At 37.3% G+C, this 144,179-nt stretch overlaps 6 protein-coding genes and 2 long non-coding RNA genes across 14 annotated transcripts; 2 read left to right on the forward strand and 6 right to left on the reverse strand.

Moving 5' to 3' along the window:
• Positions 1-4,130: 4,130 nt before the first annotated feature.
• Positions 4,131-9,119, reverse strand: LOC128022500 (thymic stromal cotransporter homolog). Its single transcript, XM_052610137.1, has 4 exons — positions 6,237-9,119; positions 5,680-5,763; positions 5,396-5,552; positions 4,131-5,290 (listed from the first exon to the last, which is right to left on the reverse strand). Exons 1-4 carry the CDS (start codon positions 7,186-7,188, stop codon positions 5,230-5,232), a joined length of 1,254 nt encoding a protein of 417 aa, XP_052466097.1. The 5' UTR covers positions 7,189-9,119; the 3' UTR covers positions 4,131-5,229.
• A 2,767-nt stretch (positions 9,120-11,886) lies between these two features.
• LOC128022498 (mitotic interactor and substrate of PLK1) lies at positions 11,887-18,202 on the reverse strand. 2 transcript variants are annotated; one of them, XM_052610135.1, is made up of 5 exons: positions 18,039-18,202; positions 14,062-16,417; positions 13,038-13,279; positions 12,686-12,724; positions 11,887-12,594 (listed from the first exon to the last, which is right to left on the reverse strand). In XM_052610135.1, the coding sequence occupies exons 2-5, from the start codon at positions 16,400-16,402 to the stop codon at positions 12,508-12,510; spliced, it is 2,709 nt and encodes a 902-aa protein (XP_052466095.1). In that variant the 5' UTR covers positions 16,403-16,417; positions 18,039-18,202; the 3' UTR covers positions 11,887-12,507. The 2 variants fall into 2 exon arrangements, with proteins under 2 accessions (XP_052466095.1, XP_052466094.1); XM_052610134.1 differs by lacking the exon at positions 18,039-18,202 and adding an exon at positions 17,087-18,026.
• A 2,549-nt stretch (positions 18,203-20,751) lies between these two features.
• Positions 20,752-57,288, reverse strand: LOC128022501 (paralemmin-1). Of its 4 annotated transcripts, XM_052610141.1 has the most exons (9): positions 56,943-57,288; positions 47,711-47,756; positions 46,268-46,348; positions 39,415-39,542; positions 38,062-38,170; positions 36,703-36,724; positions 36,363-36,428; positions 33,854-33,985; positions 20,752-24,241 (listed from the first exon to the last, which is right to left on the reverse strand). In XM_052610141.1, exons 1-9 carry the CDS (start codon positions 56,945-56,947, stop codon positions 23,682-23,684), a joined length of 1,149 nt encoding a protein of 382 aa, XP_052466101.1. In that variant the 5' UTR covers positions 56,948-57,288; the 3' UTR covers positions 20,752-23,681. The 4 variants fall into 4 exon arrangements, with proteins under 4 accessions (XP_052466101.1, XP_052466098.1, XP_052466099.1 ...); XM_052610138.1 differs by lacking the exon at positions 33,854-33,985 and having other exon boundaries at positions 56,943-57,286; XM_052610139.1 differs by lacking the exons at positions 33,854-33,985; positions 36,363-36,428 and having other exon boundaries at positions 56,943-57,284.
• LOC128022503 (uncharacterized) lies at positions 24,662-31,583 on the reverse strand. Its single transcript, XR_008185935.1, has 3 exons — positions 29,848-31,583; positions 29,648-29,748; positions 24,662-27,331 (listed from the first exon to the last, which is right to left on the reverse strand). It is a non-coding gene; the product is annotated as an uncharacterized LOC128022503 (long non-coding RNA).
• Positions 57,289-62,417: 5,129 nt separating the features above from the next.
• On the reverse strand, positions 62,418-72,127 carry LOC128022504 (phospholipid phosphatase-related protein type 3-like). 2 transcript variants are annotated; one of them, XM_052610143.1, is made up of 9 exons: positions 71,763-72,127; positions 69,987-70,014; positions 69,174-69,277; positions 68,634-68,819; positions 67,888-68,017; positions 67,244-67,439; positions 66,965-67,022; positions 66,392-66,565; positions 62,418-64,966 (listed from the first exon to the last, which is right to left on the reverse strand). In XM_052610143.1, exons 3-9 carry the CDS (start codon positions 69,252-69,254, stop codon positions 63,704-63,706), a joined length of 2,088 nt encoding a protein of 695 aa, XP_052466103.1. In that variant the 5' UTR covers positions 69,255-69,277; positions 69,987-70,014; positions 71,763-72,127; the 3' UTR covers positions 62,418-63,703. The 2 variants fall into 2 exon arrangements, with proteins under 2 accessions (XP_052466103.1, XP_052466102.1); XM_052610142.1 differs by lacking the exon at positions 69,987-70,014.
• Positions 72,128-78,946: 6,819 nt separating this feature from the next.
• LOC128022505 (membralin-like) lies at positions 78,947-89,576 on the forward strand. Of its 2 annotated transcripts, none has more exons than XM_052610144.1 (11): positions 78,947-79,956; positions 81,178-81,474; positions 83,383-83,545; positions 84,003-84,113; positions 84,682-84,804; positions 84,883-84,983; positions 85,111-85,168; positions 85,265-85,348; positions 85,525-85,657; positions 87,050-87,149; positions 87,247-89,576. In XM_052610144.1, exons 1-11 carry the CDS (start codon positions 79,753-79,755, stop codon positions 87,901-87,903), a joined length of 2,031 nt encoding a protein of 676 aa, XP_052466104.1. In that variant the 5' UTR covers positions 78,947-79,752; the 3' UTR covers positions 87,904-89,576. The 2 variants fall into 2 exon arrangements, with proteins under 2 accessions (XP_052466104.1, XP_052466105.1); XM_052610145.1 differs by having other exon boundaries at positions 78,993-79,956; positions 83,383-83,491.
• A 136-nt stretch (positions 89,577-89,712) lies between these two features.
• LOC128022835 (glutamate receptor ionotropic, NMDA 3A-like) lies at positions 89,713-115,415 on the reverse strand. Its single transcript, XM_052610612.1, has 8 exons — positions 114,805-115,415; positions 108,712-109,804; positions 107,307-107,452; positions 105,611-105,726; positions 99,122-99,273; positions 95,650-95,814; positions 92,244-92,311; positions 89,713-91,218 (listed from the first exon to the last, which is right to left on the reverse strand). Exons 1-8 carry the CDS (start codon positions 115,413-115,415, stop codon positions 90,702-90,704), a joined length of 2,868 nt encoding a protein of 955 aa, XP_052466572.1. The 3' UTR covers positions 89,713-90,701.
• A 24,914-nt stretch (positions 115,416-140,329) lies between these two features.
• Positions 140,330-142,446, forward strand: LOC128022507 (uncharacterized). Its single transcript, XR_008185937.1, has 2 exons — positions 140,330-140,645; positions 141,257-142,446. It is a non-coding gene; the product is annotated as an uncharacterized LOC128022507 (long non-coding RNA).
• Positions 142,447-144,179: the final 1,733 nt, after the last annotated feature.

Genomic DNA, 144,179 nt, shown 5'->3' on the forward strand with positions numbered 1-144,179 from the left:
ATGCACTGCCCTTTATGGCCTCTCGTGCTTTTGGCTCTCTGTGCTTGACCCAGCACTGCCTATTTACGGCCCTATGTGTCCCTTGTCCCTCGGTGCTTGACCCAGCACTGCCCTTTACGGGTTCACATGCCTGTTAAGAATGCGTTTTTGTCCCCCCCTGGACTGTGCACACCTAGAAACAAATTTTTACGTCTCTCTCTAAGACCTATAGGTGTGCACCTGTTCCCTCTGTAACTGTACACATCTCTAAATATCTTATATCAAGACCTACCGATGTGTACTTGTACCCCTTATACTCACAAGGTTACATATTTACAGGTATATTGTGACACCAATTTACCTTACTCCACCCTGGAGCTGGTGTCTACCCCCTCACGTCTGAGTGAGTCTATCGTTCCTCCTTCTCTCGACCCCCTCCACTTACAGACAGTTCCTAACCAATAATATTAAATCTAAAATCTTTCCTACCTTGGTTTGATGATTGATCAGGGATGTCAACAAAGAACTATTGCCCGCCGATCCTCCACCATTAACTGTAGGGGAATTTACAGTTAAAACCCAAGGACCAGATATGTCGCAATGAAGACCAGGACTCAGAGATGAGTTCAATTAATAATAATAATTTTACTTGAAGAAAATAGTTTGCAATTTCATCAGCAGAAGTCAGCTTCAACACTCTCGAAGGAGTTCGCAGGCCGCCCCCAGTACAATACAAAATCAACCACAGTTATACCCTGACAGAGGATACTAATTGCGTCAATACATGAGTCAACAAAATTCTGATTGGTTCCAAAACATAGATAAAACTCTCCAAAGACGTATATCTGATACGCTGGACACTGGCAGTTGATCGTTTGTCCTGGGACTGTCTGAGCTTCTCCCTGTACAGACAGATACTAACACACATACACAGAGAACTTATCTAAAATTCAAGGCTTTCTAGCACTGGCAAGTGTCTTATCATTACGGTTGGATACACACACATAATATGTGGACATTAATCTTGAGGAAAAGAAATACAGCACACATAAGGTTACACATTTCACTCTTGCTATAACTTGATTAATAGTCAAACAAGAAATCATGTAATAATATAATATAATATCAGTATAAAGCAGACATGGGGACTTGGTCCCATCTCTGGTATGAAGGATATGGTAACTCGGCATCCACTCCTTCAGCATAATTTAGTTTTGACTATAGTCAAAATTCCAGATATCTGTTCTGCAATTTTGACTTATTGGCTAGTAATAATAGCTACACAATATAAATAATAGATCCTTTGCAAACACGTAACTACGACCATGACGGACGGCAAAATCACCGGAAGCACAAACTAAATAGTAATGGCTAAATACTTTATGGCTTCTTCTATTGAACAAGCCTGTCATGCCGTTATCGGTCAAGGTAGGGCAGCTGGTAGGTGCTCACAAAGAACGGTATTTCGATAAGTTGGAGATCGCAGGATTGGATACCGATCCTTTCCTTTTTCCTCCGTTTTCACGGACCTCATTAAATCGCAGAGTCTACCTGACTTCATTCCACACGATCTGTACCACTATGTGATAAACGGGGTATCCCCATACACAGGTGCTGCTGTCAAAGCTTTTAAAAGTCTGGATGCTTACCAGTTCTTTGTAGCTGGCTGGGTGACTGGTACGCGATGCTATGCTCACGGCACGGGGAGGTACCTCATACTGGCAAAGGTAAGACGTCGATCTAGGGTTTATTTTGTATTATCTTGGCTACCCGTTCTTTGCTACCCCCTTAAGTTACCATTGTTCACTGGGTGTGCCAATGCCACTTTCTAATGCAGTTGATCTATAACTTTTTATACCAAGTACCACCTCAGAAAATATTTGGCTGTCCAAGTACCACCACAATGACCAATATTAAAATTGCAGTAGCGTAGTAGGCCTAACTATTCAGCTAACGTTACAGCTCTGCACAGTTAAAAAATGATGCAGTTTTATTCCTAATAAGAATATTTATTGTTTTCAGCCACTTTAACATTGTAAATACAGTTTGACCATTAACGCTGCACTGTGCTTACAAGTAAAAAAATAAATAAAACTTTTATTACATGGACGAACACGAACTGGTACTCATTTGGCTTGCCGTCCGTCCTACAGCATAGCACTTCTGCCGACCGTCATGGCGTTCACAATTCGCGCGAGTAGAGGGTGACGTCACGTGCAAAGGGTCTGTATTTTCTGATGTGTTTAATGAGTTTTGACGACTAGACATTGTTATTAAAGTCAACTATAATTTGTGCTTTGTATATCTAATTTCATTCTCACTAGTAAAACATAACATTTAAGATGTCTCTTACATGTGTTTATATTTGATATATTTTAAATTTATGATCTCATTAATTCCTCACCATTTAAATGTTAAAAATACTTTTTATGTATCCAAAAGTAACATAATGGCTAATCAAATTGAATTCAAATTTCTTTAATCAGATTTTTGTCTAGTCAAAACTTGTCTAGAGATATTTAGAATTGAATTCAAGTCATATGGAATAAAGTCATCATGAAACTTTATTTTCCCCATTCTGACATTCTGAACTGAGTGGAACAGCTGAAAATAAAACTGAACAGGACTTTGTTTGTCCTTCAGGAACTGAGTGGACCGTTTTATTAAATTAGAATTGGAAATATATTAAATTATCATTGTGACTATTAAAACTATATTTACGACTCACTAAAATATAATTGTAATTATCTAAAACAGTGCTTCTCAATTCCAGTCCTCACGTACCACCGCTCTGCACATTTTGTCTGTATCTCTAATGACTTCAGACATTTGTTCCATTAGACCGTAAGTGGACATCACAGGATATTCTGCCATGATTCCAGTTTGAATGAAGCAAATATGTTCCATTCAATGGGAATTAAAGTGTGTGAGATGTGAATTTAAATTGTACTTATTTAAAGATGTTTATTCAGTCTCACTTTACACTTCTCTAGTAAGTTTTGTCTGTGCAGACCGTGGCATAGCACACATCCGTGAATGAATGTTCCGAAGTGAAGGAAACTTCATCGTATTTCCCCTGCTCTGGAAGCAATGAACACTGTGTAGGGAGGGACCTTGTCAATCAGAACACAGTTCTCTTCTAACAAACTGGTTATCTGAATCAGGTATGTTGAAAAAGAGAGACATTCAAAATATACAGAGTTGAATTGAGAACCATTGACCTAAAACATTAGTCAAACCATTTTAGACTAAACTGGCTGTTGGCACTTCCTTAGCGGCCATGTTGATCTCCAGGCCGACAGCGATGAATAAATTAAGCTTTGTGTTAAAAAATTTCAGTTACAATTTTTAATCAGGTGAGAAAAGTCTTGTCCCTTCAAGGGACCTCTGTTCATACGCCAATTTGTCACAGTCAATCTTTGTTACCCCCCTGGACTGATAGAACTTACTTTGTCTGGTGGGAGAAGGGCCCATCAAGGACCTTTATGTTGAGGGAAGGTTTGCATCCTTTAGCCAGTAAAGAGAGAAATTTTATTTGTCTCATGGACACTTTTTCGTTATCTTTCGTTATGTAAAATCCAAAATTAGTAATTTTTAATAACTTTAATAACTTAAAAGCATGTTTTTTTTTTAAATGTTTTTCTAAATCCTCCAGATTCTAGGCATCTTACATCCAAATTGGTTCGTTTATTTCAAAGCTGTGTTGCAGCCCCTACTGAGAGATTTAAAGCAGCCTGGGAGGAAGATCTGTGGGGTCGAGGTCTCTGATGATATTCGGGATAGGTGTCTGACTATGATACAGGTCTGCTTAATAAACAGCAAACACCAACTGATCCAATTCAAGGCTGTTCACTGCTTGCATTACACGAACACCAAGCTGTCTGGGCTTTGGTCAGGCATATTTGATTGGCACTCTAGGGCTTACACTTGACCAACCTTGACTGATTGTGTTTTAGGTTTTTACTATAGTACTTCTGGCTACTGAACTAAATATTTATTGTCATTATTCTTATAATTTTTTAGTAACTTTATTATTATTTTTACTATTGATAATATTTATTTCATTAAAAAAAAAATGTTTTATTTCTCTCTGCTTGTGTGGTCAGAGACAGTGCTGTTTGTCTGTTCTATGTTTATTTTTGAAAAAATAAATAAATAAAAATAAAGTATTCAAAAAAACATTTTTATTGAAAATTTGCTTGCCATAGTAGGCCGTGTATTGATGATTAGATGACACCACGTGGCAACTGTTGGACAATACACATTAAACGACCTGAATGTAAAATGTGTTTTATGTTGTTATGTTATGTTATATTATGTTTTAGATACAATAACATCAGACTAATTCTTCATTTTAAATAAAGTAAACAATAAAAAATGAGGTCTGATGCTGTCTGAATCTGTGGAAGACAAAAAAATCCAATAATGATAAATGATAAATCCTTATAAACTGAAAAAAGTATCCTTACTCTGAACTGAAATAAAATTAAAAAAAAGAACTCGTAAAAAGTATCCTGCAGAACCATTTGCCCTTGCTGCTACAAATACTATCCCACTAGAGAATAGTATGACTGAGCAGATAACCATAGGAAAATAAGTAGGTTTATTGGGAGTAACAAATGCCATAAACATAGACTATTCACTGTAACAGGTGAAACCATGCAGAGCTGCTGAAAACATTTGACACTTCATGTGTCCAGTCCTAAAATGCTGATAAAATTTCATGTTAAGAACAAAAGCTATTTCCACTTTAAACAAGACATATTTTTACCAAACTATGTCTCCTGCAAGAAAGCTAGACAGACTTTTATATCATACTTTCATTAGTTCTTTCATTAATTCTTTGATGTTATATTATTGTGTATTGCACTTTGTATTATTGCAATCAAATTTGATGTCATGCATAAGTTGAAACTTGACAGATATAGTTATGTGAATATGTCTAATACAAATATACAGTCCTTAAAGAGAAATTAATCAGAGAAGAATAAAAATCCATGCTTTTACATTTGTGTGCAAATCTTTTGCGTTACGTTGAGAAACTTTGCTATTTCGTGCAAAATTTCTGTGTCCTTTTCCCAGAGTTTCATATTCTATTGCAAAAGTTTTGTGAGCAAATGCAAAAGCTTAAACATTTCTCCTTGGATTTCAACACTTTTGCGACAGAACATGAAAGTTTTTTGGGCAATGCAAGGAATGCAATTCTTTTGCAGCTCCATAGTACTGAATCAAAATAAGAACAGACACATTTCAATGTAAGTGTTCATCATCACAAATGGATCCAAGTCTCAAGTCTCTGCCACTTCGATAACTGAAAAACAAAACTAGTAGCTGTAAACTCTGCATGATCTGAGAAGAAACCACCAAAGGAATATTTGCTGAAGAGCATAATTTTTTTTACATCAGATTTACATACATGATCGGGACGGCACTGATGTAACTAATGGCACAGGAGAGGAGGAAGCAGAAGCCACTGAACCAGCCGAGAGTAAGTGGGTAAATCGAGGTGAAAAAGACATTAGACAAGAGATCTGTCACAGCCAGAACCAGCTGGAGCAGCCCAAACACTCGCCCTGCCAAGAAACACAGCAGAGAACTCTCATTAAGTATCATATAACAGGCAGCATGGCCTCAACAATATGCCTTGTACTCTGATGAAGCACATTTGAAGTTTTTGTTTCTATGCCGTTGTAACTTTACCATATTGCTGAGGATGCAGATTCTTGGACAGCATGGCTCGAAGTGTTGGCATGGGGATGCAGGCAAACATCATGATTCCTCTAGCTGCTTAAAACAACACATGCAGAAAAATACAAAATCCTTTCACTGGACGAAGCAATAGTATGGAGAGAGGACTAAATAAAATGACTTCATTATGAATTAGTTTTATTCCAAAAACTGAAACTTTTAGCTTCACAAGAGGTAAATTGATGAACACGTGAATCAATGATGGAAACTCAACAGTTCAGTTTCTATCATGAAAACAATTCATATAACCTGGCAGCTATGGACATACAACGTCTCTACATTACAGAAAAAGTGCAGATGAGCTTAAATCACCAGAAAACATCTACGATAGAATTGAGAGATCTCTGTTGATATATGTATGTTTTATTTCATGCAGTTGTTCGCGCTGTTTGCTGCGACTAAGTCTGCAGGGTTAAAAAACATGCAAGTGTATGTTATCGTGAGTTGTGGATATGTAAAAGTGCAATAATAATAAGTGTTGCCAAGTCCGCGGCAACAAAAAAACTCACCCAGGAAGTAGACCCAGCTTTCTATAGCGAATGCCATAATTGCCATCCCAGTACAGTTGGACACAATACCCAGCAGAGTGAGGGCTGTGTCTCCCAACACACTGAACAGACTCAGAACCCCTAAGAAGCTACTGAGATACATGGCACTGGTGGCGGCCCTGCCATATCCGGCCCAAACCGAGTCCCAGCTCAGAGGGGGCTTTAGCACATAGAGCTGGAGCACATTTTCTGCCCCGACCACGCCTAGCATAAACAACATCATTGCTGCCATCAGCATGCCTATAGAGACTCGATCCAACATTTTCCCACTTTCGGATTCAGCCAGCAATGGCTCGCTCTCGGATAGGGAACGTCTCGAGTCAGTCAGGGCAAACACAGTGTACAGTAATGCCACAATGCTGACTAGAATTGCTGTCAGAAGGAGAACTGATGGTCCCATCTGGTATAGATATCCAGACAGAAGACCTCCCACCACCCCTGCGATCCCAAAACAGAAGTCTACGATGTTGAGTTTAAGAGTGCGTTTGCCCTGCTTTGAGCTGAGAGATGCCAGAGCTGCCACCCCAGCCCAAAACATCGGCCCGCCTCCGCTCAAACCATGCAGCAAAGAACCCAAATATAGAAGCTCCAGTGGAGCCTCACAGTAAATGAAGATGACCAGCATGAACATGCCTAAAACCGAACCCATTTGAGAGGACACTAGGAAGACTTTAGGTCCATGACGATCTGCCAGACGGCTCAGTGGTATAATGGACAACATGGCCGCCACAGAAGACAACACACTCTGAATAAGAAGAAAGCGTGAGGATAAGGCCTGTGCCTTATCGCTGTCTCCAGCTGTTGCCTTCAGCGACTGGTTGTACACGGTCTGTGTGAGGGCCATATCAAAGAAGGATGTCCCCAGTTTATTGATCACAACCACCGGCTCCACCAAAGTCAGAATGGCCCCCATTTTATTGGCAGACTGGGAGCTCGAGTCTGTGATTTTTAACCTTTAAAGCAAAAGATAAGCAGTATTACTATGTGTGTGTATATTTGGAATAATTATGTTTTTGAAAAAAAAAATGCTGACCATGGCTTCATTTATTTGATCAAAAATACAGTAAAAACGGTAATATTGTGAAATATTATTTCAATTTAAAGAATTGTTTTCTAGTAGAGTCGATTTTAAAATATAATTTATTCCTGTGATGCAAAGATGAATTTTCAAAAGCCATTACTCCAGATTATTTCTAATTATTTATAATTATATATGTTTTTATTATTATCAGAATAACAACATGCAGTAAATGGTAAAACTGTTTCCCCTACAAACCAGTGTGTTCATAATTCAGATAATATATTAAAATAATATGGCAAGACACACCAATTTGTAAAAATTGATAAACTGTTTCCATGCTTTTGCCACAAAGTTACATTTAATTATCTACAGAAAGCACTCTTCTTTCGCCAACATACACATAAACATACACGCACACAGAAACATGTTGTCAGTGCTGCTTTGACTATTAATCAGTAAAAAAGCTCAATAACTTCAAAGCTCCATGCCATTTTTCACAAGCGAGGTAACAGCGGTGCTGTTCTTGAAGCAGATAAACATAACAGTTTTTCTGTTAGAAGGGACATTGCTGCCAAACAACTGCTGATAGATGCTCAAACAGGGCTAAATCTCTTTCTCTGTCTCTTTAATGACTTCATTATAAATTAGTCTGCTATCAAAGGCACAAACCTTCATTGCTAGGTCTTTACTGACTTTTTGGAATTAGCAACAGAGGCACTGGATGAGAAATTTTAATCCTACAAATGCATTTCAAGGACAAAACCCTGACAAATGTCTAGAAACACATCATCTGAACAATGTCCTGAGGTGTAGTAACCGTAGTAAAAGTGGAATAATTAACTCTTGTCTGTTGAATATTTAAAAAATGATGCACATAACTCCGCTTTCAGTTGTGGTCGTGGGTGGCTGTGCATTATTCTCTAATAATTCAATGGACGAGTGTCAGTTATTCCTTACTTAAATCATACCTGCTCTGTAACGTTTGAATAACTAATAATAATGAGAAATGTTTCCTGAGCAGCAAATTAAATGGTGAAGGATCATGTGAAACTGAAGACTGGAGTAATGATGCTGAAAATTCTGATTTGCATCACAGGAATAAATTGCATTTAAAATATATTAATATAGAAAACAGTAATGATCAATTGTAACAACAGCTCCTAATATAATTAGAGTTTGGAAAATGTTGTCTCACTCATTATGCACACAATAACACATGTATACATTAAAGCATTTAATTGCTAGTGCAGGCTGAATATAAATGTATTAATACAGGTAGAAAAAAAAGTTGCATTAATACTCACTGCAAATGGATTTTAATTGCCAGGAAAGAGTGGAACTGAACGCTCATGCAGAATGAAAGTTGTGTGATTGAAGTGAAAGTGATTTTAAAGGGTAACTTGTTGCTGCTTGTGAATGCGTCTACCACCAGATTCACCTCATTTCACTTCTGAGAGCATAAAACAAAGTGTAGTCCTAATACATAGGTTCAGGGGGGATTCGGGTCTTGTGTAGCATATGTGGCTTTATTTAAACACTTGTTGTTAAAACACATTTTACACTGGCATTAAATTCAAACTATTTAGTAAACTGCATTGCATGCATGTATAAAATAATGTATTACAGTTTTTCCTCAATCGATTTGGTACATTTCTCCAAACTCAGGTAACAGCTCTCAAAACAGTTAACACAGTGATCAGTACACTCTGTAATTGTCCTAAACAGATAGTAAATTCTCCTTCATGTCATACAAATCATCACAAATCAAAAGCATAATTTTCTCAAAACACTGTGCACAAAAATCCATTATTTTATCACACCAGTTCATACAGCCAAACAAATCTTTAATATATTAACTAAATAGTCAATTGCACACCTTGTGTCTTCAATTAACGCCAAAGAGGAGATAGAGACAGAGAAAGATAAAGAAGAGCTGAAGATGTAGGAGGAAGAGTGAGAAGAGCTGAGGATGTAGGAAGAGGAGAAGAGATAGAAGAGATGGATAGATTGGAGGGCAATGGTATAGTGGAAAGAGAAGATATAAGAGGTGGAAAGGGAGGAATAGGAGGGCAAAGAGGAAGAGGGGGCCAAGGTGTAAGAGGAGGGAGGAGAGGTAGAATGAGGGTAGGGTACACGTGTGTTTCAAATGAAATCAGAGCCACACTTATTGACCATGTCATAAATCATGTCTCTCACTGAGAGAAGCTGGCCAGAGAGTTCAGCCCAATATAAACAGATCCACAGTGGCTTCAATTATCCGTACACTTCTAAGGGAAAACCGGAAAGTAACTATATCATTCTACTTTTACAATGAGTCCATGTAGTCTTGTTTGATATAGGTCTAGATCTCTACAGTAAATGTTCCTGCTTGTCCAAACCTTTCAGAATTGAAGTTCGAGAACATTCAGGTGGACGAACCAGACTTTTTTATCAGTTGAACAAGAGCATGCCATTGTTGATATGGTGGTCCAGAACAACACCCTCCGCCTCAAAGGAATTCAGCAAAGAATAACACAGGACAATCAACTTGTGTTCTAAGAACAAATGCTATCCGAATGAAGCAAGTATACAAAGTGTCCTTGGAGAGGAACTCCGTTAGAGTGAAGGAGTTGCGATTCCAGTTTGTTCAAGTATGTGCAACCCAATTACTGCAATTTTACGGTCAACTCAAAGATATATTTTTTCCTGAATTTTAAGTATGTCCATAAACTCTTCCGTGCTACTATATGTGAAAAGATTTAGGCATATCTATGCATACTGATGCTTCAAAGTGTGTACTCAAACTTCAGCAACAATTTCACAGTAGTATTGACCGCAATCAATGCCATTACTGTAAAACACAAATTTACTATTTAACCTTTTTGTCTTCTTTTTACTCTAGAGAATCTTGGAGTTGGATAGCAGTGCAACTCCTTATGAGTACCTGTATGTTGATGAAGCAGGCATCAATCTTCAAAAAAAAAAAAAAAGGGAGAAATGTGATTGGCCATCATGCTAAAGTAAATGTCCCTGGACAACGAGGAGGCAACATCGCTCTCTGTGCAGCAATGTCTACAGCTGGTGTGGCACACAATGCTGTCTTGGGACCATACAACACAGCAAGGCTCCTACTTCCTTTTAAACCTCAATGAAATCCTCTTTCCCCAGGGTGATCAGGAGCAAATGGTGAGGAATTTTGTAGTTGTTTGGGACAATGTCCAATTCCACCATTCAGCTCTAGTGCAAGAGTGGTTTGAGAATCACCCACAGTTCATTATGGTGTTTCTTCCACCATATTCTCCTTTCCTGAATCCAACTGAGGAATTCTTCTCCTCTTGGAGATGGAAAGTACATGATTGCAACCCTTACAACCAAGTAAGTCTTCAAGCGATGGAAGAGGCCTGTGGAGATATCGGGGCACGAGCATGTCAAGGATGGATACACCATTCGAGGTGTTTTTCCCCATGATGCATGACTCGTGAAAAATATTTTCTATGATGTAGATGAAACTCTCTGGCCAGACGTAATTGAGATGCATGGTCAATAAAATTAAGTAAACGAATGCAGTATATTTATCACTTTTTTTATTTATTTACCCATGTACTTTTCTGCATAATACGTGTGTGTGGGGGTGACAAATTGTTATACACCTGAACTCCTCATTAAAGAACTTAATGAAAAACGTGTGTTAACTGTTTCGAGGGCTGTTACCTGAGTTTGGAGAAATGTACCAAGAAAAACTGTAATGGAGTTTATTCTATAGAGGGCGCTGTTGTGCCATGGTCAATCATATACCAGCATTCAAAGAAAACGCAAATAAACAACCGAACCCCATAAAGTATTAAGATTTAATAAATCAATTTATCTGAAATATTGCATCGAAGTATTCATTAGTCGGATTGGATCCTGAAACCATGTGAAGAGATGTCAGTTTTGACAGTTCTTAATTAATGGGATGAGAATATTGCTGAAACGTTAACATAGGCTACAATTTATCAAACATGACAAGACACTTACATTGCACTTATTTTTTTCATGCTTATAAAGGTACATGCTGAATGTTAAATGTAAAACTTTTCTAACGGCTACTAGACTAGTGTTTCACAACCTTTTTGTCTTGTGTATCCAAACAAATTAATAAGGCTCAAGTTCATTTTCATAAACATCTAATACAAAATGTGATCATTTTCACTCATACTATATATATATATATATATATATATATTATTATTATTATTATTATTATTAATCTTTTTTTTTTTTTTTAGTATCTTCTACAGAACCTGTGGTTGGGAGTCACTAAAACCTTAAAATCTTATATCCAAAAGCTATAAAATTTAAATGAAACATGTCTAACAAAATCAAGCCTTTTATTATATAGTTTGTATATTAGAATATTACTATGTGTTAACAACACAGAATACAGAATACATCAATATCATCTTTTGATATTAGATTTGACATACTAGAATAATATTACAACAAAATTGAGCGATAATGACATAATTTACAACGTCTAATCTGTAATGTAAATTGTACATTCAAGAAAATCGCAACTTTCTTAATCTTCAGTATTCAATACAAAAATAATCTTCTATGGATTATTTATAGTTTATGTATTTTTTTTTTTTTTAATTATTCAACGTTATTTCAAAATAAAGACCACATCAACAGGCATATGTGTTAATGAGTTCATGTCCAGGTCCAGATTTCATGGCCTCTCCTCTCTGTGTAGGAACTCTGTGATTCTACTTTTTTTGTTTGTTTGGTTCTATTCCTTATATTAAAGGCAAACTGGTCTATCCATTAAAGCACTAAGGATTTTAAGGTTAGTGAGATTAATAAACTGGAATACAGTTTTATGTTTTATTGTCAGTTGACAGATTTGTATGACCATGTAGCCTATATATTTTATAAGTATTAAGGAAAGTAGTTAAATGTTAGTACTGGCGGAGAAATAGATAAAGAAATTTATCATAATCCAGTGTGCTAGAGTTTACAATTCACCCCAAGCAGGTAAAATGCTCTCCACACCTATACCTATTTCCACCACGCCAGTCAATTCAGAACATCCAGCTAAACTGTGAATGAAATGGAAGAAATGTCCATGTTTCATCTTCATTGACTTTATATGGAGAGGTGGTGCTTTGAAGTGCAATGTGGAATTAAACCCAGTCATTCTCGTCTGAAGATGATTTCTCAAGTGCATCCTGTTATGTTTGTGCTGATTCATTAGCTCTCCTGGTTGGCATACATGCCCGCCTCCCACTGTAGGGCTCTTTGGTTTTTATGCCTTGTTACACGGGTGGCCTCTACAACCTGCCAAGAAACCAGAGTTACACAACATGATCAAACTGGATCTGGTACAGAATCCAGCAGAGGGCACTAGATATTGAAAACCTCATCTCACCTCATTGTTTATGGCGTCGATAGGTTGGATCCCAGCGTACTGAGACAACGAGGAAAGAAAAAGTTATAAAGAGAAGGATCTTTCAATACAGCTCTAAATCAATTTTTAAATCAATCACAGCTGCTTATTATGACATTAATCCCTTAAATGGATAGTTAACCCAAAAATGTTATTCTTTACTTATGCAGGTCATTTCATATGTTTACCACTTTCTTTCTTCCATTAATTCGCGATTTGGAATGAAATGAAGGTGATTACACATTTTTCCTTTTTGTGTAAACTATCCCTTTAAGGACTGTTTCCTGGCAAGGTTTGTGTTTTCAGACTGTTTCCTGAAAGAAACTTCACTCACTGCACTTTCTTCCAGTTTTAGTTTGATCCGTCTGTCCTCAAAGTCCTTTAGCAGCGTCTCAGTCAGTCCTTTCTGGGAAGAAGGCGATGACAGTTCAGCAAGTGCGCTCAAGGGCTTGACGGGGGGTGCTCGGGAAACAGTTGGGGACATGGGTTTTGGGCTGCCCCATGGCTGGGGTGTCATAATTGACATAGAGGGAAGTCTGAAACTGGGTCGAGTTGAGGACAACTGTGGACCTTTATCTTTGGAGATAAAAAAACAAAAACAAGAGATTATTGCTATGATTCATACATTCATAAAAGTCAATTCCCGTACTTTTTTAGTTATCACGTTTTCCATTGTAAATTGTTTAAACTAATACATCTGAACATACTGTACGTCTTATGTAGTCTTATTTTATTTGAGTTTTCCTGTAGCTCAATTAGTAGAGCATTGTGTTATCAAGCGCAATGTTGGGGGTTCGATTCCCTGGGAATACACGATAAGTAAAAATTGATAGCTTGAATGCACTGTAAGTCGCTTTGGATAAAAGCGTCTGCTAAATGCATACATTTAATTTAAATTTATTTTCATTATGCATACAGAACCTGAACAAGTGTTATGTGACCTCAGCCTGACATGAATCCTTGTAGAGGGCACTAACCACCAGCGCAAATTATATTGTAAATCAAGACATAGCATGTGTGCATGTGATTGTCCGAAAAAGCAACCTTTAACTTGAAATGTGCATTCGCATCCATAAGTAAATGATTAATCATTCTTCAATGAAGCAGAATGCCATTGTATGTCCAAAGTTCAGAAACTTCTCATTCCTTGGTGCTGCTGACATCCATAAACATTTAACACTTAAATTAATCATTAAGGTATGAACAAGAATGCTACAAAATGCACTTGCCACAAACACTATACAGAAAAATAATAGTTTCCCAACAAAAGGCAGTTAGACAGATAATGCTTGTATCCCCCTCCCCCTTAAACCATTATGTTAAACATGTCTGAATGCAGCGAGACTGAACAGTTATACCTGTAGTGGATAATTGAGAAGTGTCCCGACTCCAGGAATAAGGATTACTATAATCAGTCTTCTTTTCTGGAAATACCGAATCCAGTTCTGCCATGTTCCCATGTGGATTTTGTGGTGAAAACACAGTTTCCTCACTGGCTAGTGGGGTCATGGGTTCAGAGGAAGTTAGCGCTGGATTCACTAATGCAGAGTTGGGTACTGAGAAAGACTGACTACTGGACTCTCTCAGCTCTTGAAGCTCTTGTTCTCTTCTGAGGTCTTCTTCGATTTCCTGACGGATATTGTTTGGGGCATTCTGGATTTTGGGACTCCAGTCGGTGTAGTCAAGGTGAGTTTGCCAGGTAGGAGTGTACCGACTAGATTTTGCAGGTTCCAGTGGGGACGGAGTATTTGGAAAGTGGAACCTGTTCTTTCCTGACATGCTGTTGTCATTTTCCATAAACCAGGATGGCCCTTTCTTTGTTCTGAGATTAGGGATTTGGCACTCAACACCATTCTCTTTATGAACCCTTACTTTAGAATGGTTGTTGTCCTCAGGATATGCACCTAATTGGTTTCTAAAAGTGCTGCTGTCAGGGTTTCTCTGAAGGATAGATTCATCAGGATGTCGATGAGGACAGCAAGGCGAAAGATCTTCTTTTGAGTCCAAGACGTCACCTTCTTCTACTAGTGCAGGTTGCTTTGAAATCCACATGTCATCTGCAGAGACTGTGCTTTGCTCTAAATCAGTTGTGGGACTTTCGCTTATACTTGCCCTTAAAGATGTGACTGGAATTTCATCCGGTTTTGACTCAACTGACTTCTTATTTTCCTGTACTTGGTTCTCTTGGGTATCATGGCTTGAAACACTGTTTGTGATCTGTCGCAGTTTCTCATGCTCTCGCTGAATAAGGAAACTAACTCTGTTTTGTTCTCTGGTTTTGGGAGCTTTCACCTGTGAAGATGACAGGGACAGAATTGGCTTTATCCTGATCTCCACCATCTCTGAATTGTCTTTGTGCAAAATACCCCTTAATCGACGTAGACTCTCTTCCCGTTGTTGGGCAATTCTAATTTCCCTTTGAATGGGAGTCTCCTCTGCACTTATCATTGTCAAACTACTTCCCTTTTCTGTAATGGAAGGATCATTCGAAATGCTACCATCACTGGCATAGCCTCCACTTCGTTCACCAAGACCAGAGTCAATGTCCTCGAAGGCACCACTTGGAACTTTATTATTTGAATCCTCAGTCACAGTTACAGTCTTTACTTCTATTTCTTGTTGTTGTGTTACTAGTGCGATCTGATTCTCATCTATGCTGTTCTCTTTGCTTACTTGTTTTGGATTGAATATGCTGGCTATTGAGGATAGAGACCTTCCTCGCATTTTGGGGGAATAAGGGGGGCGCTCAGTACTCTGCAGGAAGGGATTCTGTTTTGATCGTTCCATCATTAGAAACTGCTTTCGTGCTGCGTTGAAGTCAATTTGCTCACTGTCTATAGTGCTAGACTCAACCCTGGTTTGTTCAGTCTTTACACTCACTGGTTTGTAGTTTAAACTAAACCCATCCATGAGCCTTTGCGGAGTGCTACTGAGGTCCAGATTTTCTAAGGTACTCCACTGACTTTTAAGAGCAGGGCTTTTTTTGGGTGCCTGATTCCGGATGATCTCCATTCGGTCTGGATTTTCCTTGTCTTCATTGACTGTGGAGGTGTCCTCAATTTGGTAACAGTCATCTCCGTTAGTTTCTTCAAATAGCCTTCCAGGTCTCTTTTCTTCTGTGTACGTCTGTAGCTTAAAGGTGCTCTTCTCCTTCAAGGTATTGAGTTTGGCCTGCCTTTGTGGAGAAACCATGTAGACTTCATTCATCTCAGCTTCTGGGCTTGCTGGGTCATCTACAAAGGAATAGAATCCAACATATGAGCCTGTACTGCTTGGAGTACTGGGCCTAAAGTCTTCACTGTCACTTCCATCATCAGACACAGCCACTTGTCGAGCCTGGACCACCACATCTGGAGTGCTACTCCTAGATGACACCATCACAGTAGGCTGCATGCCTGTTACTGTTATACTTTCCAAGCTGAACCCGAAAGAGTCGCTGTCCTGACTGCTACTGCATGTGTTTTCTAGCAACTGTGGTTGGCCAGTTGGGCTTAATATCGAGCGCAAATCTGACTGCTCTAGCTTAGGGGAGAGGGGCTTTATCACCCAAAGCTTTGGGTTGCTAGTCATGGGGTCTCTGGGTGGTGGATGGTTCTGGGCAAGCCTGGGAAGTGGAGGTCTCAGAGAAGAATGGGAATGGATCACAGCCTGCTCCTCTACTGAGGAGTGAGTGCTTGCATCATATGGGTTGACCAACATAGTTGATGCCTGTCTCTGGGTAAAAACAAAAGAAGAAAGAAAACATATTTATACTCGACTGTGTGGAGTGTTTCAGATTTCTAACACATACTGTGTATAGAGGGTAAGTAAAAGTATATTCAAATATGTAATATGCTTTAAGATGTCAGGTTTAACAAGTTGTTTATTAAGAGTTAAGAACATATAAAATGTACATTTAGAATATTTCTCAAACATTTTACATTATATAAAAAAAATGAAATGGTATTAAAAATATAACACTAGAAACAGACAGTACACTTTCATTCCTGACTTATAAACCTTTCCCTAGCCCCTAGCCTGCTTCCTAGCCTACTATTCAGCTGAAAATCATGTTTCTGTTTGACATTTTTATAGTATACATGAACCCATCTTCTGCTTAGTACAAATACACCTTTCTGAATCTCTTTTGCAATAATTAACATAATACATTGCATACAATTGCACTCCATGGATTATTCCAAATATATTTTTTTCTAAATATTATATGAATTTTGATGAAGTTTTTAATAAACATGAGTGAAAAAATATATATTTTTATATATGTAAAAAAAAATTCATTTAATCCCAGTAGAATTTTTTGTATAACGTTTCTGATAACAAAACATTATTCTAAGTATACGAAGGTCTTCAGATGTTGATTATATTGGTTTAAAAAGCACTCACCTCACGTTATTGAAGAGACATGTGCTACTCCATTTTAAAGAAAAATATATTTATCATTGTGGGGAAAAACATTATCTGGTTTGAGTACTGCATCAAAAACAATAGATAAGACTGTGTGCCGCTTTGAAGAAGTTTACGTAGTTGTGAGGGAGTTTTGCTCACTGTCACTGGTGTCCGTGTGTGACTTAGTGAACTGTGAACTGCTGATAAAATGACAGCAGGCCTGTTTCCTGGAATCCACCGATCTGCCTTTCCTGATTGGCTCAGACTGTTTGAGGGGTGTCCCAAAAAGTGTTTGAAAAATATACTGTAGCTTTAAAGAAGTGTGATAACCAAAACAAGGTCATGGAATTATGCTACAGTGAGCCTTTATATCCTTAAAACCTTTTTAAATATATGTTCACTGAATTACAGCTTCATATTCAGGTAAATGCAATTTCATGATAATAAAACAACCACTGATAACAGAACAGACATGCTTTGATAGATGTCCACTGTAATACAGAGTACACAAAAAAAGTTGATAAAATCTCACTCTTTCACTTTGTTTCAGACAGATCAAAGTGCTCCATAAAAAATTATCGTAAGATACATAACCGTATTCAACCTGATCAACCTTTAACCTACAGTCACAGTAAAATGGCTGTAAGAGGAAACATTCCTGCCATAAAATGCATTTAAGAAATGCCTTATTATATAATACTGAGATCTAATTTTTTTTTTTTTTACTTCAGGAAATCTGTATATTAAGTTACAGTGTTTTACTGTTTTAATTTACTGTTTACATGTAACTCTGTTCTCGTCTTAGGCAGTTATATATCCAGTGTCTCTGAGAAATGATCTCACACATTTCAAATGAACAAATAATATAAGCTATGTATTCTAGCATAACAAGCTGAAATATTCATTCTCACAAAACATTTCAAGCTAAAGAAAAACGAGCAACACTCACCCTCAGACATCAGCAGTGGCGTCAGAGTCTGTACTGTCACATGCATCAGAAGACACTTCTGTCTTTACTGCACTGACTTGACAAAGTTCATCCAATATCACATATACACGCATAAACACACCCCACACCTAGACCGAAGGAGTGCATAAGGCTGATAGATTGTGGATGGGGTTTTGAGGAAGAATGGGCACCTGGTTTATTAATATTACTGAACCATCTGCATGCAGAATTAAAATCAGAGATGTTAAATGGGCCTGAATAAACCAGTAGACATTTTTGTTAACTAATTACCGTGGCCATATGGACTGCAGTGAGGATACCAACAACAACACAATTAGAATTAAAGCTAAAGGAGTCATTTAAGTTTTATTAAGAAAACCTCCACTGGGTCAGAGCAGATGAGTGAAAGTACAGAGCATGACACTCATATATTACATTCCAGAGTTTATGGCCAAGCAAATGTCTTTTTCTAAGTTCAGCGCTAGTAACTGTTTAACTTAACATGTAGAAAAGTGTCTACGAGTGAAAGCTTTGGACAGTTTCTAGTGGACTGAATAATACAAATCATGACATCTAGTGGACAAGAACCATAAACTAAAGGTTTTAAAGCAACCATGATTTTTATTTCATTTTACTATATTACTACTGTAATTTTTTTGCACAGCTGAAGAAGAAGAGACAAAGGTTACCAAACCACATCAAAATGTACTCAGTCAAATTAAACTATAATGCACAAGTATTTGACTTTGTATAATATTAATAGTATATTATTAGCTATTGAATATACCATTATACCAAGTATTTTTGACACTAGTAGTATTGTACTATACACATTTGTTTTGTTTTATTTTATTTATGTAGAATTTCAGTCATCTGTCCCACTGTGTGTATAAAGCTTGGCATATTACAATTTCTTTTTTTTTTTAAAGCTCAACACTCTTACACACACACACACACACATTTATATATTATATATATATTTAGTGTTGCATTAGAAGAATCATTTTTGGACCCCCCAAATAACCTTTCAGTCTTCAGTTCTTAAAATAACCTTTTTTTTTTTCTTAGTATGAGCTATGAAGAACAATTACATAATCTAAAGAACCCTGTTTCACTATGAAGAAGCATTTGTGGAATGGAAAGGCTCCATGAATTTTAAAAGTTCTTCATGGAACTATAGATGCAAAAAAAAAAAAAAAACCTTGTACCGGCTTACCTTCAAATCACGACCCAGGCTGTTACACAGCACCTGCCAGGGAGGAGTGTACTTGAACATATTGTTTGCTGCAGTACTACCTGCTTCTTAGAGTTTGACAGGAGGACACTAGCATGCAGTTAACTCAGTCCTGAGGAGTCCAGTCTGTGGAAGAAGATGCATTAATGAGAAAATGTTTTTTCATGTACCATTATATTCCATGAATCACCATATCTAATGTACCAATACACTGGCATGAGTCAGATATAAGATATTTTTCCTCATATGGAAGTGTCACCTCATCTTTTGCAGGCGCATGGATACAGTGAGACCATTGTGTCTAATATCGCTGAAAAATACAGTGAAAGCAGGGCCTGGCCTACCCCATCAGTACAGCTGGATGTGTCAGTCTAGTCTTTAGTCAGTCTTCATCCACTACCCTTAAAAATTTTGTTTTGACACAATTGCTCCGGCAAAGCTCCTCCTCCAATATGGCCAAAAAGAGAGGTATCACATTAAGCAAAAGTTCCCATAATGTGTGGGGCGACTTGGCCCATGGACAGAGATTCGGTGCATGCATGCGTGTATAGGTGTGTGTGTGGATGAGTGTGCTGAGGGCAGGGATACCAGTCTGGAATACTGCTATAATCAGCAACCTTGGGACAAAAGCTGAGAATACCTCTCTAGCATTCAATAATGAACCTCATAGTTGCTCTGAAGCCTGGTCATTTAGTCATTGACAATGGCAGTGACAATACAGCCGTGACTCTCAGATAGCTCTGAATGGCAGCAGTGGCATCAAATCAAGAGCTTTTCAAGATTTGTCCTCTAAAAATCTACTGGTTTGTGTCAGATGTTGATTCAGTAACCATTTTGATGATTTGTCAGACTGATTTAAACTAACAACTGACTTTTTTAAAACTGTTCATTAAAGGAATTGACTGATAAGAGCCACATCTTATGCTGCATGTTTTCGATTCACTAAAAATCATAAGAGTTGTGTGTTTTTGAATCAGACTTCACTGGGCGCACTCTATCTTTTTGATTCAATAAACAGAACAGGCTCATAAGAGTCATTTGTTAGTGAATCAGACTACACTGGTTGTGCTGTACGTTGATGATTCACTTAAAAGAATTGGCTCATAAGAGTCATTTGTTAGTGATTCAGACTACACTGGCCATTCTGTATGTTGTTTTCAAATGCTTTTATCCAAGGGGACTAACAATTGAGGAACATCACAAGCAATTTGTCAGATAGCCAGTAGTATATGAAGTTAAGTTTAATAGAAAACTAGTTTTTGCGTGCAGCCTGCGAGGACAACTCAATAGACAGCCGTTTCTTGCCATTATTTCTCTGTGCATGATATTTTTTTATTGCATCTCAATCCATACAGACTGTAAACTCATGTTGACAAAATGAATCTGTTGTTGTGGCGTTGCACTGAAAATGCGGCGCAGGAAATAGATCATAAGCAGCACATTTTCTGTTATTAAAGAAGACAAGACAAGAGGCGGTGATTACCGTAAAGCACGTCACATTTTAATGTCTCGTTCCAACTCTTTCTACAGCTCTGTCAGGTTGATAAGAAAGCAGACCTTCACAACGCACAGACAACAGTGGCAGTAAGAGCACACACGCTCATTAGCAGGAGAACCAATGCCTGGTTATATCTCTCCATGTTCTCCTCTGTTCTACCATGCCTTTGAGCTCAGCTTGTCATCAAGCACAGGGACATTATCTAACATGAAAATGGATATGTAGATATGTGTGATTTATGTACTTATAAAAGCATGCAACGATACAAAAGAGAACCGCCAGGCCCGTGGCATTCAGGGATGAGGAACATGTCGGAACTGGAATGTTAGTACTGACGGACATTAAGGTGAGTGGCAACCGTTAAACTCACATTGATGTGAAGACTTTAAAAGAAGCTGCCCAGATGAGCAATGGGAGGAAAGCAAACTGGTTCTTGAACTATTACTTATAACCTCACAGATGCTTCTTTACATCCAAAAATATTTACATTAGTGAATGTTTTTGTTGTTGTTGTTGCATTCATGTTGACCTCATTTGACTCCCGGGCTTCTGAATACACACCGATTTCCACAGAGTTCATCCCAGCAATTTGGGCAACTAATGTGACTAAAAAATAAGAGCTATATGACAGATTAACTGATATAAATCTTAAATACGACCACACAGACACAAGACGCACACACATTTCATTTAGCACACCTCTAGCTGCTAGCCATGCCACATCATTTAGTTCCCCTTAATTAGTTAATAATTTGCCATCAAATTAAATGAAGCAATTTATAAGTAAGGTACAAAACTATTTTAACATTCATTAACAAACGCTCCAATGTAACTTATAAAGGTGGATTTAGTAGTACAAATCATTAAATATCATTTAATACAAAGCATCTGTGTAATTTATTATACTTCTGTATGCTTGTTTTAGGCAGGTTTTTGTCCAATTAGAAGCATTTAACTATCATCCTATTTTTTCATTATATATGCATGGTTATTAAAATTCATCAAATTTGTTAAAAATGAACCTACATTATAAAACTGACCGGAGACACTGGTTAATGTGCTCCAGATCAGAATTTTGAATGGTTTGAACGCAAAGGTTCGATGTAATGGAGCCAGTTTCACACACACTCTGAACCACTGATTGGAAACAAATGATTCCCAAAGGTTTCAAAGCTTCGTGAAGCACCGCTTGAAACGCTCCCATCACTAGCATACGGCCGAAGAAATGCTCTGAAGCCAAAAGACAAAGCCAAAAAACCAGATCTGACAAACGGAGAAAATCCTAAGTATAGTGAAGCTTGCTTGCTTCTTACTTCTTCTTTTTTTTTTTTTTGGACAGATAAGAGAATTAAATATTTATTGTATAAACTGCCGTGTAAAACCCAATGGTATCAGTGTAATTTACATATAACTATTAGACGTTGATTGTGATACTAGACTCCTAAATGCACCTTTAATGTTACAAAAAAATATTTATATGTTATGGAAAACATGAAAATAAATGTAAATTAGCACCAGTTGATCACACAGGCTACAAAAACAATATGCCTTTTGTTTTTACTGAAGCATTTGGCATCATAGCTACCTTTTTTTTTTCAACTTTTGCCAAAAATTTTAACACTTGTTTTTAAAGAAAGAGAGAAAAAGATTTAAAACTATGCATGATGACCTATTAAATGTTTCCTGTCCCCTGGCCACACTTCCGTGGAACAGCTAAGGAAGGGTGGATATTGTCCTTCCTGTCTTTGTGTCGGGAACTGTTATGATTGCTGTGGACGTGAGAGAGCTTTGCTTATTCTGACACTAGTTTACACGCATGATGGCTGTTTCGTAGGATTGGCTGCAGCAGTTTGTTGATGTCACTTGTTATGAATGAGCCGTCAGTGCGGACTGGCATCCAATCGAAATACACAGCTAGGCCAGGGCTGTTTAAATACTCAAAATGCACATGAGTCATGCAGATGAAGGCTACAAATGATCCAATGCACGTTTATATTATGCAGCAGTTGGAAAGTAACCGAGAGAATAACTTGCTCTCTACTCTTGATCTCTATTTCCAAATAGAGCACTTCAAGTGGGGATAATATATATTTTAGTTAGAAACACAAGGGAACAGTTACAAACACATGCGCAAGCTCTTTGCTGGATCAGTCTAACTGAACGACCATCGAAACATCGAAACCATCAAAGCTTACCGAGATATCCTCAGCTCACCTGTCCTATATTTCAATATGAAAGAGCACAATCTACTGGACTCACGGGAGAACAAAGATGAGTCAAAACTGTTTTCTGTATTATTTTTGTAACTATTTTCCTGTACGATGGTCACTTAGTTTTTTCAAATAATTTCTAAGCAAATGCGTGTGCTCGGTCAATCCCACAGGATAACTCAAAAAACAAAATAGAAATAACTGAAATACTTCTCACAGCTTCATCAGTAATAAATACAGTGCAGGGCACAATGTTGAGACCAATCTTTTTCTTCAAAGTTTCCTTGTGAAGTGAAAATGAAAAAACTTTGTAGTGCATGCGGCATACAATTATGTGAAAAATCGGAATCCTTCAAACCAAATGAAAATGCTAATTAGATGGGATTGTTTTAATAGTGATCCGTTGAGTTCAGTTAAAAGGTCAAATCTTAATGCTTCTCTCACAGGAGCGCAAATGATGTGATTAATTTCAGTCACAATAAAAAAGAAAAAAAATTCATAAAATTTAAGAGGTTAGAAAGGATCAAGGGGGAAAAGATAAAGTAATAGTGAAAATATAAAACGGGTAAAAATCAATTAAAGAAACAACAGCTTCTATTAAAAGATACTGAACTTTTATTTCTCTCAGCCTTGCTATTGTTCTATCTGCATGTTGTTGCATTTCATCAGTAAAGTCCGTGTTTGGGATGGTGTGTTTGGGCTCACATGATGGTGCAGCACTTGCAGGGTTGTTTCTCCTTGCTTTTGACCTCAGCAGCGCCCCCTTCTGGCTGCCCCGACTCGCCTGCTGCCTCTTCAGCCTTCGGTGGCTCTGCTGGGCTGCCATTAGGGGGCGCCTGTTCCTGCTTGCTGTCACTGGTGGCGGTCTTGGCATCTCCGTCCTCGCTGAGCACCACCTCAGCCTTCACAGTTGTGCTCTCCAGCCCCAAAACCTTCTTTGTTTCATCCTCGTCCTCAATGCTCTGGTAGCCCATGAAAACCATCGTAACTGGGTTCTCCGCGCTGGCCCCGCCCACTTCTGTCTGAGGGGCTGCGGGTTTGGCTTCTACACCCGTGATCTCCATAATGGGGGCTGGGACTACATCTTTCTCTACCTTCTCCACCTTCTCGACCTGCCCTCGCTCCAGCTGCGGCGTAGTCTTGTTGCTCTCGCTCATGGTCACCTCATCGGCCTTGAGGAGAAGCTCATCCACCTCTGAAGAGCTGAGCTGGTGGACGCCGTTGGTCACTGCACCGTCCACACTGTGCACCTCATGCACCACTGCAAAGAGAAAAACAAGACGGACTTGATCAGGAAAGACACATACAGAGATTTTTCTTTGACTGATAGCTCTTCATCTTAAGATGCAAGTGGAAAAGTATTATCAACTCCAGCATTTGTGGGTCTACGACAAATAAGAGGATCCAACACAGTAAAAAACGTTTTCAAAGGTATATTAAACAAAGATTTTTGGAGTACTTCTTAGTGAAAGATACTATTTCAGTCTTTGTACTTGAAAATGTCAAGTTCTGTTTAATTCTGTTCACATTCAATGTGATGTTTCTATGTAATTATTGGTGAAACTTACTAGCAAATTCTGAATAAAAATGTATGACGTTTTTTTTATTTTGTGTTTTCCTCATTCTCAACAATTTAAAGACATTTTTCATTTAATTATTTACTTTGAAATGAACTAAAAATGTCATGTGGAATAACCATCAATAAAAGAACTAACATACTTTGAACAAGTGCATTAATTCTAATAAAAAAAATAAATAAATAAATAAATAAAGGTTCTAATAAATGTTAATATTTATCTTTTTTCGTACTATTACAAATATAGTTAGTTCTTTATTCATAAAAAAATTTGTTTTCGGGAATTTTTCAGGGGTCCTTTCTATTTCCTATGAATGTCTTTTTGGTAACACTTTACAATAAAATTAAATAGTTGATTAATTGATTCGTTTTTATTCGTTAACTACTTTAGTTAACATGAACAAAGAATGAACAATACTTTATACAGCATTTATTAATCTTAATTAATGTTAATCTCAACAATTACTAATGCATTATTAAAGTCAAAAGCTTTTTTTGAATTAACTAACAATGAACAACTGTATTTTCATTAGCTAACATTAACAAAGATGAATAAATACTGTTATGAATGTATTGTTCGTTGTTTGTTAATACATCAACCTTTTGACGGTATAACACCACATTACTTTTATGCAGGTAAACGTTTTTCAAATATTTGATTATTTTAACAAAACTACTTTGTTGTTTTTATAATAAAATGGCAAAAGCCTTTAATGAGGCTTTCTCTTCAGTATATCGGGACGGTTGTATCATCCCAGTATTGCGAAAATATATATCTTTAAACGTAGAAATTAAAAATGTCAAAATATTACATGTATTTTTTTAAACAAAGCAAAAAGAAACAAAACCAAAAAAAAAAAAAAAAGAAAAAAAAAAGGATGCAAACAAAAGTGAGCAACATGTGATTGACCCTTGTATCTTGCAGATGGTAATAAACACAGGGTGACCATAGTCCTTTTTTCACATACATGGCTATGATTTCTAAATTGGCTAAAATTTGGCTGTTTTCTTATTGATGGTCTCTCTATACAGTCCTCATATGTTCGAATATTTGCATTGTTATGACTGTTCTCTGTAAATCCCACTTTCTTGCCACAATTGATCGATGTATAATACTGGCACGCTATTGGCAACTACTTTTCAGTCATTACCTTCAGCAAGTGTGAAAACAACAGAAAAACAAAACCAAAAAAAAAGGGTGTACACTGTAAAAAAGAATTTGTTGAGTCAACTAAAAATATTTTGTTACCCCGCTGCCTAAAAATTTTTTGTTATCTTGACAAAAAAAATCTTGTTGAAACAACTTCAAACTAGAGTGGAGTTAGTCCAGGTAACAAATTTCTTTAAGTTGACTTGACTATTATTTTCTAGTCCAGTCAACTAAATCATGTTGTGTCAACAGGGATTTTTTTTTACTTCGATCAATAATCATAAACAAATGTTACTCCACTGCCTTAAATGTTTAAATAAAGATGACAAAACACTTTTTTTAATATAATTTATTTAATGATAGAGACAACACTTTCATTCACATTTAAATTGAACAAGCAATTTGCTGTCAACACATCAACTGATAATTGATAAACAAAACAAAAAATGCAAAATACAAACACGTCTAAAGATCTGAACCGACACTTGAAAGTGTGATGTATAATAAATAACATTGGCATGGGATTGAGAAACAAATAGTTGCATTTCAATTCATCAGATCAAAACCACAGGGATTGTTTTTAATTTCATAATGCAATATGAAAATCAGAAGGTTGAACTCTGCATATTAACCCTGCACAAGTTCACATGCACTCCCCCCACCATAATGCAAGTCATGGTCAAAATGAGAAACCAAGATATATGTAATATAATATCACAATTAGTTACAAAAAATGAGTGTACTGTACTTCTGTATAATAAGATATAAATGGAATGAATGCACATGGAAGCACAAAGATCTAAAGTCAGATTCTAAATTTCACAGCACAACATGACCAGACAGAGGTGTTAACATCAGAAGGATCTTGAAAGTTTCCAAACTCGTCCCCCATCATAATGCTACATACTGAAAATGTGTACATACTGTTTAAGAAAATGAGAGGTGAAAAAACATTTGTTTACATGAGAACATACATATTCCAAGTCATGACATGTAAACTTTAATGTACATTCTATATAGTGAAAGGCACAAAAGAACCTTTCCTTATAAAAAAAAAAAAAAAAAACACTACTTTTTAAGAAAGAGTGCGGTGGAGCCGATGGACACATCATGAACACTGAAAAGTGAAAGTGACATGACATACATTTGTGCTCTTCATTTAACCCATCCAAAGTGCACACACACAGCAGTGAACACACACCGTGAACACACACCCAGAGCAGTGGGCAGCCATTTATGCTGCAGCGCCCGGGGAGAAGTTGTGCCTTGCTCAAGGACACCTTATTTGTGGTGTTGAGGGTGGAGAGAGCACTGGACATTCACTCCCCCACACCTACAGTTCCTGCCGCGGTAGCGAGCACACGGTGGGAGCAGCTGGTCTTCACAAGTTTTTGCAGAGCCTCAATGGTGTATTTAATGCGCTGGAGGTGGTGGATGTTCACTGCATACAGACCCATTAGGAGTCCATATGCCTTGGGGACATGGGAGATGTCAGTGATGACAGGATGTCCAAATGAGACCAATGTTGGTTATTCCTTGGGAAGCACATCACATTGCTGTTCCTCAGTTACAATCAGAATGCCCTCTTCAATTTCTTTCTCAACATCCTTAATGTCACTGGATGGCTGGGAAAAGAAAAAAAATATTACATTACTTAATAAATTTATAAACGAACACACATATGTACATACACTATTAAAGTTGTGTGTTTTGTTAAAAGCACAGCTACCAATTAATGCAAAGTGTAATTCACCTTCAAGTGGAAGATATTTAGAAAAATGTAACCAAAAATGAAAGTCAAAATTAAATGGTGCTCCTCAACAGTTTCGTTTAGAAACATTCAAAATAACTTCCTGTATTAAACTGTTAAAAGCCTGTACTAAATTCTTTGTTCTGCTGAACACAAAGAGTTTAAAATCCCATGGGAAGATAAGTGTAAAATACACCCCCAGAACCAACTATTCTAAAAATGGGGGGAAATTATTTTCTTCACTGGTATTCTACATGATTTTTGAATGACATAAAATGTGACAAACCAATACAACATTCAGGTTTTTTTTCTTAATCTGATTCTAAGTGTCTAATCTGTCACACCATTTATACAATGATCAGAAAATATATTGGTGTAAATAGGTATTCCTTTTAAATAATAGTCTGTTGCACTGCATGTTCAGAGTAAAGCATGACTCCTAAGGGCCGTTTCATAGTCAACGCGGGAAACGCGAGCAAGAAACGCGAGCGACGCACTCCTTTTCATAGTCTAAACAGTGAACGCAAGCGTCACGGTTGATGCGTGTATGCAATACACGGCTCACGCAACAGGGGGTAGTAGAGTCGGGTGATATTAGTAGAGTTGGGTCGCGTGATATTCAGATTACAATGGCAACTGAAGAGGAGTGTATTCTGTTGCTGATGAACTATCGTATAAATGTGGATGAATATGTATAAGTTCGTATAATTTTTCCTCTTCGCCCGCCATTGTATTCAATTCATTGTATACCTTCTTCTTTTGTAAACACAATATACTTGAATTAATGTACAATACTTGCAATGTCGCCCCCACCGACAACGCATAGTATTGCGTGAATCGGCATGTCGCGTATCAAAAACTAGGACCACACATTTGGCTACGCACCGACGCATAATGGCGGCCGAAGCATAACGATGCGTAGCCTCGGGGACACGTATGCCTACAGATGCGTTGACTATGAAATGGCCCTAAAGGGTTGGTTAACCCATGTATGTTTTATTCACCCTCATGGCATCGTAGGTGTGTATGACTTTCTTCTTTCAGACAAATCCAGTCGGATTATATAAAAAAATATTTATGGCAATAGGTGGGTGTTTTTTTCAACAGTCCAAAAGTAGTCAAATAATGTGCATCAATTCATAATAAAAAGTACCTCACATGGCTCTGAGAGGTGAATAATGTCCTCCTGTAGCGAATCCATGTGTTTTTGTAATAAAAAAAAATACATATTTAAAATGTTATTCAAAACATATTTAAACCCTTTTCTCTCACTTTCGTAAGAGCCATTCCGGGTGGATGAAAATAGGACATAGGGGTCATGCATGCACCGGTGATTAATGACGAACACGGAAGAGCGGAGGAGACAACAATACGCCAATCACAAAGTAGAATCACAAAATTAGGCTTGCACGTATGATAGTCAGTGGAAGAGAAAAAAAAGTGTTTACAACTTTTTAAATATGGATATTTTTCTTACAAAAAGTGCATCGATTTGCGACAGGAAGCCTTTATTCACCCCCCAGAGCCACGTCAGACACGTTTTATTGATGGATGGGTGCATTTTATTTGACTATTTTTGGACTGCTGAGAAAAAAAACACACCTGTCTGCTGCCATTAAATAACTTGGAAGAGCCAGGACAATTTTAAATTCAACTCAGATCAGATTCGTTTGAAAGAAGAAAATCACATAGGGTGCCTTGAGAATGAGTTAAAACATGGCCTAATTTAATTTTTTTGGTGAAACAATCCTTTAAGCAAAGTTGCTAATGGCCAATATGCTAGAACTGAACATTTTTCAGGATTCAAAACAGTATTCAGCAAAATAATAAAGAATGGCTATGTCCATAAACAGGGTTTCTGGTTGTTTTATGAAGATAAATTCAACACTTTATAAAGACATTTTAAATACCAATTGTAGAAAATTCGCGGAATAAAACTGGGGAAAATAATGTCAAATTATGTTCTCTAAATTTTGAAGCTGTTTTCCAATGCAAATATCTACATTTTCGTAAAGGGTTCACCCAAAAAAGAAAAAGAAAGAAAATTGTCATTTACTAAACCTCAAGTTGTTTTAAACCTGAATTAGTTTATTTCTGTTAGTCCCAGTCCCAGATCGTCTAACACAGTACACAGATTGTCTAACAACGAGTTACAACCCCAGATCACCCAGATTTCTTCTTCTTCTTTTACCTGGATCACATCACTGCAGACTGATGGTGCTCAGTTTGGTCATCCACAAGCGTAATCCCAGCAGTCATGTCCTTGATGAATTCCTGCGCAGAGCCTGTGTGCTTTAATAAAAACAAAGGGATGCATTAAACAGGGCCTTACAATTGTAAAGCATATAGACTCCAATAAATGTGCATTTATAAATAAATAAATTTACTTACAACTTCGTCCAAGCTCTACAATGTAAATGCCATTTCCATTATGTCTGCATATCTTTTTGATGGATAACTGCAAAAGGACTCGCTGTGGTCCATCGACAGGATTATTGAATTCTGCGCTGAATCTTCAGTCATTCAAAAATATCATAAACATGAAAAATACAAAAACATGTTAAAACACTGTAAAATAATAACCATACATATAAATTAATCTTTACAGAGAAAGACAAATGTATTGACAAGTTTGTATTAAATGCCAAAGACAAACTATACCATCCAGACAATGCTTTTAAATGACACAACACATAATTATAACACAATAAAAGGAAATTTACATTTGTGTCGATCGTTATTGTATCTCTATTTATACAAGATATATGATATTATTACTTTTATTCTAAAATATATAGATTTAAACGTACGCAATTTACTTATGACCGTATATTCACCATAGACTATATAAAAACAGATATTCACGCAGTATTACACTGGGTTCTAGGTTCTAGCGAGGCACTTGAATGACTAACGTTACTTCAGAAAACTGAAAGAAGAGTTTGTAACGCTACCTTCAGAACTTCATCTGAACCGTAGACTGTAAAAAAATAATCAGAACTAAGCTTATGTCAGCGATATCAAATGTAACGTTAAGATACGCGCTCCAGAATAACTCTGAGGGAGGTGCTCATCTATGGTGCTCATTTGTTTCCCTTATAACATGCAGAAAAGACACAGTTCGAGTAGGAATCTTCTTTTTTTCTCCTAATGTTTCATCGATGTATATTCTGACGAATGTCTTACGCTGTCAGGTTAAGAGCAGTTCCTTTTTTTTTTTATTCCCGCCGTTCTTAATCCATACAGTGATCCGCGTTGAGCTCTCGCGCTCTGTTTGCACGGCCTCTAACGCAGCCCTGGGCTCAAATAATACATACAAACTGTATTTTTATCGTGCTCCACATAAGTTTAGCTCCGCTGTCCCGCATGGGAGAATATCTGTTTTAATATTTATAAGGAGAATACTGTGGAACCGCCTGTATTTTGAGGCTTCAGAGTGCCGCGAAACGAACATTTACATACAGTAACTTACATACAGAATATACGACTCTTTAAACAATACTTACTCTTCTGAGACAACAAATGTAATTTTACACATTAAGCCAATAAATACGAATATTTTACTTACCAAAGTTGTATTCTAGTCAAATGTCCAAACTTTGAGGAGAAACTGACTGGAATGGCTGACAACCTTCTTCTCTCTTCAACAGCATTCAGGAGAATGACGAGATCTCGCGATAAGTGATGTTGTGAACGTGATATTGCTATTGAATTGAGTCAACAAATTTTTTTAAATTATGAGGACAAATGACCTAGTTCAGTCAACTTTCAAACTAGTTGAGACACTGAAAACTTAAAATTTTTAGTTGAATGAACAAATTCAGTAACTGCAAGTTGTGTCAACATAAAAAAATTCATTGAAACAACTAAACTGCTAAATAATTTTTTACAGTGTATGGTCACTAAATAAACAGCACTGATGCCATTCGTGACAATGACGATATGAATCCTTTATACAGTGTGTTACAGCAAACTTCAAGCCAATGTTGAAGCACATTCTTTTACTGTAGGTTTACTATAAGAATTTTGACTAAGTAAGAATTCATAATATTGTGACTCCAATGAAGACTGAAAAAAAAAAAAAAAACTAATTCTACCCACTGAATAACACATGGAAAACATACTGTACCCAGTTAGTGACTACTGTTAGCATTGTCTTTTAAAGGGGGGGTGAAATGCTATTTTTTACACTGTTAAAGAGTTGGATTCCCATGCTAAACATTAAGTTTGTATTAATTAATTGTAATTAAGTTGTACGTTTGAAGGAGTATTTTTGTTCCCAAAATACTCCTTCCGGTTTGTCACAAGTTTCGGAAACTTCTTTTTCGAGTATGGCTCTGTGTGACGTTAGATGGAGCGGAATTTCCTTATATGGGTCCTGACGCACTTCTGCCGGAAGAGCGCGCGCTCCCGTATAGCGAGGCTGAGCACAGACATTTAACTGATCAGAGCGAGAGCGTCGCGAAAAGTCACAAAAGAAGTGTGTTTTTGGTTGCCAGGGCAAGACAACCCTGCACAGATTACCAAAAAAGAAAAAACAGCATTAAGGGACCAGTGGATAGAGTTTATTTTTACAGAGCATCAACAGAGTTGTGCAAGTGTTTGTGTTTGTTCCCTGCATTTCGAAGACGCTTGTTTTACAAACAAGGCCCAGTTTGACGACGGATTTGCGTATCGTTTATTTCTTAAGGATGATGCAATCCCAAAGAAAAAGGGTCACGATCTTGTGTTGGAACCGCAGGCGGTGAGTAAAACTGCTTCAAATATCTCTGCCTCCTTTTGTTAGTGCGTCCCCTCCCATGCCAGAGACCCGGGTTCGAGCCCCGCTCGGAGCGAGTCGTTGCTGCTGCTGCTCTCGTTCAGTTTCAGCCTCTGGATCTGATTCTGGATCATAAATAAACGGCTGAATCTGACTGTTAGCCATGGTTTGTTTTGGTTGGTTTTGTCCTCACGGTGTCACAGCTTCCAAACACTCTCAACGCTCGTGATTCTTTAGCTCCGCCCACACGCCACGCCTCCAGTCGGTCGTGTTTTTTCGGGAAAAATCGGTACAGACTATCTATCTCTTATGAATATAATAAAACTAAAGATTTTTTGGAGTTATGAAGAATGCAGTACTCTATAGGTACTCAAGATTAACAGGATATTGAGTGAAAACGAGCATTTCACCCCTCCTTTAAGGTTGTGCATCAAGTGCACTTCACTTGCTAGAAGTGCTCACTAAACTGAGTGATCAAACACAGAGAAAGTGTGGCAAGCTGAGTAAACAGAGCAGTGCTCCTGGTGTTAGCATTAGCAGCTAGCAGTGTTAGACAGTATAAACAGATGCAACATGAGCAACAATCATCTGTAAACTTATGGAGAATACATTTAATATGTGCTAAATTGATAGTTTCATTGTGTAACACCACTGGAAAGCATGAAACGTCAGGCTGGAGGCTCGTGGCTAATCTTGGCAGCAACATGCCCAAGACTAGCAGTCAAGTTGCAGGGTGACCAAATGAGAGTTCAACGCACAACATGATCTCTGCCAGAAAATAATGATAAGAGTCAACAAAAATCAGGGGTTTGTGGTAACCCTGCATCTAAGGCCATGCTTAAATCAACTTCTTCCTTTACGAGAAGTGACCAGCACAAGTGTGTTACTTCTAAAACTGACACATATAAGATTCAGATGTGGATTAAAGTTAACGCTACAGCAATGCAGTAAACAGTAGCACCTCATGTCACTCCGAAACCCATTTGACAGACCGTTTTGGTGGAACCCGAAAGAGAAGTTTAGCTGAATGTCCAAACTACTCTTTTCCGAGCTTCAAAAAGACAAAAATTACTATGGAAGTAGTTCATATGACTCATGCTCATCTTTTCAAACAGAACAAGCTTTGTCTGAGGAACAGACTTTAATTTACAACCCAGGTTCACTGGAAAATGTGCCTGTGGCAGCATTTCTGCTAAATATTGAGCCTAAATATCCAGTAAAAGGCTATGTTATAAATTTGTCATTCACTATGATACTTGCCCTATACCAGCTCTTCATGTAAATTTAAATATACCACTAAGTATATTTAGATGGATCATGCCAGGTTTGACCTCAATGTTGCTGATTGGAAATGGTTTGACCCACGATGACAGAAAACTAAAATATGTAATAGTGAGAATAAAATCTGAGAGCTAAGAAAGTCATACGGGGTTCGGAATTTTTTTTTGGGGGGGGATTAGCTGTTCTTGAATATCCAAAATAATATATAAATATCAAGTTTGGTCACATGAGAGAAACTACAGCTGATGTTCTGAACCTTTTTCCTCATTTCCATAACATGTTTTAAGTAAACATGTACACTTCTCGTAAAGCAGGCGTACTAGCAAAGCCTCGCGCGCCTCGTCTATCGGCAGACACCTTTCTGTTCGTCCTCATAGACCGTGATGCCCTGCTGCCAGAGGTCTTTGGGGAGCAGTGTGTTAGTGGACAGGACTTTGGTCTCGCCCGTCACCAGGTCCTTCTCAACTGTGATCTCTACAGAGTACATCGCTGCAGTGCCAACGAAAGAACACATTGCCATCCTGTAATGATGCAGTGTCTCACTCACATAAAGCCATTGAACACACACACACACACACACAGAGAGACACACACACACAGACAGTTTTGGCCAGCTGCTTTCTCTGTTCAAACAGACAGTCAGATGTGATTTTGTGCAAAGACAGCATGACTGACAGGCTCTTCATGGCATTTTTTTCTGTTTTAATGTAATGTATGATAAATGATTTTAATTAGAGAAATAATTGTTACTTTTGATTTTTGTACAGAAAAATAAGAATCTATATTTAAATAACTTAATTCCTTATAACATACATAATACAATACATAACATATCTGCATATTTTTTTAAGAATAATAAACAGGTGTACATCTATAAAAATTGTTGTATTTGTTTTTTATTGTTTGTTCTGTTTTATTGTTCATCCTTAAAATCTCAATCATAGGCTTATATATTAAATATTAACAATTATAATAGATCAGTTGTTACAAATTATCAGCCATGTTTCATTTTCTTGGACCTTTAGTTTGTTTCTAGTTAATTTCCTTTATCCTTTCTTCTAGTTCCTATCAAACTTCGTCGGCATGGATTCTGAGTTGATGGGGTGCTGCGTTAATTAACTTTGTTTCTCTGTGTAGTTAAGTTCCTCTTGTTTCAGTTCAGTTTTTCCAGTCTCGTCTGTGTTTTGGTTGTTTAGTTTGCCTGCCTTGTTTGGATTCTCTTCAGTGTTTATCAGTGTTAATTTTGACACAAAATTTTAATTTAGTTTTAGTCTTAGTCTTTTGACTATAATTCTTTTTAGTTTGAGTCAAGTTTTAGTCATCTGATTTGTTTTAATTTTAGTCTTATTTTAGTCGACTAAAATTGCTTGTATAATGACATGGTTATGACACAGGTATTACAAGGAGAGGGTGACTAATGAGGACATAACCCATGTCCCCATTTTTCAAAACGCTTATAAATCATACAGAATGAGTTTTTTGAGAAAGTAAAAATGCACAAAGTTTCCTGTGAGGGTTAGGGTTAAGTGTAGGGTTGGTGAAGGCTGATAGAATATACAGTTTGTACAGTATAAAAACCATTAAGCCTATGGGATGTCCCCACTTTTCACAAAAAACAAACATGAGTGTGTGTGTGTGTGTGTGTGTGTGTGTGTGTGTGTGTGTATATATATATATATATATATATATATATATATATATATATATATATATATATACAAACCTGTTTTTTATACTTTAAAATATATATAAAAAACTATATGTTAAATTATGCATTTTTTTCAACATATAAAATGTTTATCTATCAGGGCTGTGCAAAAAAATGAATGCGATTTTCATGCACCTCTCATCAGTAAAGATGCTCCTGTAATTAGAAGTATATCTCCAGCACTTGCGTTCAGATCAGGGTTGCCAGGTTTTTACAACAAATCCTGCCCAGTTGCTTCTTAAAACTAGTCCAAAACTAGCCCAATCATGTTTCCGGGAGGTTCCCCGATAAAAATTGCTTCCCAGGGTTAAAATATAATTTTTTTTGAAGGGTTGCCCTGGTAAAATTTGCATTTTAGGGGCTAAATATCACGTTATTGGTATTGGGGTTGCTTCAAACCGCGGACATGAAAAACAATCGCAGACTTGGCAACACTGGTTCAGGTGGAGTGGCAGTTACTACACAGAGCCGTAGTCTACCGACAACTAACACCAAATGGTTTTCAAAATCGACAAAGAATCGCCTGCGATTTTAACATCGATTTTGTGTAGATTGTCAGTGAATTACGGCTCGGTGTAGTAAATGCCAACCAGTGTTGCCAAGTCTGTGGTCATTTTCCATGTCCGCAGGTCAAAGCAACCCTATTCTATCTATCTATATAGAAATCAAAGCTGGAGTATAGTTTCCGAACACAAAGCTGCCATGGTAACCTGATCCTTTGGTAGTATAACTTCTAAAAATAACTTTTTATGAGATGTTATTCTGCTTTTCGGCTTTGAGTGAGAGATGGTGTGGTGTGTATGATGTGTTAGACACACACACATGCAAACACACATCAGCTGAGTGAACAGAGAATTGAAAGACATGTTAGAAGACATCAGCACAGGGTTAGTACGTTTAAAAAAAACACTAACGTAGGACAATATTTGCGAGTTGGAAACCCACAAGTGTTTATTTAGAAAAACGTTCTGATTTGCGATCTAGTCATATATTTCAGTCCAAAATATATATTTTAGTATGTGCTGCCAGAGGGAGCCCTAGCTATCACAAGGTGGCTATTTCCGTCATTATGTGGTTTTTATCTCAGAATGAAAGAGCTCAAGGGTTAAAATAGCAGAAGAGTGTGATCTCTGCATGAGCTGTGGTTGGACCACTCACCTGCTCTCATCATGTCAGAGACACCTCCGGATTTCTCAAGACGAGGGCTGACGTGAACTTTGACCTCTAATAGGGTCATGAATGAGGACACAGAAGGACAGATAATGATAAAAAGGGACAAGAAGCAAGAGTGAAGAATAGGAGGGAGAGAGGGACGATGGGAAGAAGGCCATACTACAGGCGCAGGCACATGTCAAGAATATCTGCAGAAACTCTTCTTTTTTTTGGCTGTTTACCATATAAATTGCTGCTCTTGAGATTTAAATTCTAATTTGATCAAATGATGCTCATGTAAAGGCAATATAAGAGGTGTTTCTGGTGTCAGAGATGATGGCGTTACCTTTTACAGAGTCCGTCACAACCTGCGAAAAGAAGGAGAAAAAGGTGTTCAAATCGTATCTGATCGATCCAAATTATACATGTTTGTATTAAACAGGAATTATCCAAATACAGTTATTATAACTATTATTTACATGTTTTCAGGTTACTGGAACACAATCCATCCTTTGAGACATGATGAAAATGATTCTGCTTCATGAACATGATTGATAATTGTCCTAAGATGTGTACAATCTAATGGACATTATAAGTGGATCAGGTAAACAAACTAGTGTGTTTTTTCATTCTACTGTATGTCATTTGTAAAAACCAAAAACCATGACAGTAGCCTCAACAGTTTAAGACATTTAGGTACCTCAACACATAATTCATTTGCTTTCTTGCTGCAAGAACATGTAAGATTATTAGTGAAGAAGTATTTATCCATCATCACCAAAAACCACATGTGAATCTGTTTTGCCATTATAAGCGTTTCCATACAAACAGATCATTTGGACTTGAACTCTTAAGTTGCCATTTCTTAACTGCAGTAGTTCAGACAAGCGTAAATACAGCAGTAATGAACTCTTGTGGAAATCTATTCAATAAAAATACTTCAGTCATGACAACCCTCGGAAAGGATTGTAAAAGTTTTATCGATAAAATTAGAAAAGCATATGTTTGGTCTTGGCGGACTAGAACAAGTAGACTTGCTTTGGCTAAATGCACATATCATAAAATAAAAGCAAACATGCTCCTGCTGCTGCTAGAGAGAGAGGAAGATCCCCCTTTTTGCAGATCTAGACAGGTGGTGCTGGGGAGGTGGTGGGCTAGCAAGAAGATACGCATTGCACGCAGGTATGGTGAGCATGCATTGGGTCCGGTTTATAGGCACAAGGTAATTATACACGGTAATCTATATATATTATAGAACCTGATTGGCAGGGAACGTGATTTTGAAAGAACCAATTAGAGCACCAATAGTGTTTCATGGCTGAAAGACCATTTTTCAACAACACATAAACGATAAGCGCTAGAGCTCAGCAGGCACTGGACAGTGACATATGATGTACTTTAGAAGAAAGAGAGAAAAGACTAATCAGAGAAAATAATTAGTGTTGCTACGGTTCTCTCTTCTGAATGCAGCACCAGTGAGGGTGAAGATCTGTCGAACCTGAATGTTTATTAGTTGCTGCTTGAGTGAGACTGATTCCAGCACTGTCAGCACTGAGATTCATTGCTTCCCTTAATCAAGACGGCCTTTGTGTAGCCGGACATGAGACGGTCCCCCATTGTGTGTCATGCTTTAAAGGTTTGAATAGGAGCCTGTGGATCCCCTGCTTCCCGCCCTGGTGTGAAAGAGCTGCTGGTCAGGACTCACTGTTTGTTCGACTGTCTTGGTGTTGACTTCCTGTACTGCGTCTGACAGGTTCTCTTTGGTGGATGTCGCAGACACAGCTGTCTCTAGCTCCTCCAGCTCTCTCTCCAGTCTGTGCTCGAGACGGAGACGGACAAAGACAAGATGGATACTCAGTTAATAAAGCACATTTTTAGGTAATGCGTGGATTCAAGCCCGCTGAACTTTTAGATTAAAATGTACTCAATATTTCTAGATTTATGTGCAATGACTATAAAACATGTGAATATTCCAATATTAATAGGAGTTACTCTTCTCACACAGTTCATTAATTACAGGAATTGTTGTTCTCCTTGATTTGTAATATTACAAGTAGATGATAAATTGAATATATTTGGCAACACCACAAAGACATTTCTTTCAGTGTATAAAACCTTTTTACATTTCAATGGGTTTCTCTTTAGATGAGGGGGAAAAAGCTGTTGTTTCGTTTGTCTAAAAACAATAATATGAATTGTTATTACAATAATACATAGATACCATCTTCAGTGTCACATGGTCCTTCAGAAGTCATTATAAAATGCTGATTTGGTGCTCAGTTATTAATAATAAAGATCTTATTATTATCATTAAAAGAAATTAATATAATAAATATTATTATTTTATATTATTATGTAATGTAAAATAGCTTTTGCTGCAAAATATTTTTCAATATTAAAATAAAAAATGTTGTAACATAAAATTTAAAAATTTTGTAACATTCTAAATGTCCTTACTTTCACTTTTGATTAATTTAATGCATCCTTGAATAAAATTATAAATTTGTTTTTTGTATTTTTTGTATTACATTTACATATACAGATATATGATGTATAATTATAATTATAATTATATAAATATACATATATATATATAGGATCTGCACCAATTAAACTCTGTTTTCACATCGTTTTTTAAATATTTTTCACTTCTGAGTGTGTTTTCCACACCAGGCCGTACTGGCATTGGCTGTTGACTGGCATGACTCATTGGTTGGCACACCAGTCCTGTACCAGAAGCCCTAACAGAGCCAGAGCAGAGATTTAAACTGGGAATGGAGATCCAGACTGACCGCTCTGCCAGGCCCAGCCCACTTTTTCACCATTAGGAATAAACTGAGACAAATCAGATGAGAAAGACCTTGGCTGCTAGATCCATATCAAACAGTCCAGGATGAAGGATCCCACATTAGGGACTTGCTATCTAATCGCAGCTGGACTGAAAAACAGAGCCAGAAGACACATTTCTACTTCTATTTCTACTTATTTCATAAAAGTGTCTCCTTTTATATAAAACAGGTGACTGCAGCTCTACACCGCACTGATGTGATTGGTTTACCTCAGAATGGTCTCCTCAAGACCTCTGGTTTTGGCCTCGTCTTCCCGCAACTGTTTTGTGGTCTCATCTTCCTCCGGTCCTGCAGAGGGCGCACCGTCCAGCAGCCATCTTTCCCTCAGTGCCTTTGACTGCAAAAAAAAAAAATAAAAAAGGAATTTTTCTGTAAGCAAGGAATACTGAAATGACTCCTGCATTTGCCAAAATGTATAATAAACAACAGAACATACTCTGAGGAACACTGTGTACCATAATGCACTTAACTTCTGCTTCAGACTTTTGTTAAAGGGATAGTTTTAGAAACATTTTAATTCTGACATAATTTACTCACCCTCGAGTGGTTCCAAACATGTTTGAATTGGAAAAAAATACTATGGAAGTCCATGGGTACCATCAGCTGTTATTTTGCCCACATTCTTCAAAATATTTTCTTTTGTGTTCAGCAGAAGAAAGAACCCAATGCAGGTTTGGAAAAACTTGACTCTGAGTAAATGAAAGAATTGGATTTTTGCATGAACTATCCCTTTAACCAATCAAATTCATTTTACACTTTTATTTCATAAGGTTTTCACCAAAAATGTCAGTTTTACTCACAATTGGGTTAAATTTAGAAATGTGAAATATCTGGTTTCAGAGCAGTCAGTTGTTTAGAGATGCTGTGGACAATGCCATTTAATTTTTAAATATTTGACTGATGAATGGTGCAATAAAAACTGACCAATCAGAATCAGTATTCCAGAGAGCTATATAATCATGTTGCACATTCCTTTTTTTTTACAAATAGTGTGTGACATACAAGTAAGCATAAGTAAGCAGTATACTTCTATTCCATTTTGAACAAGTTTGGAAATATTAAGATTTCAAGTTTTGGAAAGAAGTCTCTTATGCTCACCTTTTATTTCTGTGATCAAAGTTGAATGAAGGATCACGTGACTCTGAAGATTGGAATAATGATGCTGAAAATACAGCTTTGCATGACAGGAATAAATTACATTTAAAAAATAATTATAAATAAAATATATTACAAATAAAACAACAAAATATATAACATTTATACTGGAATTATATTTTAGAAAATACTTTTTAACTGTATTTTTAATCAAATAAATGCAGCCTTGGTGAGCATTAAGAGACATCATTTAAATACATTAAAAAGCGTTGATTATTCCAAACTTCTCTCCGGTATTGTATGTATTCCACAATGCAATTTGCAGCTCTTGCCTGAATTATTCAGCTAATTGGCACTAATATCTAAGTGTTGAGCTGGTACTAGGATGCCTTGGCACCAAACCAGGCACTGCTGTGACTTACTCTCTGAAACTGATCTTACCCTCTTCCTCTGTCTCTCAGAGATTGGTGTTTGCTATTAAACTACATGGCAATTTGTTTGCTATTCACAAATCACATAAGATGTGTGCATAGGCTGCCCTGTACCAGCCCATTAGCAGCAGACATTAAAAGTCCACAGCTGAGAGCAGGATGGATGAATATATTCTGGGCAGGACAATAATGGTGCTGTACAAACCTTTTACAGTAACTCAAACAAAACTAATCCAAGAACACTTTATTTGAGATTTTTGCTGTTTTTAGTACACTGCAGCACTTTAAGTGGATTATTATCAGTGCAATATATGGATATTTGACAGGCAGTTCAAAAAGAAAAGGAAAAAAAAAAAAATACATCAATCATAGAAAAGGAAGTTGTATGATTTGGTGGTTGTCCAGCCTCTAAAGCACTGCAGGCCTTGGACATTCCTGCCTCTCCCAGCTGTTACTGATCAAACCAGCTTCTTCTTTCTGTCAAGTCAAATAACATTCTTTATGTGCTAATACAACATTATATATTTTGATACATGAATACCGGTTCTGTTTACTCTAGGCTACTTTCAGGACTTAACAATGAGGATTTTTGGGATGGGCCTTTCAGGCCACTAGTTCAGATTTGTTCTTGCCCTGATAATATTACTGGATCCAAAAAAAAAAAAAAAAAAAAAAAAAACACAGCTAAATTTTGTTACCAGCAAAACATTTTTATGTCAAAAAAAAAAAAATGTAGATTTATATTTATTATTTAAAATATTGTTTAATTGTCTTATTTATATTTGCCCTTAATAAAATTCTTGTTTGTATATATATATATATATATATACGAACAAGAATTTTACTATGTATACAAACACATTAGTTTAGCTCAAAGTACTAAAAAAAAAAAAAAAAAAAAAAAAAAAAAAAAACCTAAGATTATGAATAAATAAAACCTTAATGGAAACATAATAAATAATATTTAAAACACATAAATTAATAAATAATTAATAAAACTTTAACATTAAAATGAAAAAATAATAATTAAATCAAATTTTACAATATAATCTAGAAATCGACATAATATAACTTTGGTAAACATGTTTATGAGCAAACGATGTATGATCTGGTAAATGGAACTGGTCTATATATAAAACAATCAAATCACTCACACAGTTATTCAATCAAGTTATAAATGGCATATCATTCTTGTCATCTCTCTTTTATTCTGCACCTCACATCTTTTGTTTGTTTGTTTGTTTGTTTTTTCACCATCCATTGTATTTCATTTTTTGCCTGAGCTGCCACCTCCCACTCCCTAGAGACCTACTGAAGGAGAGCGTATACTGACCACTCTCTCACACACACACACACACACACACACACGCACACACACACACACACACACACACACACGTCTGTACTCAATCAAATGTACAAAAGAACGCTCACAGGCTCTCATGTGCTTCCAGTGGTTGAGCTATTGTTTTCCAAAGTAAAATGAATCCAGCTTTCTTTTTTTACGCAACAGCTTAAAACAAAGACTTTGTCGGCCTGTAAGAGTTCAATTCTCTCTATCATTGTGTCATGTGACCTGTGTTAACTCATCCCACTAATCAAACCACACCATTTCAGTCCACATCATTAACATCCTGTACTGATCATCCCGGGACGTCAGACATCCTCTAAACAGTCTGGAGTGACTGATGAGCCAATCAAAACAAGGGAAGCTTTGGAGCCAAAATACTGACATAGAATGAGTACAATACCGACTGTACTTCACACACATGGGCTTCAACACAACTTGGCCAGAGGCCAAACATGCACAGCTTTGGACCTCAAGTGGCTGGAATTCTATACTCAGGCAGAACACTATGGCCCTTATCTTAGATTGACAAAAGCCCGCTCATATATCAGAAAGCATGTGTTTTCAGGACTCTCAGAGGCCCCTCCATACTTTAGCGACCTGCGGGCCACTATTCACTGTCCATTCATCTCTCTCTCTTTCTCTCCCTCTGCATTTTGCTGACTCTGAATGGGAGCTCCATAGAAACTGCTAATGAGGAGCGTTTTTGGATCTTATCTCTGGCCAGCACAGCAAAGTCTCTCAGCCACAGCTGATCGTTAGATGTGAAGCCTCAAAAACACACACAGATAAACACAGCCGACTTCCACAAAGCAGGACTGACAATAATGATTACAAATGTTTAGCAAATGACAAAAAAAAATTCAAAATAAATCACAATTCATCATTTATTCATCTCTGCAGTCTCCAAATGAAAACAATGCAAAGAAAGACATTACATTATTTCTGCAGATGAAATAATTGAAAAAGCATCCATTTTACATGAAAGATTCTCAGTTTTTCTTGCATTTATTTACAGTTAATACATTTACTGAGTATTGGTATTGAGTCTTAATGTAGATTATGAGCTGATTTGAGCCTGTGTTTCCAACAAGAGTACCAAGGTACAAAAAAACCCTATAGAAATTAATGTAATGTTTATGTTAATGCCCCCGAAGAATATATTAAAATAATTAAATGCAAAGCTTGCCGTTAGAGTTGCGCGATTAATCGACTGCGATAATCATGCACATTTTGTCAGTAAAGCCGGTTCTGCCAGTTCATCATCACATCTTTCACTTTCACTTTCAGATGGAGCAGCATTTACTACATAGAGGCATAGTTCACTGACAAGTTATGCAAAAAAATTGCGTATTACAATTTTATTGCGCCACTACGAAATCTAAGAAATCTTTTGCAATGATGACAACTGTTTCCATAGCTTCTCAGTGAACTATGGCTCTGTGTCGTAAACGCTGCTCCATCTGAAAGCATGTGAGAATACTACGTTTAATAACATATTTTTGCTCCAAACTCACTTCATAACTTGAGTCGAGTGTTTGTAATAAATCCCTCTGTGAGAGGATGTGGCTTCTTACACAGATTAAGGCACGCAACATCTTTCAAAGTATTCTAAGCATTCATAAAAGCATTGTATTATAAATACGCTTTATTTTAATCGAAATTAAAGTTAAATTAAAGTTAAAGCTGTTAATGATGTTTACATCTCAACATTTGAAAGGGTAAAAATGACATAATTTACTGCTCATTAGCGCTAGCATTCTGACCGCAGTTTCTATAAAAACAGCGATTTTACCTCCTTGTTGCAAGGAATATAATGTAGTGATCCAATATCTAAGCTATATTTCAAGCGACTACAAAGCTTGGTAAATGCAGCAGGGCATCCATGTATATGCATGCAAAAGTTTGCATACCACACACAGTATACTGTACATACTGCACACTACAGATATAGTTTGAGTAGTATGGTAGCCTGTTATTCAAAACATATCCAAAGACATTAAAAACTACAGCATTAACAGAAAAGGGGAAAAAATACCTCCAACAGTTCACAATCATGTACACCTGACCTGAGGGCCACGGAGACAATACACCTTATATTTAGCAGAATGAAGCATTTCCCTCTTCACACAAACAGGATGTCTCATCACCCCCCCATGGCAGATTCTCCTTCCTGCGTCTGACAGGGTGTTCTTGGCCCTGACTGCACCAAAACAGTGTGGTCTGGTCAACACTGATACACAGAGTCGATATTCATAAATAACAGGGACTAGTGAAATAGCGAAAGATTATGGAAGAGCACTTCCACCACACAAGAAAAAAACTACTTTGATAAATATTAATCATGACATAAACATTTAAAATAACAAGCTAAAAATTCTAAATTATGCAATACTAACTCCTAATCACGACATAAAAAGTCTAAATTATGACATAAAAGTCATAATCGTGAGATAAAAACTTTGATGACAGGCATAACTATGACACTAACTCATAATAATGAGATAAAAAGCCACAATTAGATTACAAACTGAAATTATGACAAAAGTACAATTTTGACTTATCTCATACTTCCGAGTTAGTATCTCATAATTATGACTTTTTATCTCTTAACTATGACTGAGAAGGTCATAATTTTGGATTTTTATCTCATCATTTCATATGTTGACGTTTAGCATAGGTTTCATATGTTCAGTTTCTTATGACATAATTAACTACAGTGGGGATCGAAAGTTTGGGCACCCCTTGCAGAATCTGTGAAAATATGAGTGATTTTCAAAAAATAAGAGAGATCATACTAAATGCATGTTCTATTTTATTTAGTACTGTCCTGAGTAAGATATTGTACATAAAAGATATTAACATTTATTCCACAAGACAAAAAAAATGCTGAAATTATTAAAATAACCCCATTCAAAAGTTTGGGAACCCTTGGTTCTTAGTACTGTGTTCTGTTACCTGATGATCCTCGACTGTCTTTCTGTTTTGTGATGGTTGTGCATGAGTCCCTTGTTTGTTCTGAACAGTTAAACTGAGCAGCGTTCTTCAGAAAAATCTTTAAGGTCCTGCAGATTCTTCAGTTTTCCAACATCTTTGCATATTTGAACCCTTTCCAGCAGTGACTTTATGATTTTGTGATGCATCTTTTCACACTAAGGACAATTGAGGCACTCAAACACAACTATTTAAAAAGATTCAAACATTCACTGATGCTCCAGAAGGAAACAAGATGCATTGAGAGCTGGGGGGTGAAAACTTTTGGAATTTGAAGATCAAGGTAAATTGTACTTAATTTGTGTACCGGGAAACATACAAGTATCTTCTGCTGCTTACGAAGGGCAGAACTAAATGGAAAACAATTATATTTCAACAAAATAAGACAAATTTGGCCATCTTCATCATGTTCAAAAGTTTTCACCCCCCAGCTCTTAATGCATCTTGTTTCCTTCTGGAGCATCAGTGAATGTTTGAATCTTTTTAAATAGTTGTGTTTGAGTCCCTCAAATGTCCTCAGTCTGAAAAGATGCATCTCAAAATCATAAAGTCACTGCTGGAAAGGGTTCAAATATGCAAAGATGTTGGAAAACTGAAGAATCTGCAGGACCTTAAAGATTTTTCTGAAGACCGCTGCTCAGTTTAACTGTTCAGAACAAACAAGGGACTCATGCACAACCATCACAAAACAGAAAGACAGCCGTGGATCATCAGGTAACAGAACACAGTACTAAGAACCAAGGGTTCCCAAACTTTTGAGTAGGGTTATTTTAATAATTTCAGCAGTTTTTTGTCTTGTGGAATAAATGTTAAAATATTTTATGCACAATATCTTACTCAGGACAGTACTAAATAAAAAAGAACATGCATTTAGTATGATCTCTCTTATTTTTTGAAAATTACTCATATTTTCACAGATTCTGCAAGGGGTGCCCAAACTTTCGATCCCCACTGTATATAATTGGTCATATTTATTACTGTTTATCTCAAAATTATGACTTAGCATCTCATTATTTCAAATGTTTAATGTCCTTTTATTTCATTCTTATGATTTACCAACACATAATTTTTTTCTTATGTCATGGGAAAGGGCTTTCATAGAAGACATTAAACTTAAGTCAAATTTTGGGTTAGAATGATTGTAACAGAAACATGCCACGCCTAATATTATGACCTCAGATGTCAGTTTTTTACCTTGAGGTGCTGAAGCTGCCGTCGGTCATCCTCTAGTTGTCTTTTCTTATTTTCAATTTCTGTCTGTCTTTTCCTCTTTTCCTGCGAATAAAGATATTATTAATATTAACACACATCCAAAACAACAAGGTTAGAACTAACGCATGCAAACACAAACAACCATACTTGTTTTCTGCACCACTAAGTGATTGCGCTGTTCTTCAACATTGGTTCTTTTAGTTTGGAAATTTGGCCAAATGATTTTCCGAGGGGTCACATATTTTGTTGAAACCTACGCCTTTGCCCTCAGACCAAAGCATGAATGATAATGAGTGTTAACAATCTTCACAGGTAAGAGAAAATGAGCTGAGAACATATGTTCATCAGTCAGTGAGGCCAAAATCCCAGCCAGCAGGAAGGGCATGCGTGATTGTGTGTGTGTGTGTGTGTGTGTGTGTGTGTGTGTGAGAGAGGCCTTTAAAGGTGCAGAGATTAACAGACCAAACTGTGTTACAGCCCTCTTTTTAGCTTAGTAAGAAAAGATGCAAAACAGGATAATATTTCATATTTGTCAGTGGCGTTAACTAGCTGTCAGTTAGAAAAGGGCTGTTTTTTTTTGTTTTTGGCTATAATTTAATTAAAGGAAGATCGCATGTATCGTTTTGTTAGTGTACCTACTACATAGAGTGATTTTGTGGACAGACAAAGAAAATAAATAAATAAATGAATAAAAATATTAAAAGCAAACAAATTATAATTTATTTTACATTTATTTTTAAATGAAGTAAATAAATAAACATAAAATTTGTGATTTTATGATTATGTTATAATAACAAAGTTTAAATTTAAATTCCAAAACATGATTTCACTATAAAATAGACAAAAAATAAATCTAATTATGGTTTCTTATTCATGCAAAATGTGAATACAGAGAACTGTGCTATTTTCTATATTTGTGTTATATATGCAGTTGAAATGTGCAGTTTTCAACATTATTCACACTGTAGTTTAAATTGCAATTGTAATTTTCTAATTATTTAATTGTTATATTTTGTATGATTTTACTGTGTTATGTATTATATATATATATATATATATATATATATATATATATATATATATATATATATATATATATATATATATATATATATATATATATATATATATATATATATATATACATACATATATACACACACACACACACACACACATTTACACACATATTTATATACATACATACATAAATAGTGCTTACACCACATTTGCACCTAAATTAATGCTTAATTGAAATAAAATGGTACTGGACCATTACTTCAGAGAATTTTAGACATGGGCAGACAAATCAGCCCTTTTCAAGAAGTAACAATCTCTGACCCAGTTTCAGATTTGTGAAATGGGTTCAGTAGGTGGGTTTATTAGGACCGCCAGGGGAACATGTGGTGTGAGAATCTGACTTACTGCAATAGCCTGGAGCCGCTCCTGCTGTGAAACTGATTCTGACATCCTGAAAGAGAGAGAATATAAATATATTAGGCTGGTAGACAGAACAATGGTGGCAAACAGCTATTTCGGAGATATCTGAGGACTGAGTGTAAAATTATATAGCTGCTGGCTTCACATTGGTGTGTATCGTGAATATATATATATGAGTTGATAATACCACCACAATATTGTAATTACCAGAGGGAAATGTTCCCAGATCCCTGACTTTGAAGTGTTAATTAGGAATCATGATAGAAGCTTATTGTTATTTGTCATTAAAAAATAAACATTGACATCACATTAATATCACATTATAATTATGAATGAGCATCACATTTTTAATTATGATACTCAATTATGTTATATATGTGTGGTTATTATAAAAGACAGACAGAAAGACAGACAGACAGACAGATCTGGAATAGTCGAGAAATATGAGAAATACAGAGAAGTAGAAATGAAATCTGCTAAAGGTTTCAAAAATAATAATGACTGCAAGATGCAGGTTAAAACGGTGCTTTCCCACAAAGCAAGGAGGTAAGTTTGAGAAACGCATCTGAGATTTGATTCATGCCGAGCTTGACTGAGCAAGAGAAGAAAAAAATTCAGCTCTGGAGTAAAATTGCAAAAATTCCTTGTAAGGCTTGTGCAACTGCTTCCAAGAAGAGCAGAAAATGGCTGAAGAACCGTGTCAACGTTGACCTCATCCTCTGTGGCTCAAGCAAAAGACACAAACACCAGCGTGAAGTTTCCCCCTAATGACAAATAAAGTTTGTTTTCCAATCAGGAACATCCTTGTTCAACTCATTCCCCCATTTCTTGTCCACAAACACACACACACACACACATTTCCTTGTTCATATGCTAAGGGCCAATCCCAAAAGGTCTTCCAGACGGTAAAACGGACCCCTGCTGACAGCCCCATCTCCAGAAGGATACAGCTGTGGAATGTCTTCCTCTATACAAATCATTTAAAGCTGAGGTGAGATGCCGTCGGGGAAAAGACGAATGTGAAGTCTGCTCTCCGACCCACTGCACTCACATTCCCATCTCCCCCCAACAGGAGTAAAACACAACACCTGTCAGAGAAACTGAACGGGTGACACAGCAGCTAAGAGCACAGATGCTGAACCTGATGCACCACTAAATTACTAAACAAACATCCTTATGGAAGCAAATATGACTGTTTGAATGATGTTTAAAGCTGGTATTTCTAAAATCACATGGACTATAGAGTCTGCCTTATGCTTTTCTCTGAACTGTATTTGCTCTGTATAGTAAATCTCAGATATCCAAACCATCATTATATGATTAGAAACACCATTTTTATCTAGCAAGTGATAACAGGTTGAAAAATCCCATGGTTTTTATGTGTGCATATGATTTCGGAGGCAAAGGCGTTTGTCTGTTAAGTTTCACTGACTTGTCTCCATGGATCAGAGATGCTCCCTAAAACACTGCAGTCCTCCAGCCGCCCCATAACACACTCCAGCATTAACCTAACAAGTAAACAGATCAATATGCTCTCACACAAATATTTAATGGCCTCCTTGATTTTAAAATCTTGAAATTATAGCCTTTAATGAAATTTCTCACCATACTCACAAAAATAACAAACACTCATTACATTCGCTGAAGCTTCGTGCAACTCTGTGTTGCGTCATGCCAATTCATTGTCCAATTTCTGACCAATCTGAGATGATAATTACATTATTCATACAGGGATTGAAATATATTCAGAATGTGAGCAGAGAACATTACATTATCAAAGAACATATACACACTTGATTCCCCAAAAAGTTGGGACACTGTACAAATTGTGAATAAAAACAGAATGCATTTATGTGGAAGGTTCAAATTTCAATATTTTATTTAGAATACAACATAGATGACATACCAAATGTTTAAACTGAGAAAATTTATAATTTTAAGGGAAAAATAAGTTGATTTAAAATTTCATGGAATCAACATATCTGTTGGGACATATAACAAAGTTGGGACAAGTCCATGTTTACCACTGTGTGGCATCCCCTCTTCTTTTTATAACAGTCTCCAAACGTCTGGAGACTGAGGAGACAAGTTGCTCAAGTTTAGGAATAGGAATGTTGTCCCAATCTTGTCTGATACAGGCTTCTAGTTGCTCAACTGCCTTAGGTCTTCTTTGTCGCATCTTCCTCTTTATGATGCTCCAAATGTTTTCTATGGCTGAAATATCTGGACTGCAGTCTGGCCATTTCAGTACCCGGATCCTTCTTCTACACAGCCATGATGTTGTAACTGATGCAGTATGTGGTCTGGCATTGTCATGTTGGAAAATGCAAGGTCTTCCTTGAAAGAGAAGACGTCTGGATGGGAGCATATGTTGTTCTAGAACTTGGATATACCTTTCAGCATTGATGGTGCCTTTCCAGATGTGTAAGCTGCCCATGCCACACGCATGCATGCAACCCCATACCATCAGAGATGCAGGCTTCTGAACTGAGCGCTGATAACAACTTGGGTTGTCCTTGTCCTCTTTAGTCCGGATGACATGGTGTCCCAGTTTTCCAAAAAGAACTTCAAATTTTGATTTGTCTGACCACAGAACAGTTTTCCACTTTGCCACAGTCCATTTTAAATGAGCCATGGCCCAGAGAAAACGCCTGTGCTTCTGGATCATGTTTAGATATGCTTTCTTTTTGGACCTATAGAGTTTTAGCCAGCAACGGTGAATGGCACGGTGGATTGTGTTCACCGACAATGTTTTCTGGAAGTATTCCTGAGCCCATGTTGTGATTTCCATTACTGTAGCATTCCTGTATGTGATTCAGTGTCGTCTAAGGGCCCAAAGATCACAGGCGTCCAGTATGGTTTTCTGGCCTTGACCCTTACACACAGATTGTTCCAGATTCTCTGAATCTTTGGATGATATTATACACTGTAGATGATAATAACTTCAAACTCTTTGTTATTTTTCTCTGAGAAACTCCTTTCTGATATTGCTCCAGTATTTTTCGCCGCAGCATTGGGGGAATTGGTGATCCTCTGCCCATCTTGACTTCTGAGAGACACTGTCACTCTGAGAGGCTCTTTTTATACCCAGTCATATTGCCAATTGACCTAATAAGTTGCAAATTGGTCCTCCAGCTGTTCCTGTTTCCTGTACATTTAACTTTTCCAGCCTCTTACTGCTACCTGTCCCAACTTTTTTGGAATGTGTAGCTTTCATGAAATCCAAAATGAGCTAATATTTGGCATGAAATTTCAAAATGTCTCACTTTCAACATTTGATATGTTATCTATATTCTATTTTGAATAAAATAAGTTTATGACATTTGTAAATTATTCCATTCCTTTTTTACTCACAATTTTACCAACTTTTTTGGAATCGGGTTTGTATATTTATATATTTCACTTTAATGGCATAGAAAAGGACCTATACATTGCCATTAAAATAAAATTACTGAACCTAAATAAAACTGAAATAAGATTTATTATGAAATAAGAATTACTAATAAACAAATAAAACAAAATACTATTGTAATATTTAACTGTAAAAAATATTATTTAATAATATAATATTATAATATTTATAATCATAATTTTATTTGACATTATGATCACCATTTAATAATCACATATCACAGTTTTGATTAATTGTGCAGCCATAATAGTGATATAGCTACCCATATTAGTGAACACTTAGTCACATTTCTTACAATGTAAACCCATTGTCAACGTGAAATTTGAATAGCAGACGCAGTATCTTCAAAAAGAAAGCGTTCCTGGGTTCAGTGTTAGGTCAGCATTGTCAGGCATAAAATGACATAACTTTCTTCCTCTGACAGGGCAGTCAACACCTCACACTGATTATTTTTACACTCTTTTTAAAAATCTATATACAGCTGCAGATTCTGTGCAGTAGAGGCTCAGTCGTCTGCAAAATGAGGGTCATATGTCTGGCTAATTTTCCTCCCGTCACATGCTTATCAGCCACAGCTAGCACAAACAACAGCTTGATCTCAGAGCGGGTCCAGTCAGAGCATCCCATACGCCAGCCGATTAGATTTCCTTTACTAGCTTAACACTTCTGTCAACAGCGCGTCCAAGTTGTCTTGAAATGTTATATAAGAGCAAGTGATGGGAAAGCTAAGAAAACTGCTAAGCTACTAAGTCAATTTGCTCTTTTCAGTGTCACTATTAGCAAACTAGTTATCAATTTAAAATATATAACTCCAATAATTTGATAGTTTTTACTTTCAAATAACGCGTGTGCTTTTTGGCGTGTGCTTCTTCGGCTCTCAATCGAACGTAAAGGGTGCATTTTAAAAATGTTTATTAAGGGTGCAAAAAGTCATACAAATCTGTGTGTTGCTGCATCAGCATTGATCCAAATCAACCAGCAAAACAAACCATAAACACCAACAGGTTTAGACCATATAAATCAATAAATGTTTCCACATCTGCATTTTATTCTCTTGGCTGCAATAATAATCTGATTGTGAAAGGATCGGGGCCATAAAAGGACATCAGTTTCCTCAGGTATTTCAGGTTTTTCTTAGAAGCTAAATGAACAACATATTCCACAAATGAAGCTGCTTTTGACACGAACCACTTGTTCGAAAACAATCTGGAGAGAAGAAGGAATTCAAGGCAACTCTTTCACCCTAAAGAAATCACATCAGACATGCAAGAGAACTAAAACAGATGTTTTCCACTCAGTAAAGCTGCACCTCATCTCAATATTTTCTGAATAAATTCTTCTAACAGTTTCATGTCATGTCTCTCAGCTGAGTTCACGGATGTGTCGCGGTCGTGTGGATGAACAAAGGTCCTAATTTTTTAACGCATTTCACGCATGCGCAGTGTGACAAATTATTCAGGTCAGGAAAGTCTCGTCGATCTCTGAATTCTCAAGATAGTAAAAAACAGCGGCGAGCGCCACGACGAAAACAACGAAGAAGCTTAAGGTTTTACCCCAGTTACTCTCAAATACATTCATGCCAAGCTCGATAAACAGAGACGACTTTGGTAGTTGATACGCTGGAGCTTCTTCCTGTTATAGCGTCCTGTGTTTCACACTGCGCATGCGCAGAATGGATACATGCAATGCAGGGAAAATTACAGCTGTTTGGGAAAGCATATGCATTTTTACTTGGTTTTACTGGAACTTGAAGCCTATATATATATATATATATATATATATATATATATATATGTTTTTTTTTGGAGGTTAAACTTTAGAGGGTTAAATATTTAAGTACAAAAATGACTAATAATGGACGTAACTAGCTAAATTTAATTTATTTTTTCTTATCATTATTAAAATAAAACTAAGTTCATTTAATTATAAAAATACAAATTAATGGGGGAAATCGATGACACAATTTTCTGAAAATGACCCAAGGACCTGAAAGTAATACAAAAGTTCAATAAAGCTGCACAACAGAAATGAAGTTGGTCTGTATCCCAGCAGTAGAATCCGCCCAATGAGCCATGCTCCTAAAATGACCCTACAAAACTAATAACCATAACCATAAAACACACTTAAAGGCTAACTACTTCAGTGCCCAGAGATTATTGGTTTAACCTTTTTTCATTTATTCACACAGATTTGTCACGACCGTTGTCTAAAGATTGCCAAAGAAATGACACGCTCAGCCTGAATTCAGACTCTGCGGACTGATTCTGATTTACAGTGCAATTTGAACTCATGTGCAGGGCTGCTCATGCCTTCAGGCTCATCACAGCCTCACAGACAGAAGTGTCACAGGACTGTAATCATGTCTGGTTACAGGGTCACAGACACAGCTGAGCAGTGGCAGATGACAGGCCAAATTCTGCTGGTGCGACTCTATGAGTCCTGAGACTAAACACTAAATGTGTCTGCGTGTTTTGCACTGAAATTAAAGGAAATGCTCTCCAAAATTGTAAAGTGTACACACCCTCTCGATGTCTTTATTCTGTAGAACACAAAAGAAGATACTGTGAAGTATGTCAGTAACCAAACAATTGCTGATCCCTATTGACTTCTATTGTTTGGCTGCCAACATTCTTCAAAATATCTTCTTTTGTGTTCAACAGAAGAAGGAAACTCATGCAGGGCGAGTACATGACAGAATTTAGATTTTCGGGTGAGCTATTCTTTCAAGAAAGGAATACAAGACACTTTCGCACAGATTTTTTGATTTACTGAAATCAACACTGTTCTGTCCAGGGAAACAGGCACGTCCCTGTGGATTTCCTTTTGAACTGTTCAATGAATAGAACTGAAAGAACATTGTCTAACTCATACATCCCCCATAATGTCAGTAAAGGGTTTCGGCCACGACAGATAAATGTGGAAACACCAAGCTCCTTTCACACTGATAGTGAATAACAGCACAAAGAATGGACAGGAAGCGAGAGGCAAACATTAGTTCTGAAGCATGGTGGGAAGGATTTCCCTTTCCCTTGCTTTTTGAACTTCTTTCAGTTCTCGCTCAGTCTTCTTCATCTTCCGCCTTTGAGGAACCCTGACCAAGCAGTTTCAAGCCTGTTCATTAGTGCTCAGCTCAGACACGGAGTCTGATGAATCCTTTTGAAGCTTCCCAGCATTCCTCAGCACATGTGGCAGAAATCAGCACTTCACAAGGACGGCAGCGTGGAAACGGCACGCGTGCTGAGTTTCAAAGCAACATCAACAGCAGCTGACGTGCCCATCAACCTCCCCATTGAAGCCTAGGGTTAATAACACTCCATTTATTGAAAGAGAAAAGAGCAGCTTTAGCATTCCAGAACTGCACTGGTCATAGAAATGCAACGTGCAGTACCCAAAATACACCATAGGTTTATCCATACAATTTGTTTTGTGTCAGCTATAAGCAGCTCAGATCATATTTCAGGGAAGATATTTTCATTGTGCCAATAAACAGCGCCTAACTTCATCCTCCCCTTCATGGAGTGGTCATTTATGGGGTTTCGGACAGACCCCTGTGAGTCACTAATGGAGAGGCATGTGTCATCTGATATGGGCAGGGCCTTTCATTCAGATTCCACAGGAGCAACTGTCAGTCCAGCCCTCAGCTCTCTCTCTCTCTCTCTCTCTCTCTCTCTCTGGTGGAGTACATTAGAGTAATTAAGTCTGCCGGCAGTTGTCTCTGCTCCTCTAGCTAAAGCCCGGTCATGATGTATGTATCCTTTCAGTTTCACAGCGGGAAACAAGATTCTCAGTGCATATTAAGCTGTTTCACATATCCATACAGCATGCTGCATGCATACAGAAATCAGTCCGACCAATCTTTATTTGAAGCTGATCTACATTTCAATTAAAATCTCTTCTGATTATCACTGCTTAAAGTCTGCATGAAATGGAAATCCTCCAATTCTGTTTTCTAAATGCATCGCAATGCTCTTATTGTGAACAACTCATTCATGCATGTTTAATTTTTTTTTTAATATATTTTGACCCATAATCAAAACAACTTCTCTCTATGCCAGATTCCACCAACCGTAGTCTGCTAAAACCCTGGCCCTTTCTTACAAACGCCCGCAAGCTCACATATATTTCTGCCTCCATCCAATCAACAACTGTGGGACAGCACCAAGAACCACCCTATTCTTTATTTTTTTTTATTCTATTATTTATAATCAGTTTCACTCAGATGTGTGTCACAATCGATCAGTGATCTGCAGCTGCTTCTGTTGCATCATGACTTTAAGCCATCATTCGTCTCTCTCTCAAATGTATTGCATTGCACGAGGACCAGCTTTCAAAGTTCAGTTTAAGTTCAGTCTACAATATATTGAAATACTGAAATGTTGCAATTAACTACAGCTGTATTGCTGAAAGAAAGCACAAGCGCAGCAAAAGAAGTCAGAGAAACAGGGAGATGCATCAGAGAACACAATTCAGTATGAAAATAAATAAAAACCAGTGTAGTATGTAAATCATAACTTAATAGCTTTTTAGTTTAACTTATACTTGCAAGTAGGGCTGCAACAAAAAAAAATTGATAATCGATTAATCTAACTATTTTTAGAATGATTAATCGACTAAACATACAACTACAGTGGAGCTAATGCGTGAAGTCAATCTAGTGCAAGATGAGCATTTGTGATTAAAAAGTATATACATTTGAATTTTATTTAATATTTTTAAGAAACTGACTGATTGTTTCACTAGATAAAATCCTTATTCCTCAGTTGGGATCGTGTAGAGCCCTTTGAAGCTGCACTGAAACTGCAGTTTGGACCTTCAACACGTCGGCCACCACTGAAGTCCATTACATGGAGAAAAATCCTGGCATGTTTTCCTCAAAAACCTTAATTTCTTTGCGACTGAAGACAGAAAGTCATGAAGATCTTGGATGCCATGGATGCGAGTAAGGACATTTTTATTCTGGAAGTGAACTAATACTTTAAAAAGGTGAATAGTGGGGTTTCTCTTACTAGTGTGCATGGAGCGGGAAATATAAAACCCGGAGTGGAGTTCGAGAAAAGTGATGCGTTTTAAAGAAATAAAGTCCATTCCATTCTGATGCAGTGCTCCAGACCGGATTCTATCATGCGCCAACTGTTTGTTTACAAGCAAAGCTACTGTTTTGGCTTATTTTTGGTCAGTTTTTAGTTGTTTGTGATGAAACAGGCTACAAAAAGGGCGGATTTCTGTCTTAAACCTAAGTTACTCGATATTGCTTACTTCTGTAGTCACACATCGTGCTGTAGTGCTCAATATCAGCACTACTGACTAGAGGCCTCTTGCCTATTTACAAATACAGTGGTTAAATACAGTACATACTGTACACAGACACGCATATTAGATGAATAGCATCTTAAGTACGTCAAATATTCAAAAAGAGACAAGCTGTTTCTAAATTAGGCATGCAAACAACTGCACAAAGTGTCAAAGCCTTGAAGGAGAAGCCTATTTCGGTCAGCAAAGGGATATAATAGAGCCCATGTGTGCTGGATGCTGCTCACCGCTGGATGTCATACCGTTATTCGCTGGACCGATTACACCATGGCAAAATATAGAAACGATATGCGATTTAACTAATTTTTTTTTTTAAATGAAAAATACAGCCTTATTTTTAAAACCCCGTTTTAATGTGCTGTAGGTAGGCAACGCACTCTTTGTATATGAAGAGCAGAGCTCGGGATGTTTTGCAGGTGTGGCACAGTTCACTCATTATAAGGGCCAGCGGCACACTGACCTGCCCACTAAATCAAGAATAGTTACTATACTCACTCCATAGTGGTCCAGTGCTGTTTCCCTCAAATTTCAGGTGAATTGCCCCGGGTGATTTTTATTTATTTTCTCCCCTTCAGAGGCGCAGCAGCATCAGTGTCAGCCCTGTCTCTTTTCCCTGTGTGTGAGCAGTGAGACCGGGAGCTGCTGCTGCTGGCGTCCCTCCCCTGAATCTGCCTCTCTCTGCCTTATGATCCGATCAGCGCAACCCCGAAAATACAGTCCACGTCCGTGTCAACGCGCTCTAAAGACATCCACAGTGTAACATCCCTCCATGAACTCTCCGAAAGCGTCCGCCTCCTCAGAGAGCTGAGTTGCGCGTCTAATGATGTTTTATTTTAAAGGATACTTGGCCCAGTCTAATAATGAAAGGGAAGATTTGTCACCCCCTCATGGAAGTAGAAGGTACTACGAGTCCATGTAAATGTACTGTACATGCTTGAATCATTCCCAGAATATATAATTTATTAATGTAAAGGTAGATAAAGGGAGCATGAGGTTCTGTGGATTTATATCAAAACTCCCAACCAGTGTTATTATTGTTAACTAAAACTATTATAACATTTTAACTAAAGTAAATAAAATAAAGAAACCTATATATTTTTATACTTATTTTACTTCAGCTACTTTAACTTCCTGTTCTAAAATAACTACAACTAAAATAAAATAAAAGTAAGTGAAAAATTATATTGAAGTGACAGAAATTTATATATATATATACAAAACACACAAAAAAAATCTAATTCATAATATTAACAAAAACTATACCTCTAAAATAACACTGATTCCAAATTGGCTTCATTAATAATAACAAAAAAAAAAAAAAAAAAAAAATGAAAATGTGCACAAATTAAAATTAGGGGATATATCTAAATATGTATATTATATAGATAGATAGATAGATAGATAGATAGATAGATAGATAGATAGATAGATAGATAGATAGATAGATAGATAGATAGATAGATAAAAAGTCTTATTTTTTAACATTTTATCTTATTTTTAAATGAACTAAAAAACTTTTTTTTTTTTACATTTTTAATGTAATTTTGTTTTGTTTTTAAATTGCAGAGATTATTTTATCCATGTTATAATAAACATTGAGGGGAATTAGGCTCCATAAGTTTTGTTATTTACAGATCACATTATGGCAGTCTGTGGTGTAGTTCTATCAGCACACTGCAGTCGGGTGGTTTTGTTGTGTGTTGGGCAGGCAGCCTGTAGATGGAGTACACGACCAGCTCCTGCTCTACATTCATTGCCTTAGGACTCTATTTTAGAAATCTGAATTCATGATGAAATGGGTGATAAAACATTGAAATATATACACATTGTTAATAAGTTGATCACAATTTTATCCTCTGCACCAACTCGGCTTTCTGAAATGTGTTCGGAAACAGCAGTTAAGCTTTATTTGTGTCACTTCCCAAGATCACAGCTTCAAAATGTGCAAACACTTACCAGAAATATTCAAATGCATAAGTGCATCGAAGTAACTTTTATGCTCGAAGCTGTGAGATAATGGCTTGTTTAACACCTTAGGCATCTTTTTTGAAGGATTCCAGCCCACACAGCTCCTCCCTGATGCTCCTGATCCATCCAGTCCTCATGCAGATTTTTCGGCAGCCTGCACACGGAGCAGCCTCACTGGCCTGCCAGTTGCCGTGGTAACTTGACATGTCTCCATTTGCTGTGATCAATGGAAATGTTGCCATCGCAGGGGATTGGAGCGCTGCCAGCTCTCTAGGAGTGCAGCATAACTCTCTCTCCATCTCGATCTGAGACGGTGAAGACACAAAGGGAGAAATGGAGGCAGGGGTAGGCTGTGGGGTGGAAGAGGTGGGTCTGAAATGCACCCTGGGTGGTTTCTTGGCCGCTGCAGTCAGGGTTAAATGATCACTCAGGAGGCAGGCCATTTAATTTGAGCGCACTGATTCTGTAATAACACAAAACAATCAGTATGAATGATGCTCCTGCAATGTGGGATCAGGGGTTTTCCTCAAATCATCAGCCTTCCAGATTCTGCTGAGTCTAAATTTCTGTCAGGAGGAGAGCGGGCTGAAATGGATGTGGTGGCTGTGTGTGTGTGTGTGTGTGTGTGTGTGTTGAGGAGGTTTTGATTTCAGCATGATGCTGTCTTACACGCAACAATGTGTATAGAAAAGTCAGATTTCAGGTATTATTTGTTTTTCAATAGATCTATGAAACATGACTGGGGTGAAATTTAATTTAACATGCTTACATAAGACACTGTCTAATGATTATCAAATATAAAGGACAGTAATAATTCATCAGTACATTCATCATTTCTACATATACAAGCTTGTAATATATATAATATAATATTGTAATTGTAATGGAAGTTTTTGGGGTGATTTAACTTGTCTAAGACTTTGTTCAATTCAGCAGTAAGTTTGTTAGCAGCTTGTTCTTTTGTTTTTAGCATAAGTATAGACAAATGTTTCATCTGCATTACATACCATAGGTAGATTATAAATATATAGATTAAATAAAATTGCTCCTAGAATCCATCCCTGTGGTACTCCCAGTAGTAGATGACCATATGTCATTGATTCTTGCATATTGTTTACTTAAATTTCATCCATCTTAATGTGTTCATAGAAAAAAATAGCTTTGATAATTTAGATAAAAGTACATTATAATTAAAAGTGTCAAAAGTATTCTTAAAATCAAGGAAGACGGCACCAACAACACCCTCCCTGTCAAAACTGGATTTAATTTGTTCAACAAAGTAACCGTTTGCTATCTCTGTAGAATGATGTGCCCTAAATCCGAACTGCATTGGATGTAGTGGAAAATAACCCAAATTTAAATACTCTATTAAATGATTACAGACTACCTTTTCAATTACTTGGAAACCAGTTGAAGAATACTATCTATAGTTGGTTACCCTGGTAGGATCACCAGTCTTATATAGGTGCGTTTACTGCTGACTTCCAAGCATTTGGAAAATAACATTGTTTGATTGACTAATTAATCTGATGAGTAATGAGTGTGCTAAGAACATTGGTATTCTCTATTGGTACAAAGAGAATCACAATCAACAAGACCTTTAGAGCTCTTAAGCTGACCGTACATTTTTATTTCTTTAGACTACATTACATTAGAAAAATTTAAAACAGGAGAATTATAATTTGGTGATACAGTATATTTTCTTGCACTAAACCCTTGTGCTAAATCTTGAACCGAATCTATATAAAAAAATAATAATAATAAAAGAAAAATTGTGTCCAAATATGAAAAAAGTATATTTTGGTGTGCATTTGCTTGTTAAAACTGTGGGTAAAATGTTTCATTCTTTTATTTCTGGAGGTCAAGCTGCTAATAGTTGGAGAACAGGTAGACACAAGACAGAATATTTTGTTTACTAAAAATCCAAAATTCATTTGATAAGAATTTATGCCAAGAATAAATATTTCCAAGTCAAGAATATAAACCCTAATTAAGAATATGAAATAAATATAGCGAAGTGACAGCTTTCAGTTTAATATTTTTATACGTGACATTATTCCAGAGAGTCTTCTGTCTCATCTTTTGAAAAATAATTAAATCAGATATCACATAATAAACCCAGCATACACCTATCAGCTCTCACAGCTCAAATAAAGGAAACTTGGTCAGTGTTCAAAATACATTCCAGCCTCTCATCTTTCTAACAAATTCAATGTAATCAAATGAACTGAACATCAATGATTGTGATCCCAGACCCGCCCCTTGAAACACACATATGATTCTTATTAAAATGATAAATTGTTCTGCACTGGAGGCCCCCAATGCTCTCCCCAGTCACCATAGCAACAGCCAGAGCTCTGTTTGTGCTTCTGCAGACTTCACGATAGTTGCAGTTGATGGCGTGGGCACTGCTCACGTTCGGAGAGCGCATGTAGGCGTCAGAGGTGACTAGGTGGAAGAAGCACATATTGGTCCCAGGTTGATTTCATGATACCAAAATAGGCCCAAATATACAGCTGGGTTTTTAAAAAGAGAGAGATAGCTGTAAGCCAGCATAAGCATGCCTAAAGATCAGAACATTTATTAATTTAGCAGAACATCTGCAGTCTCTTTGAGATGTAGCAGAGCGATACTGAGAAATCTGTAGACTTAGATTCTTGAAATGTCTGACATTCATTTGGACTGACAGCAAGCTAATTGTTGATGCCTCTAGAGGAGAAAAGAACATCCTTTGCATTTCTGCAGTTCTCACTCAGAGCATTACAAGAGTATAAATAAACCCCAGGTGTGGGATGCTGTCGAAGCATCATGTCTCAGAAATCAACTTTTTGGTAAAATCATTGCAATCATTAGATATAAATGCACTGTTTACTGATTAACAACAATCTCTCACAGATGGTGCGCTTTGCAGTAGAAATTTCTATTTCTCTTCATGCCGCTTTATTATTAGTGGCTTGCTACATCCTTTATCTAAAGGTTTGATATTCAAGCTGCATTTTTTTTTTCTTTTTTTGTTCAGGAATGCGTGCACTGCCGGTGCTTTGGTTTAATCTGCAATAAATTAGAATTTTAAGTGTGACCTCTACGCTATAAAATGCTCTGGGCTAGAAATGATCTGTGGTGGAGAGATTAAAAATCCAGTTTTAATGAGAAATCAGGTCAGATAAAAATCAGGTCCCAAATGCAAGCATGTCATACAGTATATTGAATCAAAACTAAAACCCTGCAGTACTTTATTGGTTAATATTTCTGATTTATTATATTTATCAGGGGTATGCTGAGGTTAAGTATAATAATTCGGACCAGCAGAGTCATTATGCTTCTGGGAGTTTGCTTAATCAAATGACAATGATTAAACAAAAGCATGTGCACTTAATAAACTTGTAAATGGCTCTTGTAAAATCTCATCGAGTATCAGTAAATTGTTAGATAAACAATAGTAAACTATAAAATCTGTTCTCACAATTAATAATAATAATAATAAATTAAATTAGACAGTGTTTAATCCATTTTAAAACATAAAATGCAGGTTTGTTGCAGCTTTGAGGGCCCTAAGCATAAGCAGTGGCTCCTTTCATCAATCAAAAGCTTTCTGTTTGTCTGTTTGCTTGCATTGGAAAACCTGACACCCTGCAGCTCTAAACAGGTTTATCACTATAGCTTAGCAGTGTTGTGCTTGGCCAGTACCTGGATGGGAGACTTAAAATGAGAATTAAATTAGCTGTGAGGCCAACAGGGGGTGCTCATCCTGAGGTCTGTGTGTGTGTTTGTGTGTTTGTGTGTGTGTATACTAATGTCCCAGTACTGTGATGGAGACGCTGCTGTATACTGTGAAAAGTCACCATTTCAGAGATTTTAAATTGTAGGCAGAAAAAAAGATGAAGCCATGAGCTGCCCTCATATTATTAGATTTTTATAAATCAAATGGCTCAGGTTTTTTTACCACTCACTCTCGAATGTCTACTGATTGGTTCAGAATCTACATCACCACCACTAACCTGCTGTAGGCAGGATCCACTTTATTAATTAAAGAAGTCTATAAAGATGAACAGAAAATATTTCAGTGCATTAAAGGGATGGGCAAGGTTTGCAGTTTACACATATTTTAATTTACTGCAGCTTGTTTATTGTTGTAATTTTTGTTGTCTTTTTTCAGAAACTGCATCAACAGCACGAAGCATCCATTACGGACAACCATCTACAGAGATCCAGGAGCAGATCAGAGCACCGTGAAGAGAGAGCTGACACACACAGAATTCAACCTGCAGTGACGGCTGTACATGTACATGAGAACAGATTGGAATTGTTCACTGACAAGGCTTCACTTCCACCTCGACGACACTCACATAACATGCATCATGATCATTTAGAGGAGAACCTCTGGGAAAAAGCATGACAAGGAGATCACTAACTATTACAGATAAATCCCAGAGAGTTGTAGAAATGTTTTTTTTTTTTTTTGTGATTTACACCAAATAAATAAATAAATAATAATAATATTTTTTTCTTTTGCAGTAAATATTTCAATGGACCTGTTGTCCAGCTGATGTTCCACTATAAGGTACATCATGAATTATGAGAAAATACTTTTCTTAAAGTGTCCAGGACAGTCTAATATTCCTTTGGAATATCTCAGACAATTGAGTTCACCTCACTTGTTTACACACAGTGCTTATTCAAAGTGCTTCCATATTTCCACCATTTTACACAGGGAGTCTTCAGTAGACTTGCAGAATGTCCAGAACAGTTTATAAACAATTATAGTCAGATGTAGAATGAAGGACGCTACCCTTTTTCAGAACAATTATCATTCATAAAGAGCCAACCAAATAATTTAAATCGGTTTTCACCATGATAGCTACAAGGCAATCAAATAGTTCCTAATATTATTGTATCACCACAAAATACACTAAAGAATCGTGCGTAAACACACATACACATAAATTCAAATTGACATCTCAGTCACACGTTTAAGTATGAACAAAAAAGAACAGCAATAAAAATAAACCCAAACCGTATTTTACAATTGGCATTGTTGGAATTTGATTATATGGATATTATATAAACACAATAGAAATTATTGGAATCTTGATAGTGTAGTTTGGTTTGCCCTCAGAGGACAAAACCACTGTGCTCTTACGTTGTCAGAAGCAACATCTCTCAAATGCTCTTCTGACTCAATGTGTAGTGGATCCAGTTATTCAGATATTGCTCATGGAATCAAATCAAGAAATGAAAACCCAAAGACCAAAAAGTGTAGTTGTGCTCAAATATAAGTCAGCACATTGTCACTCTTTGAAATGCCTGCTACTTTGTAGCTTTTTGTAGTAGTTGACCTGTTCAGTGTGGTTCAGATTGGCCTCTCTATCCAGAAGAACTAGAGGGGTCTTTCGGCGCAGACTGCGACCCTCTGTGGTTTGACCCACCGGTGGGAGTTGAGGGGGAAGTGGTGGCTGGGGAGGTTGAAGAGGCTGGGGTGGCCTGTGTTCAGTCTCACTGACGGAGGAACAGGGAGAGATGCTTCTGATGTGACGGTAACTGCAGGAACCCTCACGGTTGAGGTTTTTAAGCTCGTACGACTCGGCCGTGTTTCCATCAGAAGATCCTCTCCACTCCCAGGGGTTGTTGGGGTTGGAGGTCATACGAACTACAGGGAGGTGGGGTGCATGGGCATCAACTGTGATGATGCCTGAACCGCTATCACGTTCTGAACGATTAGGTGATGATTCTGTACCTGTGATGGATGAGGTACCAGAAGAGGATGAAGTCTCTGAGGATCTGGCTGATCCAGACAGGAGTCCCTGTTGCTTTGACATGGCAATGACCTGCATGATCCGAGGCTGATTTCCTGCCTTAAGAACTGGGATATTAGCACCACTTTTTTCTGTGATGGACAACCATTTGGCCCGAGTGCTGGCGCTTTTAGGGGACACAGGTGGGGGGGCCGAGGGCTGTGCTGGGGGACGAGGGGGCATCACCACTCTTGTACCTGCAGGTGGGTTAGCAGGTTTGGTTGATTGTTGAACAGACGAATAGACTGAAGAGTGGACGCTATCCTCCTCTGTGGTTGTGTCGTTGCCACCATCTGAGCCCTGCTCGCTAGTGTCCTCATCGGGCAAGCTGCCGCCTCGCATCTCCATTGACTTTTGCTTCCATTCAGACACTAATTGCTGTGACCGCATTGGGTCCAGTGGTACAGGTACTGTCACCAGACGCCTCGTTGGCTCCTCTGGATTAGCACGGGGTAATGTGTTGCTGAAGGTCACCATTGTCTCCTTACCCATTGAGCTGCGAGGCGCCAGTAGCTCCACATTGACACTGGCTCTCTTTAAGCTTCCCAACGAGGTTTTCTCCCGCTGTAAAGGCCGGTTCAGCCCATCTAGAGATGCTGGTGATGTTATTTCCTCATTGCTCTCAGAGGCGTGGCTTTTGTTATAGACCGAGTCATGGCCTCTCTGGGCCAGAGCCCTCAAAGCATCCTTTTGCAGAGTAGGAGGTTGTGGGTTGACAGCTTCCTCTGGAGATTTGAAGTTGGCAACAGCATGGAAAGCCTGGAATGATGTAGAGTTTTAAACTAAAGTGTCTCCTTATCTTTGAATAGTTCAGAACTATTCCTTTCAGCCAGTTCAGTTTAGGGTTAGACTTAGGGCTGGGGTGGGAGCTTGAACAACATTCATATCAACCATTAAGGATAGGATTGGTCCTGTTTGTTAAACAGGAACATTGTTCTATGACAAGATGATGGTCCATAATTCTAACTGGTCAAATCACAGTCACTTATTTGTAGGGGTGCTCCGATCACGATGTTAACTGAGAAGATGCGCCAAAAAACGCTGAAAATGAAGTGGATTTGCGCATCTTCTCTATTAACAACGGCTCTGTGAAGTAACAGCTGCTCTGTGTGAAATCACGCACCTGATGGAATTAACCGCTGATTAGAGAACCGGCTTTACTGAGGAGATACGCATAACGATCGGCCGGAGCACCCCTACTTATTTGGTGGATGTTTTTATCCAAAGTGATTTATATTGCTTTCAGTGACATTTATGTTTTATAACCTTGTATCATTTTTGGTGTTCCCTGGGAATCAAATTTGTGGCGTTGTCATTGCATTAATTGTCCTGTCTTTAATGTGCAGTAATCCTGAACTACTTGATTAGTTTGTCATTTCGAAGCCTGCACCCTCCAGAGGTCACAATTTTTGGCAGTATATGTCCTTGAGGATACTTCATTAAAAAAAGCTAACAAACCAAGAAACCAACAAAAAATAAACATAGAATAATTTTTTTCTGAGGTGTGAATGTTTACTTTGGAATGTAATGGATACTTTTCTTAACTGAGACAGCCTCAGTGATGTATGTGGCCACCAAATGCAATCTCCTAAGGATGCAGCCTTTGAAATATAAGGCATAGCAAAAGGAATCATCCAAAATGTGTAGTGCTGGGGAGGCTCCAGAAATGGTGTGAAAACCCCCTAGCTAGGAATACCCAAAATGTGATTTTGCCATGTAGGATATGTTCCTGACTGGTTGCGAAAACAAAATTACAATCAAACAGTGTTCGTGTAGCTCAGACAGTAAAGCATTGCACTAGCAGCACCAGAGTCCAATGGGTCCCGTTCCCAGGTAATGCATGACTTTATGAAATATATATCTTGAACACACTGAATGTTGCATCCTTTTTATTTAGCATTAAAGCATCTGCCTAATAAAAGTAAACCATCATAGCCCTAGTCCTGACAGAACAGTTTGCTGAATGTTGTTTAAGCCCCTATCCCCAGATGCAGGCTTTGCCCAACCCCAAACCATAGAATCTACCAACATGGAATTTGATGCAGGAACATCTTCTACTTGGGTAAAACACTTAATAGCACAAAAAGCTCAATAGCAACATGTCAAAATACATTAAATGTAGGATGGCTGAGCAAATACCTTACTCTACATCTGCAAAAATACATCAGTAAACCAATAACTTACCAGGTATGCGGCAATACCAGCACCAATACAGAACCCAACGTAAACATCGATAGGGTGACTGCGGTACTGGGTGATCTGAGTGAGTCCCGTCAACGCAGCCACAATGGCAAAGGCAAACACCAGAACGGGTTTGAGCAGCTTGGTGCTATCGGAGATTGTTGAGTTGAAGTACATCTAGAAGAGCAGAGAGCAGTATGGGTCTCCAGCTGTCAAGCGCAAATTAATAACACGCTGCCTTGCAGCCTCTGACAGTCTGACAAGCAAGGTGGGAAGCAGTAACAACTTATCCCTAAGTGGATCCTGCCAAATAGCTAGACATGTGAAGCACTTACCTATAATTAGACTTTCTCTAATCTAGCGAACATTACACAACAGAGCATATTAAGTCACATCCTTCTTAAAAATATGATCGTGTTGAAATTGCTTGTGTCAATGCATATGTGATATGTCTTTTCCATGCACATCTGTAATGTTGGCTGTTCATTATTTCTATCGACAGTACAATCAGTACTGTATATAATATGTGCTGTACATTTAGTAGACACACATTGAAACGGTGTCGAAGAGACTTACTGAAATATAAACAGCAGCAAAGGAAGAGAGGGTTGCATGCTGGGAAGGGAAGGTTTTCCTGTCATAAAGGGAAGCAAACATCTGGAATAAGTCTAGACCAGATATGCAGCAGAAATCAATGTCAAATCTTTATAGGTTTAAAAAAAGAGATGAGCAGGGAGTGCTCTAACAGGAATAAAACCACAAAAGGGAGAAAGAAAATGGTGACTGTACAAGGCTCAAGTTGATCACAGTAAATCACATAATCAGATTTTATCCAGTAGTTAAACATGCAATTACCTGGCAGACAGAATAGCATTCTGATCCTGGCCAGAGCAAATGTCTTTGGTGATGTAAGGGTTCTTGTCACAGGACACACCGGGGACGGTATAATTGGGTTTGCACACTGTGAGAAAGAATGGTGTGTGGTAGCCAGTGGCCAGCTGGATGACATCAGTAACCAGTGCTGTTGCACAAAGACCGAACACATGAACCCCTTGAAGAAAAGACAGATCATGAGGAACGAAACATCGATGACTCATTTCATCAGTTTCATGTAACACTCTGTGCCTGACTCATGTTACATAATGTTCATCTGCATCACTCCTGTTCAGATTTTTTGTGTTGCAGTTTCACATTAGATGTGTAATAATTTCTTATAATAAAAATGCTATAGCTGTAATCAATTTTACAGCACATCACAATAAAATTTCGCAAGTCGCAAAATACAAATAATTGTCATCTATTGTTAAACTTAATTTTTTAAACAACTGAAATTATACTTTATTATTAAACTTCATTATTATATAGTCTAAGATATTATACAATTATAGTGTAAATCCACACTAAACGTCCGTCAGATTCAGCCCCTTCATATTTTACCATCAAACACACTGGGTTTTTGCGACATAAAATTGGCTTACAATGATAAAAGTGTTACATACCAACAAAACGAACAGTTCTCCGCAGGAAAGAGTTAAAATTACATCCACCAGCATTTATGCTTCCCTCAATCCCTGGACGGACCTTCAGTTTCGACTGCATACAATACAGTAGACCTTCACCTATCATGATCTGAACACAAGACAACAAGACAAATTGACTAATTGTTAATCATAATTTGACTTTGGCATGTGTAAATGTAATTTGAGGATGATTAAACCTAATGCATTTAGTTCAAATATGAAATGTTAACAAATATATAACTTCGGCCCAAGTGGAGAAGCAATGTATTACATTTTGGCAGAATGTAAAGAAATGTGTTTTCTTTAGAACAACGTGCCTACGTTGACTTTAAAGAGTCTGAATGAAATTTAAATTCTTACAACATTTACTCAACCTCAAGTTGTTGCAAAACTGTATGAGTTTCTGTTCAGCGCAAAAGAAGATGTTGTGAAGAATGAGATAATCAAACACTGACTTCCATTGTAAGAAAAAAAGAAAAAAGAAAATACTATGGAAGTTGGTGGGGAGCATCAACTGTTTGGTCACCTCATTCTTCAAAATATCTTCTCTTGTGTTCAACAGAAGAAAGAAACATTTCTGGAGCAAGTGGAGGGTGACTTAACTGATAACAATATATTAATTTTTTGGGTGAACTGTCCCTAAAATAATTTATTTAAACTATTTAGCTCACAAATGTTACATAGAATGAAATGCAATGAAGCTGTCATGATTGCTTTCATCTCACAGAGGCAGCAGGGCCGGCGAACGCCAGACTCAGGAGCATGAGCAGAGGGATGAGCTCATCACCGCTGTCCACGTACGGCATGCTGAGTGAACGGTCATGACAGCGAAACCCCACCTGCGCCGGCTGGAGCACATCCGTCAGCTCCAGGAAGTACAGTGAAACCATGGAGGATGCCACAATGGGTAGCTTTTTTTTTTTCAGGAGAGAGAGACAGTCTTTATCAATTTTAAAAGTACTAAAAATGCCAGTTCTCCTCAAGTACAAACAGATATACAGATATATCAACACCAGAGCGCAGTTTCATTACTGTAGAGCAACTGTGGCAAATGGTTGTTAAATGTCAGCACAGAGTACTGTACTCCAGGGTGACAATGTGGTGGAGGGTAAACACTGTAGCACACTCAAACTGACTGCTGTTATGCATTTTCAATTATGTCTTTAAAGAAAATGAGGAAGCCCAGTTCTTTAATGTGTAATGTAATTACCTGAGATTAATTGCTCTATTGAACTATTAGACTGGTAATAAATGGTGGCACACACCTCTACAAAATAGAAGCAGGGTAGCAGCGTCAGACTGTCTTTGGGCGGTTTCTTCTTGATTATTTCCCGTGCAGTCATCATGGTGCTGGTCTTCTGCAGTTATTCTGTCAACATATGAGTTCACTTTAAGAACCTCATTAAATGATTTGACGAGGTTTTTTACTACATGTCACAGCCACAAACCATGATTTGCTAGTCAGGAGGCGTATTAGCGAGAGGGATGTTCTCATCCTAGAAAGCATTTGATTGGACAAAAAAAAAAAAAAAAAAAAAAAAATGGATTCAACCATGAGTGTAACATGCCATCTATATTTTTGGTCTGTTTTCCACAGTAGTTCTTATAGTCTATATCTGCTTAAATCCTAATTTTAAATGACCATTGTCCATTCTAGAAGTTACAGTATAATTGTAGTATACTGTAATCATCTTGGTTTTACTTACAACTTTGAAATATCATTTTTACAGTGTGCATATACTGTACACACACACACACACACACACACAAACTCACATATATATCACTGTATAACTAGTGCAGGTTTATGTTTTATTAGATTTTTCCCAAACAATTTAATTATATCAAACAATTCAGCCTGAAGTGAGAATTATTCTGGAATAAGTAACAAGCTTGAAATAAGTTAATGTTATTATTATTATTTATTTATTTATTTATTTATTTATTAGAGAAGAGTGAGAAGTGATTCCCTTCTTCATTTCTGCATACACAAGATGGTTAAATTCTACCCACAGGAAAAGGCCTGCACAAAAATGTTCAAATTATTATTTTCTCATCTGAAACAGAATGAGGCCCACCTGAATAAATGGATAACAGACTGTGCGCCTGAGAAAAAAAGAAAAGAAAATTAAATAAACAGCTCCTTTCACAATATTCTCAAAAGAGCAGAATGAACAAATGTTGATGTGGGCTATTGTTCGAGCAGGCATAGAGAGCATGGTTTGTGCTCTCTGCCAAATCAACTAAACAAGGCACTTGAAGACTCTCCTAACTCTCAAGGGGGACTGAGCGGGGCTCTGCTGAATTAGCAGGGAGCCTGTTTTCAAGACTGGGAGCTCTGTTTATCTCGAAGAGCTGCATATGTCTCACAGGCAAAAGATTTCTGTGTGTGTGTGTGTGTGTGTGTCACTTTTAGGGAGGAATCCATAGGCGCTGAGTTCTTTCCAAAAAAGACAGTGTTTGTGCTCACACATATTCACAGCACGGCGCTTTGACTGCAGAGAAAGTTAATTAAACTTGAATGGGTTTCTCACACAAATCTGTTTCCTGTGAAAGTGGGGTTAAAGAGTGAGTTGAGCAACACAGCTACTTTCTGACCCTGGTTTGTCCCAAGAAAAAGCTAATTGACAACACATGGGTCGATAAAAATTTCAAGCCATGATAACAAGTCAAGGGAGAATTAAAATACACTTGGAGCTGGAAGTGAAGAGACTCAGGAAAAATCAATAATGTAATCAGATAAGAATGAGACAGATCAGTCACTGTTCACACATTATGAGAAAAGTCACTAATGATGAGAAAGATGGCAGTGATTTCGCTGGCAATTATGTTAATGTAACACCCTGATTATAGTTCAGGGAATATTAATGTAATATATTTTAATCTTAATATAATTTCATTTAAATTACAATTAATTTGTGAATTTTAATAAAATATATTAAATTAAATTAATTGAACTTTAAATATTTATATAATATTAACACATATATATATATATATATATATATATATATATATATATATATATATATATATATATATATATATATAAATAAATATATATATATATATATATATATATAATGCTAAATATATACAAAATTCAGTAATATACAATTTTATACATAAATTATTTGTATAATAATAATATTATAAATATTATTACATTTCTTAAATATAAATAGTAAAAACAGTAGTATAAAATGTTAATTTGTAATATTGTGAATTTCAGACAGACAAATAGACAGACAGACAGACAGACAGATAGAAAGATAGATAGATAGAAAGACAGACCAGGCAGACAGATAATGAAAATATTACATTTATTAAATTTACTAGACTATATAAATAGTAAAAACAGTTATATCAAATTGGACTTATTCATTGGTATAAAAATAAATAATATAAAATGCATATAAAGTATTAATTCATATGTAATATTTTAAATTGTAGGTAAGTTAGAATCAAATAAGTCTGCAAAATGACCGACTGTGACTGCAGTGGTGAACAGAATGCCAGGAGTTTTTAATCAGTCAGGAACTGATCAGCTGTCAGATGAACTGAGAGCTCGAGAGAATCACTGGCCATCAGTGCGCGCCATAACGAGATCCATACTCGTGTTTACATAGATCTGCCTGCCCGATATCATCTTGACTCACGCTGTAAAGTGAGATTGAGATATTGTATATGTTATGTAAGAGTATATCGCTGCCGAAAAGTGTCACTGCGACAATCTCAGAGATCATTTATCGTAAAAATACCGCATCTCCACTGGACGCGACGCGACGCGAAGTACGTTGTTTATGTATTCTGCTGCTGTTCATCATGCAGGTAGAAAACCGGGAAAATCTCACCTTCACTGCAAAAAACAAACAAACAGGCGAATCCCTGACGGAACGGGGATATCCTGAGTGACAATTCCCAGCGTATTCCTTCTACACGAGGTTAGACCGCGGCTCGTTCAGTTCACATTCCTCTTTCTGCTCACGTTTTCCACGGAACAATCACGCAGCCGTGGACTGCTGGAGCCAACCACAATATTCCTCAGCTCACTGAGATGCTTTTCCAGCTGCTCTCCTGCAGTCAGGCATCCAGTATCTATCTGAGGGGCCTCAGTAGACCGCAGAAGGACCGCACTATCAGATAACAGATGATCAGTCAATGCTGCGTGAAGCTGCGTCCATTGATCTTAATATACAATCGTTCCATCCTCAGCAGTCATCGGGTAGGTGGCAGCATTCCTAAGCATCTTCTGAGTTTGATCTCCTCCTCCAGCAGTGGTAACATGCTACTGCACAGGTAACAGGGAGGGCTGGAAAGGCTAACTGATTTAACTTATGTGCAGGGATGAAAACACACATGAACACCTCTAAACCTCATAAACAAACATTTTCCCTTACAGCCTTGTTATAGGGACCAACGAATAACCAAAGATGTCGATTGCATGTGTTTTATTCCTTTAAACTGTGAAGAGGGAACAAATGACACAAAACTGTTCTATACTGTGTAATCTAAATCGATTAAGCATATGCACGCTCGCACACACACAGTTACACAAATCATTATGAGGACATTCCATAGGCCTACTGTACAAACTGTATTTTCTATCCCCATACACTAAACCTACCCATCACACAAAACTTTCTGCATTTTTAGACTGGCCCTCTATATAAAAAGCCAAATTGTCTTGCTATTTAATTTTTTGTCTTTCATGAACAACATTTACAACATTTCCTATCAATAATGTACCGCAGTTTTAAATACATTTTAGAATATACATTCAAAAGTTTGGGTTGGTAAAAATAAAATAAATATTTGTAAAATATTTTAGAAAAAAGTATCTTATTCTCACCAAGACATGTACTGTATGTGATCAAAAATACAGTAAAAACACAAATATTGTGATGTTTTATTAAAATTTTAAATCACTGCTTTTTATTTGAATCCATCAGAAATCATTCTAAAATGCTGATTTGCTGCTCAATAAACATTTCTGATTATTATAATGTTGCTTACGTTTTGTAAACTGTGAAATTATCTTCCCCGGGGTCTTTGGCGTATGTAAAGTTGAAAAGAACAGCATTTATTTGAAATACAAATATTTTGAAACAATATCTGTAGTGTCACACCTTTTCACACAATTGTTTTCAAACAAATAAATTAATAAAAAAAACTGCTGACTCCAAATTTAATATGAAGAATGAAAAATACATAAAAAATCATTACAATCATAATAAGAAAACATCTTATGTTTAATAATAATATATATTTATAATATATGTTTATGTTTTTAAATGACCTTTGGAGCATTCTGATCTTAGAGGACAAGGGAATATTGTTGCGCTCAGATGAAGGCTAGCTTGCTCTAATAAAATGACTGATTCTTTTTGTTAAAGACTTTGTCTAGTTTTTCAGAGTGCGAACCATCTCCAGTCTCTTCAGCATTCTGATCTTGAAATAATTTTTCTTTGCTTTCAGATTGTCTGCATGTGGGAATCAACAGTGGTTGCTCTGATCAAAAAAAGTGTGAACCCCCAGCAAGCTGCTGCCACTGAAGGCCTGGAGAGATGCCTGACGGCCTGCTGGCCATATCTCTCAAGAGCACCCTATGTCATGATGACCTCTTGAATTAGAGCCAAAGCACTGTGGCTGGCCGACACACTTTACCCCATAATTTCTATCGATTCCTGTGGACAAATACTCATACTGTCCCTGCAGGTGAATAGTGCTGTTATTGAAGTGGCTGTCAACAGGTATGTGGTCATTCTAATGGTCTGTTGTGGGCAGGATCAGTAGGGCATCTTTTGTATCTACTGATGTAACACATTATTCTGATTTGTATGATGGATGTGTAACATGGATGTATTTGTCAGGTTTAACTCCTCCCTATGGTTGACAGACAATTTAATGATGAACAAAACCTATTTTATTACAAAAATGTTTATTACGTACTACAACTTTACAAAACAAAATGTATGGTACATGTTTACAACAGCAAAAAAATAAGACATTATTCCCTCTCTCTTGCAGACACTGTGGCTGGGAGAAAACCCAGTCTTGAAGGATGTTTCTAAGAAAATAAAGACTGCTTTGCTGCATAGATCTATACTTCATTTACATTGAAAGATCCATGTAGCTTCAGCCTTTCCCAGTTTTCAGGCGATCTGGTCCTTGTGTGGAGGGGATTCTTCTCCAGAGACCTGATCCAGCGATGCTCCCACAGACTCATGGCATTGGTTTTATTTGGGAATATCACTTCCTGTCCCTGTTCCCCTCTATGGACCTGGCCCTCCGTCCCTCCCCCTGATCCTCCACCAGTCCACCTCCCTCCTGGTCTCTTTGTTCTTTGGTTTGTTTTGGTGTTCTGAGGAGGATGTGGTAGCTGCTCCTTAGAAAACAGCAAAAACAAAACAAAGAGACCAAGGCGGTTTGAAAGTTCACAGGCCCAGGGCAGTGCCGACAGAGCAGGAATCCAGGGTGGAGCAGGTGGAACTGGAGCCCAACAGGTCGGAACCGGAGCCCACCACAGCCGAGCAGATGAGACAGAAGCCCACCAGGGCGGCGCAGAAGCCCACCAGGGCGGAGCAGATGAGACAGAAGCCCACCAGGGCGGAGCAGAGGACCACCACAGCCGAGCAGATGAGACAGAAGCCCACCAGGGCGGAGCAGAAGACCACTACAGCTATGAGGACGAGACAGAAGCCCACCAAAGCGGCGCAGAGGACCACCACAGCCTTGCGGATGAGACGGAAGCCCACCAGGGCGGCGCAGAGGACCACCACAGCCGAGCAGATGAGACAGAAGCCCACCAGGGCGGAGCAGAAGACCACTACAGCTATGAGGACGAGACAGAAGCCCACCAAAGCGGCGCAGAGGACCACCACAGCCGAGCAGATGAGACAGAAGCCCACCAGGGCGGAGCAGAAGACCACTACAGCCATGAGGATGAGACAGAAGCCCACCAAAGTGGCGCAGATGACCACCACAGCCGTGCGGATGAGATAAAAGCCCACCAGGGCGGTGTGGAGGACCACCACAGCCAAGCAAACGAAACAGAAGCCTACCAGGGTGGAGCATAGGGCCACCACAGCCGTGCGGATGAGACAGAAGCCCACCAGGGTGGTGCAGAGGACCACCACAACCGTGCCGATGAGACAGAAGTCTGGTTAGGTAAGACTGAAACACAGAACATGATCAGATTAAGGGTGGCCTCCATGGCCATGATGAGATGGTAGATGGCCTCCATGGCCATGACAGGGCAGATGGTGAGTTTATGGATGGCCTCCATGGCCATAACAGGATAGGACGAGCGCTCTGGAAGTTCAGCTGAGACGTGACGAGGCTCTGGAAGTTCAGCTGAGACGTGACGAGGCTCTGGAAGTTCAGCTGAGACGTGACGAGGCTCTGGAAGTTCAGCTGAGACGTGACGAGGCTCTGGAAGTTCAGCTGAGACGTGACGAGGCTCTGGAAGTTCAGCTGAGACGTGATGAAGCTCTGGTAGATCCGTGGTGATTTGATTGGGTTCAGGAAGATCAACTGTGGCTTGACTTGACTCATGAAGGTTAATGGTGACTTCACTTTGTTCATGAATATCATTAGTGACTTGAATTTGCTCATGAAGATCATTGGTGAGTTGATTGTGCTCATGAAGATCATTGGTGACTTGACTTTGCGCATGAAGATCATTGGTGACTTGACTTTGCTCATGAAGATCATTGGTGACTTGACTTTGCTCATGAAGATCATTGGTGACTTGACTTTGCTCATGAAGATCAATAATGACTTGACTTATGAGGTCTAACTGTGGTTTTGCTTGACTCATGAGTGTTAATGGTCACTTGACCTGACTCAATGGTCACTGGTGATCTGACTTGACTCTGGGAAATCAACAGGGACCTGATCAGCAGGGACCTGACTCGACTCTGGAAGGTCAATGGGGACCTGATCAGCAGGGACATGACTCAACTCTGGAAGGTCCACGGGGGCCTGACTTGACTCTGGGGAGTCCACTGTGGCTACCATCTTGTGCAGTGGCTCTGGGCTGGCAGCCATCCTTTCTGGAGACATCGGCATAGAGTCGGCCATCATATCTGGAGAGACGGGTGTGGTCGGTGTATCCCATTGAGCACTATGGTGTAGGTAACTGGTGAACCCCCAGGACCCCCAAGACCAGGATCTCCAGCCCCTTCATCTCCCATTAAGGCAGGCGTTGAATAGGTCCTTCAGTGCCTCATCATTATATCCCAGCCCTACTGCCATGTCACCCCTTGACAGAGGGTGGTTAGGTTCAGAAGTCTCCCCATCCGCTCCTCCATGGTGGCTGGGGAACTGATACGAAATCCCACACCGCTGGATCTGGGCATAATGGAGTCCTTCCGTCACAAACAGAGAGATCCAATTTGCAGTGTTTTATTAGGAGAATCCAATAATCATAGTCCAGACAGGCAAAAGGTCAATATTCACAAAAGCAGTCCAACACAAGAAACATAAAAAATGCTTGGGAACACGAGAAGCAAGGTGACATAAACCAAGGACTCCATGAAACTGATAGAAACAAACAGGGTATATATAGACAGGTGAAACGATGAAAGTGGGAACAGCTGAGTGCAATTAACAGGTGTGCAATTAACAGTGATGAATCGGACAAAGGCTTGTGGGAAATGTAGTGCCTGCAATGGGGTGACTATATGGGGAAGTGAGACCACTAGTGGACAACCAGGGATACACAAACCAGACACTGTGAGACATATAGCAGTAGGCCTACTACTAAATGAAAAAAGTGCACAATAACTACTTTTGAATGCATTATAACTTTTTTTTGTGTAACAATACGATTAATGGCAGACAATAATGCGATTAATCGTGATTTAAAAAAAATATAATTATTATTGTTGCCCAGCATAAAATTTTTTTTTTTTTTTATAAAATAGTTTGAGTAGTCTATGGTACTGAAATTGGTATCGAGAACTGTGAAATTTCACTTATTGGTATCAACTATAGACATTATTCTACTGTGACAACACTAAATTAAATTTTTGGATGAACTATTTCTTTAGGAAACCCATAAAGGCTCACCTGAACACCTCCACCTGTGTGTTGGGGTTGACTGCAATCTGATGGATCTTAGTGATGACACCATCGTTGATAGGCAGCCAGTCCATGCTGGGTACCAGGAGCTGACTGGGCAGCAGACAGCACTCCTCAATCAACGTTTCAACAGGGTCCTGCCGTTGACTCTAATCTCGAGCAGCCAGACAAAGGAAAACAGCAAAACAGAGTTCATTTTTTAACAGCTCAACTGACATGTTGGCTCAAAGTGTGACAGAGGGTCTAACTCACTGCAGAGCCAGAGTTTGGTAAGCAGGCGGAAGAGCAGAAACATGTTGTCCTGGTTGTAAGATGTGGCCGTGTAGATGGGCAAACACTCTGGTTTCAGCAGGCCCCAAATACGGATAATCACATGCATCTCTCGCAGCATGCCCAGAGACCTACCGTTCCACAAAAACCCAAACCCTAGATGAAAGATGGAGCCCTGCAAAGATATTCAGACATAAAACACCATCAGCACAATGATTGCTGGTAAAGGTCGTTAAGTTGAGCTCAAGTTGGCCAGCAGATAAAGATCAAAGTCTCCCACCCATTGAACGAGCTGCTGGAAGGACCGCAGGGGTGGTCCGTCCAGAATAAACTCCTCTTCAGGTTGATCATCACCTTATCAATGTCTGAACACATTAAATGATCAGACATCGCCATTGAGGTGCATTCATATTCACAACATTTTGACACCTCTCCTGTCCCGAGTGAGGTTCAGAGACAGAGGCACTTCTTTCAGGCAAAAGTGTATTAATTTTACTTTTGGTGTGAAAGGGTCTTTACACAATAGCCAAAATTGTTTTTTTTGTTATTAAACAAAATAAGCAAGCCTAGCATAGGTGACAAAATGTAATGCAAAATTAACATCATGCATTACTTTCCATTATAAAAAAGTGACTTGATTTGTTTTTGTTTTTTTTATGGAGTAACTCAATGCTGCAGTGCATTACTTTTAAAAAGTAACTTTCCCCAACACTGGTCAATAGTGTGGCAAAGTATCACTGCTCAAACAGATGTCTCTCAAACCAAACACTTTTCTGTTGGTCAACTTGAACATTAGCAGAATCTGCAGGGGGAATATTTTCGCCCTTGGGTTAAACTCCCAAGTCCACGACTTCCTATTGAAATGAATGGAAGTGTCCTCTGAAATCTATCTATCTATTCTTGAGATACTTTTTTTCCGGGTTATGTGATGAATAAAGTTAAAAGGACAGTGTTTATTTAAAATAGAAATCTTTTATATCAAAATGAGTCTTTATTATAATTTTATATAAATTTAACACATCCTTGCTGAATAACAGCATTTATTTCTTTTTTTTTTTTAAAAATTACTGACCCCAAATGTTTGAACAGCAGTGTTGTTACAAAAGATTTATATTTTGAAGAAATGCTGTTCTTTTAAACTTTTTAATCACCAAAGAATCATGTAAAAAGTATTACAGGTTCAAATAAATAAATAAATAAAATTTAAACCAATATTGTTAGTAAATCAGCGTATTAGAGTGATTTCTGAAGGATCATGTGACAAAGAAGACTGGAGTAGTGATGCTGGAAATCCATCACAATGAGAAAAACCAAAGAATACATTTCTGATGTGTCCTGTGTTCATCCTACCACAGCCAGGCGCTATACAAATATAATGTTAGGAATAATACTTTCACCGAGTGACATGTACCGTGGATTCTGAACTGTCTAGCCCTTCCACTCTTCAGTAACCTGTCCTATTTTATAACTTATTTCTTATCAGCTAGAGTAACTATTTTCTAGTACTTATAAACAATGCGCTGTTTGACTTTAGTAGTTAAAATAAAATAAAATAAAATAAAGTATATTATTGGGATTCAATGAATTAAAGAAAAATGTACAAATGATCCGTTTCGCTGGTCACAAATCACGTGACTCGATGTCAGGTGACTAACCGCGGAAGCGAGACCCGAGTGGAAACGCTTTCCTCGTTAAACTCTTCTTCGCTTCACTCCCAAGTCCGCTCCGCTCCTGACCACAAAATCGTTGTGTAAACAGATGGTCTGTAAGACAGGTTGCAGTCGCTGCCATCGGATGGTTCAGGCGGGATACAATCAAGTATCTCCGGCCTTATTTAAGAGGACATCGTCAGCGTTATATGTGGAGGTGTTCGTTTAAAAGCAAACCTAACATACGGGTTCTTCAGGGAAAGCTCGGCTAACTTGTTAGCTTAACACTGTTAGCAGACGTGCTGTGCGTGATATTCCAGTTTTCTTACTTTCTTTTAAAACTCTCAGCTACGACGTCCAAACTCGAGTGGATATTATGTTCTTAGCAGGCGTTTGTGAAAATAAATGGGTGAGTTACCAAGTTTAATTAGTCTGGTTGCGGTGAGAGTGTATGCAGGAGGCCTCAGACACATCTGCAGGACTTATTTAGTCTAAAACACAATTTACCAGTCTGAAATACTCCTCTGGGCTCAATATATAAGACACATGATCCGCTGGTGTGCCAAATGCTCTAAAGCTTTAACAGTTTGCAAGCTCGCTAGGTCATGACATGGTAGGAGGGGAAGGAGCCTTGCCCACCAACATCCTTACAGTTTCACCATCTTTGGGCCGTTTTTGTGGTGATCTCTTAAGGTCAGTGCAGTTTAGTTGCAGCAGGATCATCATCAGTGTGTGCTGATGCTGTGTGACCCGCCTGATCATCTCAATCTGCGCACATTGCTGGCTGCTTGACCTCAGCTGGTCTTTCTCCTTGTCAAGTCACTGAACAACGACCATCATGTCCGACAACCAGGGCAATGTGAACAACAACAACGTCCCACTGAACAACAACCGGATCCGGAACCCAGCGATGAACCAGAACCCCCTGATCAACGTGAGAGACCGACTCTTCCACGCCTTGTTCTTTAAGATGGCAGTCACATATGCTAGACTCTTCCCACCATCCTTCAGACGAATGTTTGAGTTCCTCGTGTTGTTGAAGGTGAGCTTTGACATTCCTGTAATGTGTTCCCAGAAGCCCTAAACATGCTCTTTTTTGATCCTCATTCGTCCTCCTCCTCCTCACCTGTGTTAGGATGCAGGATGCCATGCTCACTACACATCATGTAATATAAATAAAATATTAAATATTCACACATTGCTTTAGCTTCACATAATATTTAAGATCCATTGACAAGGCTGTCGTCAGACTTTGGAACTGACACAAGGCACCACAAAAAGGTTAGTTGGCCAAACGTTGCGTTATCAGCCGGAGTGATAATCTTAAAACACAGATATTGGCTGATTGATCAGCCTGAACTGTAGAGCAAGATAGAAATCCAGATGTGGAAACAAGAGTAAACTGCAGTAGCCTTTATTTATTACTCTGTTATAAACACAGAAGCACTGCAGAAGAAGGAAGGCACTCGAATGCTTGTGACATGTGGATCTACTTCAAAAATTACCTGTTAAGGTAGAGAATAGTGTTTTTATTTTGTGTTTACATTTTTTGTCATTTTTAACTAGTTTTTATACTTTATATATATATATATATATATATATATATATATATATATATATATATATATATATATATATATATATATATATAAAATAATATTATTATTATTATTATTATAATAGTTTTTATTAGTATTTATTTCCGTTTTAGTATTATCTATTTCAGTACATCCGATTATACTATTGGAAAATGAGAAATGTTGCTTTGACCGCTAGCTGTAGATATGTTCAGTTAACGTTTATTATATTTCAAGTAACAAGTACGTTTTAGGTCATTAAAGTAACCCTGTATCCAACAAAACCTTTGCGTTAATACATTTGTTATTCGAATACATTTTATTTGACAAAAGATCAATAGTGTTTGCTGAACATATAAACACATTTGTGGCATATTAAAAATCATAAATAAAATAAAAAGTTTGTAAAAAATATTTGGAAAACGCAAATGTGTGTTATCCACTGACAAAGCTGTTGGAAGATTAATTAATTATTATAGTTTTTTTTTTTTTAATCAGATGAAATTAATTCTGTCCTATATTTTCAGTTAAAAAAAAAGGTTTCTATGATGAAATTATTTAAATTATCTCTATTTCAGTGTAAGAATTGTGACTTATAAAATATAAAATTAGTGTTTTTTTTTATATATTATATGTTGTTATGGAAGTGCAATGTTTAATGCTTTGTTGCGAATTTGATTTGGCAGGCATTGTTTATGCTCTTCATCCTGGCCTACATCCACATTGCCTTCTCCCGCTCTCCAATCAACTGTCTGGAGCACGTGCGGGAGAAATGGCCCCGCGACGGCATCCTGCGCGTGGAGATCCAGCGCAACTCCAGCCGCGCGCCCATCTTTCTGCAGTTCTACGAGACGGAGGGAATCCAGGGCCTCATGAAAGAACCAGAGGAGGACGGAAGTGAACCCAGACAGCCAATGGTGCCCACAGACGCTGAGGAGGAGGAAGAGATGACCATGGAGATGTTTGACAACAGCACAGTACGGGTGAGTTTAGGACAAAGGAACGGGAAAACTAGGATAGGGAGCCAGCCATAATTCATATAAAAACTACTAATTGTTATTTATTTACTCATTCTCATATTCTCCCAAAAATGAATGCTGTTAACGCGTCAAATCAATATTAGTTTCTGATATTTGATATTGTTAACGAGATATTATTTCACTATTATCATTATATATCTCACCCTCGAAGCATTCTAGGTGTACGTGAACTTCTTCTTTCAGAATAATCCAATTTGAGTTATATTAAAAATTGTCTTTGCTCTTCCAAAATGAGTGTAAGCTGGTGTTTGTTGTCGACAGTTCAGAAGACGTGAAATAAAGTGTGCGCATCTGTAATAAAACATCCCTAACATGACCCCGAGGGGTGAATAAAGGCCCCCTATAGTGAATCCATACGTTTTTGTAAGATAAATATCCAGATTTCAAATGTAATAAACACTTTTTTTCTAACATTTGCTGAATATGTGATGTGGAAGACATGCAGGCGGAAGATGGAAGACGTATGCATCACACGTGCGCTTCTGGGAAATGTAGGAAATTTAAGAAAAAACAAAGTTTCTTTACTTTGGCAAAGGAGAGCCAGTCTCCTCTTGGCTTATTTCGAAATCCTCCCACGTTTTTCTTTACAAATCTTCGTTTTGTGCTTTTAAATTGTGACCAGCGTTTTGTTTTGTTCTGTTCTGTTTGTTTTGCGCTCGTCACTAACGAACTACAACATCCGCCTGCATGTCTTCTGGTTCCCCACAGTCAGAAGAAGTGAGGAAAAAAAGGGTTTATTACGTTTGAAATCTGGATATTTATTTTACAAAAACACATTGAATCGCTACACAGGACCTTTATTCACCCCCTCGAGCCGTGTGAGGGATGTTTTACTACAGATACGTTACGCACTTTATTTCGCATTGAACAACAAACACCCGCTTACCCCATTGAAAGGCTTGGAAGAGCAAGGACAATTTTTAATGCAGCTCCGATTGGATTATACTGAAAGAAGAAAGTCCCATACACCTAGGATGCTTCAAGGTCGAGTAGAACATTGACTAATTAAAGTTTTTAGTTGAACTAACCCTCTAAATGTTCTTTTTAACTTTTATAACAGATCTCTATAAATGCCTTTGATTAGAAAAGAGATGCATGAATGTTCTTGAAAAATGTTGCTCCTTTCAGCTCTTTTCTATAAAATTATATAGAATTGATGTGAAAATAGTGGAGTAGTGTGCAGCTGCCAAGCAGTTAATCAATATAAATTTTAATATTTGTTAATTTAAATAATTGTATTTGTATTCATTTATGCAATACTGTTACTATTACTACTATCAATAAGTCACTTATTGTTAATGTTAATAATACTATAGTTATCTTTGATATAAGAATATAATGAATAATATGAAAAGATCAGAAGCCTAAAAGTAAATCAATATTTATTTCTAATTTAATATTTGTTAATTAAATTGTGTTAGTTCTAATAATAAAGTATTGTAACTTTTATTACTATTACGAAGTTAAGAGTTATTAATTAATTGCTTTCAATATTATTATTGTTATTAACAATTTCTATAAAATATATAATATTATGTAAATATATTTTTAGAATAAATATAGACTTTATTATATAATGTTAACCCAGCAATTTCAGTCTGGTCCTCATATAAAAGTTGTATGAGGGCTATGGTACTTGTGTATTTATTTGTATATATATATTATTTTTTGTGGGTGCTACTAGTAAAAAATTGCTTTTTTCGAAAGTCCTCATATGGTCAATAAATTATGATAGGATAGAATATTGTATTGTGAATTATTCCACTGAAATGGCCTCTGTTCTCCAGATGGTTCTGACAGACTGTGTCCTCTGTCTCTGTCTCTCTGTCTCTCTCTCACACACACATGCAGTTTGAGCTGGACATCGAGCCACGTCTGAATCCGTCGATGAGTGGCGGTGTTCCTGGCTCCAGCCTGAATGAATCCCAGGATCTGTCCTTCAGCCAGGCGTCCTCTAAAGGTATGCAGCCGCTGAGGGAGACTGTCTCCGAGATTGAGATGCTAACTCGAGCAGGTAAACATCTCAAATAGCCATCTGGTGCATCCCTCTACCTTCTCTTCCTCCTTTGTGAATTCATTCCCTGTCCTCCCTCTCTCCATCCAGTGCAGCCCTTCTCATTTCCCCCGCTCAGATTTCATTTCTGTTCCCACATTCTGTTATAACCTTACCCTTCCCAGAGGCCACGTGTGCTGTGTCATAAGAAACAATCACAATGGCCTGTTGTAAGGATGGTTTCAGGGTGTCAGTCCACCAAATTAAAGCTTGAAAACCCAAAATGAGAACATAGACATCTCTATTTTGCATATTAAATGTTTCCTTAAACACACGCGCACACATAAAAAAGAAAAAAAAAATCTATGACAGCATACTCAGTCTATTTTTTCAATACAGAAACTTTGTAGAACAATTAGTGTGAATTTACAGCCTTTTAGATTAGTAGAATTTCTAAATTCAGTGTTTGTTTGTGTAGTGTGGCCACAAGAAGAGTATATTGTCGAATATTCTTTGGAATATGGATTCCTACGCCTGTCCCAGGCCACACGGCAGCGACTCAACATCCCTGTTATGGTGGTGACCCTGGGTGAGTACATCACACCCTCCAGGCCATCAACATAAAAACCAGGCAAAACCCAGAATTGTGTTCCATGGAAGAAAGCATGATGAATCGTATTTTAATCATTAATTGTAAATCATTTATTCATGGTGTTGGTTGCCAGATGTCAAATGTCTGAATTCCCCAATCAGAGTTGTTCTCTGAAAAAGATACATTTCTGTCCAGTGGTTTACGTAATCTATCCAACCTGGAAACCATCTGCATGCGCTCTCTCTACATTATAGAAAAAGTGATTATAAGCTGAAAACATGTCTTTTGGAGTTCAGTGATCTCTGTTGACACATTCTGCTCAAATAAAAGAGTTTTCTTTCAGATTTGCTGTGACTAAATCTGCAACCAAGTCATTCGAGTTCTCTTTGTTTTTTTTTGTTTTTTTGTGAAAGTGCAGTAATTTTGGTATAATGTAAAAAAAAAAAAATTAAATAAATTAATTAATAAATAAATTGACAATTAATGTGCAGTTCTATAATAAAGTCATATAGGTTTGAATGAGATGTGAGGGAGTTGTACTTCAGCTCTCTCTGCCTGTGTTCAGACCCCATGAAGGATGAGTGCTTTGGAGACGGTTTCAGCCGCTTCCTCCTGGATGAATGCCTGGGCTATGACGATATCCTGATGTCCAGTGTGAAGGCTTTAGCAGAGAACGAGGAAAACAAAGGTCAATTAGATGTTCTCTCTTAAGAATGTTATTTTTTTTTTCTTGATGATGCTTTAACTATGATTTGTTTGTTTTTAGGGTTTCTGAGGAACGTGGTCTCTGGAGAACACTACCGTTTCGTCAGTATGTGGATGGCTCGTACATCCTACCTGGCAGCCTTTGTAATCATGGTTATCTTTGTGAGTATTTTTCTCTACTGTAGCAGCGCCTTCACTACAGATGCTCTTTAGTGATTGGACTGTAAGTGTGATGTCATCATATTCTCTTTTTATTCTCATATACTCAATTCTTCATATATTTTCTCAGACTTTGTCCGTGTCCATGCTGCTGCGGTACTCGCACCACCAGATTTTCGTCTTTATAGGTAAGCTCCCATCAGCCTCTTGGGTCTTTAACACTGTGAATAAGCCATTATTTGTAACATGACTATCTCTCTGATGTTCGCTTTTGGTTTTCCCAGTGGACCTTCTCCAGATGTTGGAGATGAATATGACCATTGCCTTCCCTGCTGCCCCTCTCCTCACTGTCATCCTGGCTCTTGTTGGTAGGTAGAGCTCACTGCTGGGGCTTACAGATGTTCTCATGTCTTTATTAGTCTTCTATCAACTTGATGTCTGATCTTTTATTTTCTTGACTCGTCATTGGTCACATGAAAATCTATTAAGACATTTTGTGAAGTCGTTTGATACCAAATACTCTCTTTGTTGATCCTGCCTGCAGGAATGGAGGCCATCATGTCTGAGTTTTTCAATGACACAACCACTGCCTTTTACATCATCCTCATTGTTTGGTTGGCGGACCAATACGATGCCATCTGCTGCCACACCAATACAAGCAAGCGCCACTGGCTCAGGTATGTAATCACATCGGCACAGGTAAATGCCAGTGGTTCAGATGTCTTACCAGTTTCCTCTACTGCTTTTTTATATTCACTTCACGTTTACATGTATGGGTTTGGCAACTGATTTGTCCAAAGCGACTTCATTCTAGGTATAGGTGTTATCAATTCATGCATTCCCCGGGAACTCAAACCATGGCCTTCGCATTGCTAGTGCCATGCTTTACTGTTTGAGCTACAGGAAAGCTGCAGAACAAAAATGTATCTAAACACAATCTCACATTTCAGCTTGACTTGTTCCACACAGACTGGAATTAATTGTTTTGATAACTATGATATCTTGAAATGAATAATCTGCCTTTCCAAAACATCTTCAACATTTGCATATAGTTGTCACCTTTTTACCCCTAGAGGAATTCACACAGAACTTTCAAAACTGGTCATGAAGCATCCATAAGCGCTTGTTCACTGTGGTTGTATGTAGTGTTGTCACGGTACCACAATTTCAGTATTCGGTACCGATACCAGTGAAAACCCACAGTTCTCGGTACCAATACCAAAACAAAACACAAAAATATGCTAATTAAAAAAAACACACTTTTTATCACTAAAAATACAACCTATGCCGTTCTTTATACTTATTTACAATTGTGTTTAAAGTTTTTCTACAAGTGTAGAAAAAGAAAGTTGTGAAAAACAGAAAACAAGTTTCACCCAAATTTATTTTGTCTTTTAATTAATGAAATTTAAACACATTTTATTTTTGGTAAATAAAGGGGATTTGCTATTAAAATTAAAACATGTAAGATATATATTGTGTGATTTATTTCTTTAAAAAAATAAAGTTTTATTACATTTTTCAACAGTAGTAGCAGTATCACATACATTGTACTAAATAATAATATTTCTAGCACAATGCCTCTATGTAAAAATGAACTTTTCTTTTGCAACCCTCTACGCACACCTTGGCAATATAATCGCCATTGGCTAGTAAAATTTTTAGTTTACTCGCAAGACTGATATACTATTTTACACACACACACACAAGATTACAATCAGTTTATCTTTGTAAAATGGCACAGCTTCCTCAATCTCAACTTTTTAATCAGTCAGTCAAGCATTATTCAAGCATTACTCAATCTGAATTCGTAAAAATAATTTTCAGAGCTTTTTTAAAGATTGAAGTATCGTCACTTTCTTTTGGAAACAATTTTGGGTACTCAGGAGCATTATGTGTGTGGCTTACTTAGATGCTTCCTATTAAATCAGTCACTTATGAGGTTCCATTTCAGTGTGAGCTCCCTATCTAGAGAATGAACAGAAAGGCAGCTCACTAGGGTTGTTTTGGTGGTTAATGCAATGCTATCGATTATTGCATCTAAAAGATCTCTTGTGCTGTTTTTCCAGGTTCTTTTATCTGTATCACTTTGCCTTCTATGCATATCATTACCGCTTTAATGGCCAGTACAGCAGTTTGGCTTTGGTCACTTCCTGGCTCTTCGTTCAGGTATTTTATTTAATCTTTTTTAAGTGTAACCGGGGAATTTGGAATTGCATAGAATTGTTTGTTGCTCATGAGCTTTTTTTGTTTTTGTCTTGCGCAGCACTCAATGATCTATTTTTTCCACCACTACGAGCTGCCGGCCATCCTGCAGCAGATCCGGATCCAGGAGATGCTGCTTCAGAACCAGCAGGTGGGTCAAGGAAACCAGACTGCATTGCAGGACAATCTCAACAACAACACTAGCAGTGCACATGCTGGTCAAGCTAACGCAGCTGCTAATGTGAACACTAATGGCCAGGACCGACAAGATGCTCAGGACCAACCTCAGCTCGAAACCCACAATGATTTGGTGGTAAATACTGGTCTGTCAAACTCCGACCTCGACTGGATGGCTGAGATCGCCATTGGCCCAGACGTCCTGTCAGTTTCACATTTGAGCGACTCTCTTTTGGAGTCAGGAGGGATCCAGGAACCAACGTCGTCCAACGCAGGGGTAACGGAGCTGCGTGGTCGGAGCACAGCAGGAGAGAACCAAGTCAGAAACATTAGCGCGGCAAGCGTTGCTGCGGGAAGGGGTTGTGCTCAGGGTCTGGGTCCCCCTGGTGATGGAGGAGGGCAGACAGAATCTGAAACGTCCTCTGCAGTGACCTCACACACAGACTCTAGAGTTGCAGAAACGCTTAAAGGTGACACGGACTGGGAAGTCAAGACGGAGAGCAAAAGCGACAGCTCGGACTCCCACTCTGCCCCGGCTTGAGTCAAGCTCCCCCAGTCAGAACGAATGAATTCACGCTTTACAGTCGCAACCCCTCTCTGCAAATTAATCTGGAAGGCATCAAGGAGAAACCGTGATGGGGCTATATATAATTACATCCTGGAAACCTGTAACATGAACATGAGGAGGGCCGAAGCAGACTTCCGGTGTCTAGTCATGTTCTTAAGAGTAAATTCGTATTGAATTGTCAAATGATACCATGTGTCAGGATGTGATCATTGAAGTCTTTACATGTGTTTTTTTTTTGTTTTTTTTTACATGGTTGAAACTTTTAATACAGGGAGTATTCCGTTTAAAATGTGATGTATCGCTCAATGATGGTACTTTCGTTGCTCCTGATTATGGAGTTACACAATCTGAATCCACATTGTACTTTGCACATCTTGTGCAAGGTTTGTTTCGGCTTTCTTTCCACTTCCTCTACTGATATAACATTAATGCTGCCTAAGCAGTGAAAATTCATTAAGTCACGTTAAAATTGTTTTGGTCCCTACTACGTTTGTTCACTACAGCGAGCCATCAAAATGTTCCTTATGCGATTTGAAGTCTCGCTCACGACCTGCCGTTGTGTTCAGGTTTGGTATTGTCATATGTATGGAGCAGTTTGACTCCTGAATCCGATGCTATTAGTGGTCAGAAGTGCTTTGATGTAGTTTATTGGTCGAGTCTGCCAGTCAAAAGAAGTAGACTGGTGATGTCAGAGCAACATTATACTAAGAATAAGTCCTCCTTCCACTCTGTCATGAGGTAATTTCTGTGTTTTCTAAACTTCATCAAGAAACATTTGTTTTTGTGGATAGTTTAGATGGATGGATGTTGTCTTTTGCACACTCATCAGCAAGTTGTTGGTTTTTCTTCAGGTGAAGACTGGCTTTGAGAGAGCGAGTGGATAGATTATTGCCTTATGCTTCTAAAACCGAACAATGACCTTGTATTTCCATCTTTGGTCATGTACATTGGGGTCGATAGCCTTACCAGAGGCTTCAAAGCCAGTAGAGAAAATAAAAACTGAAGCAGGAATGAACATGTAGTTACTTAAGCAGACATTTTTTGAAACCGCAGTAAGCAGAAGCTCAGACTGTACTCATTTCACAGCATTGCAGCCCATCAGCTGAAGTCACTGATCTGGAAATCTGTTGTCTTTAAATATTCTGCTTTTGTAGAGGTTTCTCCATATGTTTGACTTGGGATGATCGGAGGGTGTCTACAGTACAGACTTGTTGATCTTCATGACCATGTGTAAAAACGCACCGCAAACTAAGAGAACAAAGCAAACTGTTGTCTGTTGTGACATATGACTGTGGATTGGGAGGGTCATTTAAAGGCTATGCAACATGGCAAATTAAAGCCAGGCTCTGTCTTTTACATCTTTTTTTTTTTTTTTTTAATTGTGCAATATTTTGTAAGGCTACGATCCATAAAGGATTCGAGGTCTGAAAGATTGATTTATTGTTTCATGATCAGTTTTGTGCCTATTTGCCATTGTCAGAGGAAACAGATGATTGTAGTGATTGAATGCATTGTGTAGGATGTCTAGACACAAACTGAAAATAATAATTCTCAGTTCTGTGATAAACTTGATTTTGTCACTCAGATGTATTTAATTGTAATGTTTAAGAACTGCATAAAGAGATGAAATTAATTTCCACTTAGAACGCTTTGGTTGTGGTTATTTCATCTTTCAGTGGCCTGTTTCACAAAACTAGTTCAATAAACTCAGGGTTTCATAGTAGGCTTAGAGTTTACAAAACCAAACAAATCCATCCTGCTTTAGATCAGATGAACACTCGCTATAAACTTTCTCTGGGTTTGAGCCAGAGTTTATAATTAACTCTGGAGCATGTGCAACTGAAACATGGAGCTCCTCAGTTTGATTTACTTCTCACAAAAGAGTACAACAACTTCCCTCCTGAAGATTAAAAGATTATGAAAAAATATGAATTTAAACACTTTTTAACTTCAAGTGAATCAACTATTCAGTAATTTACACGCTTTAACAGAGAGCTTAAAACATGCAAGCTTAACCATTAAAAAAATAAATAAATAATATATTCTAAAGCTTGTGTCTGTGCAACCAGCAAACGTTTTGTGGTTCACCAGTGGGGCTAATAAAATGAAGCATTATGCTTAATATTACTCTGAGCTGAAAGATTTCAAGTAAGATTCCAATTTTATGACAAGATCACATTTATTTCTTGAACATCAAACTTAATTCAAACAGGCAACCTGGCCATTCATATGACTTTATGGAGGGGGAAAAGGTCAATCAATAACAGTAGCAGTTTTGAGATCCGATTTAACCAAGCTATCAAAACAATACCAAAGCAGCAAAGTCATTGTTCTGTTCTACCTTAGAGTCCATGACGAGCCCTCGGGTGCAACAGGTTTATCCAGATCCATATCCACCAAGAAAACAAGAGCTGGGCAAATGCAAAGCTCCTTCTGTGATATGAATAAACAAAGCTCTGAGAGGAAAGCGTGGACTTGGTGCTTTCAACATTTGTTCTTCAGGTTTCAACCATAAACGTCCAATTGATTTAAAAAAAAAAAAAAGAAAACAAAAGAAATCCAGATACCTCCTGCTTTCACAGCAGGGCTTTAGAAAATAAGCCACACTAGGCTAATGGCCTTATCATTAGCAAAACTGTACCAAGGATCAATGTTGCCTTAGCGTGATGATTTTAAAACTGTCCAGGTAGATACAAAAGTTCTTTTGGAGGAGAAAGATAGAAAAACATGTCCATTGTCATTTACTGTGTTCACTTCAGAAAATGTGATCGTCACCTTTTCAAATCTGCTGGCTCTTTGGTGAGGGCGGGGCAAATGGTAGCTGTGACTGTGGGCGGAGCTGCTGTGGTCGCCGGAGCGACGGTGGCAGCCGCACGTTCTTTAGCCAGTGTAGTTTGAAGCTCTGCTCTACGAGCCAGAGCGGCTTTCAAATGACCACGGATTTCCTCGATCTTGGCTTGGAGCTCCTCCAGCTCGCTCTCTCTGGAGGGGCTCGAGGATCTCACTGTGGAGGAGGCGGGCCGCTGAACGGGCCCTCCGTTTTCACACACTCTCGTCAATAAACTCCCTGCACTGGAGCTCAATGCTGAGGTGGAGCTGGCCTGACCCCCTTCCGAAATGACGCGGGTCAGGAGTCTGCGAGTATTGAGGGTCTCCAGGTTGAAATGGACCCTCTTGTTGTCTTTGGGCTCCTGCACTGCTTTGGTGCTCTCGTTGTTCCATCTGTTAAAGGATCCGAGTGGAGCTGGTGGAGGCGGGGGATGCGGTTGGGCTTTCTGGATGTTACAACTGGGAAAACAGCCAAGATAAGTGAATATGTTAAAGGGAAATATCACATAAAAAATGGAAATCCTGACAATAGTTGATTTTTTGAAGAATATCCTTTTCTGTGTAATCAAGTGAATGGGGACTGGGGCTCTCAAGCGCCAAAAATCTGTAACAAGTAATCTGTATGACTATTTTTTGTCACAGCAACTACTTTTATGGTACTTTAATGGTGCTTCTGGAGCTTGACAGCTTCAGTCCCTATCTACTTTAATTATAGTGAAAAAAGCAACCAAAATATGAATCAAAAAGAAGAAAGTCATGGAATTATGGAAAAGGGTGGAAAGGAAAAGTTCAGTTGAATTACAAAAAAATGACTACAAAAATGAATTATGCGACAAAAGCTCAGAATGACTAAAACTAAACTAAACTTACAAAAACTAAAAACTTAGTATAAAAATAAAAATGAATTCAAAATATGAATAAATAGTATAATAGCATTTATTTTTGGGTGTACTACACCTTTAAAAGAGCTACACTAAATTGTCCTCCGTTGCAAGATCCTCAGCTTGCTGAAATAACATCAACAGCACTGTGCTGTTATTGTTAACTATTAAAAATCATGTTCATTAGCTGAAATAAATCAGATAAAAAGTGTAATTAATTTAAATAAATGTCAGGTGAATTTTAAAATGAAAATAAATAATTTTTTTTTAGATATATAAAAATAAATGTAAGCTAAGCAGAAATACAGAAAATAAAAAAACTAATACATGAAAAAACAACCTACTAAAGCTTAAAGCAAAATGAAAACAAAATACGAAAATAAAAATAATTCTTAATATTAATAAATACTTTAATAGTATTTATTTTGGGTCAACAGTAACTATTAAAAGATCTTCACTAAATTACTAAAACTGAAATAAAACTAAAGCTAAAAATAAATAAATAATAAAACAGCTAATATACAGTGACACATATATTTAAACCCATTTTTGACATTCAAAATGAAATAAGACGCCATAAGCTGATGTTAAAATTAAAAACACCTTTTCTCTGTGTTCGCTCGCTGCCGTTTCACATCCTCATAAGTCATGTTCAGTGCTCTGTGGATTTTCTGCAAAAAAGAAAAAATGATTTATCTCAGCGAAGGATGAATGAAAGAGATCAACATCATGCTTTTGATTTTAGAAATCAATATTCCAGAGATGGTAATTACTGATTTGGCTTGTCAGTAATCCCCCCACAAGCCCTTAGAGAAAGATCAAGCACAGCTCATTTACAGAGTCAAAGCTTCACCCCATGAATAACAGAACCGTGCCATTCTTAGTCTTAGTTATCAGTGGAAGGAAGAAAGGAAACATTCTGATGGAATAATACAATTGGCAACAGCTAAAATTGTGCAGAAAAAAAACAAAAACATCATGAGTGTTTAAAGGAATTTTTTGTTTAATTATTAATATTTGGCCATTTACTCACCCTCACATCACCTGAAAAATGTATGTTGGGTTTAGTGTTATTTTTGTAGTTTTGTATTATATTTTATTTTATATTATTTAGATTTATATAATTTTCAACTGTATTTCAGTTTTCAGTATTTAGTAGTTTTTAATAGTGTCATATTGAATAAAGCAAAACTATTTAGTTATTATTATAGCTTCTGTTTTATTGATTAAGTACATCAGCTGCTTTCATGAACATTAGATAACAACTTGTTTTGATTGTACTAATTAACTTGTTACCCAAGATGCCTGAGATGTATTAATTATTAAAACAAATAACTATGTATTACAACAAATATAAGTAATAATTATTAAAACAAATATACAGACTTAACTGACATATTATTATTTATTTTCTTATATATTTTTATTTAATAAAAATACGTTTTAGTTGAATTACAAAAATCACTAAAACGGAAATAAAAAATTTAATTAAGGCTAAATAGAAATAAAATTATACAAATAAAATGACAAGAGCACATGGTCTGTGTACTTTTGCGTCTTTTTTTTTTTTTTTATCCAGAAATGAGATACAGAACATGTGGATTTCCTTAATGGTTCAAACACTCATGAATAGAATAAGCAAACACAAACTAATTTTCATTATTAAATGTTTTAATTTTGTATAAAAAAAAAAATGTATAATTTTTTTTCATGTATATAAATGCTCAATTTAAAGGGATAATTCACCCAAAAATATACAGTATTGTTCAAAATAATAGCAGTACAATGTGGCTAACCAGAATAATCAAGGTTTTTCGTATATTTTTTTATTGCTACGTGGCAAACAAGTTACCAGTAGGTTCAGTAGATTCTCAGAAAACAAATGAGACCCAGCATTCATGATATGCACGCTCTTAAGGCTGTGCAATTGGGCAATTAGTTGAATTAGTTGAAAGGGGTGTGTTCAAAAAAATAGCAGTGTGGCATTCAATCACTGAGGTCATCAATTTTGTGAAGAAACAGGTGTGAATCAGGTGGCCCCTATTTAAGGATGAAGCCAACACTTGTTGAACATGCATTTGAAAGCTGAGGAAAATGGGTCGTTCAAGACATTGTTCAGAAGAACAGCGTACTTTGATTAAAAAGTTGATTAGAGAGGGGAAAACCTATAAAGAGGTGCAAAAAATGATAGGCTGTTCAGCTAAAATGATCTCCAATGCCTTAAAATGGAGAGCAAAACCAGAGAGACGTGGAAGAAAACGGAAGACAACCATCAAAATGGATAGAAGAATAACCAGAATGGCAAAGGCTCAGCCAATGATCACCTCCAGGATGATCAAAGACAGTCTGGAGTTACCTGTAAGTACTGTGACAGTTAGAAGACGTCTGTGTGAAGCTAATCTATTTTCAAGAATCCCCCGCAAAGTCCCTCTGTTAAAAAAAAGGCATGTGCAGAAGAGGTTACAATTTGCCAAAGAACACATCAACTGGCCTAAAGAGAAATGGAGGAACATTTTGTGGACTGATGAGAGTAAAATTGTTCTTTTTGGGTCCAAGGGCCACAGGCAGTTTGTGAGACGACCCCCAAACTCTGAATTCAAGCCACAGTACACAGTGAAGACAGTGAAGCATGGAGGTGCAAGCATCATGATATGGGCATGTTTCTCCTACTATGGTGTTGGGCCTATTTATCGCATACCAGGGATCATGGATCAGTTTGCATATGTTAAAATACTTGAAGAGGTCATGTTGCCCTATGCTGAAGAGGACATGCCCTTGAAATGGTTGTTTCAACAAGACAATGACCCAAAACACACTAGTAAACGGGCAAAGTCTTGGTTCCAAACCAACAAAATTAATGTTATGGAGTGGCCAGCCCAATCTCCAGACCTTAATCCAATTGAGAACTTGTGGGGTGATATCAAAAATGCTGTTTCTGAAGCAAAACCAAGAAATGTGAATGAATTGTGGAATGTTGTTAAAGAATCATGGAGTGGAATAACAGCTGAGAGGTGCCACAAGTTGGTTGACTCCATGCCACACAGATGTCAAGCAGTTTTAAAAAACTGTGGTCATACAACTAAATATTAGTTTAGTGATTCACAGGATTGCTAAATCCCAGAAAAAAAAATGTTTGTACAAAATAGTTTTGAGTTTGTACAGTCAAAGGTAGACACTGCTATTTTTTTGAACACACCCCTTTCAACTAATTGCCCAATTGCACAGCCTTAAGAGCGTGCATATCATGAATGCTGGGTCTTGTTTGTTTTCTGACAATCTACTGAACCTACTGGTAACTTGTTTGCCACGTAGCAATAAAAAATATACTAAAAACCTTGATTATTCTGGTTAGTCACATTGTACTGCTATTATTTTGAACAAAACTGTATATAGGGCAGATGAGAGAGCAAAACAAAACACCGGTCATGAATTAGATGTACTCAGGATTTTTATATAAGCCAAGAGGAGACTGGTTTTCCTTTGCTGTAAACAAATGAAATGAAATACTCATTACATATTTCTTTGCATTAATTGTATCCAGGGCCGGTTCTATATGGGAGTGCTAGAGGGATCCAAACGAAAGCAAGAGCACCTCGGGTGAAGCTGGAGAAATAGCATAGGATACTGGCGAAACATATTGTCCAAACGCTCTCCACTCAGGAGAGCTTCAAAGGTTTCTATTTTAAATGTGTTTTGTAGCATTGATCAATCACTGACAATGATTTCCTGCTGATTTTAAAATAATGTATTAGGTCTCTACATTTTTCCAGAGATGGCTCTAGTGGGAAGAGTGGCAAAAAAGAAAAAAGTAAACATGCAAAAACAGTAGTCTAAATCTGACAGATGTGATCACCTCTCACTTTCATTATGAAAAGAGCAGCATAGCGAATCTGCGAAACATCACGTTTATGTTAAACAGGAGCAAACAAAGTCAAACGGTTGAGTAAAGCATGGGTGAGTTTTTTATTTTCTGGGTGAACTGTCCCTTTAAATTAGGCTCACGGCTCACCTGACTGGTGTGTAGCCAGTATTTGAACTTCTGTCTGCGGCGGATATGTGGCAGAACCAGGTGATAGAAGGCATGTTCTCCCGCCAGAGTGAGTAAGGCCCCGGTCACACCCACACACAGCAACACAAACAACCCTGAGAAGTGACGGAGACCCATCTGCAGCGTCTGGACAGAGAGAGAACAAACACAGAAGAAATGAGACCAAAGCAGTGCGATGCAGTACTAGCACACCGGAGGGCACTAGATCCCTGCTGACTGATAATAATTAGCCAGCGAGAAGCCCATATCCTCCCCGGAGTGCCTTTGATGGAGAAGGATCCCTACCAGCTTGAACTAATTGACATTAAAAATCATCTTATTAAGCGAGAGGAGCCATGCACATCAATATTAGACGGGGAGAGCTGATCTGTATATATCTCTAGATAGACAGAGCTAGACAACCGACTTTAACAGACAAATCAATCAAATCAAAGAGCTCTACATGTTATTCTTTTCCAATTAACCATAAAGCTGTAGTTTTTTGGGAGCGTTCCACACTGCATTATATTATAAAGATGACTGTAAAGAAAATGTTGAAATTTAAAGGTACAGTAAAGTTTTTTTATTTACAGTACAAGTTTTTTTTATTTAACTGTATATACAGTACAGTTTATTTATTTATTATTATGTTTTAAGGGGAAAAGGAAAAAAAAAAAAGGGCTCATCCCTCTTATTTATTTATTTATTTGGGAATACTATTTGGTTGCAGGCAATATTAGAGGAGGAGGGACATTCTCATTATAGAGAGCATTTGATTGGAGAAAACCCTGCAACAGTTCGGGATGAATCATCAAAATATTAGGTTAATTTTTCTCGAAATTTTAAATGTATATATTAAATAATAACTAATTTTAGCAGTAGAATAGCATATATTCCCCAAAATGTTTGGGGTGGGTCAGTAAGATTTTTTTTAATTTTTTTGAAAGATTCTCTTTCTTTGATCAAAAATACAGTAAAACACTAATATTGTGGAATATTATTACAAGTATTCAGTGTCTCATGATCCATCAGAAATCACTCAAATAAATGTCATATTATAAATGTTTATAAAAGCTTTGTTATTAAAAACTTGGTTATTAAAATGATGATTTCTGGGGTTTTTAAAAATAATTTCTCAAACTTTTTATAGTAGCACTGTCAACTTTAAAGTGTAGTATCTGAAGGTTTATTTTCCTGAAAAAGTTAAACACAGAGACTCCAAAGCTCAAACACCAGAGGTTGTTTTGAGCAGTTCGGCATAGCAACAGGAGCTCAGCCAATAGAGTACGTTTGGGGCGGAGCTTGTCAACCAATTGAAAATGGGGGAGTGTTCATGGAAACCTTTTGAAAACAGTCACTAGATTTGCACTTTTGTTTGGTGCAGATATTACATATTACGCACTTCACCTTCAATAACCCGAGCATTTCTCAGAGAATCTCTTACATCATGCTGTTAACCAAAACAGCGACTCTAGAAAAAAAAAAAAGAACATGAATAAACATCTAACTCTTTCATCTCTTTGTTTTGACCGCAGGGCATGAGGCCTGTATCTTGGCAGAGAAACTTTCCGACTGCTGCACAGCTCTAACAAACTCTTTTTCGGGTTCCTTGTGTTTTTAAAACCGATGAGGAATCAGGTGAAGCCAGGTTTGCTGTGTATTTTACTGATCCACGAGCACTAATGCAATCCTGTAAATCATTGTAAGACCGCTGCGTACTGCCAAACAGCATTCTGGGAAATAAAACATCCTATTAGCTCTGTCTCAGACATGTTCACTTGTCGGATCGATTCAGAACTGAGTGTATCTTACGTAGGTTTTAACCAGCTCACAATGCTTCGTCCTGATGTTCTCATCTTTCTGTGAGCCTCGGATGACAAAAAAACATCGAGATTTTAAATGGAAATGAGGAATAATCTTTTACTGCTCAGGCAATGGTAATTTTCCCCTCTGAAATTAAAAGATGGAGATGCTGCAAGCTTAAAGCATTCAGGAGCACGGATAAATCTGTGTTGTAGGAGAGAGGGATAGTTCAGCCTTTCTTTATTCCTTCAGGTTGTGAGCCGATCTGCACGCTCTGAAAGTGTAATTTACTCTGGAATCTTCTGAGATTTCGAGCTGATCTAACGCACATCTCTTGTCAGCATCGAAGATAATGACATGAGATAAGTTAGTAAAGGTACTGAGCCAAATCAGTGTGTAAGAACTGAAGCCCCCTGCCACTGATCACTGAAGCAAACATCACTTACTCATATCGGTCTGTCAGACTTAAAGGGGCTCTGTGGAAATGACAAAACTTTTGAGCTCTCTATTGGCGGTTTCATCAGAAGAATGACAGGATGGTGTCAGTGCCATGATCTCAGGAGATTTAAAAATATTGAGAAATTAATTAAAGAAAAAAAGAATTTGGTAGTACATGAGAGACTGGAGATTTGGAGGTTTAATTGATTGGAACAAAGATTTTACATCAGAGAAGGACCCCATGAAATTAGGGTGACCAACTGTAACTTGGGTAGCAACTGGATTATTTTCCTTAACTGGACTATGCAATGATTACGGATTCAGTACTTGATCTTGAACTTGTATTTTTTTGTTGCATTTGGCAGGTTTGATCTGGGTGTTCTTATCCAGGATGTGTCTAGATGAATCCTGGCTGGTGAAGCGATTTTTGATGAGGTCCACACTGGTCCCTTCACTCCATCCTGTTGTCATCAGTGAAAAAAATAAAAATCCCTCTCTAGGGTTGTGAGGGTTGGTTACTTACAAGCTCTAGCTAAAACATGATGTCTGTGCAAATAGATTTTTATACGCCTTTTAAAAATACACTTTCAAAAATAATAAAAATGCAATTCCTACCTAAAATGAATGCCCTTTGCAATGATAAATGTTTTCAATTTCTGCTTGATTCAGCTGAACTTATATGTAATAAATGGGATAATGCTCAGTTATAAAATAAATAAAATATCTTTAGAAATTATGATTTTTTTTTAATTAATAATTTATCAATTAATAATCGTCATTTTCCAACAATGTAAATGGGATAAAGTACAGTTATATATATTTTTATATACATTATGCCTTACGTTTTTACTGTATCACTTAATAATTTTAATTTCCCAAAAATATAACTGTTTCTGAAAACATTTAGGTGAAATCTAAATGTAACGTACAACCGCAAAAATCAAATCAACACAAGCATGGCATGGATAACACCATAAAAAGCTAATAAAAATGAGATGGGAAAGTGACACCGCCAACTATGAATTTATTACATGCTTCTAATCCGGTAAAAAGGATTGAACTTATATAGGAATTATGCAAATAAATATTTATTAATTTGTTAATATTAAATCCAGTGATCCAGTTCTGTTTTGTGCCACCTCTGAAGATTTCTTGCACTATAAACCATTGTTAATTTTTCTTTTCACTTTCAATTAGACTGAATCCCGCTCACCTCTGTAACAGCAAAGACTCTCTTTCCACACGGCACCACCTTGTACCACTTATCATGCAGCATGTCCATGTAGCCGTCTGACTTGTAACGGCTGATGAATTCAGATATGTTGGAAGTCAGCAGTGAGTTCTGGGGCAGTCCGATCCCGTAACCTGAGGGGGGTAAAACACCCAGTCAGTCCAATTCATCAAACCACCAGAACAAACAGAATCTGCTACAAAGATTCATTAAAGGGGTCATATGATGCTGCTTAAAAGAACATTATTTTGTGTATTTGGTGTAATGCAATATGTTTATGCAGATTAAGGTAAAAAAAAAAATATATATATATATATATATATATATATTAACAACATACTGTACATTAATGTTTCTCCTCTATGTCTCGCTTTTCTCAAACGCATTGATTTTTACAAAGCTCATCGGTCGGAAAAGCAATGTGTGCTCTGATTGGTCAGCTATCCAGTGCATTGTGATTGGCCGAATACCTCAAGCATGTGACAGAAATGTTACGCCCCTTAACATACTGTGATATGCGTGTCCCAGCACAACGAGAAAAAAATAAATAAAACCCATTACAAACAAAGCATTTGCTGCATCCAGTGGGAACATAATAACAGATGATACTGTCTTTATACACATTGCATTGTGTATTGTGCCACGTAAACATAAAACCATGTCTGCATTTGTGATCAGAGAAACAACAAACAACAAGCTCTACTCTACACTGCTCAAAACTGACGTTTGAATCATCAGTGGCTAATCCTTTAAATATGAAATGTACTTACAGACTGTGATTCAGAAGCACCAGACTGTCCTTGCAAAGTTGGTATTTCCCCACTTTATAGAAACACACCAGGATTGTAGGCTACTCTTCCAGTAAACATTCCTCATCCTCCATAAAATGTGCTGCACACACCTAAATATTTGGGTTGAACTGTTCCAGAACAGTGTTGTAGATACAACTTAATCACTGATTTCTAGTTGTGTTTTCTTTTGGAAAACCAGACAAAGTAGTTTTGCTTTCACAACGAAAAACAGAGATTCTCTATGACATAGCGGCAGCAACAATACTACAAACAGAATCAAAGTCATGCCTTCTTTCTTTGCGTGAACATCTGGGCGGCGTTATGCAAAACTTCCCACACAGTGACGTAGAGATGTGGGGCGTGTTAGAACGAGGCGTTTTAGGTTGGTGTGGTTGACTCTTAACTTTTATAAAGAATATATCTTTGGATTTGAGACTTAAGTCACAACTTTACAGATCTTCTTTATGCACCAAAGGCTTGTAACACTCCAAAGATAAAGGAAAAATTGAAATCGCATCATATGACCCCTTTAAACTGCCTGAACCACTAATGGAGTTTATAATCATTTATTTCAGTGTTTTATAGGAAACAGTCGTTACTGGCCCACTGAGCTGAAATAATGTGGTGACGAGGGAAACAAATACATGACAACCTGCAAATGTTCAAAAATGTCATGTTTTGACAAGCTGAGTCAAAAAATGACACCTGAATCATGCCAACTTACAGGAATTAGCACAACATGTTACTCCACATCACAGCTTTTCACTAAAAACATCTCAAGGTCTGGAAGGTATTATTTTTCTACCTACTCACTACTTTGAAATCTCTAACAAACATGGAAATTAGACTTCACTAATAAAGGACATATTGGAAATCGATGAATACAATCACAGGTCTTAAAGGGCCAGTTCACACCAAAATGAAAATCCTCTCTATTTACTCAACCCTCAAGTCGTTCCAGATTTGTATGCTTTGCACTTCCTTATAATAGAAAAGTCTATTGCTCATGATGCCATAGAAAATTAAGCCACCACACCACCATATCGGTATTCCCTAGGATTCCCATACATTCTAATTCATACTCTGTAAAAATGATTGTGATTTTAAAAGTAAAATACTGAAAAACTTTTACAGGAAAAACCTGTTAATTGGCTAACAGTAAGTTTCTATATGGTAAATAAATGTTATTTTGTTAATGTAATTCTACAGTAAAATACTGTTAAATTAAGTTTTTTGGAAGTGAAAAAAAAAAAAAAAAAAATATATATATATATATATATATATATATATATATATATATATTATTAAAAATATATATATCATTATTTCAGTATTGTGTGTTACGTTGATGGTGTTTAGTGTTTGTGTGAATGACACCGTGCACCTTCTATATTTTTTTTAAAAACTCCGTGCACCTTCTATATGTTTTTTTTTAAAACTAAAAACTTCTTTGTTTTTAGTTTAAAGTCAGGAATTTCCCTTTGACATGAAGCTTTATTTTCAAGCTTAAGCTTAGTAATCTGAATTTTAATACAGAACTGTGGAATATAGCAACAGGCTGATGTTGTATATTTTTTGTATATTCTACCACTAGACAGTACTGTATGTTCATGTTTAATACCTCCTGAATAAAGAAATATAGTTTGTGTTGAATCAATTAACTCTAAACAATTTATATTTATTGCTTATCCTGTCTGAGTATTACAGATACCATCTGAAGCAAGGAAATGTGTAAAAACAAATCCTATGTGACTGAAACAAATCGGGTGATTTTAGGTCAAGGTTTTGGCTGTAGGTCAATGATGCCCTATGTCGATAGGAAATATGGTGAATCTGTAATTTTTTCCGGAACAGAAGTAAAAAAATAAAAAAATCACAAAATGGAAGAAAAGTTTGGAATAACTTAACAATTACAGTTTTCATTTTAATTTTCTGGAACTATATTTAATCTGTGTCAGACAATGTACAGTGGGAATATTAGGAATACTTAGGACCATGTGATATTTCAGTTTTTCTTTTTTAATAAATCTGCAAAAATGTCAACAATTCTGTGTTTTCCTGTCAGTTATCAAGGTGAGTTATAATGTGGGCATCCTTAAGAGTGCTATCATTCATGTATCATTTCACAGACTTGTGTTCCTAGACAGGCGAGAATCTTTTTCAATCAGCACACATGTGGGAGACACACAGACATAGGACACTGGCCGACCGGCATATGGTAATTAACACGGTCAGGAGTCCTGCACGAGCCCAGAGGAGTCTGATTATGCTGAACCTCAATTACTGATTTAGCCCAGATGGCCACCAAAGGGTCAGGTCTGGAAATGGAGAAATTATAGCTGAGACAAAATCTAGGCACAAATATAATACTCGGTCCAAACGGTGGGCTGTTTTCCCTCCGGCTCTCTGCAGTAAATCTGTCACTCACCAGCCCCCACTGGCCCCTAAGTGGCTGACGGATCACAGATATTCAAATACTGACATCTACGCATTTAATCACTGCCAAGCTGCAGCACACACACACACACACACACACAAACAAACAGTAATACCACTGTAGCTCTGCATTTCAGCCTAAAATGCGATCTTATATTTTAAGCACTCATTAACAAACCAGGCGCTGAAACAGCACTGCATTGTGTATTTAAATCTTATGAATTGAGCTTATTCACAATAGTCGGAGCTATATGTCTCTTGCAATTAACCCTTTGTGAAAAAAGAAATGCACTGTATTGTATGGAATGTGTACGTGAAGCATTATTCAATATTAAATCCACTCGCATCAAATTCAAGGTACTGACGTTGCCTAAAAGACAACCACTGGCAAAAACAGTAATTATGAAATTACACAAAAAGAACGACTTGAGTCAAAAGCAAAAGGCTGAAACTGCATTTAACATAAACTTAAACTATAATACCGTAAATGTCTGAAAACATTATATTCAATACACACTTATATTCTTTTTTAAGTATATTATTTCCATAATAAGCATTTTTATGTAAAGTGTACTTTTTTTTTTAAGGGCTAGTTCGCTTATTTGACAGATTTGTGTTCGTCTAAATTTAATATTGATAAGAGAAATTAATCAAACAATGTAGAAGAGCATTATAACCACTTAGGTTTGGTGCGCAGTATGTTACTTTATTTCATAAGTACACCATACATTTTTTTATATATATTTATTTATCAATTGAGTGAAATAGTGAGGTTAATTGCTTAAAACATATCAATAATAATTATAGTAATAACAACAATAATATACAATCTAAAAGAAGTAAAAAAAAAAGACCAAAATACTGATTAAGAAAATGATGTGCAGTGTAGCTGAGATATAATGTTTAAATATCTTCAGTGCCTCTCTGCAGTCATAAATGCTGAGCGATTTCATGAGTGTGAATAAAAAATTATTTTGCACCATTTATGGGCAGAACTGAAGGGCAAGACCTGTCTTTTAAATTACAGCTCATGCATGAGACCATGCTTATTAATGCATTAAAAAAAACGTGTAATATCATCCAGCATGGACACAGAGTTGCTGAGGGGGAATGAAGAGACAAGAGACATGAGACATCAGGAATATGGTAATTACCACGACACGAGCGGGGCATGAGCTCAATTAGCCCAGACACCCAGCTCGGGGGTTTGGCCTGGGAAATGAAAATATCACAGACTGGACTACAATTATTTTACCCAACGCTCTCTCTCTCCTCCAGCACACCTTTTCAGCTTCGCCTCCAGGAAAGATCTGTGCTTCCTGTAGGCAGCTCAGGAAAACAGCCCAGGTTTGCATTTAAATTGGCTTCCCCTCTAAAATGCATGACAGCAGGACAGATCTCTGCCAAGTTGACTTCTTACTTTTTCTTTCCTTGTCGGTTGTGGATTTGTTAACGCATTCTAAAAAATGCAAATGTGAAGTTTGAATATTCTACCCAATTTGTCTCTCTTTCCCTCCCTTTATTCCCCTCAAGCGCTGTATCTACCTCCTGGGGGCAGTCCAGATTTCTAATGACAGTCACTTTGGTCAGTGCATAACATTACACAGCAGTTTTCTCAATGTCCAGGGAAAAATCATACGGTATTCTGACTTAGCTTTTACATATACTTGATAAGATAGAAATAGTTTCATATGAAAATCGTGAAACGTATTATTTATAAAAGCTGCATTACACTTGCTATCCATGATAACAGTGAACTTGAACAACTCATCATTGATCTAGCACATGCAAAAGCAGCATTTTCTATTAAAAACAGCAGAAATACTTTCTTTTCAGGTCTATTTGTCTCCCACGACTCATTTATTTCACAACAGTAAATGTAAGTAAAAAAACAGTAAAAACTGCATTCCAGTGAATTTTTCAAGTGAGTGACGTTGTCTTAAATAACAATAGGAAAAACTATTGTTCATTTCATTAAAAATAGATTATATGCTTTACAGATTATATTAGTATATTAATACCATATTACTGTTGTATTGTGTCCAGGGCCTCAAATTAACACTCTGCAAGCACCAGATGCAAAAATATATATATTCTAATAATGTCAGAGAACTTGAAATGGTTTAGCGCAATTATCAAATTGTAAATGCTTTACAGCTATATTAATATGTAATCTGATGTGCTTTCATGTTTCTCGAGCGCTGTAATCTTAATACGGTTCGCAGTAAACGTTGCTCCACGAGAACTGCTGTGAGTTTGATTCGCTTATAACATGCCTTTGAAAATGCAACATGCTCAAAACATCTGTAATGAGATTGGCTGTTCTCAACAAAAGGAGAAGCAAAAGGTTTTCTGCCAAAATAAAAGCTCTATGGTTTAAAGTTGGAAAGCAAAGGGAAAAAAAATCTTGGTATTGTAATTGTACTGTTATAATAATAATAATAATAATAATAATATAAATATATAATACAAATGATTATTATTATTGTAAAAATTATTATGAAATACTTTACAGTTCAGTTTTAGTTATATTTCTTTACTCATCTGAATATTTTTAATAATAATAAAAACTTTAAAATAAGGTTCCTTTAGTTAACGTTAGTTAATGTATTAACTGACATGAACAAACACTGAACAATACACTACAGGATTAATCTGTTAAAAACTCAATTAATTCAGTGCATTAACAAATGTAAACAAGCACAACTTTTGATTTGAATAATGCATTAGTAAATGTTGAAATTAACATTAACTAAGATAAATAAATGCTGTAGAAGTAGTAATGAACCTTATTGTAACGTGTTACCATAAATATTACTAAGAACATAAATAATGCACATACACTTTCATGGCCGGTAAACAATATTTATGTTATCGTATTAATATTAATTATATTAAATTTAACAATATTAAGTCACCAGCCATTGGCAGTTTTGAAAATGTTCGTTTTAGGCCCTGATTATATGTTTATTTTGACCAAGTGTGTTTCAACTCTTATCCTCTATTGCAATCTGGATGTCTGGTCATGTGACCTCAACATGGCGACCGCCATTTCCATTCAATGATAGTCAGTGTGGTCCAAATCATCATTGAGAAAGAGAGACATACAGGTTTGGACATGAGGGTGAGTAAACGATGACAATATTTTCAGTTCTGTCTGAACTATCCCTTATGTTAAATAAACCGTAAACTACTTAATCTGTCCAGTGAAATTATTCAAACTCAATTTGTACATTCTGCTTACCTTCAATAGCAAAGGGTTTACCAACTGTCAGCAGCTTGCAGTCGGCATCAATGGACACCTCGTAGTCCAGCAGGGCTTTGTCCATGATAAATGCATCAAGCTGAGGCGGATCTGTCCTTCACAACATAAAAAGAGAGGGGCTACAAAACCACACACACAGGCATGCATTCACGCTCTCTCATTAAACATGCACAGTATGATTTTCATAAGTCAGATTGTGCATCTCATTCTGGTGCAAATGGAACACAGACATCATTTGTCTGAGCTAAATGTTCATAAACTGCAGCGGCGGCCATAAATCAGCAGCTATGCTAAACTAGATGCAAGCTAAATAGAGCTCAAAAAGGACTTTTAATGGATAGTGACACCTTAAGGGCAGCTGCCCACCCTTACTTAATTTAATGATAATAAAAGCTGTCATTTATCAAAAGGTTCAGCCAGCAGCAACAAATTCAGCAGCACAACTTGTGATTGATAAGAACAGTTCTTTTCTCACATGTTTTTGTTAGTACATATGAAAATGATTATTTCCAAATGAAAACTATTAAAATTTTACCGCCAGTAGTTTCTTTTAAAATGACATTTTCGAAATCTGGAGTACAAATACAACTGAACATATATGGCATCACAAGGCAAAAGCAGACAGACTGTGGAAGGAATTTAAAAAATGCAATTTAGAAAAGAATTGCTTTGCTGCTTCATTGCGATACGCATGGTCACTGATACCTCTGATCCTCTTCTCAAAATTAAAAAAAGGATTAAAGTGTGTTCACCAGTTCAAATACTTCATGGATCTTTGACTCTTTTGAAGACGTTTGTCTTTTTTAAGTTCTCTTCCAATTACATTCTGAATGATACATTCAAAAATGAAATGAAGCAACTTCTATGGCATGATTTCAGGCTTACTTCTGCCATCTGTCATACATACTTTACTAAGGAATTATTGAAGGAAGTGAGACGTGGCAACTCTCGAAATGTTAATATTTTTTGCCGTGTACCTTCTGAATTAATCTCCGACGTGAAGGCAAACTAGGCTAGAAGTCTGAGTCCATCTAAAAAAAAAAAAAAAAAAAAAAAAAAAAAAAAATATATATATATATATATATATATGTATGTATGTATGTATGTATGTATGTATGTGTGTGTGTGTGTGTGTGTGTGTGTGTGGTTTACTTACACTGAAAAGAAACTTGTTAATTAGGCTTTAGATAAGCTTCTCTTCTACCCCCCCCCCCCCCTCTCTCTTTTATATAGCCCAAAAATAATTCAATTTAAATAAATAAACAAACAAAAACACACTCTTCACAATTTGGCATGTGTGTGACAGACTGTGGCACTGCAGCTGGCAGGAGACAACAAACCACTCGCATGGTGAGCAGCAGTGGGTGGGAATTTCAGAACTTGTATTCAAATACGAGAAATGCCAGCGATATTCAACAATTCACTTCATTTGGCCAAGATATTGACGCCTGCAGTATCTTCACTGACTGTTAGAGAAAATATTCAGGGTATGCATTTGCATTGTAATGAACAGGGTGCAACTGCCATTTGAATTATTGATCGGTATGCACAAGGTTTTTTTCCAAGTGTTGTAAATTTAATTTGTGCTAATAGAGTTTGGCAGTATAACTACACCAGGAGCACTTGCTGCCATCTGCTAGCTGAATGCATTCAGTTGGGTGAGTTGATCTCTTACTTGAGAGTGGCGACACCATCAGGTGTGGTGGGCTCGTTGAAATTCCGCATATACTCATGCATCTCAGGAAAACTCTTTTTCATGTAATCCTCTGCACTGCTTTCCCGAACAGTGCCGAATCGGAATCCCTGAGATGGGTGGTGGAGCTGAGGCCAAAGGCAGCGGAAAACAGCAAAGTCTTTGATTAGTGTAATCATAAAAGGTAACTGTTTTAGCATTCTCTATATGGAGTCATATAATGATAAATAAATTATTTAAAAAAATGTCCTTGATAATTTGTATTAAATGAATATAAGCATTTTACCAACAGTGATTTAAATTGAATTCAAGTATATATTTTATCAGTTCATGCATTACATGGGAATGGCACACATTGCATTACCATTGCTAATGGCATGCTCTACAGTTTGAGCTACAGGAGTGCTCTTTTAACCTTGATATATAACAATGTAAACATAAAGCATGTTTCAGAACCCACATTTTCCTTCCCAGTCCAAAAAGACCATTTATTGAAACTGAGACCACACATGTCAACAGCCATTTGGTTTTTAGCTTGGCAAGCCATGCACGGTGAAGTAATGACAAGGAAGTACTATAAGACTTAGTCAGGATAGACTCCTTGGTTACAAAGGAGTCATTAACTCTTTCCCTGCCGGGATTTTTTTTTTTAAAGTTGTCAAAATCTGTTTTATTCTAGATTTAAGCATTGTTTTTTATCAACACTTGAATATAGGTAGGTTTCACAAAAGTGCATAATTTTGAGCAAAAGGCTAAGAAAATCACATTTTTTGTCAAAAACTACATCTGGATATTATTCAGTAAGATTATCAAAGCATAAATGCAGTAAATCGCTTCCATCAGTAGCTCCAGAGCTTGCACGGACATATACCACTTCCTGGATCAACATTTTACTCTGTAACATTATGCAGTTTTCATTTATATGCTGTCTACTGCTGATGATCACATTATTTTTTAGGTTTAAGTTTTGTACTCGTTCAGAAGTGTAACCCTCCCCCCCCAAGGGAAAACACGAAAAGCCGTAAAAACGGGAAGTTAGTGTTTTCTTATAAATGAGGAGATAACTCGTCACTGGCAGGGGAAAAGTTAAGGTAGAGCAAGGTAGAGTTAAAAACTATGAAATTAACATTTTAAATTTAGGCAAAAACAGTATAGTAGGTAGCAACTTTCTAGAGGTTATTACTACAGTATGAGGGTCATTCTATAGTTTAGGGTAAATTGACAAACTCACCACTAGGGAAATCCATCTTTTTTTCCATGTAATATCAAAATAGTGTTGAATGATTAAGCTAAGACTAGCAGTTAAGTTACACTGACATATTTTTACAGCTTTTTCCTGATGTGAAATGTACCTTAAATTACCGTCAAACATCTTAAAAGATCTCACCTTGGCATCATGTATTCCTGAGACCTCTTCGAAGGTCTTTTCCCCAACCATAACTGCAGCCAAGTTTGCTGTGTAACTAGACAATACCAGCAAGCAAAATATGGCCCACAGGTTCATCAGGAAACGTCCAGTCCAACACTTGGGCGTCTTACTGGAGACTGTGCGGCCGAAGAGGATGGCATAGCAGAGGTTGAGTGCTGAGGAGTAGGAGAAGACCTTCACACGGTTACGTCCATGAGGCGTCATGCCGAAGGGACTCTTCCATTCGTAGAGGGTGAGGAAGAGTGCCGTAATATGCAGTGCCACAAAGATGCCCATCCACATGGACCAGTGCAAAGGCCACATGAATGCTCCGATGGGTGCAGCCGTGTCCTTACTGCGCACAAGTATTCCCAAACTCGTGGAAAAGAAGGGACTGGTGAAGTCAATCACTTTACTGCGAGCTGAGTTGATGCTGAAGCTGGTAACAGCCATATCGGCCACCCCGCTCAGCAGGTCGCCCACCAACCCCGTCCACTGCCCGCCCTTGACTGCTCCATATTTACCGTCCCCAACTATGTACAAGTCAAACTCGAAGTTCATGTCTTCTGCCAGCTTCTCCAGCAGATCAATACAGTACCCATAGCAGCATTTACTGAAATCTGGTGGCAAGAAGCTGCTGTTGCCTTGAGCCCGTTCGGTGTATAATTGGTCCAGGGTTTCTGAGTTATTTGTCCCTGCATCCAGACAGTATTGGCCAGCAGGACAGTTCCCATCCTCATCAACCTCTCGAGTGAACACGAATGGGTGCTCCACTAGAGTGACTACACGCAGACGGCTCCCCAACAGGGGGAAGCCGGCCCGCCATCTACGACCTACCCTGCCCATCTGGCCCTCGGTACGCTGCCGATGGGAAGATCCCTGCCATAATCCCTGCTCCTCTACATCCAACCTACTACCTTCCCAGCTGCCTACTGTCACCCATGTGGGCTGACCGACGGCATCACGGCGCAGACTCCAAATGTGGACCTTCTGAGAGGTGTGCACACGGGAGAGGTTGCGTTGAACGCTGACAGGGCCTGTCAACCCTACAAAGGACGTATTAGAGAGGAACCTGAGGATGAAAGAATACAAGGGTCAGATAATGATTGGAAGAGGCCGAGATGGTCTATAATACCTGGAGAAAGCTATGCATTAGCATTCCTATTCATGACGAATTTCTCCACTGGAGCAGAACCTTCCAGAATAATGAAACCATCTTTGCTAATGGGTGCCTGAATCAAAAATGAATGGCCATCAGTGAACAAAGATGCTTATGATGTAGCTACGGCATATATCTGCATGAGTTAATGGGCCAGTGCTAATCAGGCCTGCAAAATTACCCAGACAAAGACTCTGGTTCATGTGGGAGTAAGTAACAGGATCAGATACAGGTTAAGCTAGTTTCATCCTCTCCAGCAGCAAAGCAGACTGTAAATGTGACTGCTGCAGTGGGGGAAGGCCTGGGAGAGGGATTGCCTAGATGGACGACTGACACTGTCTGGCATCCATCACACCGTAAACTACAAATGTTGCTTTCACAGAGCAATATATTTGATTGTGAACCCCCCTCCCACTCTTCAGAATTACAGCCACTCAGTTGGCAGGGCTGCTGCTCTGGTGTGCAGCTCGGGTCACTTAAGGAAATGCTTTGACATTGAGATTGAAGATTAATGTCTGGAGTCATTAATAATAGATATGACATCTGACTAATGCTGTGCTGGTTAATGAAAAACGGAGGAGAAAAGCTTAACATGTAATTTGGCTCCTTTATTCATAATTTTCCCTGTCATAGGAAGCAAAATGGCCTACCTTAGCCAAAAAATTACTGACAGTGTGTATCTACGTAACATCAGATTCACAGTATGTGTATTTCAGCTCAATGACAATGACATGTTGCTATGTACGTAAAAACCCCTTTTTCATTCTACTCTCAAATTATGATCTATATTGAGAAGAGAGCTGGCAAAGAGGGGATGAGATTGCTAAAGCATTTTTAGAAATGATGATAAAACATTTAAAATATCCTGAATAGTTAATGGTTAAACTTTTGATAGTCCACTTTAGATATTCTACTTACAATAAGTAACACTGCAACATGTCATGTCAGTCGTCCGGCATAATGCAGTATGTTTGGGTCTGGTTGGCAGATTTTCAGCCTTATCCTGTTGTGATGAGAGGCCCAGGCTTCCCACACAGCCACATCTCTCTTCTGTTTGTTGAGAGAGATATAGTGGTGTGTGGCAGAGTGCTGCCATGATCCACACAAAATGATGGGCCTGCATGGTAGGCGGGTGCCAGAGCTTTTGATAAGAGTGATCCCTCCTCAGGGAAAGGCAACTGAGGGGAAGTCATAAATAAAGCTTAAAGCTCTAAAGCTTGTCTGCATTCCAGCTGAGTGTCTGGGCAAACACCAGTAATTTGCCGCAGCATGAGAAAGTGGCCATGTGCCTGTCCTTAAGCATGACACTAGCTGTTTGGGACATCTCATCTTGATGGTAGGATGTTCAACTGATGAGTGTTTAGAAATAAAACATCAAAGCAATTTAGTCTTTTGACTATAATAAAGCAAATGTGATGGGTTTATTCATAATTAGCTATTATTAATGAATTTCGAGAATCTAATTGGTCTATCCAATTATATATGAAATTCCAATGTATTTGAAAAAAAAAAAATCAGTTAATTAAGGACACAAAATATCAAATCTTAGAGTCTCCACCATGAAATATGAGGTTGGACAATTGTCACATCATGACAAAGCGTTTGTAGGTATTGCAGGTCAAAAATACTCACTAATGATGGAATAATTATACAGCGGTTTGTTAGCAATGGCTAACAGGAAGTGTCCTCACAACTTTCACTAATGTTTTTTTAGGTTATAAAAAATGTTGTTAAAGTACATTCTTATAACTTATATTTGATATATGTTTATATTATTGACATATTTGATGTTTACACTAAACTAAAATACACTACACAATTTTTACCCTGATTTTCCTCCGATTTACAGTTTGGATAAGTTGCCACTAGCTGTCAAAAGTCAGAGACAGTCTGCAGATTTGAGTTGACAGATTTCATAGAAAATCCCGTAGTGTATGAAATTAAACTTTAAACTTTACAACTTTAAAGTCTGGTAGTGAACGATCATAAGTCATTTAGTGTATGATGGCCAGTTTTTACAAAGTCGGTAAGCGTATGATGCTCAGTTTTTTAAAATCTGTTCCGATTTTTAAAGTCATGTAGTGTGTTCCAGCCTTCAGAAAATGTTTTATAGCGTTAAAATTATGTTCTTAATCATGACAAGAAAACTGGGCCCGGTTCCCCAAAATGTTCTTATCGCTTAGTAGTTCTTAACCTGTTCCTTAACCTCTCTCTTAACCTTATGGCACGATTCCTGACACGTTTGTACGCTAAGTATAACTTCTGTAAGTCACACTTTCGTAAGGTTGGTCTGGATCATTCGTAAGCTCTCTCTTAGCTTTGTTTGAGCTCAAGACGCTACTGTACAGCAGTCTTTGGAAATCAGCGCAGCGAAGTACAAGTCAAAATATGGTATGTTGACAATGTTGTGGCTCAACAATGATTTTATGTAATTTTTTATGGCAGCGATCCAACGTGTGCTTGTATTGATTTAAAGACGGAGCCGGCCGCGGAGCCATTTACTTCATGTACATTTTTTTATTCAGCAAAACCTAAGCCCTTTTAACATTTTGCCTGACGTGGCTATATAAAAAAAAAAATTCGCCTCCCAAGACAGCTCATTATGGAGCTGCTGGACCTTCTCAGAACTGCGCTTGCCAGTCTATACGCGGCGGAATTTTGCTTTAAGCCCTGAAGTCCAGCGCTACGTTTTTTGCTACAGAGAGATTCATCGAGGTCGTGAGAGAGGGCTACGGCCTAATCAAGGCCTCGGTGTGGAGGTGCGTCCACACTGTCACCAACGCCCTTCTGCGCCATGCCGGGGATTACATCCTGGTGGATGGCACACTCATCCCTATCGCCAATCAGGCGTAGGCTACTTATCGCGAAAGGGAGAAACGGCCATAAACGTGCTGGTTATAGTGGACCATTGGTGTGTGATATCTGACCTGGTGGCAAGGTCCAGCAAGACTTCAAGTTCCTCAAGAAGAGAGGCTTGGTGCCTTGTTGTCTTTCTCAACGCTGTAATGCACTCGCGTGAAGTGGAAAATTGATTCCTGAGCAATCGATGCCAACTAATTCAGCACCCTCACTTTGGACAGCGCTCTTGTAACGTCGGACGTAAGAGGCAGCGTGCTAAGAGGCTTCATAAGGGACACTTCGGGGAACACACTTAGGAACATAAACAACTTTGGTAAGATATATCTTTCGAGGTCTTCTAAGAGTGAGCGTTATCGGGAAACGGGCCCTGGTCATTTTAACGTTCTTTGAAATTAAAAAAGGAACAGTCAAATAACATTATATTTTGGGTAAAAAAATAAAATTAAACAACTTTTTCATATCCTTTAAATAGGGTTAAAATTACAATAAGGAAACAGGACTTTTTAACATTTTAGACATATTTTAAAACAAATGTTCCCACAACCTTTTTATATCCTAAATTTGTTCCTTGGAAGCAGTTTGTTTGACATTTGACTCTTCACACTAAAGCCAACCTACGATAAATGGAAAAACATGCCTCTGCCTACAATTTATTTTAGTACTGATAGATACAATTCACTGCAGTTTAACCACTAGTGTCAGTGAAACACCAACTACTTTCATTCCAAATTCAAAATATGACAACGGGAAGATTATCACATAATAAAATCACTTTTACCATAGCATGATTTGTTAACTAATTTTGCTGTTTGAAGAACATCACCAGCTCTATATGCTTGGCTTTTCTGATGTAGTAAAATTGACTGATAGCTCACCAGGTACAGCACAGCACTTGTGATGCATTGCGCTCGGGTACGATTCATGATAAAAAAAAAAAAAAACCTATTGTATAGATTTGTATAGCAAAGCAAAATGGCATGTTTACTTCAGTAAATGTGTTTTTATCTTAGGTTTAGTCCGTGTTAGCAGTAACCTATTAGCACCACTCCCCAGACATTTAATTTCTGCACTGTAATAAAATGCCACATTCATCGATTTTGGTAGCTTTAGTGCTATACCCACTGGATATCTCACTTCGAAAATGTAAAGAAGCAACATGCAGTAATATCATTTTGCAGAAATGTTGCCAGTAGATGTAGATGCGGCTCCTGCAATGTGTTTTTATTACCGCTCCAATCAGCATGCAGCTAAAATTCATTATTATATTTGAGCATGTGACACATTCTGAGCACAGTGAGTTACAGTATCAGCTGCAGACTGCAATTCCATCAGAACTCAGTTCAGTATGCTTTTAACTTTTCAGCTTAGTTAGCAAACCATACTCACGGCAGGAGAACCGTGCAGGTGCAATGGCTTAAGTTACTCACTATTGGCTCCATGTATTCTAACACTGACTTTACAGCACCACTGAAAAAGAAAATCTAGCTGTATTACAGAGCAACTCGGCATCTGTAACCATTCTGGCCTCATGGAGTAAAAGCACTAATTGTTTTGGATATAGACAGCTTTAAAAGGCTTTTTTTATATTTGTTTTATTTGTACTAGTTATATTTTTCACTCTGATGCTGCTTCTTTGAAGAGAAAAACTACTTCTAACTGAATTCATAATATAATTGGCTCATAATACTGCAAGAAACCCCCTGCTTTGTGAGTGTGTCTTACACTAATGCATTATATATATATATATATATATATATATATATATATATATATATATATATATATATATATATATTTTTTTTTTTTTTTACCTTGGATTTCAGGGTGCTGTTTTGGAAGAAACTGAGCTTGCTGTCTTTTCAATAATGGTACAGTCACTATTGCAGTTGACATCTACATTTGACAAGCATGTTTTAAAAAACTTTCGGCAGTGTGTGAATGAAGCATTTGGCACTCGGTAAGTGTAAATTTTAGGCCCTGCTTTTGACACAACACACCTTTTTAATACCTTTTTGTATTATGCTGACTGATAGACTGAGAGAATATGCATTTACCTGGCGATGTACTGTCCTGATGACGGCAGCTCGTGTTTGTTGGGTTTGTCAAAACAGTTTACCATATTTTGGATGAGGGCTAGATCAGGCCGTACAACTGTAGCCGCAGTAACAGCCCGGTTGACCAACTGCAGGGCATCACGAATGTAGTAGTCCAGCGGTTTTCGGTCGACCTCTCCATAGGCCAGCAGTCCTAAAGGCAGGCCAATAGAATGAAGAGCGTCTGGGCTTAGGGGATGTCCCATAATCCAATGCACAGTGGGCAAAGTCAGCCCCAGGTCATGCGCACTGCGCAAAACAGAAGAGGCACACTCCGGGTCGGCCCCAAAAAGCAGGACAGAGGCGGGTGGAGAATGGTCCTGATTAAAGTGCTCCGACAGGAAGTCAGAAATATTAGCCGTGTGAGGTGTGCTGTGGGAGAGGTTCAGAGCGGCCCGCAGGTGCCAGTGTGAAGGTCCCCAGCTGGAGCGGCTGTGGAGTTTCAGGAGATCCAGAAGACCAGCGTCCTCCCAGCCTTGGCAAAGCACCGCCATGCTCTCCTCCCAGCCACCGCGCTGCAGGACGGCCAGAAGCAGCTCCACCAGTCCCGACGGTGGGATACCAGTCGTCATCTGCAAGTGGAAGCGATTCTGAAGAAAGAAAACATGGCTATCAAATTATATGAATGTGCGATCACAATCTGACTTTATATCTCACAACTGTAATTTAGTTTCTTTTAATTGCTACTTTCAGTCTCACAGTTGCTAAGTTTTATCTTTATTTCTCATAATTGCAACTTTATTTCATATAACTGCAACTATAGTTGTCACAATTGTTACTTTTATTTTTAAAAACTTTATTACCCATAATTGTGGCTTTACTTTTGACTTTTTATATTAATTTCTCATTATTGCATCTTTATTACTCGCAATTGTTTTTTTTTCCTCATAACTGTGACATTATTTCTTGTAATTGTTAAATTAAATTTTCTTAATTTACTTTTTATCTCTATTTCTCATAATTGCAACTTGATTTTATGTAATTTAGATCTCACAGTTGCTTTTTAGCTTTATTTCTCATAACTGCAATTATTTCTTGTAAATGACTTTTTTAATCATAAACTTAATTTCTCTTACTTAGGCATTAGGTCACATAATTGTGACAATTGTGTTTGTATCTTTATTTCTCATAATTGAGAAAAACATCAAGATGTGTAAGAATACACCAGAGTTTAAAAAAGAGCAACCTTGAAGCGAATCAAATTTCTTCTGGGTAACCAAGGTCTAAAGTTATTAATAAAATGGCAATTTACACTGAAATAAGTTCTTTGCTTTTTTATCTGAGTCCACATGCTTTCAGCTTCACTCTTCCTCGTCAGTATGCCACTCACATGAAATAATTCCACATTTCCAGAAATCTTGTATTCTTGGCCACATTCTGCATGTCCTTCCACAATATTGCTAGTTGCGCTATTGATTTTGTACTGTAAAACCAAAGGCTATAGGCTAATAATTTTCCTCTCACTAGCATGGCCCATAGCTCTTCACCCAATACCTATGTACCATTAAACACGGATCATTACACGCTCACAGGATAACAATTTCAGGATTGACTCAATTCTGAATCGGCAATCTGATTCAAAAGCCCAATGTTTATTCCTTGACCTGTCTGACAAGTTAATGTGGCGGCCCTCCAGAGTCCAGACTGCAGTGACAGCAGAGGGAGACTGCTATTAATGGACTTTCTGAGTCATAAAGAACCTCTTTCCAAGTTTCTCAAGACAACTGGAGAAAATAGCGGGGCTGATTTCAGGGCATTAGATGATGCAATGCATTTCAACAAAGTTTATTGAACCAAAGATCAGCTCCAAGGCCGTGAAGACCTCCATGAAGCGTTTAGAAGGTGTACTGGGAATGGGAATACTGTGAAATGCATGATGAAAACAGAGAATGAACAATGTACAGAGCAGTAGAGGGCTTTGGGAAAAACAGTTGGGGTAAGATGCACCACTGGGAAATCTATAGTGGCCCCTTAATCTAGCAAACCTGACTTCATGATTTCACACCCATCAAAACTTACTCAGAGGAATTTATAATCATAGTAAACTGATTTAATGAAACTATCAACAATCCTCACATGCACCATTTCAGTGAACACAACGTAGCCTACATGTACAATTGCTTTATGATTGAAGCACGGAAACAGAAGCACCTGTCTCTGGATGATGAGGATAAATGGCTAATGCAGTCTCTGCACATGCAGCTGAACTGATGGAACCCAAATCAACTCACTCCAAGTCCCTGCAGCTGTTGTGTTTAGTCACTCGAGACTCGTCAGCATTATCATCATCATCATCATCTCATGATATACAGTGCAGTATGTGCATATGCATTCAGAAGAGACCATGTACAGTTGTTTAAAGTGTTTAAAGTGCAGCTGAGAATCTGTTTGCTGTTGATTAATTACATTGATTTTGACAACCATGTTAGAAAATTCCATCATCATTTACTCACCCTCAAGTTGCTTCAAACCTATATGAGTTTCATTCTTCTGTTAAACATAAAAGAAGCTATTTAGAAGAATGTGTGCAACTAAACAGCTAAACCTTGTATTTTTTCCCATGATATGTGCGTCAAGCAACTGTTGCTGTGTAAAATGGACTGCCCAATATTAACACTAACGCATAGGAAAGAAAAATCTGTCTCTTTAACGTCTCAGATATTTCTCCTGGTCATAAATGAGGTTACTTTAAGATCTAATGGAGATTTTTACTTGAGTCTCCTGCTTCTCAAACTTGTCTCCTGAGACAAAAAAAAACTCCAACAATCTCACAATGGTCTTCTTTAAAGCTTTAAAACCGATCTCAACAACATCACGCACTGTTCTCAGATATTTCTCTTTAGCTAAATAATCTGGGGTCTCATATTTGTCTCCTGTAATGCTTAAGAAAGGAGATCTCAACAACTTTACAAAACTTTGTCAAGTCATGTACTTGAAAGGCACTAAGTAAAGAAATAAATTATGTAGAAATAAGGATAATGTTACTTTGTAAAGGACAATGTTTATGTACTTAAATAGTAATGTACCAGATGCCTTAATCAAAACTGATCTACAGAAAATGTTTCTTTGCTGAAAGGCACATAAATGGCTTATGACTCAGTCTTGATTATTAATGGACCCATTTTTGATTATTAATACATATTATGCAGAAGAAATGATTCAGCTCATGAGGCATTTGACTTGGTGCACACTTTGTAAAGTTTTTGAGATCACTTCTGAAATTTAGGAGACAAATGTGAGAGATCCAGAGTCTAGCTATGAAGAGAAATACCTGAGCACAGTGTGCGATGTTGTTGAGATCTCTTCTAAAGCTTTAAAAGAGACAAATGTGAAAGATCCAGAGTCTGTAGCTAAGGAGAAAAATCTAAGCACCGTGTGTAAAGTTGTTGAGATCTCTTCTAAAGCTTCTAAAGCTAAAGAAGGCCATTATGAGTTTTTGTCTCCTTGAGACAAGTTTGAGAAGTAGGAGACTCAAGCAAAAGTTTACATTTAATCTTAAATATATATATGTCTAGGAGAAATATTTGAAATGGTTAAGTGATCTTTTTTTATTTATCTTCCCTGGTTTGTCTTCCCTTCCTCTGGTTAGCCTCAAAGTCATTTATCTACACCATTTCAATCAAAGACAATACATGCACTCAGTCATACTTGAAGTTGTTTTATGTAGACAGTGTTTTATTGCACAGAGATTTAACAGAGGAAACCATAACCTATATTTAAATACATGCAAAATGTGCTGTACAAGACAAAAAATTGAATACTAAACAAAGCAAGAAAAAAAAAAATAAGAAAAAGAAACACTGGGTAACTAGTGTTACATTTGTTACAAAAAGGTATTGCTCTTATACTAAACATCTTGCATATATAAGTCCTTTCTAGTGTGTTGTGTAATGTAGTGTATACAATGCTGGACATTAAAGATACATTTAAACATTTAAACTGGTAACCCTTGGTATTCTGAAATGTTTAATGCTATTTAAATAATAGTTCTGAAGACATCTTAAGACAAAGCTGATATCTCAATGAGACATACAGTGTAAGAGAAGCAGCCCTTTCAATCCTGAGCATCCTAGCTCTGTCAGAGCCATAGTCTTGTGGGGAGTGCATTGACATGAAGGCACAACTGGACCTCAGACAACATGGGTTTGAATCCCAGCTAAAGGACTTTCCTGTTCAGTTCTTCACCTGTCCAATCATTTCCTGTCTCTACTTCAACTGTCCTGACCATTAAAGGTGAAAAACCCCATTGGATTTTGGATTCCTTTCTTTCAGAACTTTATCATGTCTCAGTTGCGTCTACTTTTATCTCTTCTAAGGATTTTTAGGAGAAACATCTGAGACACTGCTGAGACTAAAATGAGAGATATATGATAATCTCATCTAAGCCTTTAGGAGTTTAGGAAAAGCAACCACTGAGCTATAATTTTATTTCTATGGGAATGCGCCAGATAGCAAGTGGTTGATCTGTAATGTTGCAGTGTATGCTTTATAATACTATTCATTCTGATTGTGTATGTTGTATTTTAAAATGTAAATTTCAAAATTTAAATAAAACAAAAAATAATGCACTTGTGTTTATGCTTTTTTCTACTTTTGCACATAAAAAACAACTCCATTTAACAATTGTGTGGAGTAATTGACTATTGAACGTTCCATAGAAGAAAAAGTCATTAAGGGTCAGCACACCTTTATAGCTTTACAGATTGATTGTCAATTGAAGGGATAGTTCACCTAAAAATAAAAATGTTGTCATTATTTTCTCCTTCTCATGTTGTTCTAAACCTATATGAATTTCTTTCTTCCACTGAACACACAAAAAAGATACTCTAAAGATATTTTAAAGACTTTCATAGAATTGTTTTCCATAGACGTTGGTGGCTACCAACAACTGTTTGGTTACCAACACTGGAAAACAACAGACAAATTAGAACACAGTTTTCTTAGATTATAAATAGCTATGGCAAATCCCTGATGAAAAATAAAAATTATTAAACCAGCATAAATGTTTTGCTGGTCTTAGCTGTTTTACAGTGGTCTTCCAGACAGGCTAAGTGGGCCAGTAGACGAGTTAAGACCAGCAACAAATAAGCTACAGTAAGATGACTTTTCATCAGCAATGTTTTCTCAATGCATTATTTTTTCACAAATTCATAAAAATAATAATAATAAATAAAATAAAAAATAGGATAAAGACATATGGAGGTGTTGTCCATAACCTCTGTTTGCCTAGGGCGTTTTCAAACCTTTGGAGAGCACTGTATATAATAAATATTACAGCATATTATTCTTTCAAAGAGCTCAGGTTTCAGGATGCCCTCTTGGTAGAAACTGAACAGCTAGCTGTCTTATCCTGCCAGGATACATTTCAATGCTCCCATATCATGTACAGTACATCTGACAAGCATGTTTCTAGAACATTCCACCATGTACTGTATGAATAAATCATGTAACACTGGCCTTACAGCACGTATGGAGCAGGAGGCAGATTTTCTCACTGAAATATTCACTGTTCTTGGAACTGATTGATCCCTACTGACCATACAAGCATTGATCTTCACCAATATGTGCTGGGGTTTTATATCCCAATGTGCTTGTGTCTCTATAGGAATCTTAATGTTAGAACTGGTATATGAGTGTGTCGTGTCTTGTTGTTATATAGGTATAACATTTGCAAACATATCCAAACTGCAACTGCAAATCTCCACTTTGGATGCATGCAATCCTTCATGTTTTGAAGCACTTATGAATTCATCTTATATTAAAAGGATGATATACCAATGAAACCTGGAATAAACTTTTGAGATGGATGTTAAGCAGATGCCTTTTGGTTTGGTGTTTATTGGAGGTGATTCATTATTCTTAAAGGGGACTGGAATCCAAAATTTAACACCACCATCCATAAATTTCAATTTCTCCTGTGTCACACAACCGCATTAGTTGCATTCACCTGAATGCTGCAGTAATATAAGAGAACACTAAAAAATAAAAAATAAAAATAAATAAATAAACAATAGCCTGAATCAGGAACAGACTGCATTCAGAGCATTAGTGTTTGTTTTGATGGATACATATAAACATAAGAGATGACAAATTGTTTACTTTCAATTTATAGCTGCTTGGGTAGATGTATTTGCTTTCTATGTTGATTATAGCGCCATTCTCAATAATGATCATTGATATGTTATACGCTAAAGACACATTGGAGGCTATCAAAACTCATTCTGCTTTCTGCCCATTTGCTCTGTCCTTTCTCACATAAAAAGTGATATATTCAGCAAGAGCTGCAGCAGTTCCCTCAGGCTCTGCTGTATAAATGTTTAAAATCCCTAATGTCCATATACGTAGATACTTAAAGAGCCAAATTACGCAAATATTTCTCATGCAACTTAAAAGCTGTGACAAAAACAACTAAAGGACCTCTGTATACCTGTATTGTGAGTATGTCAGTCAAAACTGGGAAATATGTAAGCGAAAATCTTTAAGTTTTTGTAAACAAGGTAATGTACATAGAAAGGGGAATATTTTAAAACTGAGGGCTGCCATCATAATGAAAATTCCTGGCATCATAACAGCAGCTAATCAACATTTATGAAGCTTTACGGCTAATGCCGACTCCGCATTAGAGGAACATTCTTGTCTTATTTCCCTAGGAACTTAAAGCATAAATTGTCCCTAAACCTCCATAAAGCCCTGTTTAAAATTCATAACATGGTGAATGCAGCCACAGGGAATGGACAAGACTTTTTATTTTATTGTTTTATCTATATTGATTATCATAAGAACTATGTAGAGGAGGTTTTCCTTCATGGAACAGGAAAAGCTCATCATCAATAGAGTCCATCGGTGAAAGATGAGACATCCCAATTTGACGCCTGTATCAAATAAAATGTACAAAATAGAAAGCATATTAAATGCAAGTAAAGTGACTACTTAAATGTTTCAAATAACGGTTGTCAAAATATGTGTGATATTATGTTCCACAGTCATTCAGAGTAATGTGCCTCATTTCTGAACACTGTTACGACCGTTGTGTTGGATGGATGAATGAAGAGACAGAGTGACTGGAAGCGCTGCTGTACTGGAGTTCGTATTATCATGGACACAGGGGAGTGTGTAGACAGCACTGGATGGAATACAGAGAGTACAGCATGAGAAATGTTTGCTTCTGTGTTTTTATCACCTCTTCTCAGCACGCTTAAAGCAGAGTAAATATCACAATGATAGTAATTTTGTGCAGAACAAGGTCTCTGTAGGCACCGTCCAATTCAAACAATAATGCAACAAAAAGGCAATGCATTAGAGGGCGTGCTTGAATGAAGACATGAACACATTGACCAGAGTGTCCATGATCTTCATGAGGTATCCATCAGCTAGCTTGCTACTTTGCATTGTGCTTGCTGATGTACAATACATTTAAATGGCAACAGGGTATTTTTTTTTTATTTATTTTTTTTTTTTTTTGCAGTTCAGCAACAAGACCCTTATGTTTTCCTCTCATTTTTTGGAACACCATCAGTAGTGATGGAGACAACTAAGGGTGCTGGTATGTTCATGTCTTTGCATACCTCACTAATAAGTGCTCTATAAATGTCCTTGCCCCTTGTTTGTTCATGTAGCGATTTCAATGCCAATAAATCGTCCATAACCTCAAAAGTGCTTGAAATCCACAAATCTCATCCAAATGCAAAGTCTCTGATGTCTGTTGATTCATCTGCAACCGAACTGAGAGCTGAAACACTGTTCGGTCAAGTTCTCAGGCATTTCTGAAATTCGACGCACAAATGTGTCTTGAGTATAAAATTTCTTACACAAAATAAAGCAAGAAGTGTTAGTAATTAAATATATTATTTTACACTGTGAATATACACTCATGATTATTAACATCCATCACATTCATTCACCTCTCCTGAATTTTACTGATATCCTGACCAAATAACAAAACAAATTTTACTGAACAGAACCAGATTTTCAACAAATCTCAATCGCAGTTCAACATGGTAAATTACCGCTTTACAGATTAAGAAAATCTGAGGTTGATCAAGTTTTATACATTCTTAGAACAGTATGCTGCCTTGTACAACATCCACTCACACTTCATGAAATTCACATTGAACAACTTTGTTAAGTGATTTCATCATAACAAATGCATCTACAGAAAACTGCTTGCCGTCCACAGCCCTCCAACAATCCAAACACTCCAACTCCATATGGACGGAATATCCAAATGGCTCTGGTGTTTTGGTAAATATATTCATCTCTGACAGCACTTTTATGTCAAGCTCCATTCTAGGCCAGAAAAATAATGTTGAGTTAGCTGGAGAGTTCTTGACTGTCCCTAATGTCCAGCAAGACCATGTACACCAGCTAAAGCTTTAGTATTGAGACTAGAAGGAAGAACAAATTGGAACCTCTTGTGATTTCTTAAAGGATCCTTGGAGGCATGATAGACTATTCCATCTTGAATCTTTAGCTGATCCCATTGCTTAAGAAGTACTAGAGCCCTCCATTCCATCCATCTGTGGTCTTGATGGTTACTTTGGCTCAGATATGGTATAATGTTTGAGATTGTAGGATCTGGTTAGGGCCAATCCCAAATCTATTTTGTAACCCTTTCCCCTACCCCTTTGCCTACCCCTTCGCCTTGTCCCTTGAAAAAGAGTGCCAATGGGTAGGGTTGAAAATATTCCCCTAAGAAATGGGACACCACTACTATACCGTCACAAATCATCATACGTCGTCTAGCTCCTACAATACACACACCTATACTGGTGGGCTGGTGTGCATTAGAGCCTTTAATTACCATTCTATATTAATGCGCTGCATACTGACACACACACACACACACACACATCAGATATCATGCAGCTCACACATCCAGGAGCAAAGAAACTTGTCAACGCTGCAAAGAGAGGATAAAATCGCTGTTTTTAAAGTAAACTCACTCTAAAGAGAAACGTACAGACGCGCATGCACACAACTGTCATCTCTCCCTCTCTCTCTCTCTCTCTTTTCAAATTGGCTTGAGAAAAGAGTTTAGTAATTTATAATTATTGGGGGTACTAGCCCCCCTCAATGACTATGGTGGTTATCACCCTGACCAGATATGAAAATATGTTGTGACACTATCGTGCAGTCTGTAATGATATGACACTTCCAAACATAACCGTAAATACAGTATGAACTCCCGATTGAATGTAACATAAAACCAATGATTACTTTTCGTTTAAAATTTTTATTAATGCCAAAAATGCTTACATTTTTACGTGTCTTTTTGTTCGCTCTGGCAGCTATGTTGCAGCTGAAGGCGGTTTAAGCTGAGATAATTCATACCCCTTTGTTTGAAGTATGGTCCTGAAAAATGCATTTCTCACAACAATGTTACTCTTGGATTTGACTGCCAACTGTTCCTTTTGCTCAGTCTGATATCCACCGAGATGCTCTTGTACCTCACTGTCCACTTATATGGTGCTTTCAAGTTGAAAAATGGCTGACAAAGTTGGGTCCAGGCAGTGTTTGCAAACATCATGGCTGCCTCCTAGTATAGATCAGTCATCTGTCACTGTCACTCAAGCCTAATTAAAGCCTTCTCTTTAACATCTAAAGCCTTATTTAAATGGACCCATGAACTGGACTTTCTATCGGCTGAAGGCATGTACAGTAGGAAAATTTTTACTTGCTGAAATGCTGTTTCAGAATATTAAATATCACTTTGGGTTTCTTAAAGGGTCTTAGGGAAGTGTTACTGCAAAGGGTAATTCTAACAATGTCTTTGTTTTTACCCATCATACAAGGATTTTGTTATGGTGCTCCCACATTGGTAAGCCTCTTTTTACCACAGGTAAGTGCCCAATGAATCCTCATGTACACTGAACTTGTCTGTTCTGTCTCCTCAAAAAAGCAGGGGACTCTTTTGCTTCAGGCTGCATGACTAGTTTAATTCCTGTCCAATTACGTGTCTCTGAGAATGACTGACCTGGACCTAAACTTTGAGTGTGTGAATCGCTGGTTCCTCTTACTTGACACGCAACACCACTTTGAGCAGAAATTACAGTCTGTCCTATTTCCTGAGTAATGTGGTTTATGAGATTATACCATGCTGCATCACTAAAGTCTTGGTTGACTGAATATGGATTACCCCTTAATTGGCTAAGTGTTTGTTAATTTACTTGAGTGGAACAAAACTAGATGTTCATTCTACAGTACATTACCCCTCCCTGCAACAGCTGCAAATGAACAGTCATAGAATAGTCTCCTCTATCAAAACCTGAGTCTGACATATTCCCATCAGCATTAAAATTGTGATTGTTCACTGAAACCTTGACTGAAGTGCAGTGTCCACCAGTGAACACACGGCATTGTTCCTTGGATGAAGATCCAAAGTTGATCTTCATCCGGGTCACGGCACCAAAGTTACCCCTCCGGGTCTACTCCCCTCACACGCTCTGAGCAAGATTCTAACCAGCGTTTCCAGAATGGGAGTCAGGAATGCTAGCTAAAGACTGCAGCCCTTTATGAAAGGAAAAACATATTTACCAATATATTTCTTAAAATATATTGTAATATATTATTTTTCCTTTTTGTTTTCTAATATATTATATATTTGAAAACATTTAATAATATATTAATGATACATATATTCTGTAATATATTGCAAAATATACAAATGACTGCCACTTTCAATATATTGCAATATATTGGAAAAAAGAAATATATATAAGAATATATGCCTAATATATTACATGATATTTTCCAATATACTGCAATCTATTTTTGTTTCATAAGGGAATGTCCGATGCTATGTTTGGATTTAATTTTTGCATAGTAAACTAACTTTCTGTGTGTTTGTTTGACAAGCTACGCCCCTCGTAGTTGGATCCTTCTGTGGTTAACCTCTGGTTAGACACAAACACATAAAACACATAATCAGGACATATGAAGTGATCTCTAACAAAGCAAAAGTGACATATAGTACAAATAATTTTTTACCCACTAAAGTGTTGCACCATTCCTGTCAGTTCTAATATAAATGTCTCTCTGCAAATCCAGCATCGACCTGTGTCTTGAAAGTGCAAACGCTCAATGTTTTACTCATGTGAGCAGAAACTTTTCAATCAAAAGTTCAACCACGCATTCCTAATATTTGAATCTGAAGAAAATGTATGCACCAGCTGTGTTCTTCCACAACCAGGCACTGCACAATATTTAGTGATCTTTAAGTGCATGTTTATTGCTTTGTTGTTCGATCCGGTTTAACGCTACTTATGTTATTTCCCTACTATGTCATGCTCAAATCAGTGGGCGGGGCTACAGAATTGGGCATTGATATTCTTCTGTGGAGGCTGTGTTTAACCTTTTATACCTTTTATGTTCCTGGTGACAATGACATTTTTATTTTTGTTACAATGACGTTTTCAATTCTGAAACTTACAGGATATTCTTTTAGTACAACAATGACCTCTCATATATCAAAGTCTCAGGTAAAAGTTGATTTCTCAATTCATGACCTTTTTAAATATCAGTGACAGTCTGTTCTAGTCTAAGCAATCGTTCTTGACCAGAATATGCTGCACTGTTAACCAAACTTTTTGCCATTCAGTCAATTTATTTTTTTTTATTTTTTTTTTGTAAGAATTGTTGGCCAGAAACATAAATGTGAATATAAATATGCCAATTCAGACCCCACTCTCCTCAATGCATCATCATGATTATAAGAACACAACCCTCAGAGGGAGAAAAGTTTAATCAGCAAATACACTTGGATCAAAAATTTATAGTCTTCAGCTAATTGGGTGTCATAAAATAAAATAATTTGGAACAGAATCCCTGGTGTACAAGATTCTTTAGTGAAGTAACTACAAAATAGTTGAAAAGCTCAATCATAACTGCTCAGAAAAAAGGGTGCTATGTTGCCTTTGATTACTGCAGAAAACATACTGCATTTAGTTAGCCCTACAAACAAAATACCTTCCAGGACAGTCTTTAAACTACTTTAAAAAGACCACCTGGTCAAGGTGTGTGTGATTTCACCAAGTACAACATATTCCTGGATCAATATCATTGTTCGTCCTGGAACAACATTCCAGTCAACCAATCATTTACATTGCATTTCCATTTAATCAATAAGAATTAAATTTGAGAGTTAGATGCTTCTACACCCTTGTTAATCAGCTATCATTTCTCTCTGATTTTAGGAATTAATTATGGGTAGGGTTAGGTTTAGGGGTAGGGATTGGGTTAAGTATATATTTTTGTACAATAATGTTGATCCAGCATCATCAAAAGATGTTGATACAGGAACATGTCTTACTCTGCAAAATCACGGCGAACCCCTCGTCACATTCCACAAAAGGCTGTGCACACGTGATGTAATTTCCATCATCAGCAGTGTCCGAGGACATTCACACAGGCATGAGGTGAATGATGAGACAGAACGAGACTGGTAGGTGCTACAGTGCATATTGTCAAACTCAACGGGGGTTCATCAGCGGTTGAGTATACTTTAAAAGCTATGCAGACAGGGCTGTATGAGAAATGGGCTGGAATGCAGAAGTATACCTGGCCCTTGAAGGTCCTGAATGTCATTCTTTGACTGTACTAAAGCATAAAAATATTATAATGTTTGCAGATATTTAGGAAATGTTCCAAGTTCACATACTTGTTTTTGTGAAAAACAACCAGTTATTTTACTCTGAAATGTGGATTCAGTGTCGGAATGTCTGTTTTTGTTTTGTTTTGGTTTGTGTGATTCCACTCACTGCCAATGTATGGGGTATATCAATACCCCAGGTTGCCAGTTTGCAGAAAACTCAGCGTATTGCAGCCATGGAAGCCAACAAACAAACTGAGTCAGAGATCACAGATACTACCTGACCTATCAAGCCTCGTCATCAATTTAAAAAGCTCTATGACAAGAGGCATATTAAAATGTTGATATATCAACTCATCAACTTACAGTGTAAGGTCTGACACATTTATTGTCTGTTGCACTCGTTCCTGTGTCTTCAGTCTGAGGAGAAGAGGGGAAGGAGAACCCATTTTTTAATTTGGACTGCAGTACCCATTTCAACCGAAACAGTTGTGATTACCTTAATGAAACTCTGGCAAAATTTAATGAACAAAAAAAGCTCTAATGACTATTGTCAATATTGCTGTGATTTATGAAGCACAACTCACACATAAGTCACTTTTAAACCAACCAGCTTTCTGTTGGTCAATGCAGCAACTGAACCCAAGCAAAATAGGTGTGTGGGAAATGTTTTCACTTGGGAAATGTTTTCCCTTTCACAAAGATTCCTATAAAAAAACAAGACTGAATTTCTACCGCAAAGTCTTACAAGTACTATCTGCATTTTAATTTTTTTTTTTTTTGCATGAAAATCAATCAACTTTCAAACATGACACTTTGTTGACTGTGATCACTGTGTCCATATGTTGACTCTGTGTATTAAAAAGTGTCCACAAGCACTTTCTGGGTCTAAAATCAACACTTGCCAATCACCAAATTCAAGTAAAATGATGCAGTGTCATTGGGACAAAAATAATATTTAAAAATAAAATCGAGGCTAAACAGAGTTAGAAACCCTTATGACCAGCACACATTTGGAAACTAGTCTGAACCTTCAACCCCCTAACCCCAATTTAGCTCTTAGAAGTGTGCTCATGTGCTTAACATACAGTGGAGAAGATTCGCCCTCTGGATTTCATTTGGAGGTCATGATAGTTAAAGTGTGCAGTGAGGAATCAGGGTGACAGGAGGCAGAGGGCAGCTGATCTCTAGAGATTTCTGATTATTGCTACAATGACTCTGGATCTGGGCGTCCGGTGGGCCTGACCGGAACTGATTGAATTCATCTGATCTTTGCTCAGTTCAGGCTCAGCTGAGTGCATCTGTGAGACAGTGTTCCTGGAGTCAGGAATGAAGTATTGATCCAAGGCGTGCGCTTCTCTTTCTGTCCTCTATAGACCGAGATGCTCACTTCCCTGTTTGTGCAAGTCATTTATTTCATTTTGAGCAAAAAATGGCTAAATAGCCATGACTGACAAATCAACTTTGTATTGTGCAATGCAGTAAAAACTTATAATAATAATAAAAAGGAATAAAACATTTTTATTTTATGTGGCAAGCTTCCATATCAAAGTGCAAGAAAGATGGACCTGGAGTTTTCTGATGTTACAGAAAGAAAAATATCACTCTCTGTCTATGTGTCTTTGTATATTTTCTACAGTACATAGTAAGCTTACTCAGACTGCATGCATAATCATGTCAAACTTCTCTGAAGGCTGAAACTTCAAGGATTTTATTGAACCTATAGCAGTCAAATTATATATATATATATATATATATATATATATATATATATATATATATATATATATATTCCTATACCTATAACCTTCATCACCACAGTCTATAATGATATTCAACAATATTCTATTTATATAAATATGTAATTTATTATTAATAATTAATATACTTTTGCTATCTAAACCTACTCTGGCTACAGCTCATTCATCTGCCTTTCAGCAAACCAGGTAGGATTATTAGGTCAGTGTTACATCACCTAGTTAATATTCATGAGCCAAGCTGATAAAACGTATATGTTCCCCCCGGAAATTCTACCACCGCCCTCAGGCTCATGGTTAAAACACATTTCTAATCCAGGCTGCAATTCGCAATGAATTTTGCTTCTCGTATTATTTCAAAACAGGTAACTGTGCCTTTTCACTTCAAAGATCCAAGCATCTACCACAGACCTAATAAATTCCCAGTAAATGCCATGTCAGTCATAAGCTCATTAATATTCATGACAATGTTCTCAATGCAGTGACATCATAACCCACCCATCTTTGTCCCCGCCCACTCTAAAACTTTTTCCAACTTTATACTGCACACACATTTTTCTTCCACGGTTTGAGAGGCCAACTTTCCTAACCTTACACACCCTTTCTCTTCCCAATAATTACCTGTCATTCTCTACAATATATGTTAAGTAAAAAGAAGCAAAAGCACAAAACCCACCACCTGAGCTCATCTAAACTCACTAGTAACTGATGAGAGAATGAGACAGACTGCCGCAGAGATTTGGCTACTTCCTCCACTGCAGACACTGTGGACCTGTTTCACACAATTCCATCTCCAGCGTTACTGTGTTATTTGGTACCTGACAGATTGTGTGTGACCAGCCACCTGCCACTGACGCTACTGCATGGCCATAAACAGAAGAACAAAGTGTCATCAGATTGGACATGGATGAAGTTTATGACATAAACTTAAATTTACGACTAGGTACCCATACAGAAATTTAATACATGCAATACACTCACCTAAAGGATTATTAGGAACACCTGTTCAATTTCTCATTAATGAAATTATCTAATCAACCAATCTCATGGCAGGTGCTTCAATGCATTTAGGGGTGTGGTCCTGGTCAAGACAATCTGCTGAACTCCAAACTGAATGTCAGAATGGGAAAGAAAGGTGATTTAAGCAATTTTGAGTGTGGCATGGTTTTTGGTGCCAGACGGGCCGGTCTGAGTATTTCACAATCTGCTCAGTTACTGGGATTTTCACACACAACAATTTCTAGGGTTTACAAAGAATGGAGTGAAAAGGGAAAAACATCCAGTATGCGTCAGTCCTGTGGGTGAAAATGCCTTGTTGATGCTATAGGTCAGAGGAGAATGGGCCGACTGATTCAAGCTGAAAGAAGAGCATCTTTGACTGAAATAATCACTCGTTGCAACCGAGGTATGCAGCAAAGCATTAGTGAAGCCACAACACGCACAACCTTGAGGCAGATGGGCTACAACAGCAGAAGACCCCATCGGGTACCACTCATCTCCACTACAAATAGGAAAAAGAGGTTACAATTTGCACGAGCTCACCAAAATTGGACAGTTGAAGACTGGAAAAATGTTGCCTGGTCTGATGAGCCTCAATTTCTGTTAAAACATTCAGATGGTAGTCTGAATTTGGCGTAAACAGAATGAGAACATGGATCCATCATGCCTTGCTACCACTGTGCAGGCTGGTGCTGGTGGTGGTGTAATGGTGTGGGGATGTTTTCTTGGCACACTTTAGGCCCCTTAGTGCCAATTGGGCATTGTTTAAATGCCACGGCCTACCTGAGCATTGTTTCTGACCATGTCCATCCCTTTATGACCACCATGTACCCATCTTCTGATGGCTACTTCCAGCAGGATAAAGCACAATGTCACAAAGCTCGAATCATTTCAAATTGGTTTCTTGAACATGACAATGAGTTCACTGAACTAAAATGGCCCCCACAGTCACCAGATCTCAACCCAATAGAGCATCTTTGGGATGTGGTGGAACGGGAGCTTCGTGCCTTGGATGTGCATCCCACAAATCTCCATCAACTGCAAGATGCTATCCTATCAATATGTGCCAACATCTCTAAAGAATGCTTTAAGCACCTTGTTGAATCAATGTCACATCGAATTAAGGCAGTTCTGAAGGTGAAAGGGGGTCAAACACAGCATTAGTATGGTGTTCCTAATAATCCTTTAGCTGAGTGTATATTACCCTATATCAAGAGTGATATAGAATGAATGAATGAATGAATGAATGATGCATTTATATAGTGCTTTATTGTGTATAGACCACTGACCTATATGTGACCCTGGAGCACAAAACCAGTCTTAAGTCTCTGGGGTATATTTTTAGAAATAGTCAAAAAAAAAAAAACTATGTATAGGTCAAAATTATATATGGGTCAAAATTATAGATTTTTCTTTTATGCCAAAAATCATTAGGATATTAAGTAAAGCTCATGTTCCATGAAGATTTGGTAAATTTCCTACTGTTAATTTATTAAAACTTAATTTTTGATTAGTAATATGCATTGCTAAAAATTCATTTAGACAGTTTTAAAGGTGATTTTATCAGTATTTAGATTATTTAGCAAACTCAGAGTACAGATTTTCAAAAAGTTGTATCTCAGCCAAATATTATCCGATCCTAATAAACCATACATCAATGGAAATATTATTTTTTAGATTTATGTGTAAATCTCAGTTTTTAAAAAAAATTGACGCTTAAGACTGGTTTTGTGGTCACATATATGAATGGATCGCTCATCGCCTTCTAAACTGCCAACAGGCACTGAAGCCACCAGAAGTGTTCGATCCGCCATTTTACTAATCCCTACCAGCAGAGAGCACCATTGAGTCACATGCAAACCGCTGACCTAAAATCACCCGATTTGAAGTGAATCAGTCAAACGGGATTCGTTTTTATGTTATGTGAATTCATTTTTATTTCAGATGTTATCTGCAGTGTTTACAGTCTTTTTGGGCAGGATATGCGATATATTTAAACCGTTTAACATTGGTGTGTTTGCTGCGCACTGCAAACACAGGTACTGTACTGTAACTGATCCAACACAAAATATAGCCTGTTTCTATATATATATAATTATTCAGGAATAATTAAACATGAACTTATTAGTAGCCTTTCAGAAATTTATTTGAAAATACAATGAATAATAAAATAGCCTCTGTTATTGAATTGCTCTATACTTAAAAAAGAAAAGCTTAACTTACCATCTTGAAATAAAGCTTCATGTGTTTATATTATATGGAGTCTGTTATTTCTATGAATAAATTATGTGTATATTTGTAATTTCCTGATTGAGCAACATCTTTTTAAGACTCACCAAGATTGCACAAATATGTTTACTAGCATTACCGTTTCCGTGTAAAATGTTGTGTGCTAAATTAATAATTAATTTAACCACTGTTTAAATCATTACCTGCTTCAAAATTAATGCTATTAATGAAATCATTGTTGAAACATTTGCATTTAACGCCCGCTGTACAAAAAAATAAAATAAAAAAATATATATAAACAATGAATAACTGTACAAGGCGACTAAAGGTATATGTGTAAACAAAGCATAAAATCTTTCTTCAGATTTCATAATGAGCACTTTGTCATTTGTTATACATATATTTTGAGGTTGTGTCCTTCTGATGTTTATCATGTTCCTGATGTTTGCTACTGTAATGAACGTACCTTTTTATTAACTAGGGGAAATTCCCGCCATTAAAAAAAAATAACCGTTTACACGCCTAGGGTGTTTGTATTGTATGTATGTACAGGGATACTTCAGAATTAAAGACACGGACTTGTTAGATGATGTTTTCTCGTTAAAATCATATAATTTCCTATTAATTCAATATAACGTTTACCCAAACTAGGGATTACCAATATGGCGGTGTGGCAGCTTCACTCTCATGACATCATGAGCAATCCAGTTCTCGATTATAGATCACCCAAAGCACTTTTTGCCATATATGGTATGATATAATTATATATAGATTGATTACCATCAGTATAATTAGTTTTACTAAAAATACCATGGTGAAGCTAGTATGCTAGTTTAGCAAAATCATGTTAATGTGTGGTTACTTTAGTTTAACTATTTATTTTTATTATTAGTTTATTTGTAGTAAACTCATGTTATATTTTCATAAAGGTACATATTAAACTTATGTAATTGAGTTGAGTAATCTTACCTGAGACTAATATTACAATAGCCAGTCTTAACGGTTTACCTGATCTGGCTCTTGATTTGTTTTTGTTTTTTTTGTTTTTTTTTTCTTTGGCAGGAGGCAAATATATCCAACATTCACGTAAGAGCATCTACTCATTGGCCAAAAACTCATAGCATCACATTGGCCAAAAACACACAAAGAAATGCGTTGGTGAAAAAGAATATCACCGGCTATCACAGACATTTGCATTCAGATGGGATTCAAATTCTCAGAGGATCACTGAGCTTGCCGAAAAACAGCAGGTAATTTTCTCTGGAATTATTACACAGGTTGTGTCAGAAAAACAGAAATAGCAGAGTCGGACAGGATTAAAATCACCAAGTACGTCTGTAAAAAATGTAAAACTATTGCTGTCCGAATAGGGCTAAAGTAATGAATGACTGAGGGAAAGGGGTTTAAATAGGCAGAGACTGTGGAGGTAACAAGCAACAGGTGGAAACCATCAGGTATAATGGAATAGAGCTGTAGTCGTGCCTTAAAAGTTAGGCCCGAGAGGACCAGAGCCCGACATATTTTGGCCCGAGCCTGACAACTACATTTTGATTAACAGCTTTTTAAAAGCCCAAACCAGTTTACAGCCCGACATTATTCAAATGTGCTCACACACAGCTTTTTTGCCTTTTGTCAAGAATGAGTCAGTTATACATGTTTTAACATAATTTATTCATAACTAACATAGACTTATTCCAAGTTGAAATAAAGAAATAAAATAAGTCCTCTGTGACATCTTAACATCTCAGCACTCTAAATAGACATAGGCTCATTTAACCTATAAATAGACCATTGCACCAATAAAAACTAGTCTTTCTTAACAAATTAAATTAAGATAAATTCTAAATTAAGATGGGTATTTGGAAATAACGAAATTAAGATAAAGGTTCCGCCGGATTTGCTTTTTCACTAGCAGCTGACATTTATTTAAAGAATAATGCCAACATTAGCTTATATACTCTGTCTACATTATGCATTTAAGATGCAATTAATATTTAGTTATAATTTGAAAAACTAGGTTTAGGCTAAGCCTACATGTTTTTGTGGAGGAAAATCATTGAATCTACTGTAGATGGCTTCAGCGCATTCCTGCGCTCACTGATGGTGCATTGGCTCATTATTCTCATTATATAAACATAAGCCCTATTCGGACGGGACTAGTTTTACAGGGGGTCGTTAGAGAAATCTGCGTTTCACAGACATACTTGGTGATTTTAATCCCGTCCGAATCTGCTGTTTTTCTCACACAACCTCTGTGATAATTCCAGAGCAAATTACCTACCGTTTTTCAGCAAACTCAGTGATCCTCTGAGAAAACTAATCCCGTCCGAATTCGAATGTCTGTGATTGCCGGTGATATTTTATTTCACAACGTGCTTCCTTGTGTGTTTTGGCCAACGTGAATTACCGTAGATGCTCTTACTGCACGGATGTTTGATAGATTTGCTTAGCGGCAAATAAATAATAATAAAAAAATAATAAAAATAATAAAATCAAGAGCAAGATCGCGTAAACTGTTAATACCGGCTATTGTAATATCAGCATCAGGTAAGACTACTCACGTTCATTTATGTACTCAGTTACATAATGTTTTAATTACATTTAATTAAAAAAAAAGAAGGAAAACAAGTTAAACTAAAGGAACCACACATTAATATGGTTTTGTTATACTAGCCATTTAGTATTTATTGTGTAATAATACTAAGGCAGTCATTCTGAATGAATGCAATGCACGCATAAAGAGCGCGTGATCTCTGTGACGCCCAGATGCACAAATCAGACCCTCCCACCTCTGTAATAAACACGGAGATACTAGTCCCGTCCGAATTGGTACATGAAAATCTCAGACGTCAGGTGGTAAGAATCAAAACTCAAACGTAGTTTAGAAAACCAGCCCTGTCCGAATAGTGCTATAGTCAAAACATTTTTCAGGTAACACCAAAACGTAATCGCCAGACGCAAGCCTCCATTTCACCTACTCAGCATACATTTTCACATCTCTCTCTCGCTAATCGAAACACATTACATGACCTCATTGAGTTTAGAGACAGCATCTTCATCCAAGATGGTTCACAGACAACCTCCTTGGCAGTAAGGGATTCAGGGATGGCCTCCTTAATCTCAACAGTATTGGCTGAGAGCTCAGACTTCCCTGATCATTACTGGACAGGCAAAGAATTCAGGAATGGCCTCTTTGGCCAGGCAGAAAGTTCAGAGAATACTGTCATGGTCATGTCCAAACCATCTGAGAGCTCCAAGACAGCCTCTATAAAAAGTGACCGTGGTCACAGGAGCTTGGTGTGTTGTGCCCTCCCCCAAAAAAGTTTAGGGAAAACATTCTACTCAACTTCCCCAACAGTGAAGGAGGACCAACTCAACAAATCCACAGTCCAAAAATTCAATTAGGTGACCTATACTCAGAATTGGTGCTCTGCATTTAACCCATTCAAAATGACTGTAGTCAAGTCTGTAGTCTGAATAGCACAGCGATCTGCCAGCGTTTTAAGTCGTATAGTGTGTACTAGGCTTTAGTGTTCTGTCAAAAACTGCACAGGAACATTTAGATTAAGGATCCAAAATCCAAAGCCATAATCCACAAACAGGCATAAGTTATAAACACAGGGTACTCCACATGGCAGAGATCTAGTGATGTTATGCTCAACATGGAAGCTCCAAAGCTTGTATCAAAAAAACAACACATTTCACATCAAAGCACTATATTGGAGCCTGATTCGTTTTGCCAAAAGCAAGTGTTCTATGATGGTTGAAGCTTTGTTTGTCTGAAAACCATGTATCTGTGGTTACACATAACCAGCATCAGTTTGAAATAACGCATATCTAAAATTTCCCTTTATATACAATAAAAAAAATGTAAAAAAAAGAATCTGTTGTAGAACCAGATGTAAAACCAACAGCTGTAATTTGGAAGGTTTTATTCATTTTTATGACCACTAGATAGCCACATCATAAACCGTGCTGAAAAGCTTGGAGTAATGAACCTTTTCCCTGATACAATTGTGTTGAAAGCTTCTCTGGTTCAGAACACTTCACTTCGCCATCACTAAAGAGAACTCAAGGCAAACAAGGTAAAGATCAAAATAATACACAGGAACCAGGATAAGAGGATACAAGGACTCAGAGAAGCAGTGCGATAATACAAGACTAAGTAATAAATGACTGAGGAAACAGGGTTTATAAAGGCAGATAACAGGTGGAAACAATGAGGTATAATGAGTCCAGGCAAAGGATTATGGGGAATGTAGTTTGTAAGGAAGTAACAATAGTCAGGGATGGAATGTCCTCTGGAGGAGCTCATAGACACTCCAGCTGGTGATCATGACTGCTGTAATAAAAACTTGTTTCACAACAGGTTTATTCAAACATACATTAAAAAATGAAGATATCAGGGGCCTGTTTCATGAAACAAGTTTACCAAATAAGCCATGCTTATTTCAGTTAGTCTGACATCTCTCTTATTGTCTTTGACACCATCAAAGGGAAGAAGCACTAATGAAAAATCACCATTTGGTAAATGATCTTGGCCCTCCACAACTATTTTGGGTAAACATTTTAATTGCCAAAACTTTGGTGCATAGCTAGTTTGTAGCATAATTATTTGAGCTTAAGACTTCAAATACATTCTCTCATCTTTGTTCCACACTAAGCACTCACATCAAACAAATGGGAGCACAATCATTTGATGAAAACAAAATTATGGGCTGTATGTGATGGTAGTAATGACTGCCAGTAATTATATCATGATTACTGAAAAATAAAGAGTAACCCCTTCATTAGCTCATTCCAGATACAGTAATGTGATTACTGTAATGCATCACACCCAACAGAACAGCTCTGTTATACATAAAAATCATTAAATGTGATCAAATATTATTGAATATTCTAAAACAATAATATAAATATACACAATAAAATGTAATTTAGTCATTTAATTAATGTGATATAATAATAAAAAGAAGTTCTAAAGTTATCATTGCATTCCTATTGAAAATGATACTTTAAATGTGCCTTCAATGAAAACTGGAATAAACAACGCCAAATGCATAAACAATAAGAACTGGAGCCAAACGCATTCCAGATGATTCATTTTGTCTAATCATTTCTTAACTCAGAAAACAAAGCATAACAATCCCATCAATGTGATCTAGGAAGAGAGTTCAAAATCCGAAGGGCAAAGAGAATAATGCATTTCACTGAACTGATGGATATTTGCTTCATGCATTAGCGTAAAATCTCCTTAGTCAGGGACACAATAGGACTTTCGGAGAATCGAACTAGACACATAAACCAAGGATTGTGAAAGAGTTTAACAATAAAGGACGAGTTCTGGAGAAGAGGTTTGTTATGGATGCTCCTGTAGGTCTTCTAATGCTCATGGAGAGAGTAACATAAGTTCAGAGCTAATAAGATCATTAGCTCAGCTTTGTTGTGCTTGCAGGTATTGGGGCTAAATTATTATTTCATTATGCTTTAAATAATTTGCTGTTAGTTAATCAGATAATGTTTTTCGCAATACTGGTGATTTCAGACAAATCACAGTATATAAAAACCTAAAGTGTAAAAAAAAAACAGCTTTTATCATTAATTACTTGAGACAGTACAAGAAAAGTACTAATAAATATGTCTTGCAGCGAATTATGAATATTATGAATAACATTTAAAAATGACAGAAAAAAGAAAAACCATAGAAAACACTAAAAGAGTCCGTGATAAATATAAATGTCCATGGTGAAAAAGGGAATCATGTTTGAAAGTGAAAGTGACGTGTAGCAAAGTATGATGTTCATATCAATCAATCAATCAACAGCAATACAAATAAAAATTAATATTAATCATTTATAAAATGATTTATATTATTAGTTATATGGGCATATCGGAAAATGTTTACATTTTCAACACGTTTAAATTTAATTCAACAACAACTACAATAATAATAACCAACAATACAAATAAGAATCAATATTATAAAAAATTATTATTATTAATAAATTATTAATATTAGCATTAAAATGTACATTATTAATTATGGGCATATGGGAAAAATCAAACATCTCTTTTAGACTTTTATAATTAAATTATTTCATTTATTACTGATGGTAATAATAATAATAATAATAATAATAATAATAATAATAATAACTTTTTTAGCATTAATTATTCATTCATAAATGTCATTGTAATTCTGGGAAGTCGCACCACATGGCATTTTACAAATTGAACTAACCTTGACATTAGCTGATATTTAAAAATGTTTAAAGATGACACACAGTCAGGTCAGTAAGGGTCTCCAGGGGTCTTATATGCTAAATTGTGCCGTTTACCCAGATATATAAGCCATAAACCACCATCAGGACAGCCAGATCTTTTGATCCTCAATCAATGAAGTACAGTTTTCATGATCAATATATCAGACATTCCTATTAACTAACAGTTCAGCACCTGCTGATATAAGCAAATATTAATTGCAGGAGACAAAAATACAGCAGCGAGCAGATTAATCTTGTGTGAGCTGCCTGTAAGACAGAAAACCATGGATGCAGCAGAGCAACTTTTATCTGTTTTTTTTAGGGAGAGAAATACTAGATAATGAAATATATGTGGGAAAACTTGCAATGGCATTTGCCTGAAATCCATTTTTAGGCATGGACTGAACAAGCCCCTGTGGACTGAACAAGCCCCTGATGGAAAGGTGCATTGGACTTCGTTGGGGGTCATTAACTTTGTTTTGAGTTCAGCTCTCCCTACTTCCACCTCCCATGGTGAATCTAAATCTACAGTCCTCACGTTCAGTCTGCTGCAGCGGTTCTCAATTCCAGTCCTCCCGCCCCCCTGCTCTGCACATTTTGCATGTTTCTCTTATGGCTTCAGACGTTTGTTCTATTTGAACAAAAGTGCCCTGCGAAATGGACATCACAGGATCTTCCGCAATGATTCCAGTTCGAAGCTAACGTATATGTTCCAGTTAAAGTGCATTAAAGTGTACAAGACGTGAATTTAAATTGTAAATTGCCAGAAACTAAGCCTTTTTTTGCACAGGTCTATCTAAAGGGTTAATGGTCCCACCTAGTGATCAACTGTAAAAATAACAAATGTTACCTCTTCCCAAAAGGGAAAACCACAAACAATCAAGAATGCATGATTATATGGTGTCATGGATTTGCAATCAAAAAATGTTGTTATAATGGAAGTCAATGGGGCAAAAACAGCCACCAACAACAAATTAGGGAGAAATTTACATTAAATCTAATGCTGCACAAAAACTAAAAATGCATCAAAGCCAATGTTGCTACTAATCTTTGACATTCCCAAGACTGTTATAAAAAGTAGAAAAAAAAAAAAAAAATCCAGCCACAATTACTTTTAAATTAAAAATAAATCATTTTGTGTGGTTTTTTCCCCCAAATCAGTGACATCATTTATGAACTTGGCAATTAAAGAGTTAAAAACTTTTTTTTTTTTTTTTTTTAACTTATGGTAGTTTTGATCAGGACTGAAGTTGATTAACAGATTTATGAAAAAAAAAAAAATTCTGATACATTTTTACAGCAGTTTAATTCGGTTTTCATCCCGAACATAACGAAAGGGTAGTGAATTTGAACAATGCACAAGGGTTAACAAAGAGAGAAATGCTAAATATGCAGAGCAGGGGGTTGCGAAGACTGGAATTGAGAACGTCTGGTCTACAGTCATCTAGGACAGGGGGTGTCCAGTCCTGCTCCTGGATGGCCAGCGTCCTGCAGAGTTTAATTCTAACCAGCTTCATCACACTTGAGCAGGGGTGTCAAATTCAATTCCTGGAGCCCCGCAGAGTTTAGATTCAACGCTAATTAAACACACCTGATCCAACTAATCAAGTCCTTCAGGCTTATTTGAAAACAACATGGTATGTGTGCTGGAGCAGGTTAGGAACAAAACTCTGCAGGGCTCCGGCTCTCCACGAATAGAGTTTGACACCCCTGTTCTAGAGAGACGGAAGAGCTCGATTAGCTGGTTCAGCTGTGTTTAATTAGATTGGAGCTAAATTGTGCAGGACAGCAGCACTTCAGGAACTGGTTTGGACATCCGAGGCAGTACCTTGCATGCTCATGCTCTATTTTTCAAGAAGGATGAACCTCTGGTGATGTGCTACAGATGTAATTCTTCTGGTTGGAGTTGTTAACAGAGTTCTAGCTGCATCACATCTCTTCCTGTTCTAGTTGAATTCATAATATGAGGTAAGACAGAAGACAGCATTTATTATTCCATGCATTTTTATGCTTGGGATAATACATAAATATTGTGAACCCATTGTTAAGATAAGTATAGCAGTGATTGGCGTTTTAAAAAAAAAACAACAAAAAAAAAAACAACCCTGTATAATGTGTTCCAGTGTTCAACAATATTGACTCTATTCAGCCTCTAATTCGTTTCCTTTTTTATTATTTATAGGCTATTTACAATATGCATTTTCTGTGGAAATGCATGTACAAGAACAACATTAAACAATCTGTGTAAATCAACATAAATGCAGCTTCTGCTTCACCTTTGCAGTGTAAAGAGGATTGTTGATGTTGAAAAAAAAAATTGGTTAGTCAATTGTATTTAGTTTGTTTTTTTTTTAAGAAAAATTTTATGGAAGTTTTTGATAGCATACTCTTTGGGATGTTTATCTAATTTGTGTATATACATTTTTTATATTTTTGTGACCGATACACAGGGCAGGCATGCAGTAAGCAATTCTTTCTTGGCTGAGATCACTTGAAAGAGAGTGTAAATGAAAATAGAAATAGAGGACTGAAAATATTGTTAGTTTTATATAGAGCACAGTGCCACTTATCTCTTATAGGATCACAGTTACCAATCCCTCTGGAAAAATGGTGATGGGTTCCATAATGTGGATGGTGAGCGTTTACATGGAACGTAGCTGAGTGGGATTTCAGAGGAACCGAAATCCCAGAGGATGTGGATTACTGGCACCGACAACTCAAATCATCAGTTCGGAAATGCATATAGAAAGACACAGAGCACAAGAAGAGACACTGAGAGACCAGCAATGAATGAGGCAAAGCCATAGAGAGAGAAAACAGTTGATCCATTGCAGACTTTGCAGGTTGTTCTCTGTATTCAACAAGCCAGATTTTACCCTCTGAGACCCACTGGAACATATGCAACAACTATTTTTCACACACAATTTTCTATTTCCACAACACGCACACATACTGTATGTTATTATAATTTTCATTATTATTATTTTTGTAATTTTTAGCATATGAACCCGCTGGTTTTCTGCATTAAGTGGTCATAAAATGTAATCTTCAACAAAGTCACAAATAATGATCCTCCAGCTCTTATTGCATTATGTTTTCCTTCTTAAGAATCAGTACATGTTATCACATCTTATAATAATTGTGTATGAATACATTCAAATCATCAGTGTGAAAGGATGAATCTCAAAAGCACAATCACTTTTGTAAAGGGTTCAAATATGCAGAATAATGGTGGAAAACCAAAGAAAGTGTGGGATCTAGAGGGTTTTCTGAAGAACAGCGATCAGTTTATATGCAAACAAACAAGGTTAATAAAAACACAAGCACTGCATTGTGAATTTTAATGGTCTGTGTTTAATAAAGACATGGAAGACTATGATTGTTTATGTGTTGTTAGCTTAAATAATTTGTGTTTATCTATATTGATGGCACTGATTAAAATCCGATCTCTTTTAATGACCAATTAATACAGAAAACCAAGTTCATTAGCAGTTGCCTTTCCAGTTTGGAGAATGCTATCTGCCGTCTGACTGCTGCAGTCACAGAATCAAAACACGCTGAGATTACGATATCTCTTCCAAGGCTCTGAGAGACCATCATTCAGAGAACATCCGTCACAGGCCCACAGAGCCACTACAATGATAATGAGAATGAAAATTACACCTTTTTTATGGATTAAACTATTCATGGCAGACTGCACCAGTGGGGCATAACTACACTTCAGACCATATATAATTATTAAAAGCTACCGAAAGGCAATGTATCAACACGCCTCAGCAAAATCCATGAGTCTCAGGTGATATTACGGTCATGAACAAGGCAAAGTTTTACCCCAAAGAAAACCCAAACTTCAGATTTAAATGAGGTCAGAATCAGAAGCAGATTAACATTTATATTATTAACACTAAGTAAATATACATTAAGTGTTTGTTACACAGTTGGAATGACTGAATAGTAAATATGAATTATGTTTTAGATAGACACTCAAAACATATACCTGTTTAAAGGGAACTTATGAAAAATGACATAAAAAGAACTGTGGAAAATATTGTTTATGCTCATACACCAGTAAAGATATTTGATTGATATGATTTTAATTAAAAAGTAAATGCACCTGGCAGAGTCTATTTTTCTGGAAAATGGAATGAAGGAAAAATGCTCTCGTCTATATACATGAACCGTGACTTAAACATTTCATCACATAAGGCTGGTAATTTGTCACAGAATTTGCTGTCATGCTGTGAAAAATGAACAATTAATAATTTATGAGATTAAATTACATCCAAAAAACTACCTATGGTGATGAACTGCACCTACGGTTACAATCAAGGGAAAGCGTAAATGACAAATAGGACAGACGATACCTCTATAGAGTTCAAGCTAAATGACGTGTTTTTGGTGAGTGCAGAGGAGGAGATAATTACTACTTGCTCTTGTCTTATCGACCCGATTTCATTTTTTAAATCAATGATTTTAGTGCTAAGATGATAAAGCTCATATCATGAGGATATTTTTTTTTTGAGGCTAAGTGTTAAAATAAACATAAAAAATTCTCTGTTTTGAAAAAATTATACAATTTTGTCACTGAGACTGTCTACATGATGTCTTACTGGGTTAGTAGAAAGGTGTTTGGTGACAATATGTCAATGCTTTGCAGAGATACTCAGATGTAGATTGGCATCATGCCTCAACTTTGTTGTGGTGCTATACAAAAACAGCTTAGTCTATTGACACGAAATCCACTGACACAAAATCCATTGAACTTTTTGTCAGCATGGTCCAAAGATGATCTGATTCGAATTTGTTGAAAATCAGACAAACAGTAAAATGTAAAAAGAAAAAAGAAAATGGTGGTCAGTCAGTTTAACCTACTGTACTATGTAAAATGTATCTATGTTCTTGGTTAGGTCCAAGGAATGTTTTGAGACCAGTTTGATTATAATTGGCTAATTTAATCAAAAGTTATACACATTTGTTAAAAATGTTATTATAACTTTTCACCACAAGGTTCCACTGACCCAAAACCTTTAGAGTGAAAGTGACATTCAGCCGAGTATGGTGACCCATACTTAGAATTCATGGTCTGCATTTAACCCATCCGAAATGCACATACACAGAGCAGTGAACACACACACACACTGTGAGCACACACCCGGAGCAGTGGGCAGCCATTTATGCTGCGGCACCCGGGGAGCAGTTGGGGGTTCGATGCCTTGCTCAAGGACACCTAAGTCGTGGTATTGAAGGTGGAGAGAGAACTGTACATACACTCCCCCCACCCACAATTCCGTCCAGCCCGAGACTTGAACTCACAACCCTTCGATTGGGAGTCCAACCCTCTAACCATTAGGCCACAACTTCCAAGTACCTAGTACCAACAGGGCATGGTACTGTAGACACAAACCAAGTTTCGCAAGAATGCGCCAATGTGTTCGTAAAATATAGCATTTTACAACAAAATTCTAAATGACTGATGCCCAAAATGGTTGATATTTGGCCAAT

This window comes from Carassius gibelio, chromosome A11 (assembly GCF_023724105.1).
Source record: "Carassius gibelio isolate Cgi1373 ecotype wild population from Czech Republic chromosome A11, carGib1.2-hapl.c, whole genome shotgun sequence".
Classification (NCBI taxonomy): Eukaryota; Metazoa; Chordata; class Actinopteri; order Cypriniformes; family Cyprinidae; genus Carassius; species Carassius gibelio.

Bases quoted from the DNA above. Each gene is read 5' to 3' on its own strand.
- LOC128022500 (XM_052610137.1), bottom strand. From the start codon at position 7,188: ATGGGGGCCATTCTGACTTTGGTGGAGCCGGTGGTTGTGATCAATAAA. The intron at 5,553-5,679 runs GTAAAGTTACAA...GTTTCTTGGCAG, and splicing joins TCTGCATCCTCAGCAATATG to GGCGAGTGTTTGGGCTGCTC. The intron at 5,291-5,395 runs GTATGTAAATCT...TTTGTTTTTCAG, and splicing joins ATCAGTGCCGTCCCGATCAT to TTATCGAAGTGGCAGAGACT.
- LOC128022498 (XM_052610135.1), bottom strand. From the start codon at position 16,402: ATGTTGGTCAACCCATATGATGCAAGCACTCACTCCTCAGTAGAGGAG. The intron at 13,280-14,061 runs GTATAACTGTTC...TTATCTCCAAAG, and splicing joins TTCTCAATTATCCACTACAG to ATAAAGGTCCACAGTTGTCC. The intron at 12,725-13,037 runs GTGAGTGAAGTT...TCGTTGTCTCAG, and splicing joins TAAAACTGGAAGAAAGTGCA to TACGCTGGGATCCAACCTAT.
- LOC128022501 (XM_052610141.1), bottom strand. The intron at 36,429-36,702 runs GTAACGCCATCA...TGACCCTATTAG, and splicing joins TGTGACGGACTCTGTAAAAG to AGGTCAAAGTTCACGTCAGC. The intron at 33,986-36,362 runs GTGAGTGGTCCA...TTGGCACTGCAG, and splicing joins CTCTGACATGATGAGAGCAG to CGATGTACTCTGTAGAGATC.
- LOC128022504 (XM_052610142.1), bottom strand. From the start codon at position 69,254: ATGATGACTGCACGGGAAATAATCAAGAAGAAACCGCCCAAAGACAGT. The intron at 67,023-67,243 runs GTAATTGCATGT...CCTTTATGACAG, and splicing joins AATGCTATTCTGTCTGCCAG to GAAAACCTTCCCTTCCCAGC. The intron at 64,967-66,391 runs GTAAGTTATTGG...ACATCATTCCAG, and splicing joins CTGGTATTGCCGCATACCTG to GCTTTCCATGCTGTTGCCAA.
- LOC128022505 (XM_052610144.1), top strand. From the start codon at position 79,753: ATGTCCGACAACCAGGGCAATGTGAACAACAACAACGTCCCACTGAAC. The intron at 79,957-81,177 runs GTGAGCTTTGAC...TTGATTTGGCAG, and splicing joins AGTTCCTCGTGTTGTTGAAG to GCATTGTTTATGCTCTTCAT. The intron at 85,349-85,524 runs GTAGGTAGAGCT...TCCTGCCTGCAG, and splicing joins TGTCATCCTGGCTCTTGTTG to GAATGGAGGCCATCATGTCT.
- LOC128022835 (XM_052610612.1), bottom strand. From the start codon at position 115,415: ATGACGACTGGTATCCCACCGTCGGGACTGGTGGAGCTGCTTCTGGCC. The intron at 107,453-108,711 runs GTGAGATCTTTT...CTTTGGCCTCAG, and splicing joins CAGGAATACATGATGCCAAG to CTCCACCACCCATCTCAGGG. The intron at 92,312-95,649 runs GTGAGCCGTGAG...TCTTTTTTGCAG, and splicing joins ACTGGCTACACACCAGTCAG to AAAATCCACAGAGCACTGAA.